The sequence below is a fragment of the Colias croceus genome, chromosome 12 (assembly GCF_905220415.1).
Source record: "Colias croceus chromosome 12, ilColCroc2.1".
In the NCBI taxonomy this organism is placed as follows: domain Eukaryota; kingdom Metazoa; phylum Arthropoda; class Insecta; order Lepidoptera; family Pieridae; genus Colias; species Colias croceus.
Window position 1 is genome coordinate 8,782,669 of NC_059548.1, and position 111,009 is coordinate 8,893,677.

A 111,009-nucleotide genomic window follows, 5' to 3' on the forward strand; every position below is an offset into this window, starting at 1 on the left:
TATGTGATAAGATGGCGGCCGCTGGCGAAAATTAAATTATTCGCAGTTAAAAACTTCATAATTCGTTTAATAACAATATTATGAAGAAAGTCATAGCAAAGAATTTACGACGAAGAGGTACGAGTACTATGGAAAATGTGGATATTATCTTATATGTACAATTTAAGAAAAAATGCGACTTAAATAAAATAATTTAAGAACCTACTAACTACTATATTATTATAATTGTTTGTTTTTTAAAAAGCGATCCGCTTCTGGCACTCGCCGGCCGCTGCCGCGGCACGCTCGCTTTGCTCGCTCGGCTCGTGCGTTGTTTGTCAAAGTCTAACCTAACCTAACCTAACTGTTTTCTATTGCAGAAACGATTCGCTTCTGGCATTCGCCGGCCGCTGCCGCGGCACTAACTTAAATGACATTAAACAAGTTTTTAGAATATAGTTATTCTGAATTTTTTTAATATTTTATGGACTCTTTATATTTTATACGATCTGGCCAAATGTGGATGAACAAATCGTGAAACGTTGACGATTTAACGATCTGATCAAACTATGTTGGCCATTTCACGATATGCGACCATTTCGTGAAATGGCCACTCATATCATGAAATGATCAAATCTACGATATGACCACGACATATACATGACATAGTTATAAGAAAATAGCTTTTTTTTGTGTCTGTTCCGTTTAATCTCTGGAATGGCTGGACCGATTTTGATGTGACTTTTACTGGCACGTAGCTGATGTACAAATATGGACAGACTAATGCTACTTTTTGTACTGATAGTAACGCCAAGATTAGGATTGTAAGAAAAAGTCATTTACAAGTACCACTGCATAGGAAAAACGAAGTCCCGGTGCCGGTACCGGTCCCCGACCATGCCGTTGCCGTGCCGGTGCCGGGCCGGGTAATGGAAAAACGCCCAAATAGTGGATATTTCCCGCGTCAAAATTTGTATAAAACTTTAAAGGTATCTAGCTGTGTATCTAGCCTACATGTTACCACATTACTCGAAGATTTAATTTAGCAAGATACCTATCAAATTTTATCGAAAGCGTAATATATATGTTACTATGTATAATGTATATCCTCACATTTGTAGGAAGTATCGAGGGAAGTGTCAGGAAATAAAATGAAACACAAAAGGTAAATAATTATAAAAATAATTTATTTCTCTTTACAAAACCTATGTATAATTAACAATATAAAATGCTAAATATCTTTATTTAAAAACGAACTAAAATAAAACTATATAATATTATCTTGTCCGTATCGCGTTGAGAATCTCTGCGAGCCCACTGTGAACTTTCAGGGTGACGATTTTTGTTTCAACCATTGAGAAGTCACTGAGTTCTATCTGTAAAAGATAATAAAATTGTTTTTTTAAAAAGAAATATGCTATAGTCGAGTATTATTATAGGTAACATTTGACGTCTATCAATTTTATCTTCGAAGAGAGGTAACCTGCTCAATGAACCTGCTTAAAAACATCGATTAAAGTGTATTAATCGATACGGATTTGAAACATTTGTCAATCGAATTTATTAATTTATGATGATTTTTAATCAAGTAATCAATGCATTCGATTCTAGATGTCAGATTTCGATTTTTAGAGTAACGTCTCTAGTATTTAAAAAGAAAAAAGGTCTATTGACACAAAATTGTAGCGACGTCAGTTCTTCAATTCAGAAATTGTTTATTATGTTTAGGATGGTTTATCAGTAAAATGAAATCTTAAAATTACTTGTATCGGTCATTATTATTATAAATATGTAATCGTAATTGAAAAAAGTTAAGCAAATGTTCTAACAAAACGAAATATCATGTTATTCTATGTCGTCGTTACTAGGTTACGTTGTTGAATTTTGTTGAACTGTCAAATGTTGCCTATTAAAATGGCTCTACTATACAAATGAATGAAATTCAAAAGGATGGCAATACAAAGATTGTGTTATTTGTACATCTCGACCTAACAAAAGTTGGGAGTAAAAATATTTGATAAAATTAATGAAATAACTACAATGCTAAAAAGCTTTTGTTCTCCCGTAGGCAGATTAGCTAAAAAAAATGTTTTTTAGTTGATCTGAGCCTAGTGCATATAAAATTAACATAAAATAAATTACCCCATCGGGAGAATCCTTTTCTCTTGGCGGAAATCGTCCATACATCCTTTCGCAAATAGCGCATAGACCACACCAAGTTTTGAATTTAATACTGTCCAAGTCGACCTATGAAGAAAATTTATAAATTAATACAAAATTTATAAAAGTAATAAAACGTATATAATAAAAATGTGTGTGTGTACTAGTGTACACACGTAAGAAGTGAAATTTCTTTATGGCCTTATTTTTCAAAAAATAATTTATGTTATGCAACTTTACAGAAATTACATCGAATCACGCGTGGTAGGGATGGCGCGTAACGCAAATCGAAAAAATGTTACACTAAATTTTTTTCCAACCCCGATAAAGAAGTTTCACTTCAATAAATATAAATGCATGTGATTACTGATTTCGGATGTTAATTTAAATTGAAATCGGATCACGGATGTTAGAATTATGTGATCTTAGAGGTAAGGAGAACTATCTGCGTATTTTCAAAAGTGACCGTCGCGTCACGTGGAACAATATATTCAAGTAAAATATATAAAAATAATTACATCCGCTTCATGACGAACTCTATAAATTAAACTTATTTCGAATATTTCTCTATACTAAATTTCCTTACTATACCGCGTTACATACAATTTCCAAATAAAAAAAATCTTAATTCGAATGTGACATTCGTTTGAAATTCATACCTCCCCCGCGTCTCCACCGCCGCTCTGTTTTCTATAACCAGTATCTAGCAACGTTAGTTTAATATCATCAGAGTTATTTTCCTCCTCTTTGTAACAATCCCATTCCGTGATAGTTTGAAATTGATTTGCTTGTTCACTTGTGAGTACACCACCCATCATTAATGTGAGGCCTTCTTGTATATCCTACAAAGAAAGATTACACATTTTCAATATCCCTGATAAGCCTTCATTGTATTTTCAAAATAATGAATATTTTGGTAGTTAACAGTTAATATCTCTAAAAGGAAGGAACTGTGTGTCACGTGCCACGTTTTTAGTGTGTCACGTGTGTCGAGTGTCACGTGTGTCGTGTGTCACGTGTATTATGTGCGAAGTGTGTCACGCGTGTCATGTGTTATGTGTGTGTCACCTCGTGTGTGGCCTTGCAAAATGTAACTTGTACCTTGTCTCGTGGCGCCACTGCCAATTTTAAATTTATTTCTCACCTTAATTGGCATCCTGTAACCATTCGGTCTAAATTTCCTTAACACTGTAAGATATAGCAGCTGCTTCGATTTTTTTATCGTCACAAACCTTGCTGCATAAATCATCGGTGTAAGAGCTAAAATAATAAGAAAAGAAACATAAAAATAACCATAACAGACATAAAGAAATAAACTCTTGAAGTTTTGTAATAAACAACAAACATGACAAACATTTTTTTTTTTAATGTTGGGCAATAGATAAATTTCGTTTGACAAACCTTAACACCGCGAAAAGATGTTCGAAGAAGATAAGAATAAATACTCATACACGAACTATTAAAATCTTAAATTATCTTGCATCAAATAAATTATACATAAACCATACATTCTAAATCATTCGAATCGATCGGCAGACCGAATATAGCGTTCTTCCTGGAAAACACCCTGGGTATGTGCAACCAGTCTCCCAGACTGACAGCTGGTATCCGCATCTCCTTGAGGAGGGTCTGCATCTCCAGACCGTGTGGACGGTCTGGTCGAGTTCGAAGCGCTTCTTGTAGGACATATCGACGCTGGGAAAATAAACGTATTTTTTTTATGGCAAGACCGAATTATTAAAGTGATATTTTTCATAAAATTTCGGGCATTATCTACACTAATATCATAAATGGGAAAACTTTGTTTGTCTGATTGTAATGAATAGGCTCATAAACTACTGGACCGATTTTGATGAAATTTGGCACAGACAATCTTTATACCCTGAGAAAGAACAAAGGCTACTTTTTATTGCGAAATATGTACCACGGGCGAAGCCGGAGCGGATCGCTAGTGAGTAATAAACCAGATACATGTGGCATAGTAATACAGATTTGATTGGATAGGTTCGATATTTCAATTTACATAGAATTTTTATAATGTGAGTCTTATTGGAAAAGGCGAAAAACTTAGGTATATATAAGTACCTTAAATTCACTGTCAAAATTATTTCACCACATTCAATCACACATAAAAATCAAATAGGTATATTTATATTTGAATTTTTATATTCATAAAATTTCATAAACTGTAACAAATATGCCTACCTTTGTATCAAATTCAGTCTCTATAGCTTCTTCATCAACTTCCCTGTGTAAGTACTTCAAAATGTCATCATCTAGGAAAGAGTCAGTTTTCTTAGCGACGCTAGTTTTGACGATAGGAGGAATAATTATATCACCATCATTCGTTGGAGCAATGGAGGCACGCGAACTGGGGTTTTGGGAATCCGTTCCAATGCCTGCAATCTTCGAAATAAATAAACTTTTAGTTATTATGCTAGTAAATCATCATTTGCATCGTATTTTTTTTTTCGAGCTCGAACGATGATATTTATTTCATGAAATATTTTTAAAATTACCAAGAAAATCTTTTCCTAGTAGGTAAAGTCAGTATATCTTATAATTTTATTAAAACGAGACCAAAATAATCAATTAAATGCTTAATAATAATAATTAATGATAATTATAAAGTTATAAGAACACACTTTGCTAATTGCCCGTAACTTATGTTATAGAAAAAGTTCCACAAATACGATCTTTTCAATGGGATTTTTTTTTCACGTACCTATATCTTTCTCCTGTATATTATAGACTATAATTTATAACTTTTAATAAATACTAACCTGTGTTTCAGGGTCCTGTTGAGCTTGTGCAGCCAGTCCCGCGGAGGTGAGACGATCGCTACCACCGCGCCCTTTACGACGTCTCTTACCACGTCTACGCATTTCCATTGTACCTGAAAGGAACTATCTTTGGAAATCTTTGTTAGAATAGTTCAGGAGAGTTTTTATTTTATTTTAATAAAGCATATTTAGAAAACCTTTGTTTTATTTATGAATTGCCTGATTCTCAATATGCACTCTGGTACATTATCAATAAGTTCATAATGTAAGATTTGGGCCACATTAAAGTGATGATGTTAGTTCGTTATCTGTCCGATCTCGATTTTGAATAATATTAGGTAATTTATTACTCAGATTAGCACTGTAATAAATCTAAATTTAAATTCAAATTCAAATTAGATTCTAATTCGATCAGAGAAACAAGGATTTTTTGACCTCGTATTTTTAGAAAAAATAAAAAGTAAAATGTCACCACTATCATCCATAGGGACCAATTCGTCTGGAGTATTCTCCAGATCCTTGTCACTCTTCGAGCGTTGTGACGCTGGACCATCGTTCTTTTTATTTCTCGGTGTCTTTCCCAAATTCAATGCCTTGAGCTGGTTCTGAAATACAAAATTAAGCATTTTATAACGCAACGATTAAATAGGTGGAACGTTCATAACAATTGACTAAAAAAGGTGTCACTCAGAGGCCAAGACGATAAGATCAGTAACGCCAACAAATTACGTATCATTTGCACATTAAAATAATGACACTACAATGTTGCATATTATTTTTCTGTCCTAAAAAAATTTATGAATTCTACTCTCGACAAAATATTATTCACCTCTAGTTTCAAGAAGAATTCTTCGCTATTATAGCATTCTTTTCTCTTAACATTTTTTGTTTTTGTTGTTTGTTCTTTAGTCTTGACACTGGGAAGTCTTATGCGTTTCTTTTGGTCAGTACCCCATGTCATAGATAGGACTATGTTGGAAGCGTCACGCTTCCTGTTTTTCGGTGCATAGTTCACAACTATGCGTGTTACATGCATTAATGAGCAATCACAATTAGACGCTATAATTGGCGGTATCTTCAGCAATTTCCGCTTTATACGTTTCGATTTACGCGTCGTTAATTTATCGTACGAAATTACAACACTTTTTTCTTTACTCTTTTGCTCTTTCGGTCTTTTTATTTGGAGCAATTTTGATTTCGATATCAAAAATGGGAACATGTTTATCAACTGTTGTGTTAACAATAAACTAAGTTGAAATCGTTAACTTGTTAGCATGTGCGTCAATGTATCGATTACCACTTATCAAGTATGAAATAATATTTTGTTCACGGTCTAGTTACCTTTGAAGGTGCTGATAATCGATTATTAACAACTTTATACTGTAATCGTCTAGTACTACTTTCTGTAAATCAATTGAAACGGTTAAAGTAATGGAACTAATGATTTACATTCTATAATATTATAAGACTTGAAATTGAATGCGGAGATATATTTGCAAATCGTTTCGGATAGCGATGTTCATATCGCTAACTTCCATTTTTGTTTATTATGTACTCATCAGGAAATGAACATTTTGGCCACTACACCAACTACTAACGATCTATATCTACCTACTATTTATTTAAACATACCTTCTTGACAGTGCGAACGCTGACTGGCTCTTTAAGAACACGCTTCGCTAATACCAGTGGTGATGCCAATGGTGGTAACTGTTCACATTGCCCCTTTATCAGTCGAGTGTGGGTTGCTTCTGACAGGTTGAGAGATGGTAACGTCGACCGTTCGTTTGTTGCGCTTGTTGTCTGTGCGACTGTCATTTCGGATGTCGTATACCCGTGGTAGTAAAGGGTTTCCTAAAAAAATAAATCGGTAAAATAATTCGAAAGGAAAGCCTGCTATGCAAGCTTAGGCATGGTAAGATTATATATGCATATGTACATTTCAATAATTAAAAATTAATTCATGATCTGCAATTAACACATTTTTACAAGTAACAAGTCATATCCAACTATTGCTTTATAATAGTGCGATTTAATTTAAATACTAAACTCAAATTTCAAATGTGTTTCATTTTAACAATAATTTCGGTCGAATTTTCGTTTTATCTATACATATAATATATCTGTAGAAGGGTCAATTCTGTACATTGAAAATATTGAAAAAATAAATAGCAGGGGGTGTTACTGGATCGATACCAAACCCAAATATGTGATTAAAAAAATTTTTGTCTGTCTGTCTGTCTGTCTGTCTGTATGTGAAGGCATCACGTGAAAACTAGCGGTTCGATTTCGATGAAACTTGGTATAATTATACCTTATTATCCTGGGCGTAAAATAGGATACTTTTTATCCTGGAAAAATACCTACGTAGAAAAAAATTAATCTTAATTTTTCAGTTTTATCCATAGACGTTGTTCCGTAGAACCGCGAACACACGTTGCGTATTATTATAGGCCTAGCCGTATTTGGGAATTGGGTCCAATAGATATTTATAAGATGTTATTGACAGAGGTACTCAAAATGGAGAAATAACCATCCACGCGAAGACCGACATCCGCGCGGACGGAGTCGCGGGCGGAAGCTAGTAAACACTAATATTATAAAGAGGAAAACTTTGTTTGTTTGTTTGATTGTAATGAATAGGCTCATAAACTACTGGACCGATTTTAAAAATTCTTTCACCATTCGTAAGCTACATTATCCACGAGTAATATAGGCGATATATAGTAATATATATATATATATATAATCTCGCTAAGACCAATAGGAGCGTAGCCACGCGGGTGAAATCGCGCGGCACAGCTAGTAATTCATCTACACTAATATTATAAAGAGGAAAACTTTGTTTGTTTGTTTGTTTGATTGTAATGAATAGGCTCATAAACTACTGGACCGATTTTAAAAATTCTTTCACCATTCGAAAGCTACATTATCCACGAGTAATATAGGATAGGTTTTATCCCGGAAATTCCACGGGAACGGGAACTATGCGCGATTTTCTTTGAAACCGCGGGCGGAGCCGCCGGCGGAAAGCTAGTAAATTATAAAACGCATATTCGAATAATGTATTTTATAGCTATAAGCATTCTACCTGGCTATGACTTCTCCGTAGATCTAAGACTATTGTAGTTTTCTGACGTGGCTGGTCCGGCGTGAGACATCGTCTGGAACCTCGCGACTTTCCACTGGCAAGGGTCGGTGCGGGAGTGAGTGGACGGGAGTCTGTTTCTGTGTATCTGGAATTTATTTTAGGTACGATTATTAAATATAAATAGCGACACTATAATTGGTGCAGAAACATAAAACGCAACATACAAATGATTTTTATTTTAATAGAAATTAGAAACCCCATTTTATGTTTTACCTAACTAATGCATACCTTCTAAACATATCTTCAGTAACAATGTCATGGGGAGTTCTATTTTTTTCTTTATCAATCTGATCCTGAAACTTGGACAGATCTTCTTGAAAGTAGTGAGATTTTCCCTCCAATACCTATAAAGTATGAAACCGTTAGTTTTACAAAGTTCTAATTATACGTGAACACTGAAAACATTACACTCCTTTTTACGAAGTTGAGTAAGTAGATACCTACTTTGTTTAAAACTTACCCAGGCGTCTTTAGCCCGTTTAACGAATTCCTTCGTCGTGGTGTCTGCTGGATGGTTGCATAGCACAGAGCAAGCTTGGGAGAATGGGTTGTACAGCCCTGCGTAAGGCCGTAGCATGAAGGGAGCCGGTGACACTTCGCATCTTAGCTCTATTGTACTCTATAATATAGAAGAATAAGGATTAAAGGTATAATATGATCTTCCTAAGGCTTAATACAAAAAGCGCGCGAAGTAATCTCGTTTATGTTTTGTAGTCATATTTATTTAATCCATAGCTATCGTTAAAACAATACTTACGAGTTACCTTACCTACCACTTAAAATAATTATTCTAAATGGTAGGTAGTTTAAGATCTAACTATATTTTGATAACCCCGACAGGAAGTAATTCAGGACAAAAGCTGCTTTTTTATTTATTTACACATGACAATTAATGTTCACATATCTTTTACTAACATAAGTAATAAAAACGAAAGAAACTGTCTTTTTTACGTTTTATCGAAGCATAAAATCAAAACTTGCAGCGGGTGAAATGTGCAGACATGCAAGAGTATGGACAACTCAGCGAGCTAGAGTGAAGCCACAAGCTGATATGCATTATTTTACTTACCTTTTCTTTAAATAAACTTGACTTCTGCGGAGAGCTGGCTAATAATCCGGTTTGACTCGTTAACCCCATCTTCTTGTTTAGCACTTATGATTATACATTATTCAATGATTATTGATTAAACTATCGCCTAGATACATTCTTACGTTACGTCTTCTATCAAATTGGGACAATAGACATTCAATATTCTTTTTTTGTATTTTAATTTCCTTTTGCATTATCTATTTTTACAGCTTTTTTATAGAATCATGAAAGCTCTAGCTTTGCTTCGCATTAGGTACGTTTGTGGCCTGTGGGTACATTCGTTAATGAGCAATATGAACAATATTTTAAATAGTAGGTAGTAGTAGTAATAGTATACTGTTTGAATACAAAAATTAAATTATGTGGTAAAAGTTCTTTTGTTTGTCTAGCCATTTTTTTAAGTGCCTAGGCATTAGGTATATCTTTTCAGTTTTCACCACCTTTTCACCGTTTATAGTTACGTTTTATTATGATGATTGATTAAATACATAATGTACCTATCTAGGTATTTTAAATGGCAATACATTTACTAAAAAATAATCAATAGGTTCACATAAAAAAAATATTACAAGCTTTTAACAATGGATTACAAGGGTGGAGTCGCTGGACGAGCCCCTTGAAACGATATCATCTTCCCGGACGGAGTTCCAAACAATATGAGGGCCAATTGTTTTCTAACAGATTGCCTCGTTGCAGCAATATCAAAAAAAACATATCACAAGCTACATTTAGGTAGAAAATCTTCATAAAACGTCAATTAATGGAAAACCTATCAAATAACAGGTTGGCAAAAAACACGACTATGTTTACAGTTAAGGCTAGACATTATCTAAGGTGTAAAGAGAAACGAAAAAATGAATTTTTCCACATATATTATTCAAAAAATTTACACAAAAGCACTAAGACATCCATTTAACCTTATTGTCTAAATAAATGACGTTAAATCGACACGCAACTTCTTAATTAAAGATATAATTTGTATCTAAAAATAATACTCATTTCTCTTTTAAATATCAGAAAGTAACTATGGCATTATGAACATAATACCTACTAAGCGACATTTTTAATTTATTACATCTATGATAATCTATAATTTTCAATTATTAAACTCTACAGTTCTATAATTTGTTACAAATGGGTTTATTTTACAATGTAGTGCATTAGAATTATTTCAATGTGTACAATGGGTGAGAATTACAAGTCTTAAATTTAAAATAGAACCAATAGTTAATAAATATTTACTGCCCCTATAAAACTTCTTAGGCTTAGTACACACTAAGCGTATATATTGCAAATATTACACTGTGTACACTGAACATAAGTAGTTGATATTTAAAATGTTAATTCGGCATAAGTAACTAATTAATGTATTATTGCATCTAATTGTTCGTATCGGTATGTAAAATTGTATCATACAAATTTTTGTACTCAATAAAAATTTCGCTTTAACTCCAAACTTTATTACAACTTAAAATATATAATATAATAATAATTTACACATATATCGTTAGATACTGGGATTTACTTGCTTATAATTTTATGTGTTGAGAAAATGTATATTGTTGTATAGAGCTGTACGCAAAAGACATAGCTTTACAAATTCATAGTAATATTTTTCTACATTCCAGTCAATAAACTTTGCACCAACAACTTAACATGTTGCAAACTAAAATAATTAATTAAATAATATAATATCAACTTCAATAATACTCAAGTATCGTGAAGTTGTACCTTTCGTAAACTGTTTTAACATCCTCTTTAAAAATCAAATCAATTTTCGTAGTATTGTACAAATTGATATGTAAATATAAATTATTGTTTATAAACTAACAATATAAGTAGGAGGTATTAACAAAAAGTCAATTTATTTTAGTCAATGATAAACAGCGGAAACCCTAATAGACTTATTTTACAATTTCAGTTAAATATAGATAATTATTATGTCATGAACATAAAAGCGTTGAGATTATTAATTTTTACATAAACACTAATCATGTGGCCATTCACATGAATGCTATCCAGCACCCATAAAATGTTTGTTATTACTAAAACATACAAAACATTAATAATTTAAACTAAAACCACACTGTGTGACTCATTGTTTCATCCTCTACAAATAAAATTTAATTATGACTAGTAGTTAAGAAATAAATTTGAGCATGGATTACAAGCGTAATATACGGCCATGCTATAAAAGTATTATAAAAACTTAAATAGTTATGTATATAAATTACAGATGTCGTCACACGTATAAAATAAAATAGTTCGGTCCTCAATCTCGTAGCACTATCGCGTGAACACTTCAATTTATATATTTTACAAGGCTATAGCGTCTGTGGGGGCGTCCTTTACTCGATCAAGACTACGTCATTGTCGGGCTTAGGGCGCGCGGCGTACTACGGACGCGAAGCTCTGGCAGCTTCTTCTAGCGCCCGCACTTTCAATTCCCGTTCCCTTTGCTGGCGAAGGAAGTCTTCGTGATGCGCCGGGTGAAGAAATCCTCTTTCTCTCTCCAACAACAGCTGTCGTTGGAGCTGCTCATGAGCTGCCGCCTGTTGAGCTAGCTGCTCGGCATAAGGTCTCCCGAGCAAATCTGGATGAGGCAGTGGTCGATATGGAGCACTACCTCCGAGTCCTAAACTTAATGCATCCTGCTGGGCTTGCGCTGCAGCTTGTTGTCCAGGATGTAGGTGTAAATGGGTGTGAGAGTGCGCATGTGTGTGAGCGTGGGTGTGCGCGTGGTATTCAGGATTTATTCCCGCCATTTGTAAACGCACCATAGGGTCGGCGGCAAGCGCTAATCTTTCAGCCGCTTCTAATTGCGCCGCGGCAACTCCAGGGTGTGGATGATGTGGGTGATGAGAGGGTGCACCAGAAACAGGCACCGACTGGGGTGGACCTCCTGCACCTGCCGGAGGAATACCTAATCTCTCTAGTCGTTCACGCTCCAACTGCGAAAGCCCTCCCGGGCCGTGCCCAGGTGGGTATAAACCAAATTGTACTGGTATAGCACCTTGGGGTGGCGGCGGTGGCATTCCATACCTACGATGCATTTCCAACCAATGTGGATCTAGAGCACGCGGTCCTACGTTATTTTTGAGCAGTTCCTCTTTCAGTCTATCATTCAACTCTCTTTCTCTTAATTCTCTTATTTCTCTATCTCTCTTTTCTCGTTCAAGATGCTCCAGTTCGAGGCGCTCACGGGCTCCAGCAGCGCCGTACATAGAGCTTAATTGGTATTGAAGCATTGGATCCATACAATGACGAGGCAGGTTTCCTGGACTAAAGCCAGCGTGTGGCCTAGCGTAATCGGAAAGCTGTCGTAAAGATGGTGAATCGGGATATCCGGGCGGCCTTGGAAAGTACGGAGATGTTATTGTTTCGATAGCACCTCTTGACGGCGGTTTCGTATCTGGCTTTTCTGGTGTAGCTATTTTTCTGTGTGCTTGTTGAGCTATTTTTTCTCTTTCCTCTCGATCTCTTTCTGCTTGTTTCCTCAAACGTTCCTCCCGTTTACGTGCAAGTTTAGATTCTGGCACTGGTTTGAATATAAGGTCTGTGCGAGTACATGAATTGTAATCACCACGATTCCAATGTCTTAAGAATATTGCAGATTGCGATCGATGACATTCCGTGTCTTCAATTTTCGGTTCAGGACTAGGTCCATGCGGAATATGTGCCGGACTTGGAATTTCTTCCTCTTCAGGTTGTGATTGTGTTTCTAACTTCAATTCAGGATTATCATCAGGTATTGGCCGAGGTGGTCCACGTAAATGTGGATGTCCAGGTGGAAGTTGATGAGGCGACCCAGATCTACCGTGAGAAGCCTGTAATCCAGCTGCAGCTTGAGCGTGTAATCGTAAACTTTCAATAGAACTTGGACCCGGGCCTGGAGGTAAGGCCAAACTCATGGGATGACCCATTGATGGTGGTTGTATCATAAGATGATTGGGATTTCCAGGCATCATCTTTGGATGATGTCGAAGTAGCATAGAATCTGCGGGAGAGAGTCTTTCGGGGTGATGAGCCAAATGATGCGAATGGTGATGCGTATGATTATTTGATACATTAACGCTCGCCGAAGAGCTGGTTGTCTGCGATACACTTGCTGATAGGTGATGCGGAGAACTTGAGTGAGAACTGGATTTCTGTTGTGTATTTATCTTATGCTGTATGGATTGGGAGGAACTGCTTGATGTTGAGTGTGATATAGAGAGGGTATGATTTGTCCCACCGCCAACATGACTAGGCTGTTTTTCCGTACTCGTGTGAACAGCGCTGTGGTGACTTGTTGAATGATGATGCGTCATAGTAGTTTCATGCAATTGATGTCGCTCGGTTGTTGAATTCGGATTCCTTGGATCCTCTGTAGTTTCAGATATTTCTCTCAAAGATCTTGTCGTAACAGAAGAACTTGTACTATGATGAGCACTAAGCATGGTAGTAGATTCTATGGTAGATGGTTTTGAAGGATCATGTCTACCAGGTGTACTTGACGATGGATGCATTGGAGGTATCGGATGTGGCTGAGGCAATGGACCATAAGGATATGGATATGGCATTGAATAACCAGGATGAGGGTGAGAATAGTAAGGATGCATAGCATGTGCTGCAGCGGCTGCAGAAAGCTGAAATATTGAAGATGGATGAAGCAATGGATGATGTGGATGATGTAGATGCGACGCAAAAGGATGTGGTGGTGGAGGGCCGTGCTGTTGACTTGAGTGTAATACAGGACCTGCCATTGTAGAAGGAATTGATAATGGAGTCGGATTCATCAAATTTAGAGCTGAATGAGAAACAGGAGTATTTGGTTGTACAGGAGATGCTGAAATTTGTCTGGGCTGTGACGGACTGGTGAGATGTCTTGAGAACGGAGAAGTGGTAGATGAAGGATGTGGATGACTTGGGGTCCCATTGTGACTTGATTGACTTTTAATAGGTGTTGGAGTATGAGGGCTTTTGACAGGAGGAATAGTACTTGATGTATCCATTCCACTGCTTTGACTTGTAGATACTGGAGTTATGTGAGGTTGGTGCAGGAAATCTGGCTCTTTCTTAATGCTTTCTATTCTAGGTCCGAGGAAAGCACTTGGCATATTTGAATTTTCATTTGTAGGTTGACTTGGAGGTCTACTACTATTTTCAACACTTGATATTGATTCTCTGTCCCTTTCAGAGCTCAAATGCTGTGCTATTGAACTTCCAATTGGATATCCTGGAACTTTCACTTCTTTCAATGACTGTAGAGGATCAGAAACACTTTGAGTTGAGAGATTGGCAGGCATATTATCTGGAACTTCTTGTTTTATCTTCAAGTCTTGTGGCATTGATGGATCATTTTGATTGGATTGAGACTGCATTATATTTCCACTAGAAATGCTATGTGAAGGAGGCACCTGTTGCATTAGTGGTGGTAATGAACTTGGTTTTTCCAAACCTGGATGACCACTGTGACCATATAATGAGGATGGCATGAATCCATAAGGACCAATGTTCGATCCTCCACCGCTTACAGATATTAAAGGTCCTGGCGGCAACAGCCCTGAAATTGAGGGCTGGCTGAGAGGGGGTGGAGGCATGCTATGTCCTGATACAGGTATATTTGGTATTTCAGTTGGTCTAATTCCAAGATTTTCAGGTCTAACTGGTGCAGGGAATATTGGTGGTCTAATGTTAGTATTTTGATTATCGGCTTTTGGCATTGGTTGAGTTTTCAAATCAGTTGGTTGCTTATCATCTACATCTGATTCTTGTGATTTCATTTCTTGAGTATTTGCAGGAGAAATAGGTTCAGTATTAGTTGCAGGTGGATGTTCCATGTGGGGTGGAGATGATCCACGCACACTTGTAGGGGATGGACTGATTCTTTGTAAAGATTCCAATCTTGGAGTATTTGGAGAGTCAACTTTGTTAGCTGATGATATTGTAGCAGTAAATATCTCTGGTGTATTCTGATTTTTCATTTCACTTGCCTCATCTCTCGGTTCTAATTTAATCACAGTTTTCAAGGGATTTATTAATGGATTATGTTTATTCGCATCATTCGAAAAGTTAATATTTGATGTGTATGGGAATGGAGGCACATTGTTTGAATAATCTTTAGCATTCCTTATTATTGAATTATTATCCTTAATATTAACAGGATTAAAGATTGGATTAGGAACACCTTCTATTTTAATGCTATGGCTTAATTTAGGATTATATATATGGCTGTCTTTTACAAAAAAGTTAGTGTGTTCCATAATAAGTGGTTTATTTACTTGGTTGATTGAATGTGCTGGGTAATTTTGAGCCAATGGATCTTTTTGGAATTCATCTTTTTGTAAATTCATAGACTGATCATCAGTATCTATCTCTTCTTTAATCTTTATTTTTTCCATAGCCTCTGTTGTCATTGGAGTAACTTTAGGTATAATAAGTTCAGTCTTAGGAAACACTGTAAATGACCGGGGATCAATATTTTCATGAGGTTTAGTTGCTGTTGCATCTGTTTTCAAGTCTAATACAGCTCTATTATCTTTTTCTGCATTTACTTTGAAAACAGGAGGTAATGGATCCTTTTCTGTCTTAATTATTGGTTCAACATTGGTTTCGACTTTAATTTGGGGTTCAACGGGCTTAGTAGATTGTTCCAACTCTGGTTCCTTATTTTGTTCTATATTTTCTTTATCAGTCTTATTAATACTATAGTCGCAAGCTTCAGGTTCAGGCTCCGGGGTTTCAGTTTCATCCATGGCTGGAAAACTATCATTTGTTAGACTTTCTGATGGGCTTTCTGGTGGTTCAGCTGCTTTCTTTTTCTTCATTTGTACATCACCATCCATTATGCCTTCTATTTTACTATCATCAGGCAGGCGTTTCTTTACCTTTGATGCATCAACAACAACAACTTTACCATTTGCCACTTTCTTCTTAGTGTCTTTACTAACTGGAGATGAGGGAACTTTATCATTATTGTTGTTTGTGTTTGTACTTTGTGTATTTGGTTTTGTAGGTTTCTTAGCCTTGGTGTCATTGTCACTTTCTTCTTGTGCCTTTTTAATCGTTGGCGTTGTTTGCTCTTTTGATTTATTTCTGGTCCTCATCCTACTTGGTGAATCATCAGGATTATCTCCACTTCTTCCATTATCAGCTTTAGCTAGATCTCCTGCATCCCTTGAATCACTATCATCTTCAGAGTTTTCATCTTCGGTAACTGAACTCATTTCACCAGCCTCTTTTGGATTTGGTGAAGGTCGCGAACCATTAGTATCAGGCGTTGTAGGTGTTGCCTCAGGTGTTTGTTCTTTAGGGGTCCCAGCACGAGAGTTTCTTGTATTGCGCACTCGCCGTAATGCTTGTCTTCTTCTTCTATGTGGCCGGTTACTACTAGCACCTGGTGTCTTTTTCCATAAATAATAAAACTCCACTAACTCTGCAGTGTCTTTGTGAGGTAATAAATCTTTTTTGATTTTAAAAAAGTTCTTACCAAATTGCCTTATACCTTTCACAAATCGTTTTGTCTCTTCTTCTGACCACTTCTTCTCAATCCCTTTTGGCACAGGGCATTTTACAAGAGCTTGTAAAGCACGACCTGGGTCATAACCAGAGTCGTGTAAAACGTCGAGAGCATTTATTGTTGTATCATCACGGCTTGCAGCTACACAGCCATCGTCAGGGGAACCGCCGTCACACATACCGGCAAATGCAGCCATTGAACGTGCAGCTCTTAAATACATAACCAAATCCCGGTCAGTAGCCTGAGCTGGCAACCATCGTAGTTCTTCACCACCTGGGCATGGTTCATCTGGTCCCAAGGGACCATTTGTACGTATATCGGGCAGGCAAGCATATATATCCTTATCTTTATTAACGGGTTGATTCTGTGTCACCTGAATCTCCCCTTGATTCTGGGCCATCGTAAACTCACTATTTACACTCGATTCAAAACACTCGTACACAAGCAATCCGTTTGTTTACATATTGTTCAGTCGTTACTTATATAAATGCACTATAGACACTGAACACAATAACTTTGAGTTTTTATTTGATATTTAGTATGCCAATATTCATAATTATTTCTTTTAATGGCCACCATTACACGATGCATTGTACTTCATATTAAGGACTTGTATGGAACAGCGTATGTTAAAACACTTAAACTCACTTAATTGCGACGTATAATAACATGCATTAAGTTACTTTTATATTGTAATTTACTATTAATTTAATAAATGTTATCTACATGCTACCCTTTTGTTTAGCTTCACCTTTCTTTGGATTTCACCATAGACAAGCCAATCTCTATAAAATGGCCACCACGACAGGATATTTTTTGCAATACGTTCCGTATACCGCATATTGTGTTTAATATTTTTGTGTAAATTAATTTTGATAACGATTTTACTACTGAATAAATATATTGTTAAATTAAGTTAAAGTTGAGTTCAATATCAACGTTCAATTAGAATGATATATTCACAGGATATATTATTAATAATTGTAAATAGGATTAAACGAATATGCATTTTGTAAAATGAAATATTTCTCTACAACTAGGATAGCAAATATCTATGGAAAGCTTACGTATGGTGTGTGTTCATTTATAAAATAAACACTCGTAGTCGTAATGAGTTAAATAAAAAAAAGAAAAACAAAAAATATTAACTGGTAGCAATCTTCGCTACTACACAAGACCCATGACAACGCTATGAACTACTTTTGACAGATCGCTATTTATTACAAAAAAGCTCAAAAAGGTCACAAGTTGCCACCATTCCACTTTGATTTGAAACATATTAAAATTCTGTTTTTTTTTCTTACCCAGTCAAGATTGCGTATAAACTGAAGTGGGAGCTCAAACTGAGTAAACCCCGTGCTATAGATCTCCTTAGCCTTAAAAAATTGGCCTTGATATTGGCATTGCAGGATTGCTCTAAGAAACTTAAATAAATCCGGATAAATAATTCACACACCGAAGTTGAATGAATGACACACTTGAATTTGCTATTTAGCCCTTTCATTAATATATTTCCCCAGCTCTGGGGACATCTGATTGAATCAATTTGGCAACATTATTTTAGTCGCCGACAGCGCTGCTTCAACGCTCCCCTGAGAATATATGTTCTGTGCTTCAACGAGACTTCTTTGGTGGACACTCCATAGACTATATTGTTTTTATTTGACAATTTTGTCAGTGTCATATAGGTAGTAAACAAAAAATATTTCACACATTTCTAATTTCTATCGATTGGATTGGCTAAAATACTTTTAGATCGAATGACATTGGCTAAAATCGAATGAACTTACGTCAAACCTACGTTTTCGCAGTGAAGTTGTCTGTTGACAGTTGAATCATGTAATTCATGTTGATCAACCAATTTGTTATTGAATAAAAAATTGATTTTTAGGATTTTATAAAAAAAATATCAGTTATTTAAGATAAATATAGGTTGAAAGGTTGTTTCATATTATTTTACTATGGGTTCCGATGAATCTGACGATGAGCCGCTATCGTTATTAGCAGCAGCAAAGAAAATAAATCCTCAAGACTTTCCGGTGGATATCAAAATTCACGAAAAAAAACCCAAGAAGGAAAAAATTACACCGCTTAAGAAATATGGTGTTACAATTAAACTGAATCGTACAAATTCTACGTCGAATGCTTTGGTATCCCAAGCCCTTATCAAACGTCCGACCGATGTCTGGCTATATCTGAAGGATTTCAATACGACAGGCCCATACAGTTGTTTACTATGTCCTGATTGGTTCATAAACAGACCTAAAATTATAATTCATTATGTATTAAATCACAAAAAAGATTTTTGCGGGATATGCAGGTAAATTCACATTTTATTGTATTTACAGTCTGCTTCAGTACCAAAACACAATGTTATCTGAATTTTAAACAAACTATTACTACACCAGTTTGTGCTTGATTTTTATATAAACACTAGCTGTGCTCCGTGGTTTCACCCGCATTTCTCCGCTTCTGTTGGTCTTAGCGTTATGATATAATATAGCCTATAGCCTTCCTCAATAAATGGAATATTTAACACCAAAAGAATTTTTCAAATTTCAAACAGTAGTTCCTGAGATTAGCGTATTCAAACAAACAAACAAACAATTCAGCTTTATAATATTAGTATAGATATTTCCCTCATCAACTTCTGTTAGTTCAATCAATCAATTGCTGTTAGATAATGTTACTATAATTTTTAAAATACAACAGTTTGTATTAAAATTTTCAGATACTTTGTTCCTGATAGAGAAGCGTGGAAAGCACATGAAAAATTCCACACGCCTTGGCCTTGTTCTCAATGCGTGGAATCTTTCCCTGTGGAAGATTTGCTAAGAAATCACTTAAAAACTGTACACAACCTTGTCCATTGCCGTCTATGTCACTTTAGAGTGCCAGCTGATGACAATTATACTACCCATTTGTATCAAAAGCATAATGTCACAAATATTTCATGTATATTCGGAGATTTGTGGCAACTCGACTCACAATGCAAGTTCCTATGTCTCCTATGTTCTAAATCAGATAATACAGCATCAACTTTCTTCAGTCATTACATGGGGTACCATCATTTCACATTAAAATGCTTCTCCAATATGGTTTCTGGGAAGGATCCACCGTTTTTTGTTAAAGGTGTTGATGTCAGTCCGCAGTTTATTCATGAGGAATTAAGAAGTCAAATGAGATGTGGATATGTTGGAATGCAGAAGCCGTTTGCAATCCAAGATTATTCCAACCAAACTGATGGAATGTTTAACCAAAATGAACCAAATATTGATTTAAGTGTTATACCGGAAGTCAAACAAGAAGTCCATTCTGATGATGAACAAGTCAAAAGTAATAATGATAATATAAATGAAGAAACAAAAGAAAATGAAGTGAAAGATGGTGAAATAAGAAATGATAATTCAAAAGATGATGAGGGAAAAGATGAAGATATGAAGACAGAAAATGATGAAGCATGTGATGGCAGTAAAAATGACAGTATAAGTGAAGAAATTATAGATTATCAAGGTGAAGAGGACTTTGATATGACTCTACTAGAATTAGTTATCTTGGAAAAGTGCTATTTCAACTACATAGATAAAATGTTAAAAGATATAGATGTAAAAACAGTACCAGAGAACTCAGATGTTGATTATAATACTAAATCTGAGGCGAAAGAAATAGACTGTACAATATGTAAAACAAAATTAGATGATTTAAATTCATTAGCAGTTCATGTATCTAAAATGCATTGCATGAAAACTGTATCATTGTACTCATGTAGAGTGTGTGCTACGACTTTCGAAACTTATAATGAACTTAGAAATCATATTACTGCAGAATTGGGTCAATTTGAAGATCTCTGGATATGTCAGTTTTGCGATAAGGAATTTGATAATAGAGAATCTACAAGGAAACATCTTTCCTTACATTGGGATGAATTAGAATATGAGAATTGTTTCAGCCCCCATCTTGGTTTTAAGTGTAAATATTGTCCAACTTTATTCTGGAACGAACCAGACAGAGAATTGCATCAGATAAAAGTACATTTGGAAAAATATAAAGATGAGTTTTATAAGTGTGAAGATTGTTCTAAAATTTTTGGTGATAAGGTCATTAAATTTCTTTAACATATTTTCTCTTTGTAGCATTTAAATGAAATTTTTTGTAATACATATTATTATAAAATCACAATAATATGTTTCTGAAAATAATATTATTTTTTTTCGAGTTTTGATTATCATTATGTAAGAAAATAGACAAAAAAAAAACTTATATTTTTTTTTGTCTATTTTATTTTATTATTATATTTATTTTTAGGTTTGGTTCACACATCACTACATGCAGGAACATATCAATGAAAGAACACAGATGAACATATTATATTTGTTGAAATGCTGTGTTTGTTGCATCTTATTACCATCTCTTGAGGAAATTCGCACCCATTTTGACGAAAACCATCCGGAAGCAAGGAAGCTGTATTGCTGTTTAGATCCTTGTTTGTATAGGCCATTGAGTCAGAAAAAATCTTTGAAGGTGCATGTTAAGGTAAGGCTAGTGCTTCATTTTAAGGCACACTTTATAAATTTTGGAATAAAAAAATGTTAATATACTGACCAAATTATTTATAACAAGCTCATACAATTTTTTTGCTCTGGTCGTGTTTTAATAAAGTTTTATGGTATTGTATCTTTATGTATATGAATTACTTTAGCCCATAGATATTGAAAAATTGTCAAAAATAAATAACACAGTTGTTGTATTGCAGACAGTCCACGCGGCCCGTTCGTCAAAACCGAAGGCGGTCAGCTGCCACGTGTGTGGGCGCGAGTTTGCGACCGCGCGCTCGTGCAGCACGCACGTGACGCAGGCGCACGGAGCCGTCGGCAAGTTCAAGTGCAAGCTGTGCAGGGAGGTGCTGCAGACTATGGACGAGAGGTGGGCTACAGTGGAGTGCGGTTTGTAGCCCGGCAGCTGCCACGTGTGAAGAAAGCATTTGGCCAATTTTTTTCAATAAAAAAATAATGAAATTAATGTTATGAATAATGAAATTAATAATACACAGAATTATTTTAACTCTATCAAATTTTACAGAAAACTGCACTACCTGCTCCGTCATCCAGGAAGACATCCGTTCGAATGCTCAGAGTGTGGAAAGTCATTTCAATACAAATCATCACTGTACATGCACAAACAAGACCACCTGCCGAATAGACAGAGCTTTACGTGTGACTATTGTGGGAAAGTGTTTGCGGTATGTTTTTCCATTTTTTTCTAAAGTTAAATGTACTTAATATTTTTTGTTTATTTTATTATGTATTCATTTTTTTTTGTTAATTTTTCAATGTGACTGTGAGTGACTGAGCAATCTGTTTTGTGTTTTCAAAGTTTTAGTTTATCAATATTTATGTAATAAATTAACCGAAAATGTTAATTTAAAATCAAGCCAAATTTAAAAAAAAAAAATATATTTTTCTTAGTGAAATTATTCACGCGTTACTCATGTGTTTATTATTTCTATTGCAGAAGAAGGACTCGTACCGCGAGCACGTGCAGATCCACGAGGGCCCGCGGCACGCGTGCTCGTACTGCCCCATGCGGTTCGTGCAGCGCTCCAACATGCTGCGGCACGAGCGGCGCCACACGGGCGAGCGGCCCTACGCCTGCCCGCACTGCGACCGCACCTTCGCCGACAAGGGCGCGTGCACGTCGCACACTAGGTACAGCACGATCATTGAGATAATAATACTACGTATGGAGGAGACACCGCGAACAAAATCTTTTTGCTCTAACTAAGTTTTAAAAATTATTATCTAGTTAGGTAATTACCGATGAAAGTTATTCCTTTGCACTTTTCCGTATTATTTGTGCAATATCGTAACACACACGAAGGCTTATTTGATGCGTTTCACTTTAAAACAAATAAAAAATGAGCGTGCAGTTACGCCATATGGCGTATGATGAGCGGAACATAAGCGATGTAGGCGGTGTCGTCTCCATATGTATATCTCAATGAGTACGATTCAAACTTTTCTACTGCAGCTTCCCGGACAATTATCAAGTGATCGGCTCGACATTACCAAACGTGTTTTGAAGCAATGAATGTAGGTTCAACATTCAACATTCAAGCTACACATCTTTCGGATTATTCAATGATGGGATGTATTCAATCGAATGAAAAAAATCAGGCTTGCAGCATGCACACATTTTAATTTGGTTAGTCGAAAGAATTCGGGCAGATAAAATATATGAGGGAACGGCGGCTCGGAATATCGTACAATCGGATTTTTTTATAATTAATTTAAAATAGCACCGTATATAAATTACAATCTAGCCTAAAAGACTAATAAGTAATTTTATGTTAACCTAAATTTCTAATCTTATGATCCGATGCTCAGAAAACAATTATTGGTATTAGCGGGACGTTGAGGGACCTGTGCGCACCCGAACTCGCACCTGCACCTTACTTCCGAACCGCCATTGAGTTTGAATCGAACTATAACTGTGGCGCGTGCGGTTCGTGTAACCTACGTGCTGCGTCACGTGACGTGTGACGTCAGAGCTGTGTATATGTTAAGCCCCGCCCCCTTTGTGTATCTTTCGTTCAGCTATATTATTTTGAAGGCCGCATCCGTAGTTCTGCTGCCTCACGCTGCGCTAAGAACATGCTCTATGTGGTCCGCATTGTGACCGAAGGGATGACATCAGAGATTAACGCAATAAAGAAATGTTAATGTAGAATATTTAATACATCTTTCTGCTCTTAAAAATATATTTTTTTTACAGGACGCATTCTAAGGACACGTCGTACGCTTGCCTTTATTGTGGACAGACTTTCGTGCAGAAATCCAAACTTACGTACCATATAAGAAGACATACAGGAGAAAGTGAGTTTTTTTGTTATTGAATAATTTATTAAAAAGTAAACTAAATAAAAAAAAAGAATTGACTTCATTTTAAGACATCTTAAAAAATCCATAATATTAACATTAACATTGGTCAGAAAATTTAAATCTTTTTTTATATTTTTTCTAGATTTGGAAACGTGTACAATATGCAGTAAATTATTCACAAGCGCATGTTCGCTGCGGGAACATATGAAAACGCACATAGCCAAATCAGAGAATGTGAAATGTCCACTTTGCGGTATGTATGTTTTATAATAATTGTTGAGGTATTTTCACGTTATGTGTAATGTATGTACGTATAAATTTAATATAAATTTATAAAGAATAGAAAAATTTCGATCACGAGGCGGGACTCGAACCCGCATCCTTCGCGCCATTCCGGGGCGGATGCCTCACCAACTCAGCCACTCGTGACCCGCCTGAGCAATCGAATTTATTCTATTCTTTCAGTTTTATGTGTCTTAAGGGACACACCGCGTACCATCTATTGAGATAATTTAACAACCATCTCAACCAATATGAAGCACTTTTCAGTGAATACAATATTGTAACGATGGAACACGACCTTTTCTTGAATTTATATTTTTTTGGTTTTTATGGCATTCAAATGCTTTATATGTATGTACGTATTAAGTTCACTTTGATTTTAATAACACGAATAATGTATAATATAGCACAATATTAGAATTCATTTATTTCTGTTGCAAAAATAAATCTTGTTTTCTAAAACTCTTATAAGTGCTGCATCGATTTGTAATTTGGTTTAAAATCCACAGTAAATGAAAAATTTCTTTGCCCTATTTTATTAATAACGACCATCAGCAAAACTCATTTCAAAAATAATGTTTCCAAAATTTTCAAGCTTTTTATAAATTGCAAGCAATTTTATAAATTGAAAAGTGGTAATGTTCTCAAATGTATCAATATACTTACTAGGAGGGCCCTATAATATAGTGTAAAATTTAGGAGTGAAAAAACTATTTTTTTTTAATTTAAAGATTAATTTTTTGTAATTTTTTATAATTTTTTTTTCAGATAAAAAGTACCAAGACGAACGTTACATGTTACGTCACTTGCGCACGTCGCACACGAACACACAGTTCACGTGTCCGATTTGCCAGAAGACGGTCACAAGCAGTTCCGGGTTGCGGCATCATGTCATGACGCATAGCACTATGAATATATTTAGAGTGAGTATTTTTTTTAAATGTATTGATGTAGATTTTAGGAAGAAAATTTTTTGTCCCCTCCCTGTAAACGCAAAAAATGGTTAATCAGGTTTTAGATTATTATTAAGTAGATTTATGAAAGTCTAGTCTATGATTAAAAAAATAGTATAGTACAGCGGTTCGTGTGAAAGTCAAACATACAAACATCTATGATCTAATGTTGTTTATTAATTCATTGTCGATGGTAAAAGTGCACCAAATACCTAGGCATATATTTTCGTTAAGTATATGTTTATGATACGAACGGACTGATAGCAAATCTAACTACTTACATCTTATAATTTTCAAAGTCAATCATGATTATAACTAGGCGCTTACTTAGCCACTCTTTATCATACTTGTAATGTATTTTTTTTCAATAAATGTATTTTAAATTTTTCTTTCAGTGCAAATGCTGTCCAAAATCGTACGCAGTCAAGCGAACAATAATTAAACATCTACGCAAACGCCACGATCTCAACGGAGCAGCAATCAACATAAAGGACTATTATTCGCGATTAGAACCAAGAGAATGCAATTTGAACTTAGATGAGCAAACCATGACAAGTATTTTTGGACCGCCCAAGAAAAAAGTCACAGATTTACTTATAGGCGACTTCGTGACATTGGCAAATAAACTACAATTGGATAAAAAAGACGAAAATAACGAAAGTACAGGAGAATCTGATGATAATGATGAACATTCTGATGATGAAACACAAGATAATTCAACGGAACAATCTGAATCTCAGAGCGATATACATCCAAAGTTCACAGAAGTCGTTTGTAAACAAGAGGTAGATAATAATGAATATGAGTTGGAACCAACTGATTTTGTGAGCGTTAAAATTGAACCTATGGAAGAAGAGGAAAATAATATTGAATAGATTATGTGAATTTGTCTAGAAACTTTTTAATAAAAAATATGTTATAATTGAATGTGCAATATTCATACATAAAGTATGATGGTCTTTGTTGTCATAAACATAATATAACAATATGTTTTTAACCTATTCGTAATTTATACCGTCTAATTGTAATTATCTATAACTATGTTTAGGTAAAATATAGTTAAGTCAGAAGTATTTAGGAATAATTGTTATTATTATCTCATAGTATTAAATAGTCACCTGACACCTACACATATGTGTATCACTATACCAATAAAGATGTTAATGAATTTATACCAGTTTTATTTACAGTATATCAAAGTATAATATTGGTTTTTAAGGCATAAATACTAGTAATATTGCTCGATAAAATGGTTAATACTTGAATTTAATTGATGATGTAGAGCTCTGTAGTTTGCATGAAAATTAAATTAAAATAATTGAAATACAAATGAAGCCTTGATGAAGCTATCACGTGGTGTGATATGGTATCATTTGACTCACGTTTAACCTCCATAGAAATGGCAACATTTAACAATGAGACGTCAAATTGTCAAAAAGTTTTGCAAATCGTGTAAATGACATTGACATTGTTTTATTAACAATTATTTACAATTATGAATTAGACTTTGGACTATTTATCGCGAAATAGTTGTTAATTAAATAAAAAACATTTATTAAAGTTTTACGATGATGCTAGAATAACACCATAATTTTATTTATATTTTATTAACGAATTTTTTATTCATAAAATGGTGTTTAATCCGGCTGTGACCGTGCGTAGGATTGATGTTTTGATCCGGATTTTAAACGGTCGTAAAATAAATGTAAGCCCTAAACTAGTTCGAGCTTATTCAAGTGAAGGAAGAGTGACTATTGGAAATGTGAGCAAAGAAATAAAAAGTGCGAAAAAGATAGAATATGTCCCAAGAAAGTACTGTAAGTGTAACACAAAAAATAACCTATACTTTACTAGTTTTTCACTTTTAGAATCAAATGAAATGTAATTTTAATGATATAAGCAATAAGCATTTTCATATACACATCTTATCATTCTGAAAAAATATGATACTATAACCAGAACACACTTTAAAATTTTTTGTAAAAACTGCTTTTCCAAGACAGTGGTTAATAGAAAATCTGTTGTGGCTATTCAAAATGCTTGGAGAACAAGTTGAGTTATGAGTTTATTACATTCCAAAAATGGCACTTTATAAAACAACAAAGCAAAATTTGCATAATTTTTCCTCCTTTTGATATGAATTGATTAAATCTCAAATTACTGAGGTTGAATTATTTAATTGATTTGAAAAATAAATGATTGCATTGAAATAACATTTTTAGTGACCATAGAGGATGCAGAGCTTAAGAACTTATCACAAAGTACTCTCCGTAACTTAAGATGGATGATGCAAAAGGACCTTTTAGGTCAGGACATGTTCCTGTTGGGAAGACCTGGTCCAAGCAGGTATAATGTTCATATACGGTTAACGTAAAATAAAGCAGATAAGATTAAAAAAAAAAATCTAATATTTCTTTTTTAATTTGAAATAATCAGAAGTTCTTAGGTTCCTTTTTTTATAAAAAGACTACTGTAATATAATTATGGTCCTGAAATTTGCTAAGATTTTAGTTGGATCTAAGGTTTAGGCTTTTTTTTTATTTAATTGGGTCTGCAAAAAGTTAAAATTAAAATTATTTTTAGGCGGAAAGTAGCTCTTCAATACTTGGAGTTAACACAAAGGGAATTAGAGTATGTGGCACTTTCCCGTGACACAACCGAAGCTGATCTGAAACAGAGAAGGGAAATTCAAAGTTCTACGGCCAAATATTTTGATCAGGTATTGTTATTTTTTAGTGTAGAGACGTGACTGAGATAATTATTTTTGAGTAAGAACTTATTTATCAAACACAGATAATAGTTTGGTGTACATTTAAATTAATATTCTATTATTAAAAAATATAATTTAGGAAAAAATCAATGTTTTTGTAACTTGTTAATGTCTAGACAGATCTTGAATTATGGTAAAATATGTATTGATAGAAGAGACTATGAGAAACTACACCAGATAAACATTATCAAACAGAATTCCTTATCTGGGTTTTATTATAAATAGGTGATTTTTTGTTATTTTGCATTATGTGATTTTTTTATATATTTATTATTTATACAGAGTGCAGTTCGAGCCGCCATCGAAGGAAGAGTTCTTGTCATAGAGGGCATAGAGAAGGCAGAAAGAAATGTGTTGCCAGTACTAAATAATCTGCTGGAAAATAGGGAAATGCACTTGGAAGATGGCAGGTTTTTAATACCATCATCGAGATATGATAAATTGCTTGAGGTTATTATTATTGTTCAATCCTTACTAATATTATAAATGCGAAAGTAACTCTGTCTGTCTGTCTGTTACTCAATCACGCCTAAACTACTGAACTAGTTTACATGAAATTTGGTATGGAGATACATATTTTGATATCCGAGAAAGGACATAGACTACTTTTTATCCCGGGAAAATGACGCAATTTCGGAAATCCCATGGGAACGGGAACAATGCGGGTTTTTCTTTGACAGCGCGGGCGAAGCCGTGGGCGGAAACCTAGTAATGTATAATTTACACATTTTATTCATGTTACAGTAAAATATAAATACAATTTTTATAATTTTTACTTTTCCTTTTACTGTTTACTTTTGTCTTTTACATTTCCTTTTTTCTACAATTACCTTTAACTCTTATAGATCAAGAGCCCACGCCGGCCAGACTTTCCTTTCTTTAGGAAAGTTGAAAGTTTCTCTGTATATGTCTCCGATACAGATAAGAACGACTAGCGATTATCAAGTCTGGGTTGTGGTTACTTATCTTTTACGGGGACTTATGTCGATGGAATTTCACGTATCTCGATGATTTTGTTATTGTGTCATCGAGATACGTGAAATTCCATCAAGATAAGTCCCCGTAAAAGATAAGTAATAACTTTATTACTTATATTATACTATTATTTTTTAGTCATTAATTATAGTAAACTAATGTTTTTAGTGGGTTATTACATATTTGATACACTTTTAGGTAGTACGTTAATTTGATGATATGTTAGTTATTTTTTAAATGAGTCTAGCAAGATGTAAGAACCTAAAAACTGTCCGGCTTTTGAGTTAACATCTTTTTATGCGTCTCCAAGTAACATATATAAAATTTAGCTTTTAAACTATAATGAAAGTTAGGTACAATTTTATACACCTTTACTACCTGTTTCCTGCCAAAGTAACCACAACCCAGACTTGATAATCGCTAGTCGTTCTTATCTATATCGGAGACATATACAGAGAAACTTTCAACTTTCCTAAAGAAAGGAAAGTCTGGCCGTCGTGGGCTCTTAGATTATTACTTTTTTGTCAAATAGCTTCGAATATTTAACATTATTTAAACATTTAGGAGCATGGTCTAGAAGAGGTATCAAAATGGCGTCTAGTGCGTGTGGACGAGCGGTTCCGCGTGATCGCACTAGGCTTGCCCGTGCCAAGGTACTCGGGACAACCACTGGACCCCCCGCTGCGTTCCCGCTTTCAGGCGAGAGATGTCGCTACAGTTGGTTTTGGGGTGAGTTCATGTTTTTATTGTTATTTGTTTATGGATTTTGTTATTTTATTCTTCTATGAAATGACTCTTCAATGAATAGCGTTTAAATAAAATCTACGTAACACGAACAATAATCGTATCAGATATTTTATTATATAGATTTTGATTAGTTTGGATATGGATTGGGCTTGTCAAAGTTTGATAAAGAAATGTGTGAATAGGAACTAGTGGCCTAGTTAAAATATCTTTAATTTCATAAGTATTTTTCAGACATCTAAAAATTTCTATTTTAAAATTGTCCGATTTAGAATTCTAAACATAATACGAAATGCCAAATTATGACGCTGTTTGTAAAAGACGAAATCATCAATTTGCCTACGACATAGATATGACCTGCCTGTGGACATAATATAACATAGTATGAGTCTGAAACATAATTTGCAAGTAAACATTAACATGTACTTTGCCATCTGATGTTGTTATCAGGAAATCTTTATGTTGATAAAAAAATGAAAATATAAAATAATGTTAATATGTTTTTAGTTTATTTGTAATTAAATAATACATCGTTTTTATAGGTCACTGTGTTATGAGAGCACTTGATTTTTTTAGTGTATTTACAAAACAACAACTGAAGTAAAAAATTAGATGTATGTTAAACAATAGGTAGGTACATATTATTTGTAGTTGATTTTCTACATTCGCACGTTTGAACGATGGCTCATAGAAACACCTATGTAATTATACATGTATATCTATGTTGTTATTTCGAATATAGCAAATTATGAATACAGCGACATGACATTTAAAACAATTTAATTTGATGAAATTTTATAATTACAATTAACGTTATTACAATAATTACTCACAAATAATATTTTTTAGAAATTCATTCATCATACTATTTTTTTCTTATAAAGATAAATTTCAATTTTATAACATATGGATTAATAAGTATACTTTGTTAAATTTTATGCGATAGCAGACTCTGCGTTCGACTAGTCACATTAGAGTCCGTTCGTTTCGGCAACGCCTCTGGCATAAAAATGTGCACCTGCTTTTTAACTTTTCCCACATCTGGAATCAATTTCTTGCTAACTAACTCCGCGTACTGTTTCTCAACCGCGCTCCTCTCAGTGACTACTTTCTGTCTGGTTTCCACTATGTTACGCTTTATATCTTTGGCCCGTCTGTTTTCCTTTATCCTTGTGTCGTGTCGCAGCGTGCTTTTCACGTTTCGTGACTGCCGTGCGTAGTTCTCAATCGTATTCGACGTTGGCACATTAAATTCATTCCGATCGATGGGGCCACTCAGTTTCTGTTCGACCGGTTTTGACTCCTTTGCCTTTAAGTCGGCTGACGTCTTTGATTTAATTAAATTACGCTTTTGTATTTCTGGCCAGCTGTGCCGCGGTTGGGACATCCTTTCGCCCGTATCTTCTTTCAGCAGATCTATCTTCCCAGCTAGGTCTAGCCATTGTAGTACTCTATCTGACAGTTCTGTGTTTTCCTTCGAATCGGTTCTGGAAGTTCGATTGCTCTTAATCGCTTTCATGGTTATGTTATCGTATATGGATGAGTCGAAATCTTTTAAAGGTTGCGGAGACGCTGTAATTCTCAGTTCGTCGTCGGAGTCATCAACGTCGGATAGATTAAGTGTTTCCACGCCCAGTTCTTGATCGCCTTTTAATGATTTATCGTTTGTAATTACAAGACGTAACTTTCGTAAGCAGTCTTCTAAATCTTCGTGTCGGTGACTAAGGCGACCACTTCGAATTTTTGTTGATGTTTTATGGGTACTGGCCGATGAGTAAGGTCTTCTCTTCGCGCTCAGTTTAATATAACAAGGATCGTCGTAGTTAAGTATTGGATGTCGGAATCCGTCGACCCATACGGTTCGAATGTACATAGGTCGTTGAGAGGATTGCCAGAGCGCTGGCATATTACACCGTTCGCCAAATTTAAAGGCATCTAGACATGCGATCGCTTGTACGTGCAGCTCTTACTGCTTTCATAATTAATTGTTGTTGTATCTCGAGTTGCCATCGAGTGTAGCTTCTGAAAATATATTGCTTTTGTTAACAAATGATACTTCAATGAAAACAAATTTTTGACTTAATTTGGTAAAGAAATGGGGATAATCGGCCTCATGGTTACGGTTTGCATTGTTTAGGAATAGCTAAAAAAAAACAATATTTGTTGGTCTGTCGTTCGAACGGAATTCCCATAGATATTAAATGGGGCGAAATTTCAGGATAGTTGTAAGCTTCAAAAAAAATCACATCATTAACTGTCGCCTGTTGCTTTCCCCACGTTAGCTTGGGGATTGATTAATTAAATTGATTTGAAAGCAAGCGTGACACAGGATATTTAATTTTCATTGATAGTGACTTGGATAGAAAATTACTAGTCTCAGTTACGCGGTTTTTTTTGTAACTTTTGGATATATTTTACTAAGTACTGCATTATAATAACATATAACTACATTCGTGGAGTACATTACATTACTACTTATAAAATACATACCGTTCAGTTCATCCGAGACATTAATTTATTTAGACCTAAATTAATTTGTAAATGACATGTAATTTAAAGATCCTCATTCGCATTTGCTCGGTGGTTTATTTTCCCGAAACTGTTTTTTAATTTTTTTATCGTTAAAGATTTATCAGGAATCTCCTTAGAAGCTAGTACGAAAAATATTATAAATTCAAAGTTTTTATTAGACTCGAATAGATATTTGTCCGGAAAGCAGACGACGTGGCGGATTTCCGTGCGGTTTGTTACTGACGGCGGCGATGCCATGTTGAGCTTTGTCGTAAACATTCGGTTATGCTGGAGGTACAATGGGAACAAATTGTAAAGTATGTACTGTCTGCTTCTTGCGTTCTGTTTTCTTGGTCAAGTTGGCAGCTAGTTTATCTACACAAGGGATGTCACGAAGTTCTGTTTTGGTTCAAAACACTTACGGTCTAGAATCAGAAAAATGCGATTTTGCATGACTATCGAGCTCCTCTCCACCTTTCTTACTAGCAGAATATAAGAATTTAATAAAATAATACAAAAAGATTACGGCATGCATCCTGGCAAGATTGATTGCTGTCGGCCTACTACGACTCTTATTTATTTCCATTGATTGAATTTAATTCAATTTTGTTTTGTTGTTATTATAACAAGACAAATCCTTTAAATTCAAACTCAGTGTGCTATCAACTTTATAAAATGTTGTGATTTAGTTGGATTAGATCATGCAAAGTTCCACTTCGTTCACATTTTTCAAGCAAAAAGACGACAATTATAAGTTTGGTGAACTGCTCTTTTTTTATTTATTTTGATGCGATCAGTGACACTTTGGTTTTAGCATTCCGCAGACAAACTTTACTGTTAACTTTGAAGTCTTTTGATTCTTTATTGAGCAATATATATATTATAGTTTGGTAGGGATGCTATTTTGAAAAACATTGAATGAGATAAGAGGGATAAGAATTAAGTAAGTCCTTAAAACTAAGGTTATCGATTAGGATGAAGATGTTGCCCTTTTATAAATAAAAATAAATTACTATTGATGATTTTTTTAGGGCCATAACTGTTTAATTTAGTCATACTTTCATACAAAATTATTAATATTTGTATGGTGGGAATAATTTAAGGTTATTATTACACATATCTTAAAAAATATAGTTATGAAAATATTATTGGGCCAGTTTTAAACATGAGAAATAGCCACTGTAAATTCTTATCAGATTCTATATACCTACATAAAATGGATAACACGGAATGTTTAGAAGTATCAAAATTATTGTCTTTCTCGTTTATGTTGCAAAATTATAGGGTACCCTATATTTGTTTACGAGGAGCTCACATTAATATTCCCTGAAATTGGCATGGTATAATTTAATTTGGTCGCTTGTACGGCGATAAATGTCGTCTATTTGCTCGTCCACGAACTGGGTGCACGCTACTTTGTTATACAGGGATAGGTTGATGGTAGCTGTATATTCCCGAGAAGGAAAACCTTTAACCAAAATTTTAAAATAGACTAAGAAAAATCGTACCCACATGTGAAATAATTGGAAATGAATGAGTTGGGTATTATTTATGGTCAACAGTTAGAACAAATTAGTCTCATTTGGTCAATTTATGTTCATTATTCAAGCTACAAATACGAGATATCTATGAATTAGTACTTATCCAAGTTTTTAAACTGAGTGCTTCTGATCATCAAAAAAATATATTCTTATGACTTTATGTGAACATCAATATAAATTTCCTTTAAGAAATGTATACTACGAATAAACCTATAAAACGAAGGTATAAAATGTAGAGAGTATTAATTCTGAAAGGTACCAAAGGAACTGTTATTTTGCACGGAACATTAAGTTTATTCAGCCAAATCAGTAGTTTTCAATGTTCGAAGTTTGTTCACCTAATAGAAGTTTTAGCGATAGCATCTTTGTTGGAAATTAAAGGTTGCGAAAGGTATTCGAGCTATTTGCAGATGTGTAATTTTGAGCATTGTAAATGTTTGGTGTTCTATGCTATATATATAAAACGCAATGTTTATTTTATCTCAAAAAAAGAGAATGGGAATTGAGAATTATACTACACTGTTTCTACTTAGATGAATGATATTAATTTACTATTATAAATCATACAATTTAAGGAACGTTTTAGTGAACGGGAACGTTTTTATAAAACAAGACTGTAGATACGAGTTCACACTCGTATACGTAGGGGATGGGAATGGCTCGTTACGTCGCCAGTATCTAGGGTAAACACACGTCCGCTCACGCCCGAGGCTGCTGCGTGACTGTCTCCCCACTACCCGCGAACCCGAGACATCCGGGGATATAGTACCTATACTTTACTCAAACACTACATCCCTTCCTTATTCTATTTTTTCTTTTATTAAAATATAATCGTTTACAACAAACATACATTATAGAAAGCTATCAGACTGATTTAGTTAGGTATTTCCTTAGCGGTATTCTTCGCTTTCATTTACATCACCGTTGTCTCCACTTCTATCCTGAACTTTCTGGACCCCTTCCTTTCCATTCCCCCTCTGTTCTTATTAAGTTACATTACTTCTATGCTTTTGGCTAGTATCCACGTTTCTGACAAGTACGTATCCTTCTAATCGTTCTACACTGTTTCGAGTTGGTTTAAAGTTTGCTCTCAGTTTGTTACGCTTTTCCATCTCCTTTACATATACTTTATCACCTGTTATTGACCTTAAAATCTCCTCTTTCTATCTGTATGTTATTTTCTATTGATTTTTAATCCCTGTCCCTAACATTGGAATTGTCAAATTCTTGTTCGTTATACAACCGAGAGGAAATTTTATCTTTATTTTCTGTCTTCCAGAGAATGTCCTTGTTTTCCAAAAGAATTTCATTTCATCGGTTGTTCTTCGGAGCTTGTTTGTATATTCAACTTTCCAGCTTGGTTCCGCAGTTTTCCTACAACTTCTCGAATATCTCTCCTTCTTCGTTTTATTTGTTGAAACATATACTTTTCGATAATTAAAAACACAAACTCAACATTTATTCATTCAATAAGACTTCTTCTAGAAGCTCTTTTGAACCGTCGTAACATAATTTCACGCTTTACCACCAATTCGGAAAGCAGCATCCATGAATGGAACCGGCAAGAAACTCTTTAGCTACTCCTCTAACATCATGACAATATTACATTTTAATTTAACATATAACATAATGATGATGCCAAAGAACTGTCCCGTGGATCCCACTCGACAAGCCTCCATGGCTTTTCATTCTCCATAATACATATTATATTCCTTAATGCTGTAATAGGCTCACTGAACTAATACGTTTTATATTTAAGTTTTAAAATTACCAATACTAAACTCTTTAATTCTATCAGGAGTTCTATTGTAAAAGAGTATAATATCTTGACCCATTAGATAGCCGGAAAAATAGCATGTCAATTTTATTTTTTGTTCCTTATGTGATAACAATGTCCATCTCTTTCTCTTGCGTATTATTGCAGTATTTTATACATTTAAAACGTTATTAAAATTTAATTATATACTTTGAAGGTACAGTAAGGATGCCAGTATCTCTTAGTGAGTCCCGCGCACGTAATTTATATAAATGCGTATGGACCATTTGTGTAATATAAAAACAGTTTCAATATCTGCTGCCAAGCCCCATAGTAACCTTATGCCATGAAAGTAGTCAATAAACCAATCTAGTCGTATCTTTATCCGTGAAATGATGCTTCATGTTCCGAACTGTACGCAGCTGAGCTGGTCCTAGCAGCGGCAGTGCTAACATAGACTCCCCGTTTTAGCTTCTCGTCTTATTTTCCTATAGCTGTGGCAAATAACTACACCGACTCCTTCAGAATCAGTTACATATATTTCAGGTAGACTGTAAATAGTCTCCTGTAACTCAGATCAATCTAACAATAACAAAGTGGCCCTATTCTTTCCGGCGCCTAACACGCATCCAAGAAAATCCAAGAACACCTTTTCCATCTTTTCCAACAAAAAGCAAGTGTTGCATTGTCATCTTCTAGGTCGAGTATACCAGGAGGGAAAGTAAGTTGGTCATTCTTTAGTTCAATAGGGACAACCTAAAATCAGGTTTGATTTTATGTGATAACACCGGTACGTATGCTTTACCTTAATATAATGAAGGCTCATACAGCCTACTGCTAACAAACAACATACATTATACGTACAGTTTACATTTTAAAATGAGGCCTATACGGCCATCGCAAATTTAAGACGAACGGTTTACAAATTTACGAAGGCCCGTCCTGCCCACACTACTTTTACATAAGGTTTGGAGGGCCCGTACAGAGTAGTATTAGTACGCACGTACTTTCATGAGGGCCCGTACAGTCTATATAAACAATTACGTACTACCATTTATGAAGGCTCATATAGCCTATATAACAAATAACGCACGATTTACAATTTATGAAGGCTCGTACAGCCTATGTCAACAATCACGCACGATTTACATTTAATGAAGGCTCGTACAGCCTATACAAAAAGTCACGCACGATTTTCATTTAATGAAGGCTCGTACAGCCTATACAACCAGTAACGCACGATTTTCATTTAATGAAGGCTCGTACAGCCTATACAACCAATCACGCACGATTTTCATTTAATGAAGGCTCGTACAGCCTATACAACCAATCACGCACGATTTTCATTTAATGAAGGCTCGTACAGCCTATACAACCAGTCACGCACGATTTTCATTTAATGAAGGCTCGTACAGCCTATACAACCAGTCACGCACGATTTTCATTTAATGAAGGCTCGTACAGCCTATACAACCAATCACGCACGATTTTCATTTAATGAAGGCTCGTACAGCCTATACAACCAGTCACGCACGATTTTAATTTAATGAAGGCTCGTACAGCCTATACAACCAATCACGCACGATTTTCATTTAATGAAGGCTCGTACAGCCTATACAACCAATCACGCACGATTTTCATTTAATGAAGGCTCGTACAGCCTATACAACCAGTCACGCACGATTTTCATTTAATGAAGGCTCGTACAGCCTATACAACCAGTCACGCACGATTTTCATTTAATGAAGGCTCGTACAGCCTATACAACCAGTCACGCACGATTTTCATTTAATGAGGGCTCGTACAGCCTATACAACCAATCACGCACGATTTTCATTTAATGAAGGCTCGTACAGCCTATACAACCAATCACGCACGATTTTCATTTAATGAAGGCTCGTACAGCCTATATTTCTTGCATAAACCAATAATTTTATTCATTATTATTTTTTTAAATTTGATTTGTACACCGTGTGCAGTCTCGTCTAACTTGAAGATACCTATTCTAGGTTACATTTCAGTTTATAGACGCAAAAATATTGTTTTTTTATTTTATTTGACAGTCAGTTCTCTGTGTATCTGTTACTTCCAATCGATCCTTACATAATATGGCAACATCTATTTACTGGATTGAGTAAGTATTCAATAGATGGCGCTATTTAATAATTAGAAGACTACGCGTTTGACCGTTCATATTCATAATTATTAAGACAAGACAACGTCTGTCGGGTCAGCCAGTATGTATATATTTATCGAATATAAAAATAATATTTACAATTGCATGCTTAATATTAAGTGAAATACGTAGATCCAGCGTAGATCAATTATAAAGTTATATCTTTCTTTTGGATACTACTTACATAATATTATTTTATTTCATTTAGTCGGTACACAATTCGCTATAAGATACTACACAGTACAGTTAATAGATTTTGTATCCAGTAAGTATAAGTTGTAGTACCTACATAAAACTTCCGACTAAATACTCTAAATAGTTTTATAACCATACAAATGTGTACGGCGGGTACTGTGCAGTGTGCACGCGTAAAGAGTGTAATAATAATAAATAATAAAAATACTTTATTGTACACACAGATGAAGTTGACAGAAAGACAATAAATAACAGCAAAAGAGGTAAAGGTACAGTAGGCGGATATTATATGAATTAAGTATATTTGAACAACTAATACGTAGAAGAGGAATTAGGTTTAGAGACATTTATTTTTCAAAAGAATTTTACAATTCACTTATTCTAATGCAATAGTGTTAACTTGTACACCTTGACAAAAAAGTTAAAAACTTGCGGGTGAGCGGAGAATTACTCTGTACAATAATATCGTCTTATGACGGTATGGCTGTGTTCGTAAGGAATGCTAACGCGGATATAAAACAACTAAATTAGTTAAGTATGTCTTCATTTACTTTTTACGACAACATCTTATATAAACAAATATATTTCTGTCTCTATTTCTGCTAGAAAAACACAGTGTCATATACGTAATATTTATTAGAAAATTATTGCATCCGTACAGTCACGTGGTCTCCTCTGAGCAGCCATACCCTTCAATTAATGGTTGCTGCTTTGCGGTAATCCTTTTTGCCGCTATTGCTATTTCTTCTTTTTTATTTTATTTTATTTGATTATTAAGAATTGCATTTTTTTCTTTATGGTGGCACATAAAGTCTTCTATTTCGAAACAAATCATCATGTCATATTTATTAATTGTTCTGATACCGACTGTATTATAAAATATAATTATTATTTATAATAAGTAGTTACAGCCCTATAAATGTACATATTATTTACTATTATAAAACAGAGCGCAGCAATCACATAATTAAATCATAATATTTAATACAATCTACAAAATTTATGATACAAAACATTGGCCGCTTTGTTTGGCTTATTTAACCTCATGTGGGTAACTACATATAACTTTGGCAGACAGTGCACGTACTTAGCACCGCGTTGCTTTAGTGTCAGGCTCTGCTCATGTCACACAGATTGACTAGTGCCTCGCTAAGCAAAGCCCTATACACCAAAGCGTAGCAAAACTCGCAAACCATTAATTTAAGAAACTATTGCATTACCACCGATCCCTGATAAGTATGCAAATACTGAACCAAATCTGCCCGTTCAAAATGGGTTAAAATCTAGTCTGAAGGACTAACTTAATACAAGTAGGTGAAGCTATTAAGAGCATGTTATAAAGAGAAATCATTTAGCAGAATATCATTGTTTGTGTCATGAGTATATACGTAAGAATTATCATAATGCAATAATTTTGTACACGCTAGGTTTTTTCCTAACTAATAATATCCGTTTTACTATAATTATGTACTCAAATACATTAAAACGCAAATATTTCGTCTGACGCTAATATAAATTTTATGAAAATTATAACGTTAGACGTCAAGCGTCTGAGTAGGTACACCCAGCGCTGGCGCTTGGTAATCTGTTTAGCAGTATAGTTACTGCGCATTACAACCATAGAAAATATACTGGTATAACCAAGGTACAACACGTTAATTGACATATTAGCGCGGCGTCAGGTTAGTGTTACGTTTTAGTTTAGTGCCTTGACGTCGCGTACGTACGCATCCTATGTGTCAAACTCAAAGCCTAAATCATGATTATCGCTAGTGTTGCCGCTCGATAGTCCACTATCGATAGTCTATCGATTAACTATCGATAGTTGGGGAAAAGCAATAGTATCGATAGCACTATCGATACTATCGATAGTGTCGATACTATCGATAGTATCGATAGTCCTATAAGCGTAAATACTATCGACACATAGCAATACCATCGATAGTATCGATACTATCGAAGCTCAATATCGAACGAACTATCGATACTATCGATAGTGTCGATACTATCGAAGCTCAATATCGAACGAACTATCGATACTATCGATAGTGTCGATACTATCGATAATATCGTCCCATCGATAGTGACCTTTTTCTCGATAGTATTGCTTTATCAATAATATTATAGTGGATGACAGAGAACTAGATGATGAGATAGAAAAAAATTAGGGAAAACGATCCCACAAAACAATAGGAAAAAAAGAAAGTCTCTTTATTACAACGATTAAACCAAATACTAGTCTTAACTTTTAAACTGAGTCATAATATGGGTCGGTGGCACTGACTGACCCATTATACCAAGAAATCGTGAACAATACTATTGCACAATTTACTACTATCGATAGCTCAAAACTATCGATAGTATCAGTACTATCGATAGTATCGATTGTAGTTGCAATATTCAGTAGCAATAGTATCGATACTATCGACAGTATCGATAGTATAGCAACTATTGGCAATCAATACTATCGATTTTATCGATACTATTGCAGTTCATCAATAGTATTCCATGATTAACGCTATCGATAGTATCGATAGTATCGATAATATCGATACTATCGATAGTGCTATCGATATTCTGACTTATTTTCAAGGTCAACTATCGATAGTCAAACTATCGATAGTTCGGCAACACTAATTATCGCTTACGACTTGAACAAAAGCAAAACGTAACGTAATTAACGTTAGTAATCTACCTCCCTTATTTTTATAAATTCTAAGAATAATTATTTAAAATTATAGGTCTGACCTTTATCCTCGTCGCCAAATGTAGATACGAGTTCACACTCGTATACGTAGGGGATGGGAATGGCTCGTTACGTCGCCAGTATCTAGGGTAAACACACGTCCGCTCACGCCCGAGGCTGCTGCGTGACTGTCTCCCCACTACCCGCGAACCCGAGACATCCGGGGATATAGTACCTATACTTTACTCAAACACTACAAAGACCATAATAACAAAATTAGAAGCCTATTCCGAAAACTATCGAAAATGTCTTTTTCTATCTTTACTTGCATCCTTCTTCTATTTTTTAAATAAAGCATAATTCAATCTATCTTCAGAGTGTTTTCAAAACGCATTAATATAACTTTCAGTAGATATCGCTACAAAAGCGTTTTCTTATCTAATATCTTCAGATACTTATACCTCGCATTAAGGTCACAAGCTCGCGATAGTTGGCAACTCTTTAGCATACACAGATCGCTATCTTGTATCATGTCAGTGCTTCGCTAGTTTACGACAGGCAATGTATGTATTGAATATAGTTGAATCGTAAATTTAGAATATTACAGCATTTTATTTAGAGCATGAAAATGTGGAGATTTATTACGTATTTGGATGATGTGATGCTGTTAGGAATTATTTATGAGATTTGGAAATTAAAGAGTTTTAAGTTTCTAATTATTAGTATATAGGCACTGCTTCAATTTATAGTGTAAGGGTTAAATCAGTAATAGAACACAAGTTCCGTTGCAATTATTTTATTCATTCACAGCATATCGACAAACATTCATAATATTTTATAATACCCGCATTTTAACAATTACGAAAATGTACATCAGGTTCTTCCTCATTTAATATTTAAAGTTGTTGTTGTTAAAAAATTTTGATATACAAATTCATTTTAAAATGCTATTGAGTATACTTACATTTAATAATATTTTTATTATTATAACCTAATACAATGTATAATTTACACTCCACCCCTTGTAGGTAGGTACTTACAAAGTTCTTGTTAATACTTACTGCAAATAGACGTCAAATTACCGACTTAAACGGAAACAATTTGTCCGCAATTATCCGGAGCTTTCATTGGCTCATTAGCTGTTACGTGCTTTAATTTTATAGGTACCAGCTCTACAATTGAAATCAAGAAGGGTTTTATACCGAACTTAATTGAAGAGTAGATTCCGAATTGATGTTTATTAATTAATACTTACCAAATATTGACTAATCATAAAATTATGAGAACAATGGTAGATCTGAGGGCACGGTAGTGCCCCGCCAAGTCGAGCAAAAAAGCGGCACGGCTGTCCATCTTTTTCTCGAAGCAATTCAGGTCCTTTTCGACCCCTATAACTTTGTTGTGAAAAAAGGGAGAAACTTGATCTTTCAGTTTATGTATTATTGCGCGTAATTCATAATTCTTTTCTATCCAAAACGGTAGGTATATTGTTTACAAAATAAATATATATTTTTTTAATAAATTACATAATATAAAAGCATGCCTTACCACAACTAAACGTCACAATATTTACAGCAGTACCTAATAAGCTTATTTAAGCATTACCATTTTGCACGCACAAGTTAGTTAATCACAATAATTTAAACTATAATGAGTCCAATATAACGGCCCTCGCGTGACAGCCTGTCTTCAATTCGGTCCTGCGCTAAGTTGCGAAATTAATTTTGATTTGAAAATTGCCTCTATAATGAAACAAGTTTGTGTCGTTAATTCTGCAAATTTTGTTTAGTTTTGTGTTAAAATCTAAAGCTGTTTCTGCAAATTATCCATTTTGTCGCACTGAAGACACTTTTGTACTGTTATTATTAGCTGCAGTTGCAAATGTAAATCTTTTTAAAGCTTTATGTTCAGCTTTTAACATCACCAAATAAATATACATTTCTGTTAGGTATGTACATAAATCTGAATCAAATTAAACCAGTTTTACATACAAGAACTTTATTCCAATCATCTACATGTATAAAACTATTTATATTGTATGGTGTCTATCCTATTCTCTCTGATAGTCCTTTAAAACTATACAACGCTCTATTACCATAAAACTATCTTAAATATTTCCAGGAACATCTAACAATGTTAAAAGAAGAAGCGCCCCGTGTGGACACAACTAAGCTTGAACAACTAATGTCAGCTGCGTACGCGTTGATCAGTCCGGAGTTACAGCAAGTCAGTTTGCCAGACTTTCCGATTGACAATCTGCACACAGCTGCGTATATATTGGTGAGTTTGGAATGGAAAATGAACCACCATTTTCCATTCCAATAGAGATGTAATTAATATGTTTTGGGGATGAAGATTGTTCTCAAATATGCGAAATTAATTTACGATTAAGGTAATGAAAAGAAAGTCTGTTTTATATTCCGATGAAGTGCATTTTATTTTGAATCATGAAGCATTTATGGTAGTTTCGGTACCTGAATAAATCAGGGTATATAAATAATTGAAAAAAAGCATCAAAAATGCAATAAAAATAAATTCAACAAAATAAATGGGGTAAAATATGGAATAGAATTAAAAGAACAGTGACGAAAAATATGAGCATTTCTAAAATAGATTGCTCAATAGTTAATAAAACCCATATTTATTTACATTAAAGGTGGCAAGTTTGATATAAACCTTATAAACCAAGATTTTATGGTTTCTGAGTGTCAAAAAGCCAAAAAAGAACAATTCTCGAAGTTAAGGTGCCTTTTATGGTCGATATATTTTACTGCCAAAATAGATTGCGTGTGCCAAATGACCTTGAAGTCAGTTTCTTAGTTTCGGTGCGTTTCACGCGATCTCGTCATCTACGCGGTTTCAGTGTCAAGGGGAATGTAACGCGATTGTGTATTTTGCTAATTGCCTAAATTTAGGTTTGTGCTAATCTATTTAGGGAAATTTCTCTAGTAAAGTATTTTCAAATAACTTTCCAGAAATCTAAATTTGGGGTCTCAAACAGTAATTTTCAAATCGTGCAAAATAAACTGTTAAAATGTTTTGAACTTTTTTTTCATAATTTATTCTACATATTGATTTTTCTTGCCTTAATTTTATTGATCTTACCCACTTCTTTCATTAACCGACTTCAAAAAAAGGAGGAGGTTATCAATTCGGCCGGTATGTTTTTTTTTATGTATGTACACCGATTACTCCGAGGTTTCTGAACCGATTTACGTGATTCTTTTTTTGTTCGATGCGGGATGGTGTCGAATTGGTCCCATAAAAATTTTATTCGGATAGGCCCAGTAGTTTTTATTTTATGAGCGTTTTTGTCTGTAGGTATTTGTGAATTTTGCAAGTGCAAGTTTGAAGTCGGTTGTTTTTAACGCAGTTATCACTTGTAATAATTAGAGAACCAAATGTGTATAAATAGTTGTTTATGATCTGAATCTATTTGTAATTTCCAGGAGAACAATCCAAACATACCAATCCACAAACTGCTATACCTATTATATCCGTATAAAACATTTTTATCAAAAGAGCACATAAAGAATGTGGAAGCAGTATTACATAACCTTAAAATGGATATGAAGCCCAAATGGAATATATCCTTACATGATATAGAAGTCAAAGGAAAAGAAGCTATAGTTAGTATAGAAATGAACGGCAGTAAGAGCCAATTTAGCGTGCCGTGTGGAGACCGTAAGAGTAAGAGAGAAGAGAAGGGAATAATTAAGACAGATTACCAGAGTCTTCTGCTGAATGAATTATTGCTGAGTCATAGTGTTGGAGACTTTTGTATTGTTGGTAAGTTTATTCGCAAATTAATACTTTGCTTTTTCATTTAATATATTAACTTAATGTTGTATGATTTTTAAGCCGTTTATAAATAGTCTTGGGGTTATAGTTATAGCATGCTTAAATAAATAACCTAGTGTAATACACAATATGGAGTACAATACGCATTTCGCTGCAATAAATATCTATTACAGGTCCAAAAGGCTGCGGCAAGAGTCTTCTAGTCAGTCAATTAGCGTCCCTATTGGGTTACACAATAGAGCCGATAGTCCTGTACCAAGATATGACGGCAAGAGATTTGATACAACAACGAACAACGCTGGACAATGGTGATACAGTTTGGAGGAACTCTGCGTTAGTAGAAGCGGCTTTGAAAGGTCGTATGGCGGTATTGGATGGTCTCCATCGAATTCATGCTAGTACGTTGGCGGCTTTGCATAGGTTGGTTCGATTTTAATTCTTATTTGAATGGGATAAGGTACATTGTTGACTCTCCACTATAAAAAAAAACATTGTTAATATTAACGCTATTTAGTTAAACATTTGATTATTGCCTTTTATATTATTACAAAAAGTAATATTTAACTCACAAAATCTATATTACTACAGATTTCAAGTCAATATCATGTAGAGATAAAGCGTTTTCTGGCTCAGAATTATTTTTATTTATTTTTTTTCTAGTTATTGTATCTTGTTTTTTTTATTTTTTTAATTTCCGCACAATTAAGAGCATACAATTGTGCACAAGAAAATAATTTTTCTTTATAAATGGTATCATTTCATTCATTCAACATTGTACACAGGTTAGTTCACGACAGAGAGCTTCAACTTCACGACGGAACGCGATTGGTCCGTCACGATAGATACGATGATCTACTTGCTTCTGGACTCACTGTAAAGGATCTTGAAGATAGTGGAGTTAAGAGAATACACCCGGCGTTTAGGTAAGACAATTGTAGTTTGAAGTTGAAACCAAAAAAAAAAAAAAAATTAAAAAAAATTTGGTTAAGTGCGAGTCGGACTCGTGACACTAACGGTTCCCTACAAATAAGTAATTTTTTTCTTAAAATTAAAACTTTTAATCGCAATATTATGATATTAACAATATTATTTTTATTTTTTTTATAATTTCATCACAAAGCGGCGACAATATAATAATATTGAAAATTATTTTAGAATAGTCGCGTTAGCTGAACCGCCTGTACTTGGTCGCGGAGCGCATTGGCTCTCACCGGAAATATTGAGCTTGTTTATTTTCCACGAGATGAGAAACCTTAGTAAAGAAGAGGAAATATTCATTATTAACAGCTTGGTAAGAACAAGTATTATGTGTCTTTTAGATAAAACAATTAATGTAATGTCTTGTCATAAGAATGTTTTAAAGTCACCATATTATGGTTAAATATTAAATTACAATTGATTGATGACAGTAAAAGTCATGTTTTTTCTTTCAGTATGGTGATATATCTTCACCACTACATTCTATAATAAATCTGGCAGACCAACTCAGGAACTCCGAAGACAGCACTCTCAAAAATCTATCATCTTCCCTATCAACTCGACAACTGCTTAGAATAGCCAGTCGAATGGCCCAATATCCCACAGATTCAGCCTACGAAACAATACAAAGAACGTTCTTAGCTAAATTCCTTCCCAATTTAGCTAGACGAGCGCTAGATGGCGCCAGTCAAAAGATCGGCATAGAACCTCCATCGAAATTCGGCATCTTTGGTAATGCAGAAAAGAAAATTGGCTGCTCAGTTAAAAATGGCGTCTTAACTATCGGAGGCACGAGTACAAACGTTTATAAAACGGAGGCGTTAACAAAAGTGCCTGATATATTGTTCTATGACGTTCCACAACATGTAAGGTTGTTGGAATGGTTGCTGCAAGACTTCCTCCTTGGGAATCACTTGCTTCTAGTCGGTAACCAAGGAGTAGGCAAGAATAAGATCGCGGATCGTCTTTTACAATTACTAAATCGACCGAGAGAGTACATACAGTTGCACAGAGATACAACAGTACAGTCGCTAACAGTACAACCTACGGTACGAGATGGGGTCGTTATATACGAAGATTCTCCACTAGTTAAAGCTGTGAAATACGGCCATGTGCTCGTTGTAGATGAAGCAGATAAGGCGCCAACACATGTGACCTGTATTCTAAAGACCTTGGTCGAGAATGGAGAGATGGTACTAAGTGATGGAAGACGGATAGTTCCAAAGGATATGATGGAAAGTTCTGCAGGCGAAGTGGCTAGCTTTATCCCGGTACATGATGACTTTAAGATGATAGTGCTCGCTAACCGGCCTGGGTTCCCGTTCTTGGGCAATGACTTCTTCGCGTCTTTGGGTATGTCAAAAATTTTATTGTTTTTTTTTTGTATTATAATACTGTATATATTTTGAACTAAGGAATTTAGAGGATAGAAGAGATATAAGTTAAATTAGTAAAACTTCAGACAAGTTTATTTTTCCATAAAATAGTATCCACACGTATTATGTCTATGAACACTTCTGCAATTTCGTTAAAATTAAATAAAACCTTTAAACTTACACTCTTATTATAAAGTTGGTCTTTATTCCTTTGCAATAAATGGATTAAAAACTAAAAACATACTTTAAAGCACTCCAAAATATCCTTTCTCTTATTTTCTTCTTTATAACCTTCCTATTTGACATTATTATTTATTATATTTTAATCTAGGTGACCTATTCTCATGTCACGCGGTCGACAATCCGTCTATCGAATCGGAAATGGAGCTCCTCCGTTCCTACGGTCCGGACGTTCCGGCAGAGATCATGAAGAAGTTGGTACAAGCGTTCGCCTCTTTGAGAAACATGGCGGATCAGGGACAATTGACGTATCCGTATTCGACGAGGGAGCTGGTCAATATTGTGAAGCATTTGCAGGTGAATATGGATGATTGGTGTTTTTTAAGGTTCTGTGATAAAAAATTGTTATTCAACTTTTTAACATCAAAATTTATGATAAAGCAAATCAATTTTATAAGATACGGTACAAAAATTGTGTTGTGTGTTTTGAAGAAAGTTTGGAAATAATGTTTCATATCTCTATTTTTCAAGTTACAGTAAACTTTTGACAAAAGCCTCCCTCAAGGTTTTCTACCTTCTACCACCGGTCACAACCATCCATCTGGCGGCCTGCATCTAGCGGCTCTCTGCCGTGAATCTGGAAAAAAAATACATAAGATAAAATAACTTTTCTCCAGCAATACCCAGAAGAAGAATTAGCAACAGCCATCGGCAACGTGTTCGACTTCGACCGCTACAGCCAGGACATAGCGGACACTTTACTGGAAGTGCTGCACGCTAGCGGTCTGCCCACACAGGGCGTGCTGCAGGGCAGGCCCAACGAGGGCAGGGTTCAGCTCACTGTGGACCGGACTAGCGGGTGAGTTGCATTTTTAGCAACGAAAAAAAAAAGTTTTTTTTTGTGAGAGAAGTGAAACTTTTTTGTGTGAGAAGTGAAACTTTTTTGGCAAGATTCAAAGATACTAAAATCGTCGCCTTACTCCATGACGTGACGGTATTGCCATATCGCGATCTTGAAATTTTACCATCAACGTGCTTAAAGAAGTTTTACTTTAAAAAAATATATAATAAAAGTACTGGGAAGATTGGCCGTGAAAGGCGTAATTAATCAAATGAGTCGCCTAAATAATAAGCTATTAATTTAATAATATTAATTCGAGCTCGTCAGGTTAAAAATTGAATAGCCACATTTCCAATAAGCAATATTTAGCTCGCAACACGTGACGCGCATCATGTAGGACAACGTTGCGTATCAGCCTGCGACGTTGCCAGTTGGCGTAACATACGCTGAAGTTAAGGGGCTGTTAAGAGCAAATTTAACAGTGATTGCGCTCTCGTTTACTCCCATACAATTGGACAGTGCGCAAACGAGAGCGCAATATCACTGTTACTTGGCGGGGCCAGGTCGTAGAAGAAAATAATAAGAAAATATGTGATTTAAGGAAAGGGTGGGCCATATGAGAAATATGACTCGTTTCGTCGAGTTTCAGGTATGAATATGTTGACTTCGTGTTTTAAATTGCAGACCCCTACATCAAAAAAATAAAGACATAGAATCGTTTAATGATGATTTAATACTAGTTTCACCGGCGACAATTCATAGTAGTAGACAGATAACGTTGTTCAACAATGTTCCGCGCTAACTTTTAACTTGTTGGATTTCATGTTGAACAATAAATAAATAAATAACATGTCCTACGCCAAATAGTATAAATGCGTTATTATTACTGAATAGACTGACAGAAATTTCTTTTCACATCATAACATGTTCGTTCTAGCAAAGACGTATCTTCCCCTAAACATGGTAAAGAAGACCCAAAAAACGAGCCCCACGTAGGAGGGAACACTTGGGCGGGCGGAACCGGGGGGCGAGATACTGCAGGTCTGGGCGGAAAGGGCGGACCCTATAGACTGGATAAAGGGCATGATGTGCATCAGGTGAGAGAAAGATGTGATGAATATTTTCATGTTCATGTTCATGTTCATGTTCATGTTCATGTTCATGTTCATGTTCATGTTCATGCTAATGCTAATGTTCGTGCTCGTGCTCGTGCTCGTGCTCGTGCTCGTGCTCGTGCTCATGCTTATGCTCATGCTCATTTTAATTTTACCCTTTGGGTACGGAACCCTAAAAATACATTAAAACAACAACAAATAAATAAACACACGAATGAATGTTTCAAATCGTCAGTTTTAAAATAATACTTTTTAAAACATTCCAAACTTAGCATGATTTTGTTAATTCATGAATATTTAACAATTCTACAGTTATCCGACGCAGAAAAAGATGATATACCTGAACACGTGAAGAAAGCGGCCCGTGAGATGAACAGGAAAGTGTTTGAAGAGAGATTAAAGGAGATCAAAATGAGTGAATACGATGCTAACTTGTATGGACAGTTTCTAAGAGCGGTGCAACCGCAGGTCTGTGTTGTTTTTGTTTATTTTATAGCTTTTGAAATGATTAATTTGCCTGAAAAATAATATAATTGCTTTTCAGTAAAAGAAAAAGTGTATTTTTGTTATTCTGAAATAGTTTGAAACGATTGGAAGGTCTAATAAAATACATACATATGCGATTTATCTGTTTTACAATATGGCCAATTTAAATTTTTTTATCAACCTATGATTCTTTTGTACTCTGATGATATATTCAAATGACATAAATAGTATTATAGATGCGTCTTTCTTTAATTTTTGTAAACGTATTAAATGTTTTATACATATTTTTTACGTAATATTTAGTATCGACATTTCCTTAAATATACGTCTCTTAAGGCATGCTATTTATTCATATAAACAATTATAATTTATATAGATAAGTGCGCTAAGAGGAGTTCTAGCGGAGTTACAAGCTAAGAAGAAAGAGAGGCAGTGGAGCAGACATCAGACTAGCGGAGAATTGGATGATGGCAAAATTATCGAAGGTTCTATGGTTCTATGGTTTTATTTTTTTCTTCATATCTTCTGATTCGTTCAATAAGTTTTTATAAGGATTATTGTAAATAAATAACCGTAAGAAGTTAAAGATATTCAGTTACGTGTGTTAATGTCTAGAATTTTAAAATACTTGTAACACTTCTATTTTTCTCTTTAATAGATTATTATTGTTTATGTGCTAATTTCCCTATCCACATTTTTTCTCGTATTAAATATAGCCTATGTTCATCAGGGATAATGTAGGATTCTAATGGTATAACTTTTTAAATAGCTTTTAGGTAGGTTAGTAGTTTCAGAGCCCATTCAATTTAAACAAACAAACAATCAAATCTTTCCTCTTTATAATATTAGTGTAGATGTTATATTTAAATCCCGAAACACAATCTCTTCGCGGAAGGACTGGTTTATCTTAGGTTTGGCAAAAGCCATCGGGCAATCCTCGAAATACATTTAAATCTCACCCTTTGACTGAAGTCAGCAGCAGTCTCGGGCGTAGGCGAACGCAGCATAGACATTGCACGCGCATTAGACGCCTCAGCTAGACAATTGCCTGAAGAAAATTGTTTGGTAAAATACCGAAATATTACATTCATTTGGGCTTTGAGAAAGTCATTATGCCAGACCTGAGGTTTGACCAGTCCAACCTACGAGTGCCCGAGCTTCGGGGTTTGACTATAACATAGATACCAACGAAATTAGATATAACAAAAACATGTTTCTAGGTATAACAGGTGAACGTTCTATATACCGGCGTAGAACGGAACAAGAGCCCCCACCGGGCTCGCCGCCGGACAAACCCAAGCGGCTGCGGCTTGTCGTGGACGTGTCGGGCAGTATGTATAGGTAAGTTTTATTATATTACTAGCTTCCGCCCGCGACTTCGTCCGCGCGGATGTCGGTCTTCACGTGGATGGTTTATTTCTCCATTTTGAACTGGGAAGACGTTTCTCACTAAATTAATATTAGACCCGTATGTGACCGTGTGTTCGCGGTTCTACAGAACAACGTCTATGGAGGAAACTGAAAAATTAAGATTTATTTTTTTCTACGTATTTTCCCAGGATAAAAAGTATCCTATTTTATGCCCAGGATAATAAGGTATAATAATACCAAGTTTCATCGAAATCGAACCGTCAGTTTTCCCGTGATGCCTTCACATACAGACAGACAGACAAAAATTTTTTTAATGACATATTTGGCTTTGGTATCGATCCAGTAACACCCCCTATTTATTTTTTCAATATTTTCAATGTACAGAATTAACCCTTCTACAGATTTATTATATGTATAGATATACCTAGTTAAGTTTTTGTTAACTAAGATACACAAACAAACATTGATGCCACGTTGTAAGTAGAAACTATAAACTTAACACCACAACCTCACCTATTCACAAAGTTTACCGCAATCCAAGTCCTCCCTGTGACCACTTAATTACGACGTACCGAAACACACGTCGACACTTTAAAAATTAAAAACTATATAAGAGACGCTTGCCGTAAAAACTATAGTAATCCTTCCTAGTATTAGTCGTTAAGGAATAGAAACTTCGACATTAAACACTAACATTATACAATCTATGAACTAAGAAACACGTCGTCACGTATATATTTCTCAACTGTAACATGGAAGGACATCGGTACCCGTAATACAGACTTATAGTCTAGTACGGGACCATCGTTTTGTATATTTTGTAATTGAGGTTGTGAAATAAAGATAATAAAATAAAATAAATAAAAAAGAGTTTATTTCTCACATTGGTTACATTAAATAAGTACACATTTCGATTACATATAAATAAGTGTGAGACTGGTGCCTAAACTAGGAAAGATATTTTAAACTATTGCATAGCTTCTATCGCGGGCCTTGAGCGCGGGGACTGAATCCAGAAATTCCGTAACGAAAAAATCTCACGCTCCCCACTCCGACGGGCACGGAGGTGTGGCTTGAAGGCATGCTATGATTGCCATGCAATAGGTTTACCGCGGCAGCCCCCGAGTGCCACACGTCTTTTTTTATTTATTATTTATTATTACTATACAATATGAACCCGTAATACCCGAACTATAAAGTAAGGTATAATACATTACAAACTAATGATATGAGGCGGAATATGAACCAAACTCATGCCGCATTGACATTACATATTATCTAGATCATCATTACATAGACATTGGCGGCAGGGGCGCCGATGTAAAGTGAAACATTATTTGTTCTTAAGTGTATATATACTATTCCCGGCACTGGCCACAAACTAACATTCAAAATGTTATGAAACTGTAAACTACAAACTAATGAAATGATGTACCTACATTGCTGTCCGTAAAGGTTGGCGTCGCTAATGAATAGCGACTGCATACAAAATAGAAGATGAAGCCGAAACGGTTAAGCATTTAAACTTAGACATCATTAAGGCATGCGTGTTAAGGCGCATGCAATTCCTTGAACAAATAAAAAAGACAATACATAAGATAATATCATGAATAAAGCGATAAAGAGGATATTTGAAAAAAACTGAAGATAAACGATAGCCTTCGCAGATGGTATGCGATTAAATAAAAAAAAAGAAATATGTTAATGAAAGTTAACAATTCCAATAAGTGTTGAGGTCCGGGCCTCCGGGGTTTCCAATTCTGGTACCCATCATGACGCAGTTCGTCTTAGGAGCTTTTTCAGTAGATGCTTCCACCATCTCCTCCTTCGCACGCGACCTGGTAGGGCCCGTGTACTAAAGACAAAAATTAACATTAAGGCTATTGCTTAGAGGTTACATCTGGGTTGGTAGGAACAGAGATACTCACTTCCATCGGATGATGGGCGTTGACGGATGACTCTTCAGAGTTTTCATTTCAGCGGATACTTCGCAACGTTTACAAACTGCAAATGAAAAAAACAAAAAATGTACATCTCAATCGTTAAACAGCACCTCGGTCTCTAGGAAGAACTCATAGGAGTAGATGGCTATACATACAAAATAAAAATTCAGAAAAGAGATAAAATATTATAGAGTACTTACATGGAGAGCAGAACACGGAGTAACCGGTTCACACTGTTTCTTCAGAGGTACTTGTTAACCCCGCCGCTATCGGATAGCTATTGTAGTGCCTTTCATGGGACGGTTCGGAGTTTATATACTTTGCCTCCTGATAACAGGACTACACAATACTTTCTAAAATTACCAAAGTATGATGCACTTTGAGGAAACCTTAATTAGGCAATGATCCTGAAATAATATTAAACCAGAATTGATAACTGGATCAACGCTGATCGGTATAATTGCGTCATGCGACATGAAATAATGGTGAAATTATTAAAACGTTAGGTACCTATTTGAATATTTTTCCTGGAGTCTTGACGTCAAGTAGGTATCGCGCACATCTGTATCCCGTTACTAAATGACATATAATATTTTTTATCTGAATTAGGTTCTTGTTGAGAAGCTCACCAGCCTGCTACGATCGCAACGTTATGTTACGAGTTCAAGTTTTGCGATATGACATCAACCGTAACTTATGTGCAACAGTTGTCTCACCTGTGTGCAACGTCTAGACATCTTTTGCAGCATTTTGTGTCGAGAATATATTAGGCCGGTTGCAGAGCTTCACCGACCATCAGTGCGTACGTCATTCGCGTGTGTATAGTCGGTCTAGCTATGAACGATTTTATGAATTTCCATACATATGACACATGACACATCGGTGAAGCTCTGCAACCGGCCTGTGGGAACGTGCTACGAAACCGCTTGACACGTCTATAGCGAGAAAAATTCGAGTGTATTTTTTCTCCGGTGCATCCTAGTGCATCAGGTGTTTGTTAAGATTGTGAAATTTAGACTTGCACATCGATGTGCATTCAGGGGATAGAGGTCCTACGTTCTTCTGTTCACCGTTGTGCAGTTAGTAAATTTCAGGAACTTCCTCCATACTGATAAAGCAATTTAATTTGAATTTACCTACATTCTCTAGCTCTACGAGTTTTTTACGCAACAACTATCAATACTTTTAGGCATTAGGTAACTAAACGGAAAACTTATCACTATTTGAATCAAAGACTATTGGTTCTATAGTCAAAAGTATATTTTACCTACTTTATGTTAAATATTAATAAAAATGTGAGTTTACGGTTACAGCAAGGAAAGGTATTGCAAAACAGTTAAAGATTTGATCAGAATTACTCGGAGGAATCATTCGACGAGTTCTCGTCGCTGGAAGGTTGTGCGACACAGCGATGAAAGAGCAGGCAGCACTCGTTGCTGCAACAGTAAAAAAGTTTCAACAGAGGCTTTTCCAGCCCGAGATTCGTCATGAAAGTGTCGAGTGACTCGTAGAAGTCTTTGCGAGCGCTGCCATCCAAACTGGTCCAATTGGCCATAGCGTAGGGAACGTTTTCACCGTGATATTGGATTTCTACGATCGTTTGGCACTTGCGACAAGTAAAGTTGCCGAAATGGGTGTCCTCTCGGAATCGCGAGGTTGATCGATCTTCCGCGCTTTTGGACTTTACTGGGTGCGATCTCGCTGTGTGGGAATGGAAAAAGGCAAAGGTGCAGATGCATATGACCGGTGTCTCAGGCATGATAACAGTCGTTTTAAATACGCTGTGGTCGTGCGATTGAGATTTAAGAAATTTCATGGATGCGCACATGTGGGATATGGAGAAATGGCAAGTCTGACATCTGTGGGTTTTCGTATAACGAGTTAAGTTTCTAAATAAGTTGGATATCCTAAAGGATGTACCACTGGCTGCTTTTCGCAACGCGCGGTTTTGCGATTCGGTGAATCCAGCGTCCGTCAAGAATCTCTCGTATTCGCTGCTAGTGAAGTGACTTCTTGCAAATTCAATCCACAAACGGCGATCGGTCCAGTCCCTGCTTGTCGAGGCAGAAGTTCCAGCAATTGGAGCAGCTTCTTCAGCTTGAACATGGACCGACGTTGACGGCTTCTGAGTATCTTTTTTCCTGCCTTTGCGTTCGGTCTTTAAGGGTTTCTTATCACTGGTCTTCGTCACAGCAGGCGTTACCTTCTTTTCTTCAATGGTCTCCGCAGCAACGTAAGGACGTTTTTTGACGGGCAAGACGACCGCTCCTTCACTGGTAGAAGCAACGGCGCGGACATCGGCACTCTTGCTCGTGCCGGGAAGCGAAAAATCCACTGGTTGAGTTCCGGCAACTCTAGAGTCCGAATACTCATCATTCATGTCGCGTATAGTAACAACACTTAAACGTTCGAATGACGACCAAAACGTGTCAAGATAAAGTCGTAAAACCGTACGAGCTACGATAAAATAACACTTTGTCAACAACAATGACTCATCTAATTATATTATTCACTACGATACCTAAACACCCACGACTTCCCTCGCTACGCTTATCTCTACAACTGTTCGTGTTTCGGGTTAAATGTTAAAATAAATAATAACAAATCCTTTCGGCTAAAATACTCAACAGTTTTGTGCAACACACCTAAAACTGGTTACACATAAATTTGTATGTAATTACTACCATGACGCGTTACGTCATGCGAAACGTCATAATCGTCTGTGACATAACAAGCAACTCGATAATTTGACGCGTCTTTGACGGGATAAAGGGCGACGCGTCTAACCCCACATATCGTTTAACTTCAACTATAGTCCTTTTCACTTAGGATGATTCCTGTGACACTTCATCGTGTTCCGAATTACGTATTTTATGTTAAAAACGCCCAAATAATTTTAGTGCATAGTATTTTTATTTTATGACGGCATTAATACCAAAAATATAAAAATGAAACATCTTAAGCTTATAAATCAAAAACAGTATTGTTTAGTTTAATATAATGAAAAATAAAATAAAATAACACAAAAATATAATACCTACGCAATTCGTGTACATGAAATGGATCGTTGAAAAATCATAGAGTTGGAAAACATATAATCGGCGCCCATCTTGTGATCGTGAGTCAATCGTCTGTACGAGTGCGTCAGCTTTGTATACAAGTTGCATTTTTATATTGATATTTTACGTGGTATTCTGTTATTGTTACTAATTGTTATTGTTGACTTTTTTTTGCTGTTGTTTGCTAAGTTTCCTTAGTTAATTGTTGGCGAAATGCCGAAAAAACTAATTTTGGTACTTTATTCAAATCGATTTCATTTCCATATAAAATATTATCGATTATCGGAAACAGTTGATACGATTTCAGTAAAGACATCTCTACACGTGTCAAAAATCGATGTGTCACAGAAATCATCTTAGGTGGAAAGGACTATAACGTTCTTTGATCGCGCATTACGTCATTTTGTTTATAAAGTACGGACGTTCTTCTGTTTCTTATGGCCTTGGATTATATTTTAAGATAAGTTGTTCCATTGACTCGGATCTTTTGCCTTTGAAGGACACTCTACACGTGTGTTTGGCTGCCCTAACGTGATCGTAAATTAATAGAGTCAATAACTTGAACGATTTTTTTATTTATTTTGTTTACCAACGTTCCTTTACATTACAGATACAATAACAAAATTAAAATACAATTTTATATGATCAACGTAAAAAAAACATTTATAGGTAAACACAGCATGCGAGAAATAACTTTAAAAGTATACAATTAATAAATTAGGTACCTAATAAATATTAGGTGGGTTTGCGGACAGTGGTTTTCATACTTATTATGACATTATAGCACTTCTATTTGTTTTTACTGTTATGTGGTTCCAAACTAGCAAAATACAACTTTCTCTTATATGTTTTGTATTGCGAATTAAAGCTTAAATCGTTATTTTTGTGTATCAATTTTATTATACTTAATACGTTCTCATAAAAACTTCAGATTCAACTCATACGATGGGCGTCTAGAACGTTCCATGGAAGCCGTGGTACTATTAACCGAAGCACTAAAAGGCTACGAGACAAGAATACGATACGATATGTACGGACATTCGGGGGAAGAACATGCTTTGGAGTTGGTGAGAGTGGACCGCCCGCCGGAGAACGAGAAGGAGAGATTGCAGGTGAGTGAGAGTGAGTGAGAGTACTTACTGGAGCGTATAATGGCTACAAGACTAGAGGAGAGAGAGAGAGAGAGAAGAGAGAGAGAAGGGAGAGATGGGAGAGAAGAGAGTTTTAAAAGTAAAAGTATACATACGCTTATTCAAAAACTACTTATTATATTATAAATTAATAAAGAACAGAAAAAAATCGATCACGAGGTGGCACTCGAACCCGCATTCTTTCACGCCAATACGGGACGGACGCTTGACCAACTCAGCCACGAACTAAATTTTACTATCCTACTAATATCCTGTCCTTCCTACTAATCCTACTTCCTATCCTACTCCTACTAATGCTACTAATATTATAAATGCGAAAGTTTGGGAGGATGTGTGTGTGTGTTTGTTACTCTTTCACGCAAATACTACTGAACCGATTACAATGAAATTTAGCACACATATAGAGGGTAACTTGAATTAACACATATTATAGTAGTTTTATTCCGGGAATCCCAGGGGAACGGGAACTACGCGGGTTTTTCCTTGAAAACGCGGGCGAAGCCACGGGCGGAAAGCTAGTTCTTTATAAATTTATATTTATAAAGCATTTGAACGCCATAAAAGCAAAAATATCAAATTCTACTTATTACATTTCCAGATAATCCGCACAATGCACGCGCACGCCCAGTTCTGTTGGTCGGGCGATAATACCCTACCGGCCGCGAGTCATGCCATCAATACACTCGCCAGTGAAGACGCGGATGAAGCTATCGTGCTCATACTGTCTGATGCTAATTTGAGGAGGTATTTTTGTTTTTTTTTGTAAGGATTATTTTTTTTATTTTTAAGCTATTGCATAGCTTATATCGCGGACCTTGAGCGCGGGGACCGAATCGAGAAATTCCGTAACGAAAAAACCTCACGCTCCCCACTCCGACGGGCGGAGGTGTGGCTTGAAGGCATAGCAATAGCGCAACCGCCCCAGTCCCCGAGTGACACACGTCTTTTTTTTAATTAGAAGAGATGGTCGGTAGTTTAAATCGTTATGTTTAGGATTAGAAGAGATCTTTTTGCTTTGAATTACGAGTTGATAGTGTCTATGATGCTGCAACTCAATAAACTGTAAAATAAAATGCTAAATACTAAATAACACCTGATAAAATACCTTTCAAAATTATTATACAATGAGACCAAGAAAGTAGATTAGTTGGAGAAGAAAGATGATCGGAACCAAAGCTTCAATCTATTTTTTTGTACCGTTATGTTATTATGAGCACATAAAATTCCGAATTAGATAATAAATAATGTATAATCGACTGACCGGTTGGCTTGGTTGGTAGTTGCTCTGCCTTCCAATCCAGAGGTCGTGGGTTCGATTCCCACCCGGAGCAAATATTTGTGTTATGAACATAGATGTTTGCTCTGGGTGTTAATTATCTATATAAGTATTTATTTAAAATTATAGTATATGTATGTTTATCAGCCATCTGGTTTCCATAACACAAACGAATGTATATGATCAGATCGTGCCGTGTGCGAAAATTGTCCTGAAATATAATGACAGATTCGCTACGTTATGAAAAATGTTATGTGTATGATTGAATGCAGGTACGGCATACCTCCAGAAAAGCTGGGCACTATAATGACGTCGGATCCGAGGGTGCAAGCGCACGTCATCTTCATAGGAAGTTTGGGAGACGAGGCTAACATGTGAGTTCCAAATTAAATTCAAATAATTATTAGTAAATAATTCATAAAGTCCTAATAGATATAACACATCTGTTTGTTAATCTTTGATTGCAAAAAAAGCAATGAAAATTTAAAGGTCGGTCAATAATAATTAAATAAACTTGCATAATGTCCCTGAGAATCTGTTTGTAAACTTTTTGATGGAAATATTCACATCTTAAATGTTATTTTAATTCACTAATAAACTAACATAAAACCAAGAAGCTGTGAAACTAACCTTTATATAATTTTACCTAATTATGTAAAACTAGCTTTCCGCCCGCGGCTTCGGCCGCGTTTTCGAAGAAAAATACGCATAGTTCCCGTTTCCGAGGGATTTCCGGGATAAAACCTATCCTATGTGTTAATCCAAGTTATCCTCTATATGTGTGCTAAATTTCATTGTAATCGGTTCAGTAGTTTATTCGTGAAAACCATACATACATACATACAAACCTTTCCTCTTTATAATATTAGTATAGATGTACAAACAATAATTTCATATAACTTTTAATAAGCTATTGCATATCTTTTATCATGGGTCTTGAGCGCGGGGACTGAATCGAGAAATTCCGTAACGAAAAAACCTCACGCTCCCCACTCCGACGGGCGGAAGTGTGGCTTGAAGGATGCATGCAATAGCTTTACCGCGGCAATCCCCGAGTGACACACGTCATTTTTTTTTCAAAATATATAATTTTAAATACATTTCAGGTTACTCCGCAAACTACCAGTAGGCCACGCCCACGTGTGTATGGACGTAGCATCTCTACCTCAAATCATGCAACAGATATTTGCATCTTCGCTTTTACAGACCTCGTAGTAAATAAATAATATAAATGGTGTTATTCAAATAATTGAGTCATATAAAATCAAACCTGGCAATCTCCATTCCGTCGAATTGTTAGGGAAATAGAAAAATGATATAAAAAATATCATGAATGTATTTGTAATGTTATTCCTAGTTATTTCAATGTTCTAATGTTAACTATTATTGATCACTAATTGTAGACATTTACTTGAAAAACCTGTCATAAAATGCACAAAATGTTTGGAGATTGCCGTTTTTGTTCTGCTTTCAAGGACACTGCCGTTTTTGATCTGATTACCTCTGGAGAAAGCCAATTTTGTTATGGCTTCCAGTCTGTACCTCCATAGACTACACCAACCAATTATTTTGATACTTTAAAAGTGGAATATAAAAATATGCAAATTATGTCAGAAATTATTTATTTTAATTAATCATAGGTAAACTAACTTATATTCTAAGATTATGATCTTCTTCTTGTGGTTCACAAACGATGTTATCTGATGAACTTCTGTTTTATTCAACTTCCGAGTTTTGAGCAAATATGGTTTTATAAAAAACCAGCCCCTCCACTTGCTGCCATTCGTCGCCATAATGAGTACCTACTAAGAAGTTTTTTGACATCATTAATTTTGTTTGTGTTCGTTTTTATCTGACACTTAGCAATAACATTTGGGTTTATGTCTTTTGCCAGCTTGTTTTTTCGTGTCACCTTTTTATACATCCCATCACTAATTCTATAATTCACGTCCCCTTTAATTATAACGTTTCCGTCATTTTTAGACCGCGCTATGTAAAATCTTTTGCATTTTTTAAATTGAAAATGCCAAGTGCCAACGTCTTTCATTATAGAAGACATAGCACTTTTAAAGTCATATAGTTGACATTCAGTACTACCTAATCTGATAACTGTACTCCACTGGCTTATAATGTCTAAGTACTCTTCAGGCCGCACTATAGTGTCTCGTTTTCGAACTTCTTTCTCAATTTGGGCAAAGACTCGATCTGGAGGGATGAAAGAATGTCCTACAACAGGGAACACAAGCTCCAGTGTTTTTACATTGCTAGGTGCAGATTCTACCAACCACTTGGAGCACATTGCTAACATAATTGAATTTTTGTTCTGCCCTCCGCATCCATCTGCTATTAATCTTACTGTTTGAACTTCAGATAAGTCAGTGTTCATAAGTCTGTGATATACAATTGAAGATATCTCATTTGCACCTTTGTTAAACTCGTTTTCCGTCCAGCAGTATGCAAAAACGTTATTCTGTGTAAGTTGCGACTTGGAGCTCCCTTCAACTACAGTACAGTTATATAAATATATCTGGCGGGAGTAATAAGTGCTCTGGTCGGGTATCTTGGGCAGAGGCATGTTTTTCTCGCAATCAAATGAGAGAGTTTTTATATCTGGACTTTCCTCCTTCACCAATGCAAAAAACGCTTTTGCCTTGAGGCTGTGTACTCGTTTTTCGATTATAAGTGACTGCCGTTTAATTGCATCAGCCTCCAATTTAATTTTCTCGAGAAGTTGTAGGCATGTTGAACAGACTTCTGTTCTAGGACTTCCAAATCCAAGTGAATAGTTTCTGTTGAAAACTCTTCTAAAAAACCCACGTTTAACTCTTAAACATTCTTCTGTTTGTTGGGCTTTGTATTGTTTGAACATTTTGTTTATGCTTAGTTCAGCTGCCAGATAATGTCTTTGAGATTTTCCGCGACAATAGTGTGCTTCATCAACATGAAATAAGTTGGTAAAAGCCATGACCGCTTCCTTTTTACGCATAAATAAATGTGATTTATGATCGCCTCCTCTTTTTTCTTTTACTGGTTCTCCTGTTTCTAAAAACTTTCTCATAACATACTGAATTCTATGTTTAGTAATGTCCAGAATTTGCAGAAAGGCCTTTTGACATACTCGTACACGGGTCTTCGTTGATTTACTGTAGATAGTAAATTTGGTTTGAAATTTCTTTTCTGTGTGTTTTTTATTTTTTGGTCTTTTTCTTTTTATGGGTTCTGCATGGCAGCACTTGAGCAGGAATGCATCTTGAGTTTCCTTGTCTTTGTATTTATAAAAAGATGCGTGAAAAGCTTGCAAATCTCGTAAAGTCAGTGTGTCGCACTGATATGCATTTTTATTATGTTTACATTGTGGTTTAGTCGGTAAGGTCCGCGGAGAGTAACTGAAACAAAATTAGATGAGAATCTGTTAAAATTTACTACAAAACATTGAAAATAAAGTAAATTAGTTAATTAAACTAAATTAAAAAAACTCCCGAGTAATGATTCAGTTTATATAAAAAATTCGTATCCACTATTAACCAAAATAGGGTACCAACCTACACTAACAAAAATTAACTTGTGTTAGTCCTGATGTATAATCGAAGTTTCAGCCATAGTCGTTACGGAGATGAACACGGACAAACCTACTCTCTCATTTACTTACAAAACTTTCGCTCATTTTAAAAAGTATCAAAACGGGTTAATCATTGCATACTTTCGGTCCACAAATTACCGGATGTTGGTGCTAGAAAGAGATCATTCAATAGAGCTGCCAAGTTATGCAAAAAAGTGCTGAAGAGAGCTCGATATGATCATATCCGACGAACAGGTGAAAAGCTGGCAAGCTACCCTCCTGGTAGTAAAGCTTTCTGGTCCTTAGCGAAAGCTATAGAGTGTAACTTTTCTCGCCCTTCACTGCCACCACTCTTGAAACCTGACGGTGATTTGGCTCATACAGCAAAAGAGAAGGCTGATCTTCTGGCGTCTCTCTTTGCCAATAATTCACGTCTCGATAATACGAACGCTAGTCCACCTACCATACCCCACTGCGGTTCCTTTATGTCCAAAGTTCGTATTACCCATAAAGATGTTTTAAAAATAATGATAAATCTTGACGTGAATAAAGCCAGCGGACCTGACGGAATTCCAGGATTGGTTCTCAAGACCTGTGCGCCCGAGTTGTCTCCCATTCTGACACGCCTGTTTCGCCTTTCTCTTTCTTCTGGAATCGTACCTAGAGCTTGGAAGCTAGCCAACGTACAGCCTGTACCAAAAAAGGGAAGCCGTGCCGACCCTACAAACTACCGTCCGATCTCAATCACGTCCATAATCTGTAAGATTATGGAGCGTGCATTGAACAACCAATTGCTCGCATACCTAGAGGCCAATGATCTTTTGAGCGATCGCCAATATGGTTTTCGCCCAAAGAGATCAACTGGGGATCTCCTAGTACACGCGACTCACTTATGGGGAGAGGCTATTGAGAACCATGGCGAAGCATTAGCAGTATCATTGGATATCTCGAAGGCCTTTGACAAAGTTTGGCATAATTCTCTTATAAGCAAGCTTCCTTCTTACGGTTTACCTCCACTCCTCACAGCTTGGATAGCCGACTTCTTGAGAGAAAGATCCATTCGAGTAGTTATTGATGGCTGTTCGTCTGATCAATTGGCCATTAATGCCGGCGTACCTCAGGGGTCTGTCCTCTCTGCAACTCTTTTCTTGATACACATAAATGATCTACTCCAATCAAACATCTTCGGGTATGCAGATGATTGCACCATTGTAGAGAGGTACCTATCTAATGCTCGTTCGACAGGAGACATGATTCGAATGGAAAGGGAGGCCATGATTCAGCGGGTGAACCTGACACTACAAAACGTATCCCAATGGGGAGAAGCGAATTTAGTCAGATTTAATGCTGCAAAAACCCAGGCTTGTCTTTTTTCAGCCAAAAAGAGTCCTCTCAACTTGACTCCCAGTTTCCAAGGAGTGGCGATAGAATTGGCGGACCACTTGGAGATGCTAGGCGTTTCTTTATCGCCAAATCTCAACTTCGGGCGGTTCATAGTGTCCAAAGCAGAACTTGCAACCAAAAAACTTGGCATACTATCTAAGGTGCGGCAGTATTTCACATCTCAACAGCTTTTAAATCTTTACCAAGCGCAAGTTAGATCTTGTGTGGAATACTGCTGCCACCTGTGGGCAGGCACTGCCAAATGCCACCTTGATGTTTTGGAAGCGATGGAAAGACGTGCCAAAAGAATTATAGGCGACGATAACTTAACAAAAAACCGCCTACAGAGTCTTACACATCGCCGAAGTGTTGCCAGTCTTTCGGTTTTCTATCGCTTACACTTCGGCGAATGCGCCACTGAATTGCACAGCATCATCCCTGCTTCCCCTTTTTTTCAACGAACATCCAGGCGCACTGCAGGTTACCATCCTTACTTGGTGGAAATGCCGACTGCTCGCACTTCACGCTTTGCGTCGTCATTCTTAGTTCGAACCGCCAAGGAGTGGAACTCCCTGCCAGCATCTGTCTTTCCGGAGAACTACAATATAGGTTCCTTCAAGAGGCGAATAAATAGGCATTTTCTAGGTAGACATGATTTTCCACCATAGACCGCGTCACCGCTTCCCATCAGGTGGGACTGTGGTCAAATGTCTACCTATCCGAACTTAAAAAAAAAAAAAAAAAAAAAAAATACTTACCGGGCTGTTTTTGCCAAATTTTTCTTCCACTTTTCTGGCTCAGCTTTACGTTTTCTCGTATGTTTGGAAGTACAGGGCGATGCTGTCTGCTCCATAATAAGATATGCTTAGGCTGATTTTATAGATAACTAGCGAAAAACAGTTCAAATCATTAAAATACCACAACACAATACACGACAAGACCGTCGTGTATTGTGCATTGACAGTTCAATTTTGACAAAATATGGAGATTGCCGTGTTTGTTTTTAGACGCCTCAATTGTTATCTAATGTTAAAAGAATATTTTGGTGTTTTTTTTAAATACTAATACTTTTTACACTAATATTTTAAAATTAGGCGTGAAAAGAGTTAAAAAACACACTAATTGAATTATTTTATTATGACCTTGATTTGAGAAATTTAAATATTTTTCGAGATTATCTAACTAACATTTACCTCTTTATGAATGTTTGGTTTGTTTTAGCACAATTGTATTTTTAATTTCTTATAGCGTAGATGTTACCATCCAAATAGAAAACATTCCACCAATATAGCTACAAGGCTTCATATTGTTATTAATTTATTAGGTATTAATTTAAGTTAATAATATATCAATAACACTATTCAATATTAATAATTATTAGACAAAGTTATAAAAGTATTGATAACTTCATAACGCAAATACAAGGTGTCCCACTGTTGGTATACTAAGCTCAAAGGAGGTTATAGTTTTGTATACACTGAGTTTGTTAAAAATACTTATAAAGTTCCTGACGCATTTTTTTTTTCAAATAGATGAATTCTTAAAACTATGTTTAGGTTTATTATGGGTGTACACATAGAGTTCGTTATGTTATGACAAGCAACTCGCCCAACTTTGCCACCAGCACGTGAGCTATCGTTTAAGATTATGTTTTCAATGTCCATAGACATAATGCTCACATTGGCGAAGCGGTATATGCCGGCTGCGCGAAGTTAGAGAAGAAAACATGGATTTTCAGGAAAAATTTAGCAAACAATTTTTGACGTAATATTGTTGTTTAAGTATTTTTTACGTGTTCAGTGTATGCAAAACTACAAGTCTCTTCGCGTTTAGTATACCGATAGTGGGACACCCTGTATATATTTTTTATAGATAGAAAGAACATTTTATTGTTTACAGAAAGCTGTATATATAACCGATTTGTAATAACTGTGTGGAACAGTGTTGAATTTTAAAATAGTGTAAAAATAAGTACAATTCTGTATATAATAGCAAATCTATATTATGTAAGTATATATTTTCTATATTTTGTATTCAATGTTGTTGGTTTAATAAAGTGTTTTGTTATATTTTATAGTTTTATTTCCTTCATCTAAACTCTTAACCTAGTACATATTATGTGAGTTTTTTTAATTACATTTGTGGTTAAATTCTGACAAAGACCTGAACTAAATACTAACCTATTAATTATTATAATAAATAGGTGATAACCAAAATATTTTAACCTTATTATAAAATATAGAACTGTTGCATTATAAAACTTCAAATGCAAGTAAAAAAAGCAAATTAACGTAAATTTTCTACATTTATCTTGTTTGTTCTATTCCTTGGTGAATCTAAATATTTTACGATGTTAAAATCTGAAACAGTAATCAGATAAATTATAAGCTATAATTAATTATTAGGTACCCATAATAATAGTATGGCAACAATTACAACAATTTCGTCGATTCGTTTCATTTTCGTTACACACGGTAAGTATATTGAAAAAGTTCGAAAAGCTATGTAACTTTTCTGATTATCGCTACAATAATAACGGCACGATTCATCAATGTTCGGACGATATCTATCAGTAATAATAATAATCTGAGATCTATATATGTTATGAAATATCGAACAATAAAATATAATTGAGACATTTAAAACGTAATCCTTAATTTTTATATCAATAACTCCATGGTATGTGAAGATCCATTGTTTGTTTGAGCTCTTATTTTCCTCCACAACCTATTTGCCACCTACTTCTTACTACTGAAGTAGTAAAATTTACTTATTTGTTTAATGGCATAAGCAATTTAGCAAAATAAATAACAATAATTGTAACAAATAAGCTTACACGAAGTTTAGTTTTCACATTATATTATAGTTAGTCCACATTAAAGGATACTACATACTGCGTAACTAATTTTATTAAAACTTTCGCTCGAAGTTAAGGGCGTTATTTCTAAATAAACCCACCCACTCATATCCTATTTTCGTATATGTACATGTTCATTAGAACCTTTCAAAGTATCTATATAGTACCTATCCTCGTCCATAAATTTCTACTTTTACAAAATTCATTGTGTATTCAATGAGTACCTACAGCCGGGGTGTGAAGTTAAAACATCAAACAGAAGTTGTGAAATAAAGACGAAACACAAACATTGGGACAGTAGGTACTGTTATGTTCGGGTTTGTTTGTTTTAGCGACTAAAACCGTATCCATTTGTAAAGAACAAGGTTGTTACGGTAAATAGGTACGTAACTGATGCCTCATTAATAATTTATGAATAAGTTTTGGGAGAAGGGATCAATTTCTACACTATTAGTGATTTGTGTTTACTAGTGGTGAATGTAAAACTATTAAAATTAATTATAATTCCTGAAAATACAACACGAACAAAATTTTACAAAATTTATAATCGAAAATAAAACCTACTTATCTATAATATGATATTGCAATAAAAAACTTAAAAGCGTACCTAACATTTAAATTTGAATTTTCTTTTTTTTTTGAGTATCGTAGGTACTAATTATGATATTATATTTATAATTATTATTTACGATAATAAGGTACCAAAATAGCAACTCTTTACAGTTTACAAGATATACGGTTGGGTTTGAATACATTTACATACAAATGTGCCTGTAGAGAAAGGGGGCACAAATACCTATCGTAGATACCTAGGATAAGTGAAAATCCCTTGTAAATGTTAATTATTCAGTATAGTTCTTAACGGCTCTCAATTTACATAATACCTAGATGTTTACAGAAAACATTTCAGTACTAAATTGATTTTGTATTAGCTTATTATTAGATCCTACTAATACTATAAACGCGTGTTTGTAACAATGTATGGAAGTTTCTTTGTAACTAAAAAACACTGAACGAAGTTTGATGATACTTATAATGTAAAAAATAGTAGATAATATAAAAACACGTATCACATTTTTTTTATATTTAAAACTTACGTATATACTAGGTACGCAGATGAATATGGAACTTTAATGGAATCGAATGTAAATAACTATTGTATATTCTATATAACAAATGATTAGTTACACGATATGCTGATTTAGGAAATTTACCACTAAAACAACCCTTTAAAATTCAACAAAGTAATATTTAAAAACTTTAAGCATTTTAAACCGTTTCAGCGCACTTCGCGTAATTGTCGCAATAACTCGACCCCGTCAAAAGTTCACCTCATTATATTAGCATAACGTGCTCTCTGACCTACCTCGGGAGCCTCAATTCCCTTTATTGCCTGTTTCCCGCCACTTATGTACTGAACAAACAATTTAGCAGGATAGCTCTCGTGACGTCATGCGGTCGTAAAGCCGAACGCTTGTAAACAATTAAACGTTCTGAAATGCATGCCACAAAGGGTTGGAGCTACGTTTTGTGCATGGCAATACACATTGTTACCTACTACTGGATTAAAGATTTTTTAACCTAATTATTGCGATGATAGTAGTAGTAGTAGCAGTTTGAACGGCCTTATTATTATTTGAGTGTTTTCTAAATAATTAAAATACATAACTATATTATTCATTTTATAATATACAGTTGCAACATTACATAAATTATATTTATTTATTGTTTACTAGAGGTCCGCCCCGGCTTCGCCCGTGGTACATATTTCGCAATAAAAGGTAGCCTATGTCCTTTCTCGGGTATCAAAATATCTCCATACCAAATTTTATGCAAATTGGTTCAGTAGTTTAGGCGTGATTGAGTAACAGACAGACAGACAGACAGAGTTACTTTCGCATTTATAATATTAGTATGGATTGTTATTTATCATTTGGACAAATTCAACGTTAAGATGATCAAATACATAGGTAACTACTTTGAATCGGTTTAATAAATTTATTAAATTAGCTGGGAGAGCATTTTATAAACTAGATAGAGCAATGTGAGTTCCATTTTTACTATTAAATTTGCTGATTTAACGAAATATTCACAAATAAAGTCGTTGGAAATGTATCTGTTTACGATGCAAAGCGTCACAGTTTACTGTTATTCTTGCATTTGTATTACTTTTATCGGAGAGGAAATGAGCTAGATTTTATATCGCTTTCTTTATTGTGGTATGGAACTTTTGTATTCGTCTAGTTTTCGCTTTTCTTAGTATATTGACGATATAATAGTATATTTGATGTAGGAAGATGTTGGTACATAAAATGCTAGTTTGATTAAGGCTGTTTTTGATTATTCTTAGATTTCTAGTGATGATAATTTTAGATAATTCCATGGAATTAGTATCAAGATTGCTTTCCGATACATGTGAAGCATTTGGCACCTTGTTATTATTTCTAGACTTGTCATACATTAATTTCTCGAGTGTGTATGTATGTTATTCATTTAATTAGTCGAATGAATGTTTTATCGCGATACGTGTGGGACACAGGAAAGGTCAAACAACGAGAGCATAGCATATAAAATAAAGGATTTAGATTTTCATATCATTTATTGAAAATTATATTTGAAAATTTTAAAGAAATTAAAGATAAAACCATCCTACTTTATGAATGAATTTTCATATCCTTGAAAATTTTCTAACACTTGTTTTTGTGCATATGAAATTACAACTCATATTTATTTATAGCACATATTTCACATCATCACACATTATACTTACTACTATTTTAATACTTATGATAAAGACCAAAAAGACGGTAAATATGACAGCACTGAAAGGTAAACAATATGATAAACATCTGCAAGAATTATGTAGATAATAGATATGCTGCTGAAGTTAAAAGGGTTAAATCATGATAATATGAGAGCGTTAAATAGCTTAGGTATTGATTTCTACTGAAAGAATATATTATATACAATTTGACAGTATATTCTTAACTAGCTGTGCCTGTGCTCCGTCGTTTTACCCGCATTGTTCCGCTCCTATTGGTCTTAGCGCCATGATGTCATATAGTATAGCCTTCCTCGATACATGGGCTATCTAATACTGAAATAAATTTTCAGATCGGACCCGTAGTTCTTGAGATTATCGCGTTCAACCAAACAAACAAACTCTTCAGCTTTACAATATTAGTACATATATAGAAGTACCTATAACCTTTGAGTCAGGAGGCTATGATGTCTAAAGACTAAAGAGTAGTGGGCACATTGTAACCTACTAACACTGGTCTTGCTTGAGGGTCAAACTGTAATTATCTTTCTGATGGAAACGTGATCGTTCGTATCGAAGCAATTAACTCCTGTTAGTGAAGGTCAATTAAACACATATGGTATTTTAAAATAGTTTATTGTAGATTAAACCTTATACATATATCGAAGCCCTTTTGGATTAATTTAAAGTTATATTCATAGAGCATACACATTGTATAAGTTAACATAAAAATAAGAAAAAGGTAAAACAATGTTTTAACATGAAATGTATCCGACGTAATTTTCCAGGATTATATTTCTAAATCAGTTCATCGGATTTCCCTATTTTGTTTGATCTGAGCTTAAATTCCCTTATTTATCTTACGTTATTATCTTGCTGAGTCTCAGCGACTCAAGTACATGAAATGTTTGGATTTCGTTCGCTACGCAAACAATTCAATTATGCTGGTTTTAGAACGCTTGCAAGTTGGAGACATTTCTTTTTGATGATATCTTGGCTGGGTCGACCTGGAAGCAAATTATTTCATTGTTAATTATTTTGTTTTTCGAGGAGGAAATTTGACGTGTATTAATGTCTTTTTTTCTTTGGGCACAGAGGAATATAAAAAATTGTGGTGATTAAATACAAAATACATACCTAATCTTTGACCACTATACTTATAATAATGAAGGTAGTTATTTTGGAAATAATTCTTTCAGTTGTGAATGTGTATCTGTATCTTGTTTGACGACGCGGTTGGCGCAGTGGTAAAGTAACTGCCTACTGAGCCGACGGTCCCGGGTTCGATCCCCGGTCAGGGCAAATATTTGTGTGATGAACTCAATTATTTGTTCTTGGGCTGGGTGTTATTATCTATATATGTATTTATTAAATATTATATTTATCGTCGCCTAGTACCCACAACACAAGCCTTAATTGAGCTTAATGTGGGACTAGGTCGATTTGTGTAATAATGTCCTATAATATTAATTTATTTATCTGTAAATATAAATAACAATTAAAATATTCAGTCACGTACGAACTCTGTATACAAAATCTGAAAGACCAACAATAATTTAAATTTAAAAGGCCATAGTTCATGACTATTCAAATGTTATTTATTCTAGTATAGTGCTTCACAAACTCCGATAAAATAGTGTAACATTTAGGTTGGAAATGTAAAATGCGGTCGCGAATAAATCATTAGATATGAAATCAGTAGCGTACATAAAGTTGGATAAGCTTACACAGAGCTTAATATAGAGCGGTATTTACTGATATTTACCGGGAGGTTAGAGGAATTTTATCGCAAGAATACGTGACTGGCTCGAGTTGGGCGTAGGCGTGAAATGCGTGGATATACATGGATTAGAAAGACATCGCTGAATATTAATCTTGTGCGTTTTACAGGGGCGGACTTGGGTAGGCCTTTGTTGAAAATATCGTTAAAGATCTCCGTAACCTTCTGTTCTTTGAACAACATTGAAAAAAAAATATAACAGTTTTAAATATACAATGGAAGTAATGTAATTGCATCATGTGACTGAGAGATATTTTGTATCTATGATTTATAACCATTGCATATAAAATATGCGAAGATTTAGACAATAGACATAATATTGTCTTGTGTTTGATTCTATTATTTGTTTGAGTCATAAATTTTTTGGCACAAGAGATATGACAACTTACTAGAACAAACAATTTTTTATAAAGTTTTTGCTCTAGGCAGTTCCTTGGTAAATACGGCTCTGGTATTTATAAATTCAGTTCGAGGAATGATGAAATTCGATTTACTCCCGGTCGCAAATAACGGAATATGAGAACGATGTTACCTCTTCACTCCATTTGCGTTATTATTATAATATTCTTTAGCGATATAAACGTAAAAGTTTAACGGTTTCATAAATTGTTGGCAAGAAAAGGAAACAATGACAGATATCATTGCCGCGAGCCAAACTGAAAGAGAGCAAAAAGTAGCAAAATACAAAATTGTTAATTGTTGAGTTTCATTTTAATAATTGTATACTGATATAACATTTATGTTATTTATTTCTTAAATGATAAATGATAATTTATTTGTTGTGTGTGTGTGTGTCTTTTTCTTTATTCTGTTATTAATTAAAAGAGACCGATTTGCCTTGTAAGGAATAATACATCATATACCATGTACCAGAGTAAGGTGATCCGCTACTTGTCCAAAAATCTCGCCCATTTGGGACATGCAACTTTATCGGATATATTTTGTTTATAACAGAATTCAAAAGACAATACTTTAATGTAGTGGGATAAAATACTTCAATACCACATTTTAATTATAACCCTCCTGATTCTGCGAAGGAATTAATTAATTGACCGCTCTAAATTCCACCCAAAACATTGCTTACAGAATAATTTGACCGAATTATTTGAATATCATAATAATTTTAAAGTATAGTTTATTTATGATAGATTGAGAGATTCATAATAAAATGGTCTTCTTGCACGTGAAAAGGCGAAGTCGTATCGACTGTTGACATTGTAAATATAGAAATATAAGGAACACTATTTTAACTGAAGGTTACCTACATATTTCCAAGTATAAACAACAATAACAAACAGTTTCTTAATTAGTTTAAAGTTCGAAAACATAGTGTTATAATATTTACATTACATTTCTATTACTAAATTTGAATCTACGTAAATCTTAATATTTACGAAAGTTTATAAGTATGGATGTATGGATGTATGGATGTTTGTAACTCTTTCACGTAAAAACTACTGAACCGATTACAATGAAATTTAGCACACATATAGAGGGTAAATTGGATTAACACATAGTATGTTTTTATCCCGGAAATCCCACGGGAACGGGAACTATGCGGGTTTTCCTTTGCAAACGCGGGCGAAGCCGCGGGCGGAAATCTAGTTTTCATTAAGGTTAAAATTTAGATAATTTATGTTATCATTCGAATACGAATTTATATTTTGCATTATATGTTATGCCTGACAAATTACGGAGAAGCGAGCTTAAAATGTAATCCAACAAATTGCTAGCTCCATTTTACTTGTTTACAACGTGTTTCAGTTTATACAGTAATTACTGACTTGTCTATTAAAACGATAATAAATTTGCTACCGCTCTGGGACCAGAAACGAGGCGGGGTTCTGCCACTCCTATAACCTTGACCTCTTGTCAAATTCCCTCGATAAAAATTACCAACTTTCCTAATAGTTTTTTTAAATTTGCGCGGCGGAATTTTGGATTGGAATTTCTAAACGTAACCGAATGGAACATCTGTTTTAAATTGAAAATGTCGGTCAGCTTTTGTTTTAATAAAGTCTAAATTAAATTGTTGGATTGTTTTATGAATTTCGTTCTGAAATTGTTTTCAATTTTGGTCTGGGTAAACGTAAATCTAGTTTTTTTTATTATCTAAAAAACTTCATTTCTATATCAGAATAGGGTGACAGCTACTATATTACACTTTCAGTATTTTCCATCTCCATTTTCTATTTATAGTTACAAGCCCTTCAGATGTTAGATGGTTAATTTACCTAAAAATTGTAAAAATAATATCATTTAGTTATAATTTCTTAGAAGCAATAAATCTAATATTTTCTACTTATTAGCATCTGAATTTACCAAGTGCTGTAAACAAACCACCTTCCAACTACGGTTATACTTTAAAAATTTTAGCCACTACGGTGTTATGGAGGTGCAAATCCCTCGTGAACTCTATTAAAACTCAAGTACTAAAACACACCCATGACATTGTGTACAGAAAAGGTGATTTAATTAACTGTGACTAGTGTTTAGGTTGCCTCGTGTAAGTTTTAGTATTTATGTGGTTCTGGTTTAAAATTACATAATAAGTAGAGGAGCATTTTTGTGTCATGGGCCATTAAATGGTGGAAGGTAGGTTTAATAAAAAATAAAACAACAAAATCGTTTTATTTTTACTTTATTTTCAGCTTATACCTATGTGTAATATTGACTTCTACAATTACTCAATACGGTCATAAATTTTAAAATTGAGTAAGTATAGGTCTTTGATTCCAATTCTCGTCTATAATTATTAATCTAATTATTAATAATAATCGGAGTAAGTACATACGTAAAAAAAACACCGGCTGAATTGATAGCCTCCTCCTTTTTTTTGAAGTCGGTTAATAAAATAGTTCGTACTCTACTTTAGGATGTAGCTAGCTATCGTGTTACAAATTGAAATAATTAAAGAAAATGTCGCTGAATAATTCCTTGTGCTGATATTATTTATTTGATAAAACTACAGTACAAACAATTCATTTCAAGAAATATAAAATTAAGGTTACCCTAGTTATAAAATGATAGACGAGTTTTTAAAAGGTTATTATGAATTACGGAGAAATGAAAGGTTTTAATTCGATTAAAGTAACAATATAATATGAATTACAGACTACTAAGAAATAGATTTTATTTCAATAGGGTGATGGCGTGAGAGGATGCCCTAGGGGCGAAAATAGATGACCTTACAGGCGGACTGTCCGTAATTGTCATAATAGGTTTTATTGTAATTAAAATTCAGAGAGCTCGCTTTTGGAAGTTATTTAATTTTAATTGTTTATATTATGGTTTATATATTATATAGAGCGTGTTTATTGTGTAAAATTGAGTAGTACGGCAAGTTAGTATAAGTCGCACAGACGCAAAATAATGTGATTATAAAATTCAAAATAGCATTTATTGATCTTGTTTAAGTTTAAGGTTTCATTGCAAGTTAAGGTGGGTCCACACTTGATCATTTTCGCGTTTCAGATCACCATCGCGTAGCATCGTCCAGTTTGCAAGTGTGGACGCAATATGATCGCGATCATAATACACTTCGTATCATGATACACCCTGATCTGATTAGTGCGTATCTGATACCTGTTGTACAAGCAATCCGAAATAAATGTATTTTTTTTAATCGTGCCTTGTACTTGAAGCGTAAAAAATATACACATACTTATTAGTTTTGACTGCAAGCTCAATATTACCAAAATTATATTTTAACCACTTTTTTAAAGTGACATTAAATTGCTCACTCTAGTAAAGTGGTTCATTCATTTTCCAATATACCAAAGGGTTAATACAGTATGCAGCGTATGTTATTTGGGTCATTTCGGCGGCCATGGACACGATTTTAAGTCCGTATCAGATAATTAACGATCACTAATTGAGTGTTCGGAGCAGGCTGCGGGTATATTGTTGTATTTTATAATCTTATTATCATGTAATATTCACGTGTTACCACAAATAATAGCTATACATAATATTGTAAGCATAAGTAGTTGTTGTTGTTGATTTTTTGATACAAACTACACTTTTATATAAAAGATAATATTTGACTGTTATCTGTTTAAATTGGATAGCTTCAAAAACTGCTGAAACGATTTGAATAATATACTTTCATTGGTTGTAAGTTTTTTATTTTATATACTAGCTGTACCCGCGACTACGTCCGCGTGGAACAGTTACTGCGGGCAGCATATTTTGAATTACAAACAGTTCGTGTAGCTGAAAATCTACTCTACAGTAAAACTTCCCTATAAACGATATTTGACGTATGGCCATAGGGGAAGAAAACATACAGGCTCCTAGGATTGCTAACCCGTGACAGAGCTACATATAACTGACCGTGCGAGAAACAGCTGATACCTACTAAGATCTACACCACCAACTTTAATCGTCTGACCTTGGACTATATTTATTGTCATCGCAAAACATAGGCTAACTGGAAACTGCACTGGTATTATCTTATTATTTTACAAAAGGTTAAATAAATAACCTGTCGAACCATTAGTGACAAAAGTTGCTAAAATTTTAGATATCTTATCCAAGTATTAAGTTCTTTAAATTCTCTATTATACTCCTGTATGACACCGTGTAGTATGTAATTACATGCTCATAGAGACTAGATCTTATTTCACATTGTACGTACAAAGACACCGATATTAATTTAACCTGATATTTTAACCGCTGACAAAGGGCTATTAAAACCGAGGTTGAAATGATATAAATCTTTTTATTATTGTCCTGTGGGTGTAAAAATTATGAAATATAATATTTTGTAATGATCTTTCTTTTGATACAATTAATGAACGTACACAAAGAAGTCGAAGTTTAAAAATATCGAAGAGACCTTGAAATTATAAAAAGAAATTACGAACAGAAAGTTAAATTTATATATTCTGGTCTGTAAAATGTCCTCGGTGGACTTGAACAATTACTATGAACATTTTTGTATATTATGTTTTTTGGATATGAGAATAACCCGTAATCTATTTTTCAATACTCTAAGTGTTACGAGCATCTCAGCAGAAAAGCGTTTGCAGGGTCCGTTAGAATTATATATTATTACTAGCTTTCCGCCCGCGGCTTCGCCCGCGTTTTCAAAGAAAAAACCCGCATAGTTCCCGTTCCCGAGGGATTTCCGGGATAAAACCTATCCTATCTCTCAAGTTGGATCGAACTGCACATGGTGTGTGAATTTTATTATAATCGGTTAAGTGGTTTAGGACAAACATTGTGACACGAGATTTATATATATATATTAAAAGAAAGATATTGTATTACAAAACAGAGTATTTCATCAAAATAAAAATGTCAGGGTCAGATACGCAGAGGTTTTATATTTAATGAAAAGCTTAGTTCATTATCACCCCACTATAAAGGAGCTTTAAACAAAACAAATTGTTTTTATGTTATTTTTATGTTATCAAGAAAATGAGTGCTACGCTCGCTACGGCGTAGCCGTCACGTAGACCGTAGCAAATAAATGATAGTTCTCGTAGCAAGTACAGTTTGATATTAAATTGGATTTTATTGAAATTGAAATGAAAAACGTGCTTTATATGTATAATATATCAAATAATATAATTTAATTAATAGAAAATAATATATTGGAAGAGAAAGAGTTTCTTATTTATTTCATATAAGTTAAGAACACGTAATGAGTTTTTGAGATAGATGATTTTAATAAAAAATTAAACTGCTTTGTACGTATTATAGTTAAGATATTTTAAAGAAACACACAATTCACACGTTCCATTTTTATTTATTAATAACATTCTTGTAGTAAAATCATCAGGAAATCATCATGTGAATAAATAAATAAATAAATAAAATCTTATGACCATGTAAAATTTAATCAATACTATAAGCTGCTCTACTTTTTATGTATAAAGAGAAGAGCGTTAAAGGCGGAATGTCCCGAGGCTGCACTTGGGGTGAAAATGTACACACAAATTCAATTAGAATGTCGAAATTGGACAAAATTTACAATTTATTTCAGTAAAGTACTTGAATGGAAAGCTATTGAAGAGTAAAATAATAGAATGTTATATTAAGCTATTGTAAAATATGTATATTTTTATGTTTCTTTATCTAAAAAGCATTAAACCGAATATGAAGAGGCCATCACCGGTACATACTTTTTTATTCCTGTATTACGTAAGCAATATAATTTTATGTTTTTATCCCAGGTTTTACGTGAGCATAACTGTAGCAAGTGACAATAATAACTATAACGACTACATTTTCTCTTGAAATTATTATACGCATACAACTGTTCTTCAGTTCTACATAAAAAATAATGAAAAAGCTGCTAAGCAAACTGCTATCACTGTAAAGCCTGAGATTTCAAAAAATAACTTTGTACGGAAGTTTCGCCACCATTCTGCATTCCCTTTCATAAATATATTTCGCTATTCAGAAAAATTCCTAGCCGGATAGCAAACTTCCATTTTTGCAGTTTGTCGAAAAAGTTTTGGGAATAACACTGTATTTTGTTACTTGCCTACGGGTCTGTTTCAAAATTTTCGTTCTAGTAGATTTTCATAGTGAGTTGGATGAAAAAAACTTATGTTCCCCGAAAGTTTTTAAAATATTTCCTGATTTAAAAACATCTCTCAGAAAATCGACTTCACGTTAGAAAACACAACATAAAAAGACACACACAACATAAAAAGACATTTAAAATCAGACGTTAAAATACTTGCACTACAAGAAGTTCGTAAAATAACCCTTGAAAATGTTCCATAACAGTAATTATATTAGTTTCACCAACACAAATGTAAACAAAACAAAACTTCAGCACTCAATGAGCTACACACAGTAGTAAAATTGATGTATATGAAGCAGTAAATTAATAACAAAGCTCTAGAACATTCCAACGAAAGTTTAGAATCTAGTTAGAATTCATAATCCAACACTAGATAATTAATATATATGTAAGTTCTCTAACAAGAGCACTAAACTCGAATGACAGACTCGTATTGCGCAATATTTTATATTTAACTAGAGATTCTGCCCGACTTTACTCTTATTATTTAAAAGTTTTGCAAAAATGTGCCGAATTTCACAACAAGTTTATATAATATATATCGACTCTACATATAACTAATCCATCTATTACCACGATTTACTTCTATAATGATCGTAAAATGTTATTATTTCATTAATAATTATATGTAACAATATTTCCATGTTAGCTTGTAGTTTATAAATATGAGATAAAAATATAGTAAGAAGAATGGAATATAAAAAATATAATTCGGTACACAATGCGCGTAAAATATAAAAAAAAACCCTGTAATTATTTTTTTAGTCCCAACATTGGATTGAACCCTGACCCGGGCTTTTCAAACCGTACCGAACGAACCGAGTTCCCGGGAAGTTTCCATAATGACAACATTTTCACAAGTAAACCATTAATTCGGTCATGAAAATAAATATACTTTGTATGGCGACTAATGGTATTCAGACTGAGTATTTTAAAACATTTATACAAGTCTAGTCAGTGTATCTGGAGACACGGAAACCTTTTTTTAAACACAAATCTCTTTCTGTATCCATCCAATGACAGTTCTATAGCTAGCTGTTTATATATTTATTCGCGGTACATCACCGGTTTTCTTCAAAGGACGCAAAAATACGCCACACTAAACACGAAGTGAATGCAATAGTTGGGAAAATTCCGGGATTTAACTTTATAAGGGTAGACGTTCTTCAGTGCGCGTATAAATTCAATTCATCCTGTATCTGTGTTCTGTCCAATCACATTTGTGCGGGAATGAGAGAGGAAGAAATATCCTTTGAAGGTCCATTTAAATTGTATGGAATTATAATCTTTGATAACTTCGATGTAGAGTTGATATTTGCGTAGCAGCGTGAGCACGTGCGACCTTTCGCTTAGCTACACATTTATCCTTTTCACCCCGCTAGTACAGGGCGCTATATCAGTTGCGTCTATGCCGTCCTGAGCCTTGCCCGCTCCGTTTCCGATAGAAATAATAATCATAAAATATATAATAAATAAATTATAAAATATTTTATACGCGATTTACGATTTATTTTTGCTACATAGTGCTACAGTGTAACTGTTAAGTAGAGACGACGCGCTCGCGTTTTTATTTATTTAAAGTGTTTGTTGATTAGAAAAAATAAACATGAAGACGTCATCGTTTTCTCTACGTGTTATGCGAAGGGTAAGTGTCGGTGTTATTTGTACAATTGAATTATTATGGGAGTAACAGGTTGTGAACGCCTACGTAGATGTTCAAGGCTCTACAGGTTGGGAGCGAGGGCTTTAAATCATCGACAGTTGTTCATGACCACACCCTATGTTTTTATTTTTTTCTAACACTATTAAAATAAAAAAATAATCAAAGACAGAAGTTACGATTAGGAGGAAGTTAAGAAATATAAAAAAAATCTACATTCCCGTTAATTGTATCGGAGACAAGGTAAAGTTAGTTAATTACAATTCAAACTGTGATTAATATTTAAAACGTGTATAAAAACTCTACTTTAGAAATATTTTTCTTCCTGTTTTATAAGTATAAAAATTTCCTACTCTACAATTTATAGAGAGATCTAGTCTTTAATACTAAGTAATTTTTTTTCTTTCTATTTTTAACCAAATTTATGAGTGTTAAGTTTCATGTACTTATTTTTATAATAAAACCTCTATTATGAACTCTATATAAATAAATCTCCCCTGTATGAAATTTAATTTATAGCCATTAATGCTGTTAAAATTTTAAATATGTATTGTGTATATGATATTTCTTACGAAACAAAAAGAAAACTAAAGTTACATACAACATAAAACATAATAATATGAATGCCTTATTTTGCTTCCTTGATTCCGTTAATAATGAATTCTAGCAGGGAAATTATCTTATTTTTTATATCACGAAATTAACAAGAAATTATAAACACCTGAATTCAAAATGTGAACGATATACATATATCTAGATGTATTGAATTTTATGAATGAGCCGTTCATTAATTGTCTCTCCTGCCTCATATAGTTGTATATTTTATTTATTATCTTTATAATGTAACAATTTGTCGTGAGCGTTAATGAAAAACTGTTATCACTTTTTGCGAAGAGTCATTTACTTGCTTTGTAATTTATTACAACGTAATTAAATCTTTCAATATATTATATTACGGCAAATATATAAACTGGTTTTATTACGAAAACTTTTTATGTAGAGATTGTTGTAGATGACAAACTTATATTAATTTATTTTTAACACAAAAATTTGACACATTTGAATCGATTCGATTCTATTGACGATATTATTTCTAATCTAGGAGATCAAATACCATGTGTTGATTCCATATCAATACCTTCATTTGATATTATTTAAAGATTTCTGTTGAATATTCAAAATGTCTTATTACTATTAGATTTTTGCAATTTTACGCTTGAACTAAAAAATACAAAGCAATACAAATATATAAAGTATATAGTATATACACATGGACATATAGATCGATATTAAATCTCGCTATCCTATAAGTCTCATTTGAACTGAAACATATTGACAAGCGACCCTGGCACGAGCGATGAGCACTCGACCATATACAACATTGAATGGAGAATATTATTGAGGGTAAATGGAAAATGTAATGTATGATACGTATGGTATTTCTGTTATACCGTTTAATTAACTACTTTCCCTTTACGTATAGAACTAATAAGAGCTTCAATGAGACTGTAGTAGGGTAGGGAGGTATTCGATTTGTTTAGTAGTCACTTTTATGGTAGTGTACATTTTTTAAAGTTGTAAAACTTGGCGTAGTAGAAAAACGGTTAGTAAAACTCGTAATATCAACAGTGTTAATTGTAAATTGAAAATACAAATCTTTTGTAAACATTTCTTTCGAAGTTTTTGACGTATTATAAAGTTTTCAGCGAAGGCCCAAAATACCGAAGTTTTTCTAAATAAAAAATTCATAAGCGCTTGCAATAAGCGAAAATACGCAAAGAAAATGTTTAAGTGTGGGCTTTTGGTTTATTTCACACCAACTTTGTAGAGATTTTAAAATGTAATGTATATTTGAATTACGTTATAATCAATTGTTTCATTAATTTAATTTCTTGTTTTTCTAAACAAATAAATAATAGGAATATATTAACGGTCACGCGTCTTGATAATTCATTATAAAATCATTAAATTACTTGTTTTACAATTGCAAATTATTATAATTGGATTCAAATCCAGTTAAAAGGCATTTTTATCTGGAGTTTTTCAATAGTCCAGTCTTAGAAATTCTTCATGCATTACTACAAAAGGCTGCACTTTATCACGTGAAACTTTAACCATTAAAAACTTGGTTGTATTATATGAATATTACAGTATTATACAGAGAGCAGTTCCAGAAAAGACAGTATAAAAAAGATTGACACTATCAAAACTACGTTTTAAATAAATTAATGAGATACCCACTTTTCATATTTTCAATCCATATTTCTAAAGGAAATGTATCGAGAAGTGTACAGGAACTTCGGATTTCCATTTATCATTTGCATGTATATTGTATATAGCCGGGAAACTTCATGTTTGAAATAAGGGTAATTGCGGACGTGGCGGGACTCGCGATGTCTCTGTAAGAAACATATTATACTCAGCCTGGTTTCCAAATGAAAGAGATTTGTTTGATTTTAAAGAAGAATTTGTGGCTTGACTATATGAGGGAATAAATTATTTGGAATTAAACGTTTTCTAGTACGTAATTTCATACGTTATATGATTAGTATAGTATAATAAAGTTGACAATATTTTGTACGCGTACTTATTATTTATAAAATATGATTCAAAACCTATTTGATTACGTAATAATTACTTATTGAGAATGTTTTTTTATAGTTATTCATAAATACAGTCAGAAATACAAAACTTTATTATTTTAATGTCATTTCACATAAATGAGTTCCTATGTAATGCTGAAAACATATTTCTTACAAGACCAAAGTGACCTAGCTACACGTGAAATTCATTAGATGTTTTCTCTGTAAGAATTCGCAGAAATATTTCGTTTGCAGATTTTATAACAAGGGGAAAAGTATTTTTACGACTAGAACGCTATTTTGTTATCAAAATGGAACGAGATTCCAGATTTCAAATGTGGAGCTTCGAACAAACTTATTATTTTATTTAAGTTGGATTACCTTTCAAATAAATTACATTGAGCATGACGGATGTATGTTTGTATGCAGTAAAGGATGCTTTTGTCTGTTTTATGGAGAGTCTACCACTTGGATATCAAAATTTTCTAAGAATATAATTTATGACATCCGGAGTAAAGACGTTTTTAGGTTAATAAATAATCATGACGTCATAATATCAATAATATGAAAAAAATTCTCGTCTAAAAAAACTCTACATGAATAAAATCAATCAAGAATATTGATATTTTTGGTTTAATGGCATTCAATGGTTTCAATGCTTTATAAATATAAATTTATAAAGAATTTGGTTCAATGCTTTATAAATATAAATTTATAAAGAATAGAAAAAATTCAATCACGAGGCGGGACTCAATAAAGTATATTTCTATAGATATGTAAAATGTGAATTCTGTTTTAAATTTCGTCGGATTGTCTGAGTCGTGCCTATCTCACCGACCAGTAAATTTTAGAAATCATATTTTTATTCAACTGCTTTGATGCTTTAACAAGGAATAATATACATTGAATGATGTTTATTTTAAAACATTTTAGATCGCTATACAATGTTGTTACAGCAGTGCATTGCTACACGCACACATACAAATTGCTTTTACACATAAGTATAGCTTTTATTGGTGAGGTTGCGACTTTTACAAATAGCATTGCTACGTTTTTGTAAGGTCGTAAGGATTCTAAATGTTTTTTTTTTGTTCCTAGTTTTTAGAATTCTATTTATTATTCACCATGCATACCATTACAGCAAAAAATATCCATTTTTTCCAAACTAAAAGGAAGTAGGTACACATAGTCGGAGAAGCACAGAAACATAGTTATATGTACATATGTTAAGATGGGTTCCCACGGCCTGATTTCTTCACAGTTCCGACCGCGCCAGACCAGACCCCCAGACTACGCGCGAAATCGCCAAAATCGCCGATACCCACGGCTTTTTAGTTAATGATCGCTTGTATAATTATCAATTTTTTTTCTGGATTCTGATTCATAGGTTGTACAGGAAATATTAATAAAATGGATACCAATGCACAGTTATTTGCAAATATTAAAAAATCATTCATAAAAGGTTGTTATTGTGTGTACCTTCCTCTTTCTTGTTCTTTTCTTGGGGATGTACGAACTATAATAAGAATTCACCATTGTACACATGACATAAGCAAGATTAAATCGTAGTTTTGCCTTTGAGGAAATAACTCGTAGGTACTTCCTTTATTAATACTAGGAAGTTTCCTTTGTAACGCTTCTTATTATTCACTAATGTTACTGTTATAATTAATTAATTGCAAGTGTGATAGTTGGCACAGATCGTATTCCCTCGAGATTATGTAATAAATAATTTTCAGAAATTTACACAAACTTGTATAGCTCATGACGTGTTATTCTAATGCTATGCTACCTGATACATACTGCTTTCCGAATCGGTGGTAAATGTTAAAAATATGTAATGACGTTTCAAAAGTGCTTCTAGAAGAAGTCTAATTGAATAAATAAATGTTTTTTCCCAATTTCCTATATTACCTGAAAAGTTTCATGCAAAACACTCAAGTAGTTTTTTCGTGAAAGACACACATACATCCATACTCACACTCACATTTATATTTTTTTCTCAACTAGCTATGCATGTTTAATTGTGTATTGTACGCACCTTTTTAATAGATAAATAAATAAATATTAGTAGGCTAAGTTAACAAATAAGTAACTTAAAATCTAGTGGGAGTTATTTTATCGGTAAAAACACTAATGCGATACCTTTATTATCCATTGATTGAGCGCAGGGAATTATGAACAATGGAGCGCTTCGTTTTGAATTGCATTCATAAAGTTTCTTAATCGCACCATTGTGAGAAATATTTTCTTTTATAATGCTTGATTAATTGGTATCCTCTATATGTGTGCTAAGTTTCATTGTTATCGGTTCAGTAGTATTTGCGTGAAAGAGTAACAAACACACACATACACACACACACATCCTCACAAACTTTCACATTTATAATATTAGTAGGACTCTTTTTTTATTTTACTTATATATAAAAAATCAATTCACCAATCAATGCTTGTGCATTACGTCTTTATAAAATGTTGTTTAATAAAATATACTTGAGTGCAACAAAGGACTAGAAACAAACAAAATCTCCTATGTACTTGTATATAAAATTAATCAACATAATTTAGCTAAAAGCTATTACCACTTATTTTTAACGATGCAAAGAACGTTTTAAATTCTTTTCAGCACACAAAAGTGCATAAATTCAACACTGCAAATTGGTTTAGGTCCCAAGACAATACATAAGCTAAGAGGTCTAACGTCATCGTTTCTCAAGGAATGTACGGCCAAGGGCGCAAGATGCTCATCTAATCTAGATAATGTTTAGGGACACTAGACTTTAGTGGCATTGACATAGATGCATTAATGGGTTGGAATCGATAATCTTTGCATAACTGCTCTTGTGGGTGAAGATGTTTAAACATGAATGTCAAGAGGTGATAGAATATGAGTTAAGTTTTCTATTTTGATAGTCGCTCTATAAACCTATATGAGACAATGTCACACCCCGGACACTCCATACAAAATTATAGTTTTGACAGTCACACTGTAGAGACTGCAAATGTGTGTGTAAACTCTTTATGGTTGGCACATTTGTGACTAGCGTAAAAAAAAATTCGCGTTTTTCTGATGAAATACATCCGTAAACAGCACAATATCTAACCATTTTCTACGAAAAACGATAATCACAAATCCAAAATAATAAAATTGCTTTAAGTCAATTTGATTAATGTTGTCAATCTTCGTTGCGTTTCGTCTAAAGACGTCGTTGGTATCGTCCTTGCGGGGAAATGGGTACCATAACATGTCTGATCGTGCGGGGTGAGGTAAGTGTTTAATTTTGGCGGGAGGCGGAGAGTGTCCGTTCTGTAGCGTTTAGCTACTATTATGTATTCTGTGACAATGTATTACATTATGTTTCTGTCAATTTTTGTGTCTTATTTCATTATCCTATATTTTCATGATTTATATTTTTTATTTTTTGATATTAATTATTTTACTTTATTTATAAAAGTTACAACAATATTTTACACAAATACAAAATTATATTCGATTCAGATGGAACAAACATCTTTGAAATAAGTTAGGTAGGAATAAATTAAACTTCACAAAACTTTCAATATTCTTCATCTTAATTCTTACCAGTGTAAGAAGGAATTTGAAGAGTTTTTACTTTCAATCAATTATGCTAACTCAGAGCATCTTATATTGTAATAATGTTAATAATTATTATTTGCCTAATTTTAACGGTTAAGCGGCACACATACTCACTTCACACACACACACGCACAAATCTCTGGACTTATTTATTTCTTCCACATTATTGTTATTCAAAATTCATAATTTTAACTTCATATTTTTAATTAAAATTTCCCGAAATACAAAATTTTGTTGCCATTGTCCTTAATTTTTAATTTTAATTAAAACCTTTCACTGAGCTAATTATTACATCGGAGAACGAATAAATTCTTCAACAGCAGAATTGTGTCTACTACGCCTAACTTCATTTTGTCTCCGAGTCTAAGATTTTGTTTAATTTATCAGCACAAAGAACTTTGACGTGATAATTTTAAAATAACGGTTAAAGTGCTTTCCTTTGTAAAAATTTAATGCTAAACGATCTCTTTGAGAGACGCTTTCTTCTTAATTTGTCTTCAGTAATGTTTTATTCGAGAAAATAGTCCGAAGAAATATGCTTTCAGTACGATTTACAAGGTATTTTCTGAATAGAAATAGATAAATAAATCTGTATGTTACAAAATTAAAGAAATTTAAAGAAAAAGTTGAAAATGCTTTCAACGATTTGAACAGTTTTTGAAGTGAAACTTCTTTATCGGGGTTGAAAAAAAAATTCGTGTAACATTTTTTCGTTACGCGTGACATTTTTCTGTTACTCGCCATCTTTTTCTTATCCCTACCACGCGTGATTCGACGTATTTCTGTAAAGTTGCATATAGTAAATTATTTTTTGAAAAATAAGGTCATAAAGAAGTTTCACTTCTTACGTGTATACACTAGTACACGCACACATTTTTTTTGCTGTTTTGTTGTACTGATTTTTTTTATTAGGTATATGCCTAATTCGTGTAGAAAGAAGCATTACACATTTAAAAAATTGAATCGTGTATTGATAACTTTTTAAATAAGAATAAATAAAATAAAAAATAAATAAATAAAAATAGCCTTTATTACTGATAACATCATTACATTACAATACATTATACATTACATATAATTTCTATCTCTCTTGTAATAAATAATTTTCAATATATTACAATGCCATTCATATTTATTTTAATACAATCAGTTTCATGCACATTTAGCAATTTCATTTTTAATTTCAATTATGATAAGATTACATGCACTTTTAATCATTAATAACAATATTTAATTAAATAATATAAATATAAATTAGATTCATTTTACATCGGTCATACATCGGTAACTTAATTATCAGTTTGCCTTTTGGCATAGGCCTCCCCTAGGCTTTTCCATCTATCTCTATTTGTGGCTTCTCTTTGCCATGTTGTTCCAGCTACCTTCCTAATATCATCCTCCCATCTTGTTTTCTGCCTTCCTTTCTTTCTTTTCCCATCCCGAGGATACCATTCAGTAACATCTTTTGTCCATTTTCCCTTATTGTTTCTTATCATATGGCCTACCCAGTTCCATTTAAGCTTTTTCACTGTGTAAGTGACATCCATAACTTTTGTCTTGCTTCTTATATTCTTAAGTTTAACTTTGTCTCTTAGCTTGAGGTTTAGGATGCTCCTCTCCATTTTGTTTTGGCACACTCTGAGTGCTCCACTCTGTTTGCTAGTGAGGGCCCAGGTTTGTGCTCCATAGGTTAAACTTGGTAGTATGCAAGAGTTGAACACTGTAGTCTTATCTTTAAGGGGCATATGTGGATTCTTCATAACTTCCTTTAGAGACCAGAATCTTTTCCAAGCTTTATTTATTCTGATGTTAATTTCTTTTTGCATTTGATTTTCCGGTGCAATGATCTGTCCTAAATATGTATATTCATCAACATATTCTATCTGATTTGAGTCTAACAGTATAGGTGTTTTTATGTTGTTTGTCATTAGTTTTGTTTTGTCTAGATTCATAGTCAGACCCACCTTTCTGCTCTCTCTGTCTAATTGCGTTAACATTGTTTTTAAGCCCTCTTGGTTTTCGCTAAGCAGAATCAGGTCGTCTGCGAACCTTAGGTGGTTGAGCTTTTTGCCATTTACATTTATCCCATATTCATCCCAGTTAATTTTACGAAATATCTGTTCTAGTACAGATGCTAATATTTTTGGTGAGAGGGGGTCACCTTGCCGTACTCCCTTTTTTATTTTAAAGGCCTCTCCTTTCCTTTCAGTCTGAATTTTTGCCGTTGATTCTTTGTATATGTTTTTTATTATCCTGATATATTTTCGTTGCACTCCTTGTGAGTGTAGAGTGTCCCAAATGTGTGAATGTTTCAAAGAGTCGAATGCCTTACTGTAATCTACGAATGCCAAGTAGTATGTCTTTCTGTATTCATTGCTCTTTTGGATAATTTGTTTGACGACATGAATGTGATCCATTGTTGAGAAGTCGCTTCGGAATCCAGCCTGTTCTCTCGGCTGATTTTCGTCCAATTTTGAGCTAATTCTGTTCAATATTACCTTTGCAAATATCTTATATAGATTGGAGATCAGGCTGATCGGTCTGTAGTTGTTTATATCTGCCCTGTCGCCTTTCTTATGGAGCAATATGATGGTTGACGATGTCCATTGTTGCGGTATTGTTTCTTTAGTCAGAATATCGTTGTATATATTGGTAATATCACTTATTATGTAGTCTAGGCATTTCTTCAAAATTTCGTTTGTTATTCCGTCCTCTCCGGGGGCTTTGTAGTTTTTCTGGGACAGTACTGCGGTTCTTACTTCGGATTCTAATATTGGGAGGGTAGCTTCTTCGTCTTCTTCCTGTGGGTATTGAGTATTTGTGTAGTCTGGATCATCATATAATTTACTATAAAATGTTGTTGCTATTTCCATAATTTCGGGTCGTTTTGTTGCTTTCTTATTAGATGTCTTGCTTTTGATGGATGGGATCCAACAGGTATTCTCTCTCAGTTCTTTCAGAGCTTTCTTTATGCCTCCAGATTTTTCAATGTGGAATTGGATAGTTCTGTTTCTAATTTGTTTCCTATGAGTCCTAATTTTTTCATTTATTTGTTTACTTAGCTGGGTTATTTGTGTTCTATTTTGTTTCTTATTTCTTAATAAAGTTTTCCTGGTCTCAAGTAGATGTCTGGCTTCGTCTCCTATTTTATCTCTCTTGTTTTTTAGAGTATATAATTTTCTGGATATTTCTTTCAGCGCTTTTTCTATTATATTATATTTTTCTTGAATATTTTCGCTCTTGTTGTTATTCAGTAAATTATCTTTTAATGTTGTCAACAAGTTTTCCGGGACGTTGAGAGGGATTTGACTTGGTGTAATTACTTTCTTAGTGTACTGTCTCCTCTTTTTTATCTCATTTAGGTAAATGGCTCCTCTTACCATACGATGGTTTGTGTTAAAGTTGAACTTATTAATTGTGGTTATATCCTTGAAGAATTTAGGTTTATTTGACAATATGAAATCAATCTCATTTTTCACGTTCCCATCTGGAGAAATCCAGGTCCACTTTTTATTTTTGTTTTTCTTATATAAACTATTTAATATCCAAAGGTTATGTGCCTGTGCCAGGTGTACTAGTCTTTGTCCGTTATCATTTCTTTTTCCTGTGCTGAATTGGCCTAGTATGTTATTTTCGTTTGTTAATCTTTTACCAATCTGGCCATTGAAATCTCCCATCAGTATGATTGCCTTGTGTGCATCTGCCAGAGTCCTGTCCAGGTCTTCGTAGAAATTATCCTTTATGTCTTTTGGTGCCAGCTCTGTCGGTGCATATACTTGAATTATTGACACAGTTGCATACCCAGGCAAGTTGATATTTAGTTGTGCAATTCGTTCTGATATTCCAATGAAGGACTGTATGTGTTGACTGTAGCATTTTTTAATAAGGAAACCGACACCGTGTAGGCCTGGTGTGGTTCCTATATGGTATAATATGTAGTTTTCATGTTGTTCAATCTTTTCTCCCATTCTCCTCACTTCGCTTAGGCCAATAATGTCCCACTTTATTAGATCTAAGGCATATTCCAGTTCTTGTAAAGATTCGTCTGTTCTTAGAGTCCTGGTGTTAAGCGTTGCTATGTAAATACTATTTCTCTTATCTTTTATGACATTTATTTCTTTTCCGTTGTTTTCGTGTGTATTGTCTTGTTTCTGTATGTTGTGTTTTTTGGGAGGGGGCAATCCTAGGGGGTATTGGTCTCTTGCCCCACGGTGACCAGCCGGGTTGGGGCGATTTTCCTTTTCCAAATGTTCTGTGCTTGTGATTGTTGTTCTTGTCCAGTTACCGATGTCTCGAGATTCCTATGCTTTTGGTTTTGTTGTTTCAGTCAAAGAATGTGATCTAGACCTCATGTATGCGAATGGGTCAGTTCTTTTCAGTTTTGCAGGGGCTACTATATTTTTGTTATTATCTCCTGACACTTGTTGATGTTGTTGTGTGGGTGATAATGATGTCTCCCTTTTTCTTTTTTCATTCTCTTTTGATTTTATTACAACTTTGTTGTTTTTAATGTACACATCATTTCCCTTTTCTTTTTCTCGGTGAAGTTCTTGTTGTAATTCTTTGCGTTTCTGCAAAGTTTCTTTAGAAAAATCCTCTGTAATGTATGTTGGTTGTGACATTTTCTTTTTATTTTTTAGAATCTCGATTTTTTTGTTGTATGTTGTGAGGGTAATTAATACTGGCCTTGTTTTCCCATTCGTTTGTCTTCCAATTCTGTGTAATTTGTTTATATCGTAATTATGAATTTTTATTCCCAAGTTTTCAAGTAATCCTATAGAGTTGTTATATAATTCAGTATAATTTTTTTCTGTCTCGTTAAATCCATGAATTATAATGTTGTTCCTTCTGGTTGCATTTTCTAGGGAGTTTATTTTCTTATTAAGTACTTCGATTTCCAATTTTAGGATCTTATTTTCTTGAATTAATGGTTTGATTTTATCGTCTATTGTCATCATAATTTTTTCTGTATTATCCTTTATCAGCGTAGCTTGTTTATCCATTTCTAGTTTCATCATATTGTAGAGTGTGGATATTGACATTTCTTCAGTCATCGTTATGCAGTCTATTTTTACGGTGCAATAACAAAACGTTTCGCAACTGCTTGAATTGGAATCCTAGTGATTGGAATGCAACTTTTTATGTTGGCTGCCCTTCAGATATGTCACTCGTGAAAGTGGATGACAGGCCGTATGGTTTATTGCTATGGTAACACTGCGTTCTTCCGTTAAGTTGGTACTGTGTAAAGTTATCTATGACTTGCTGGTATTTGTCACTTGTTCGATAAGGTTATGTTTACTGCGTGTTTCGTTTATCTTGTAATAATCACAAAATAATCCTTGTAATAGTCACACAATGTATAGATTATCTTGCCTGCAGTGTGTTCTTGATTAGTATACTCCACTTTTTGGTTGTTTTTCCTCTTTTGCACTGAGTTTGTAATTATTTCTTTTGGGAAGCACTGAACAACGTCCTCACTGTACGACAGCCGGAACCGGTCTCTCTCTTAAATAAGAAAGTAATTATCAAATCAATATGAGATGACTCTAAATAATAAGCTATACCTACATTATAGAAGAAATCAACTCATTGGTAGGTAACTATTTAGAGAAACAAAAAGGAAAATATAGTAGGTACGTCTATGTCATAATATAAAGGAGTAAAGTGTAGGTACTTACAACACGAGAAGAATGTTATTGCATTGAGAATTGGTCTTCATATTTTTATTAATGTCATTTGATCGTTTGCCCTTTAGATTTTAACCAGTATTTCTTAACAGCATAATTAGCGAGACACGCGATAAGTATATAAATTATGAACGCTAATGAAGGAAGCCCTGATCGCTTTAGCAGTCCATTAATGAAACACCGCTTCAATTACCGATATGTAGGTCACTGTGATTGGATACAAAAGTGCAGGGATGTTTTATAACCCTTGATGTTATCGTAACAAACACCGATTTGAATACAGATAAAATTTTCTACCTCGTTCGATTTTTAAAATTGACCGCTTTTTTTTATTCATAATTCTTTATTCATAAATGAGATTTTATCATGTGCCAGTATTCGAATTTCGAATGTTTGTCTCCAAAAAGTTTGTGTTTCTGACCTGGCTTTTTAATTATTATTTTTTAAATTCAGAAAAAATGAAATTGCTTCATTTATATTTATTAAAGTATGCAATTTAAATTAATTGCCGTATTGGTCATTTATTTTACTATACTTTTCATGTGTATTGTTTTCCGTCCGTTGTCATCAATAGTTTCACTACATACAATAATATTCTAATACAATAATTTAAGGTTATGATCCACTGAAGAAGTAGGTCAGCAATTTGATGCACCGTGAATAAGGGTATGAATTTTACACATGGACGTAGCGTACTCATGCGAAGTAGAAACTCCTGAGTGGCGTTCTGTTTGGAATAGCAATGAGTAAACACTGAAATATTGTTTAAAACCATTGAGTACAAAACTTACCTGTATATGTATATGCTTTAATAAGCTAGAATCGCGTAGTGGTCGAAATTTGACCTTTTCTTTAAGACAATTCTTACCCATCAAAGATATTATACCTAAAAAGAGGTAGATAGGATATTACCGCTGCGAGAGTGGCACGTCGAAATGTTGTGGCCAATTAGCAAAATTTTACTTCAGTTGTCTCTTTTTTCGCTCACGATAGTTGAATCATGCCATCTTACTTTGACGTCATAAGTTTTTGAAGATCGAATTTTGAATTGGTAACCTTACTTATATAGGTTCTTAGACAGGTTAAAAGATCACCTTTTTACCTATAATATCATTGCCTGTATAATTGTATATGTCTGTGCCTTAAATGGAGATAGGATAGCCTCGTGCTTTAAATTCGACCTTTTCATAGAAACTCTCACGAGTATTTCTCGCAATGCTACCTTCCGCAAATTTGCATTGTGATACGAAAACAACTATATATGTGTCATCCCGATACGAGTAGAACATTCTAAAATATAGGTTTATTTATACATTTTATTGAAGTGCATGTAACCGGGAATCTTTCACAGCTTTACAGAAGAATATGACATATATAAACTGAATTTCGCGTATTATGAAATTCACCTAATTCACAAATACAAATTGATACAACATTCTGAATTAGTGATTTATTAATATCACAATTCTTCGTAGAACTTCATAATTATAATAATAAAATAGTATAATAGTCCTTGGTTGCTAAGGACAACGAATACAGTATAAATATTAGTTTAAACATGATTATTAAACTCAAGTAAGACATGCAGCTTGAACGAAAATTGTAAACACATTTAGTTACATGCTCTTCGAATTGAAACCTTAATCCACAAACACACAGTTGATTTTCACCTGGGGATGTGCATGAATATTAAACAGACTGCAAGCAAACAAACGAAATATAATGGGGTCGGGCAAGGCTTGAATTGGTGCGATGATTTATGAAACGCTGTGATGTGTGCAAAATGTTGGAGACTTGCACGTGAATTGTATTATAAAACGTTTATTTTTAAACTTATAGAGGACTAGAGGTCCGCCCCGGCTTCGTCCGTGGTACATATTTCGCAATAAAAGGTAGCCTATGTCCTTTCTCGGGCATCAAAATATCTCCATACCAAATTTCATGCAAATTGGTTCAGTAGTTTAGGCGTGATTGAGTAACAGACAGACAGACAGAGTTACTTTCGCATTTATAATATTAGTATGGATTTATTGAATGTGATAGTTTAACCTTTAACCCATAAGTCTGAATGAAATTGGAATTAAGCTTTGGTTTATACATCTAAACTTAGGTTTAATGTAGTAATTGATGAATGACAAATTACCTTACAGATTCTCTATGAATTTGACTACGACTTTAAAAATGATGAGGATAAAGTATATCACTTTTGATTTGTAAAGGTTAGGATCTGTGGTTAGGATTAAATGAAAATTTGTAATGGAAGAAATTAAGGTTAGACTTTAGAGAATGATAAAATTTTTAAAAATTCTCTTTTTAAATACTGAAAAGGTTTGTTACATCACAAAAGGTACTTACGACTGTATTTTATTTTTCATGTCAGCTCTATGCAAATGTCCAATATTACAAATTATTTCAGAATTTTCAACTCTAGAACTTTGGAAATAAAAGGAGGATACGCTAAGTTTAATTTTTAAACTACGCTTTTGAAATAGTTTCTGTAATATTCAGGAGCGTTTTATAAAAAATTTTCTTACAAAAATTTTATTTAACCTAAACGGGAAAAAATTAATGAATATTTCTTAACGCATAAACACAGAAATTGCGAAATCAATTTGTATTTTTTTTTCACTGTCAGAAAAGTAAATTATTCTCGTTCACATTATTATGTATTACTAGCTGTGCCCCGCGGTTTTACCTGCATTGCTCCCCTTCGATTGATCTTAGCGATGATAATATATAGAGACGATAGCTTTCCTAATTTCCATTCCGGGTCAGGTAAAGCTGGGTCAAGTATCTAGTGTATAAAGTACATTCTATTGTACAGAAGTTCGGCATATATGATAAATGAACTGCCAAACCTCGATCGATTAATATGCTCCACAGGGGCGCGAGATTCATCGCATTGTTCCCGTTTTATTACATTTCGGATAATCATTGTATTTCTATATTGGATATCGTATAAGAAGGTTTTTGACCCGTAAAAAGGGAAAAGGTTGTTCCGATTAAGGTTTCTTTGTAGGGTTGTGAAATGTTACGTTTCGTAGATAGATGAGTAATTAAATTGATACTTCGACTCATCTATACTTAATATTATAAAGCTGAAGAGTTTGTTTGTTTGTTTGAACGCGCTAATATAGGCCAAATATCGTCACGCTAAGACCAACAGGAGCGGAGCAATGCGGGTGAAACCGCGGAGTGCAGCTAGTAAGTAATATGTTATAACTATGGTTTCATAAAAAAGCATTCTATATTGAACTGAAGCATTAAAAACTATGTAATTGTATACAGAAACTCTTAATTGAATTCTCTATAAGCACTCTCTTATAGTGTAAACAAATAAATTGAATTTTCACGTTGGTTGTAAGCAATTACTACGGATTTTTATCTACAGAACTAACATTCCGAATCGGCCTTAATATAAAGACAAGACTAAAAAACTCTTGTAAAAGTAACAAATAAAAAAGTTGCAGATTCAAATAGCCTAGTTAGCTCAGCGTTCGCATTCATAATGTTTAGTTTCAACTGTAACAGACAACTAAAGACACTTGTAAGATACAAAGGGAAACTTAAAGAAGCTCGAAGTACAAGGGTGCTCACACCAATCTGAAGGACTTTCACTAGTTGGAACACAGTTTTGATTAAACTGCCTTGTTTTTTGACAAATATACTAGCTGTTCTTACATATGTTTTCTGGCCCATTCTTATCACTTAGGGGTATGAAAAGATGTTGGCCGATCTATCCAATAGGCACACAATTTCATGAGAATCGGTTCAGTCACTTTGGATGTGGATTTGGAGTATGGTAACTAACATTGTTTGTTATCATACTCCTCTGACACGAGAATTTCATGTACATAGAGATTATATGCACACATTATTTTTACATGAACGATAAATTAGAAAAAGAAAAGAACGATCAGTAGCATGATTTATGCTACATCGTGTCCCGTCCGGGACTCTAACGATTATTGTATACTTTTGTATGAAGTGATTCATGCCTGTGGCTTGACCGTGCACGGACCGGGTCTGGACGGGGCACGGCGGCGGCGTTGAAAGTGGATATTTTTTCATCTGTTTCCCGGCTCCGGCACGGCAAGAAACTCCTTACATTGCATAGGACAATTTTTTGACACTATTTTAAGCCCGGAACTTTGATTGTGTAGTCAAATATATAGTCTCTTTGTTATTGCAGACCACAATGTATGTGAATACCAAATACTGCCAAATTCGTGAATGTTTTTGTAGGAAACACTAACAAAAGAAGAACCATGCACTAGTTTTTGGATTTAAGAAATAAGAATAGAGTTATTGTGATTCCCAATCAATAATCAGTCGCACTCTTTCAAAATAATATAACAAAACTTATTCAAACCTTCAAGTAAATAATATACACATATATAGTAAGTTTTGCATGTACATAGTAAGTTTTACATATACATAGTAAGTTTTGCATGTATATAGTAAGTTTTATATATACATAGTAAGTTTTGCATGTACATAGTAAGTTTTGCATATTATTCTCTACATTGTATACGTTGATAAGGCATAATATTATCTATTGTCACTATCCATACAATATTAGCTTATCAGCTACTATCATCCCTCATATACATTTTGTCCTCTTTAAGAATTGGCCCCAATGGACAAGGCGCTTTATTTATATACTAGCTTCCGCCCGCGACTCCGTCCGCGCGGATGTCGGTCTTCGCGTGGATGGTTATTTCTCCATTTTGAGTACCTCTGTCAATAACATCTTATAAATATCTATTGGACCCAATTCCCAAATACGGCTAGGCCTAGAATAATACGCAACGTGTGTTCGCGGTTCTACGGAACAACGTCTATGGATAAAACTGAAAAATTAAGATTAATTTTTTTCTACGTATTTTTCCACGATAAAAAGTATCCTATTTTATGCCCAGGATAATAAGGTATAATTATACCAAGTTTCATCGAAATCGAACCGCTAGTTTTCACGTGATGCCTTCACATACAGACAGACAGACAGACAGACAGACAGACAAAAATTTTTTTAATCACATATTTGGGTTTGGTATCGATCCAGTAACACCCCCTGCTATTTATTTTTTCAATATTTTCAATGTACAGAATTGACCCTTCTACAGATTTATTATATGTATAGACAAGAGGCTGTAAGATTAAGATAAGCTATCTATGGTTGATGTTTTGGAAGTTCTCAGTACGGGATTTAGTCGCGTGATTTATCATAATTTGTGCCTCCTTGAGTTTTATGACCTTCTTGCATAAGATGTAGATGTGATGGATGAAGTTTGATACACTTTGATAGTTATTTAGTACTAGTGGTCCACCCCGGCTTCGCCCGTGGTACATATTTCGCAATAAAAGGTAGCCTATGTCCTTTCCCGGGTATCAAAATATCTCCATACCAAATTTCATGCAAATTGGTTCAGTAGTTTAGGCGTGATTGAGTAACAGACAGACAGACAGACAGAGTTACTTTCGCATTTATAATATTAGTATGGACTAGCTGTGCTCCGCGGTTTCACCCACATTGCTCCGCTCCTGTTGGTCTTAGCGTGATGATATATAGCCTATAGCCTTTCTCGATAAATGGGCTATCTAACCAACCAGTAGCTCCTGAGATTAGCGCGTTCAAACAAACAAACAAACTCTTCAGCTTTATAATATTAGTATAGATTTGTGTAGCGTATTGTATGACTAAAGCTTATTTACAAACATTCTCTACATTTCTTGTAATATTTATAATGCTATAGTCTATAGATAATAAAATGTTCATTTATTAATATAACTTCGTCCGAGATTATAAATACTTGATACAAAAAAGAGTGATCTGCTTTTAACCCTTATCTTTATCAAAAGAAAATATAAACGTAAGCCTTTACTCCTTATTATCTGCGTATATTTTATAAGTGAAATATTTTTTGTAGACAGAAATATGTAAAAACTCTTTCGTAAGCCACCGCTTACCAGCCTTTTTAATGGGTTAACCTCTTTGATGTGAGGCCCTTAATATTATTAATACGTATTCTTTTGATCGTGAAAGGCTTCTACGAATTATCAAGTTACGTACATTGCGTTGTTTTTAAAAGCTTTTGAAATTTAAATTAAGGGAGAATTTATGGAGGTATGTTCAAATATTTTTATAAGTAACAATTAAAGTTCAAATATTTTTATAAGTAGTTTTAATAATATACTGTTCAAAATACCATTTATATGTAAGATTCAGGATGAATTAAAATTTTAACAAAAGTAAAAAAAAGAACTTAAGTTCTATAAAACATTAAATAGATTGAGCTGTGATTTTAGACTTCACGTATATTTAAAATATTTTTGTATATTTGTTGATTGACTGGGTTCTTTTATCTTCCATAAACGAATGCCTTACTACCTACTAACCGGACACCTTCTTCACTTAAATAAAAAATAAACCAACCTTACACACACACTAAACCTTTAAACAATAAACAGCATCAAACTGTTTAAAAACCCACCGCATTTCAACGCTTCCGCGAAGGTTTCATTCATTAACAAAACAAAGCCTCGGTTGCACCTGCGGTCATCACTTTGTGGCCTAAATATTAACGCCTCGTGGCCTTTGAGATAACATTAACGTCACAGGTGTAAACGGGTCTTGTTTATTCTTGGATAATGTACAGGCCACTTTATGGTATTTTCGGATGGAGGTTCATGAATGAGCCGATTATAAAGTGCTATGTTAAAAGTTTATATTATACATATTTGATAGACAATGTTATATTTCTATCATATTTGTGTTTGTTTGTTTGTTGATTAATACTGACTACTGAAACGATTTTAAAATTGTGTAATTGTACATCAGACGTTAAAATATCTGAGGCTAATGATAATGGATCATTGTAGAAGATATTTTATTTTTTGTATGTTTATTACGTAGGCAAAATGTACTACGATTTACCAAATTGATAACAAAATTTCACATTGGCTACTTTTTGTCGCAGGTAAAGCAAGAGAGAGCAGCTAGTATGGTAATATATTTTATTTTTTTATGAGGCAACATTTATCTAATGCTTATCGTACCTATGTGCAATGTTTTTATGTTTTTTATATTAGATTTTTAAGAATAATGCTATATGAAAAGGGACATGTTGAAATGACTATTTCAATTTTTTTTATCATGATACGTAATCAAATTATTTTCTTACTTGTCATATTACAAAATATTACATTGAAAATGAATCAATTAGAGAATACATATGCAATAAAGTTACATTTTAAGCTACGTTACTTCATTCATAATGTCAAAATGAACATTGCTGTCTCTTTTTATCTTAATATCATTTATTATTGTGTCTCTTTCGCGCACCACTGAAACCTTATACTGAAATTGGTTTCACATGACTGATCCGAAATATTTATCAGAATCTTTTTGACGGATCGTTGGTGACATTTCATTAACTTATCTATACATAATATATAAAAAATGATGCCAATGTCTTTTCATTGAAGGATAGAATAAAATTTAATATTGAAAATAATAGGTAGGTACACGTTCTGTAAGAACTGTCATTCATAGTTTAAATAATTTGTTTTGTGTTTGTTTGTTTATTCCTATTTGTACCATATAAACTGTTTATTAAACAGTTTTCAGTTAGAATAAGTAATTTTTACTTCCAATTACTAATTAACATTCCATTCAGTCTGAAATGTTTCAATAACAAGTAAAATATACTTTAAAATATATACAAGATGTATATATTTCACTTCATCCATTTAACAGTCTTTTAATTAAAAAATATTATTTTGCGCAGCCTTAATAAAATTCATGAAACATTTTTGCCGCGAATTTCCGAGAGCAATTTATTTTTGATATTATTTATTTATAACAATTCTCTCGCACCTGTTAACAATTAATTTTTAAAATGTCAGAATCTAATTTTTTTTTAGAATACGAGCTAATATAGCTGATGCGAAAATGTTAAAAAAATAATGTTTGTAAACAAGTATTTCATTTTTATTTAATGAGAAAGAGTAATTAACTAATTGGTATTTCTATATTCTATAATGGTTATTTCTAATGTTGTAACAGTTTTGGAATCATAATTACTCTATTTTGTAGCGTAAATATATTTCCTGTTTGCTAATTTTGGTAACGTAAAAATTGGTCTTTATTGTAGGTATAGTAAATAGTAATGTGTTGCAATTGCATATATGATATACAGGTATGTAAGTATAACGAAGATTCCGCGTTTTTGTAATCCTCCATTAAAAACATTAAACATTTGTTTTTGTTGCTTAAAAAAAATCACTTTACGAACATTAACAATAAATTTACCCCCTGATAGTAGCTTTATTAAAACCCCCAATCAAACAGGGTCACCTTCGCAAATAGCAGCGAATTTATGCCAGCAATATTCACTTTATCGCGACTGTGTATAAGTCTGGGTCCAATTTCATGGCCGATAAATGTTTCCTATAACAAAGTCTGTTGTCAATAAACAAAGATTAACATCTTGATTTATTTAACCTACCGAATACAGGGTGTTTTGTTTGAGTTGGACTTTGAGCATTTATTGAAACGGTTTATGGATTTTTCATTTGTTGACGTCGCTTTTGATTGTAAGGGAATTATTGAGTAATAAATACACAATGTAGAGTAATACAATACTTTACTGAATTGTTGTATTGTTATTACGAACGTGGTAGTTTGTGAATATGAACGAATATTTGTTATACTTTGCTGCAAATCTACCCACCGGATATGCATGAAATTTTACATAGAGAAAGATAGTCTTAAAACACAGGCTTCCACTCGAGTACCAATTACCACGCACGAAGTCGTGTGCTCTAACTAGATTTTATAAAAATAGAATATAATTACAAATGCGAAATCAACTCTGTCTTTTGTCTGTCTCTTCTTTACACCTCAACTACTGAATCGATTTGGATGAAATTTGATACAGAGATAGCTTAAAATCTGAGAAAAGACATAGAATAGGTATTTTATCCCGGAAATGCCACGGGAACGGGAATATGAGGGTATTTCTTTACCAAAGCAGGCAATGCCGCGGGAGGAAAGCTAGTATGTAATAAGTGTACACGTATAAGAGAAGGTTAAACACCAACACTGCTTCAATATCAAATAACCTCCAAGATGTCAATTTCACGGTAGTCCGCTCAGTGTAAACAGAAATGGATGAGTTGTATCAGCGAGATTGCCTTTTATTATTTTCTCAATTGCTATGGAGGTAGTAATAGACTATTGACGAGGTAGTATGAAGAAGGTAATATGTAACTAGCTGTGCCACGTGGTTCCACTCGCTTTTGAAGTAAGTATGATATTATGTAACTTAGCCCTTTTCGATAAATATGCTATCCAAAAAAATATTTATTTATTTATTCTTCATTAATTACACACTAAGGAAATACAAAAATGATAACAAAACAAAATAAAAGATATACAATGGTGGGCTCATGGCTATAAGCCATTTCTTCCAGGCAACCGTCAAAATATGTTTTCAATTCAAACCATTGCTTTCTTAGACGTACAATCAGATGTGCTTTTCAGCTTAATAATATGAGTATACTTATAGATATCACCAAAAATGAACGTAGAAAATTCGCGGTCTAAATAGAACAAATATGCCCTCCAGACGGCGTCCTATAGAATTAAGTATAACGTCGACAGCCTATAATCAAGACGCGTCGAACAATACTCCATTTGTCAAATTATATTACATACTAGCGGTCCGCCCCGGCTTCGCCCGTGGTACATATTCACGTTTTCTCTACATAAGAACCATCCTCGAACTTCAAGGAATATTATAAAAAAATAATTAATATATAAGAAGATATATGTAGTTGAAAATTTTTGTTTAACAGATTAACACAAATAGACGTATGGGTTTAATTACAGACTTTTTGATTTATTTTAGTCAAGTGACTTGTCTTAAATTTTCTGTGTATGACTACTACTATATATTTACACACACACTTCTATAATTCAAAAAATATATATTTCAGGACATTTTACACACACTAAGATCATGGAAACCAAATGGCTGATAAACATACATATTATATATAATTTTAAATTAATACTATATATAGATAGTTAACACCCAGACATAGAGGAAACAAATATGTACATCACACAAATATTTGCCCTGCGTGGGAATCGAACCCACGACCTCTGACTTGGAATGCAGAGTCACTACCAACAAATCCAACGGGTCAGTCAATAATAAGAGGCAAACCTTTATATTAAATGCTACAATTTAAAAACATACTGAAACATACTTTTGAACATGTAACTGCAGCGAAATGGCATAAATACATCATACTTCAAAAGCTTTTTATCGCCAATACGAATGATATTTGATTCGTAGCAACTGCTACGTGTTAAATATTCACTACGTGCTACGTCGTACACCGTAGAGGTTGAAGCGTAGAGATTCGATGCGAGTGGTTTACCGAAATTAAATGGAATATACGTATATAGTTACTTGTGTGTTGCTTAAATTAAACAGATTTATATTGAGAAATACAAACATAGTATATTGCTTATTAGATATTACTCTACATACATACATACGTCTTTTAATAGACAGTATCAGTAGTCAGCTGTATCAGTATTTAGCAATAAAAAATATGTTACGGTACGGTAAAAAATCTTCACTTTCTTGTCTACCTATTATATTTCTTGTCACCTAAAAAAACACAGTAGATTACAAATGCAATATCCAGCAAAGAGCAAAAGAGAAATAGAATAAAGAATATTGTGATCACATGATTATCAATAGTACAATTTAAATTGAAATTTATGTTTGTACAATCCGTGCTCATGTTATCTTACAAGCCACAATAAACAATATTTTTCAAGCGGTTTATTTTCCAATAACATTGTAGTACGATCATATCTATAAATAATGATACAAATGAGCAGAAGTGGACTGCGGTTTATAATAACGGGTGGATGAGGAATTATTTCGAACTAGTTGTTTCTAGCATCGCCATTTGAATATCGTTATTATTACTATTGTTTTAAGGTTTCATTTACAAGTGAAGTTGGATATAGAGTAACGTAAGTCATTCCTTTTGCATATTATAACTATATTTTATGAAAATCTATACATCTATACATATAATAAATCTGTAGAAGGGTCAATTCTGTACATTGAAAATATTGAAAAAATAAATAGCAGGGGGTGTTACTGGATCGATACCAAACCCAAATATGTAATTAACAAAAATTTTATCTGTCTGTCTGTCTGTATGTTCAGCATCACGTGAAAACTAACGGTTTGATTTCGATGAAATTTGGTATAATTATTATACCTTATCATCCTATATGAATATAAATAAAATGGAATACTTTTTATACTGAAAAAATACGTAGAAAAATAAATCTTAATTTTATTTAGTAGTATAATTAATATAATGTTTAGTTTACAGTTTGTATGTGCTTTTGCTAGACAAAATTAGAGAAAATTAGTACAATTCATAAAGATTTCTTTTAAGTCAATTTTTTGTTAAAAATCTCATAAGTTTAGCAATTTCAAATCTTCTTAAATATAAAACAATACTGTTTGAACCACATTGAAAAAAAGATGTTACTATAAAACACAATCCCCCTGTGTTTATATCTTTATTCGCGAATTGGTCGTGTAGTTTTACAGCGAATAACGTAGTAGTTTCATTACCTCTATATCGGTAGAAAAGACTACCGGTTTATTAAGCCGGTTAAATGAGGGACCGGCTTAATTACGTGTATGCAAGGTGGCATGTGGCTTTAATAGCATGTGTCTTTATTTTGTCCAGTCTATTGTCTGTTCACATCCTACAATACTAGAATGTATTATTCTGTACATCGTTTAAAGGTATACTGGGTAAATATGATTTGGGCCACTATGTTTATTGACTTCTTTTTACTGCTTTATGTATGTATGGCTTGCCGCTGAAATTAAATAAATTGAAATAAAGTAATCAAAAGTTATATAAAACAGATTCTAATAGGATAAATGACGTTTTTATTTACATTCAAGTTTAAAAGTAAATTTCAGCCAATGTGGCCTTTAGAAGTAGCCCTTATTTTCTTTTCAATAGCATCTAATTAGGAAGCTTTCCAGTAAATTTACTTAAAAGTAGATTAAACATTGAAAATACTTAAGAAAGTTCTTAAAGAAATTCCGAATATACAAGCAAACTGTTGTGTAGTTTAACTAAAACTAGATTGTTAAGCCACGCTTTGGTATACATAAGCTTGTAGCAAGAAACTTTAGCTAAAGGACTACGCTTGTATAGTTGTATTTGAATAGTGTTAAACAATATCAATGACCGCCTCCTTGGTACAGTGGTTGACGCGTGAGCGTAGAACCGAGGGGTCCTGGGTTCGATTCCCGGTGGAGACGAAGAAAAAAAAAATGTCTCGGTCTGGTAGGATACAGAAGGCTGATCACCTACTTGTCCCTAAAGAAATTCGATCAGTGAAACAGATGTATGCATAATGCATCTGCCCTTTACCCCACTACGGGGACACGGGACTTCAATTACTTAAACAATATCAGTCATGCGTGGATTGTTGAAAACCATTCTTGAAAAAAGAAGTAGGCAATGGTATTGTAAACATGTTAAAAACTTTGAATATCATTTATATTTTATGAGCTAATCAATTCAATAAATTATTTGGCTAGACATACGTAATTAAGATTAATATATAACTAGTCTAAAGATTAAAAATGTACAAGAATATAACTATCAAACGACAATAACATAGACTTGTATGCAAAATGGTATGTTTATATTCAACTTGCGGTCCGCCCCGGCTTCGCCCGTGGCACATGTTTACGTATTCTCTACAGAAGAACCATCCTCGTACTTCAAGGAATATAATAAAAAAAGAATTATCGAAATCTGTTCAGCCGTTCTCGAGTTATGCGCTTACCAACATTTTGCGATTCATTTTTATATATAAAGATTAGATGTGCGTAAGAAAATTGTCAACAAAATTTCTAAATATAAATATGAATAAACTGTTGGTTTAGCTAAATATTTGAAGATCCGTAGTTTAAAGTTTTTGCAATGTTAACCTAAATTCGTTCTTGTCCTTTCGACACTGGATCATAGAATCCATTACCAAAGTCAATCTCTCTTTAACACATGAAGGATTGGCACCGTGACACCAATCAGTTGTGGACGCTTTGAGTGATTGCAGTTGATGGCACTTGGCTAGATTGAGATGTTGATTTGGTATGAATGAAATGTATTATGCAGGTTAATATTGTTGTTGTTGTCGAAGTAATGTGTAGTATGTATACAGTACAAGGTACATCAAGTGGTAATATTAAATTAGGTGTTAATGATAATTAATAAAGGTATAATAACTTAAGTCTGTTAATGTATTTAACAAAAAACGAAGATAACTAAAACTGACGATGCCAAGAAAATAAAATTAAAAAGCAAAACGGAAAATTTCAAATTCCAAAATACACAATAGCAGTATTTAACGTAATATTTTTATAAGCTTATAATAATAACTAGCTGCGCCCCACGGTTTCACCCGCGTGGTTCCACTCCTGTTGGTTTACACAGGCACAGGTCTTAGTGTGATGATATACAGCCTATAGCATTACTCGATAAATGAGCTATCCAACACCGAAAGAATTTTTTAAATCGGACCAGTAGTTCCTGAGATTAGCGCGTTCAAACAAACAAACTCTTCAGCTTTATAATATTAATAAATAAATAAAGTATAGATGTTTTAAGAAAGTATTTCCAAATTAGCTGATATTTACTTGTAGCTTAAGTATTTAGCAATCGATTTTTATTAGAAACATTACGCTTCGTTTTAATTAACTCAAGTTATGGCTCAATATTGTTTACTCAGACAGTAATAAAGTCAGTTTGAAGTACTTTAACAGGCTTTAGCGTTAGCAAAACCTCTTTAAGTGTTTCAATTACATGAATGATGTATGAAATGAGAAAATTTGAACTTAACTTTCTTTGTATTAAGAGATTTATTGGCAATGACTTTTAAGTTAAGAAAGAAAATGTTATGCATTGCTATTGAATAAAATACTTTTTAACTGTTAAACAATTGTTAAACAAAACTATGATACAGACGTTATATCTTATTAAGATAAGATATAACGTCTGTATCATAGTAATATATTGTCATCTATATAATGTAAGCATTAATATATTGTCATCATCTATACATATAATAAATCTGTAGAAGGGTCAATTCTGTACATTGAAAATATTGAAAAAATAAATAGCAGGGGGTGTTACTGGATCGATACCAAACCCAAATATGTGATTAAAAAAATTTTTGTCTGTCTGTCTGTCTGTCTGTCTGTCTGTATGTGAAGGCATCACGTGAAAACTAGCGGTTCGATTTCGATGAAACTTGGTATAATTATACCTTATTATCCTGGGCGTAAAATAGGGTACTTTTTATCCTGGAAAAATACGTAGAAAAAAATTAATCTTAATTTTTCAGTTTTATCCATAGACGTTGTTCCGTAGAACCGCGAACACACGTTGCGTATTATTATAGGCCTAGCCGTATTTGGGAATTGGGTCCAATAGATATTTATAAGATGTTATTGACAGAGTTACTCAAAATGGAGAAATAACCATCCACGCGAAGACCGACATCCGCGCGGACGGAGTCGCGGGCGGAAGCTAGTCATTAATATAAACACGAAGGTAGGGCACACGACTACATAAACATTTTAATTAAAATACAAGATTTTGTATTTTAATTAAAATGTTTATGTAGTTGTTCCCACTTTTTTTAGGTATGTATACAATATACATACATTGTATTATATTGTAATAAATAACAATTATTCAAATTATACCTATTTAATTATTATTAACAAAAAATGTGAATATTGGACTTGATAAGTCTAGCACTAAAAGTAATAAACCAAATGTAATTATTGATATCGGACAAATACATATTTAAATGCACTACTAAAATAAGCGCTAAATTATAATTTATCGTATTCGGTATTGCATAAATCTCTTATTATTATAATCTCTATACTCATACATTATTCATAATAATATGATTATTTATTATTAGTTAAAGAAGAACAATAATTACTAAATAAAATAAAACTAAACATTTTCTGTAATTGAAGTAATAAAGGTACACCAATATTGTGAAAAACCCTAGTTATTAAAAAAGGTAAAAGGGCTCTTGAAGGCTTGAATAGGCTACAATGACTCGGCATTTCGCTGGCTAATACCATAGTATAAAGAGAATACCCTCCGTAGTTTTAAGGAGGTATTTTGTATACATTCATCGATATAATTAATAGATGATAAGTTGATTTCGAATGAATTGGTATGTTTAACTTCATAGAATTAAAAATGGCTGATAAAAATTCGATAAATCAAATAGACCACATACTTATGAATTTTGTTTACAATGATAATGAATATAATATCACTTAGAGACAGTGTATTAAATAAAGTATGTTCACGGCAATATTATGAGCAGAAGAGTAAATTAAACAACTTCAAAAAGTGATTCGTGATCGATTTTTTTCTATTCTTTATAAATTTATATTTATAAAGCATTTGAATGCCACAAAAACCAAAAAATATAAATTCAACTTCAAAAAGCTTTACATGTCCTCTATTCAAGGATAATAAAATAAATATATTACGACTATTATTGATTATATTTGTACGACGAATTTTCCCAATAATTCGGAATACAATAAAATATGAACCATTTACACCGTATGTCTACCTACTATCAATAAAAATGTTTGATATCTATATATTATATGCGTCATCCATAAAAATATACATGAATTTTGGATTAACCCAATCTTTATAATTGCATTATACAACGTCAAACTTCTTCTTCATTTATTTACATATTAAATAAATTATATAACACAATCAATATAAAATATTGATTTTAATGAATAAAATAAATTCACTTTTAGTTCACCGCTAAAAATTCAGTGCACATCAGGTTACCTAACGATGCTATTCTATGCTATGATCGCTCATTCAACCTGACAGCCAGGGATAATGTAAACCAATATATAACTACTAGCTTTCCACCCGCGGCTTCGCCCACGCAGTCAAAGAAAAACCCGCATGTTTCCCGTTCCCGTGGGATTTCTGGAATAAAACCTATCCTATGTCCCGGGGTAAAAAGTAGCCTATATCCTTTTTCGGGTATCAAAATATCTCCATACCAAATTTCATGCAAATTGGTTCAGTAGTTTAGGCGTAATTGAGTAACAGACACACAGAGTTACTTTCGCATTATAATATTAGTATGGATTATAACTACTATGTAAAGTAAATATGTTCTGGGAAGTTCCATCAGCAATCCATACTTGATTCCACTCTAATAGATTTATATATAACAAAAAACAAGTTTTGATTTAGTATTTTCTAGGGTTTGATTTTACGCGAGTATTATACATTTAGAAATTAAAGACTTTTTAACGGATTTTAAACGCGATTTATTCATTCTATTATTTTCCCGACGTTTCGAACACTTTACAGCAAGCGTGGTGAATCTCACCACCACCCTTGCCAACTAGCTTCTGTCGGTAAATCTTTGTTTCAGAGAGCCCACCACCTCTGTGATGCTGCCCACCTCAGCGGGGAACTGCAGCATGTCAAGCGAGTACTACGTAACAACAAGCTGCAGGCGCCTCCACAGCATCACAGGAGTCGAACGAAGCCACACACAGTTGAAAGACAACCGGCCTACCTACCATATGGTAGGTAGGCCGGTGTTCTTCTCCAATTCTGTCAGTAACTCCCTTCACATATGTGAAGGGAGTTCTGACAGAATTGGAAGAATCCTAAGACGAGCTTCAATTAAAACTATATATATAAGCCGCACAAGAAGATAAACCAATTCTTGAGACCAATTAAAAGTAATATTCCTCTACAAGAAGCAGGCGTGTACAAGTTAGACTGTGACTGTGGTCTCTCATACATCGGCCAAACAAAAAGAAGCATTGCTAACCGACTGAAGGAGCACATTGCGGATATCAAGCATCGGCGTCACAAGAAGTCTGCGGTATGTGAACATACACTGGACAACAACCACTTCATAAGATTTGACCAACCACAAATCCTTGCCAGAGAAAATAAATTTTTTCCAAGACTTGTGCGCGAGGCTATTGAAATTAAAAAACATCCAAATTTCAATAGAGAAGATGGTTTGAAACTTTCTAACACCTGGGATCCTGTTATTAAGAATTTAAAATCCCATGTCAAACGTACCAAAAGACTAGAAGACACGATCAGCCAATACTGCCAACATCCGGAAATATACTCCACATACCAACTACGGAGGAATAGACAAATAACAATTTTTGAATGACCGTCAAGACGTACAACATCTCAGTCTCCCCGTGACCACGCTCGCTTTAAAGTGTTCGAAACGTCGGGAAAATAATAGAATGAATAAATCGCGTTTAAAATCCGTTAAAAAGTCTTTAATTTCTAAGTTTTGATTTTTTTCTCTATAATATTATTCTCTATATTCTATAATATTTATAACTACAATTTAGGTTATATGGTGCATATCAAAGCTAAACAATGTACCTAACTTCATACATCTAGATAAAAGTAAAAAAAAAATATTTAAATTTTTAAATAATTAATATGAATATCATAAGTATTAAAATGTTCGAAATCAATGTCTTATAGAAAGTATTAACTTTTAACTTTGAAAAAAGTTGATTATTGCAAAATATGGTCAATCGTATTAGTCTGGTTTCAAGTCCCTTAGGAGAGAGGACTGCTGAGTTTAACCCTTTTGAAAGAAAATCTGGCATTTAGCAGTAATTCGATATCTAAAATAGTCCCAAATGTGAAACGAGCGTTCTCAGTAGAATTGAAAACAAAAGTGGTCATTTCTAACAGTTTATTAACATTGAGATGATCACTGAAAACAAAGAGGTGCAATCTAATTCACAAGCATATAATATTAAAATATAATGTAAATTGAAGAAATCTCATCATAAGAATCTTAAGCAAAAAGCTTATTAATTTAGATTAGAAGAAGGGTACGTTGTTTCGATTTTGTACCCATTTGACAAATCACACGAAATTTGGTACACATTTTATATTCAAATGCACTAACCTTGTGCCTCATATTTAGTACCCATAGATATAAACTACATACATTACAGTGAAGCTAGAATTATGTGACGTGTTCTATACTGAATTACTGACAGACAGTTCCGTTACAATAATTGTATTACGCTGGGTCACGTAACCGAAGAATTTATGTTATATCAACATATCACTCGCTGAACCTGCGCTATGTCAAAGCTGTTTAAAATAAAATAAAAATAAAAATCATTTATTGAACAAGCTTCCTTACGTCAGAATATAGACCCCAGACTCCCAATATAGCTTTCGCTGTGTTTCAGGAGTCTGTGCCTTCCCGATACATTACATCAGAATAGTTCAATATTAATTAATAATGTTTATCACTGGCTTTTTATTATGTTTTATAAGATAGAAGAAGGCAGACAGATGTGAGTGTGTCCTTTCATCTGTTTAAGTTACTGGTTTTTTTTATTAGAAGTAATTTTATTGGACATGATAGTAATATTTATTTATTTTGTTCTTAACTGAAATGAGAAATGGCAGAGTTCAAGAATTTTAGACTCTATGAATGTATGGTTCGAATTATAGATGTAGTTTAATCTAGTCAATAAGCTTATAGTGTATTAGATATAAGCTTCTTGAATGTAGTCATATAAATCTAAATAACAAATGAATGTACTATATGATATTTCTGTGCCTCCAGTGAATAAGGGAATAACTCAAAAACAGCACTTTTCAGGAGAGACAAAAAACTATATATCAACACTAAATCTTTATAACTTCAAATTTTTAAGCTTGTATGGGTAAGATATGATGTTAGACTTTAGTTTTACATATGAACAGATATTGTAACAACCCCATAAATATACTTTTTTCGTGTTTTTTTGTAGTTGTGGCCTTATGAACGAGTACTTCATGGAATAACTCAATGTATTCACATAATTTTTTTTTTTGTTCTTTGCAATATAACGACTTATGCCCTAATGCACTATGTTCCTAGTCGCATAACATGACTTATATTATTGCCAGTTTTGGTTTTATAGAAATGATGCGACTTATTATGCTTGAAATTTGTGTACTTTATGACTCAATTGAGGCCTTTTAGTGGAACAACCATGCACGTAGTTTGAAAAACGAATAAAATCAACGGATTTTTTATCGTTATTAGATATAATAAAAACAAAACAACATTTAGGTGTTTATGCATTTAGCCCTAGAAGTCCAATCTACGTAAATTTAATGTACACCGCGGCGAAATAACTTTGTCTTTTCTATATTTACCATCGAATCGCTTCGAAATCCAGAAACAACTCATTAGCCGTCGAGACCTAGCAGTACATAGTTGGCTCATCCAAGTAAATTCCGCCATTTTGTAGTAAAGAGGATGTTGTACGTCATTTTGACGTATAATTGGGCTTTTCGTAACTTTTACGATTGTTTAAAAAAATTATTTTGTGTTGATTTATTTGAATATTTTTTTTCCAAGTCACGTTTTACATGATATAGTATTATATACTATATATTGAGTATAAAATAGGATCCAGAAAACTTTAACACTAGGACGAAAAACCTTCAATTTTAGTAAATGACGATTATTGTCCTCCGCTGGATTTGGTCTCCAAGCAAGAGGATTGGGTGGCTGAAAATGTTGTCTGGAGAAAAACCGAATATGTCATGGTGGTTATACAATGAGGATACAAGCACTATTAAGAGATAAGAGAAGCTCGAAAACCATATTCTTGTAGGTATGTTCAGTTACCTTACAGGGAAAGTTATAGGTGGTCAGTGGCAATATTTTACGGCATGATATGGAATTTTAACAATTTCTATATCTTATAATATCAAAATAATATAGATAAATAAAGAAAAAACAATGAGCCGCAAAGATTTTATGAAAAAATTAAGCACAGATTTGAAGGTGCCTTGGATGCAAATACGACTTGAAGAGACTCTACGTGACAATATCCAAATTTTTTCAAAATATATGGTATCAGAGTATCCATAATATGTTTACGATAATGCAGGACCAAAATAGTTTCGATATTGCGGATTTTTTTCCTATAAAAAGGCAAATTACAGTGGCTAGAGAGAGAACACAATATTCATAATTGTCAAGACTGGTTATAATTTTTTTTTTCTATGCGTCTATAATTATAGTATTATTGTAGTTAGATTAAAAAAAAAAGATTAAAAACTAGTTATTTTTTATAAAACTTACCCAAATATAAGAAGAAAATATAAGTTTAACATTTTTGTTGGCTTTTTTTAGATGACTCAATTATCGTTCTGTGTACTTATAAGTATATAAACAAGGAGTATAATATTAGCACTTAATGTGTTAATTAAAACTGCATTTTTAATATCTATTGCAAAAAATAGTTAATTTCCATAGAAATATTATTAGTATCCCAAGTTAACTGATAAATAAAAAAAGATTGAAAAATATTATTAAGCAAAAAGGAATAGTGTCCGTTGTTTCCGTGCAGTATTCAAATGGACCAATAGTAACACGGCATTAATGCAAAACTGTCTCATGTCGTCACTTGAACCAATGACACTAAGAGTTGTTCCTTTATGCTCATGTTAGAAAAATGACACAAATGCGTTTATACTAAAATAGTGTTGGCACGGATGGAACAAAATGAATTAAGTCTTTATTCAAAAAGTATAACTACACATATGTCTTTGTGTTCGTGGGTTATTTTGACTCGAGACGAATAGTTCCTTTGCGATTGCCTAAAATGATGGATAAGGTAACTTATACCGTTTATCACACCCTACTTATACCGTTTGGGTCATTCGA

At 33.9% G+C, this 111,009-nt stretch overlaps 5 protein-coding genes and 1 pseudogene across 6 annotated transcripts; 3 read left to right on the plus strand and 3 right to left on the minus strand.

Annotated features, from left to right (window-relative positions):
• Window positions 1-1,175: 1,175 nt before the first annotated feature.
• Window positions 1,176-9,907, minus strand: LOC123695976. Its single transcript, XM_045641934.1, has 13 exons — window positions 9,143-9,907; window positions 8,534-8,692; window positions 8,302-8,417; window positions 8,014-8,158; window positions 6,555-6,776; window positions 5,395-5,527; window positions 4,923-5,035; window positions 4,345-4,545; window positions 3,648-3,834; window positions 3,284-3,399; window positions 2,799-2,981; window positions 2,122-2,226; window positions 1,176-1,355 (listed from the first exon to the last, which is right to left on the minus strand). The coding sequence occupies exons 1-13, from the start codon at window positions 9,209-9,211 to the stop codon at window positions 1,257-1,259; spliced, it is 1,848 nt and encodes a 615-aa protein (XP_045497890.1). The 5' UTR covers window positions 9,212-9,907; the 3' UTR covers window positions 1,176-1,256.
• A 111-nt stretch (window positions 9,908-10,018) lies between these two features.
• LOC123695975 (arginine-glutamic acid dipeptide repeats protein) lies at window positions 10,019-17,431 on the minus strand. Its single transcript, XM_045641933.1, has one exon. It carries the CDS (start codon window positions 17,062-17,064, stop codon window positions 11,560-11,562), a length of 5,505 nt encoding a protein of 1,834 aa, XP_045497889.1. The 5' UTR covers window positions 17,065-17,431; the 3' UTR covers window positions 10,019-11,559.
• A 1,082-nt stretch (window positions 17,432-18,513) lies between these two features.
• Window positions 18,514-25,947, plus strand: LOC123695936 (zinc finger protein 709-like). Its single transcript, XM_045641873.1, has 10 exons — window positions 18,514-18,984; window positions 19,396-20,761; window positions 20,970-21,197; window positions 21,418-21,587; window positions 21,744-21,903; window positions 22,176-22,369; window positions 23,436-23,536; window positions 23,685-23,795; window positions 24,593-24,747; window positions 25,173-25,947. The coding sequence occupies exons 1-10, from the start codon at window positions 18,626-18,628 to the stop codon at window positions 25,650-25,652; spliced, it is 3,324 nt and encodes a 1,107-aa protein (XP_045497829.1). The 5' UTR covers window positions 18,514-18,625; the 3' UTR covers window positions 25,653-25,947.
• Window positions 25,948-26,293: 346 nt separating this feature from the next.
• LOC123695938 (von Willebrand factor A domain-containing protein 8) lies at window positions 26,294-59,504 on the plus strand. Its single transcript, XM_045641876.1, has 21 exons — window positions 26,294-26,594; window positions 27,000-27,123; window positions 27,361-27,496; window positions 27,830-27,997; window positions 29,087-29,251; window positions 42,253-42,411; window positions 43,581-43,920; window positions 44,106-44,352; window positions 44,715-44,855; window positions 45,088-45,223; window positions 45,366-46,263; window positions 46,618-46,823; window positions 47,144-47,325; window positions 48,245-48,404; window positions 48,735-48,890; window positions 49,285-49,393; window positions 50,129-50,249; window positions 56,213-56,393; window positions 57,031-57,176; window positions 57,981-58,082; window positions 58,815-59,504. Exons 1-21 carry the CDS (start codon window positions 26,408-26,410, stop codon window positions 58,921-58,923), a joined length of 4,173 nt encoding a protein of 1,390 aa, XP_045497832.1. The 5' UTR covers window positions 26,294-26,407; the 3' UTR covers window positions 58,924-59,504.
• On the minus strand, window positions 30,179-32,240 carry LOC123695937. Of its 2 annotated transcripts, none has more exons than XM_045641875.1 (2): window positions 32,200-32,240; window positions 30,179-31,288 (listed from the first exon to the last, which is right to left on the minus strand). In XM_045641875.1, exon 2 carries the CDS (start codon window positions 31,170-31,172, stop codon window positions 30,195-30,197), a length of 978 nt encoding a protein of 325 aa, XP_045497831.1. In that variant the 5' UTR covers window positions 31,173-31,288; window positions 32,200-32,240; the 3' UTR covers window positions 30,179-30,194. The 2 variants fall into 2 exon arrangements, with proteins under 2 accessions (XP_045497831.1, XP_045497830.1); XM_045641874.1 differs by lacking the exon at window positions 32,200-32,240 and adding an exon at window positions 31,757-31,990.
• A 30,086-nt stretch (window positions 59,505-89,590) lies between the features above and the next one.
• On the plus strand, window positions 89,591-107,469 carry LOC123696243 (annotated as a pseudogene).
• The last annotated feature ends 3,540 nt before the right edge of the window (window positions 107,470-111,009 follow it).

Bases quoted from the DNA above. Each gene is read 5' to 3' on its own strand.
- LOC123695938 (XM_045641876.1), top strand. From the start codon at position 26,408: ATGGTGTTTAATCCGGCTGTGACCGTGCGTAGGATTGATGTTTTGATC. The intron at 46,264-46,617 runs GTATGTCAAAAA...ATTTTAATCTAG, and splicing joins TGACTTCTTCGCGTCTTTGG to GTGACCTATTCTCATGTCAC. The intron at 57,177-57,980 runs GTATTTTTGTTT...GATTGAATGCAG, and splicing joins TCTGATGCTAATTTGAGGAG to GTACGGCATACCTCCAGAAA.
- LOC123695976 (XM_045641934.1), bottom strand. From the start codon at position 9,211: ATGGGGTTAACGAGTCAAACCGGATTATTAGCCAGCTCTCCGCAGAAG. The intron at 8,693-9,142 runs GTAAGTAAAATA...TCTATATTATAG, and splicing joins CAAGTTTATTTAAAGAAAAG to AGTACAATAGAGCTAAGATG. The intron at 1,356-2,121 runs GTAATTTATTTT...TATCTTTTACAG, and splicing joins AAAAGGATTCTCCCGATGGG to ATAGAACTCAGTGACTTCTC.
- LOC123695937 (XM_045641875.1), bottom strand. From the start codon at position 31,172: ATGCCAGCGCTCTGGCAATCCTCTCAACGACCTATGTACATTCGAACC.
- LOC123695936 (XM_045641873.1), top strand. From the start codon at position 18,626: ATGGGTTCCGATGAATCTGACGATGAGCCGCTATCGTTATTAGCAGCA. The intron at 21,904-22,175 runs GTATGTTTTTCC...TTTCTATTGCAG, and splicing joins ATTGTGGGAAAGTGTTTGCG to AAGAAGGACTCGTACCGCGA. The intron at 23,537-23,684 runs GTGAGTTTTTTT...TATTTTTTCTAG, and splicing joins AAGAAGACATACAGGAGAAA to ATTTGGAAACGTGTACAATA.
- LOC123695975 (XM_045641933.1), bottom strand. From the start codon at position 17,064: ATGGCCCAGAATCAAGGGGAGATTCAGGTGACACAGAATCAACCCGTT.